Source organism: Brachycentrus maculatus, unplaced genomic scaffold, assembly GCF_059751285.1.
Source record: "Brachycentrus maculatus isolate JH-2025_06_01 unplaced genomic scaffold, ASM5975128v1 h1tg000863l, whole genome shotgun sequence".
NCBI lineage: Eukaryota > Metazoa > Arthropoda > Insecta > Trichoptera > Brachycentridae > Brachycentrus > Brachycentrus maculatus.
The window spans coordinates 23,946-168,124 of NW_028281589.1; the positions used below are offsets into that span (position 1 = coordinate 23,946).

At 34.1% G+C, this 144,179-nt stretch overlaps 4 protein-coding genes and 1 non-coding gene across 8 annotated transcripts in view; 2 read left to right on the forward strand and 3 right to left on the reverse strand.

Moving 5' to 3' along the window:
• Nucleotides 1-1,884: 1,884 nt before the first annotated feature.
• LOC148299989 (uncharacterized) lies at nucleotides 1,885-50,419 on the forward strand (the record flags this gene model as incomplete). The annotated part of the gene is made up of 27 exons (XM_088275419.1): nucleotides 1,885-2,038; nucleotides 6,351-6,496; nucleotides 9,500-9,667; nucleotides 12,502-12,660; nucleotides 13,941-14,110; nucleotides 15,595-15,748; nucleotides 17,465-17,576; nucleotides 17,735-17,919; nucleotides 19,394-19,579; nucleotides 20,386-20,526; nucleotides 22,438-22,546; nucleotides 22,802-22,959; nucleotides 25,066-25,124; nucleotides 26,135-26,302; nucleotides 27,068-27,197; nucleotides 28,142-28,226; nucleotides 29,533-29,774; nucleotides 31,292-31,374; nucleotides 33,016-33,202; nucleotides 34,449-34,586; nucleotides 35,799-35,826; nucleotides 36,547-37,631; nucleotides 38,735-38,902; nucleotides 39,481-39,581; nucleotides 43,461-45,368; nucleotides 47,534-48,201; nucleotides 50,316-50,419. Coding segments are annotated over 26 exons (6,890 nt in total), but the record flags the coding sequence as incomplete, so codon positions are not given.
• Nucleotides 46,520-46,592, reverse strand: TRNAG-ACC (transfer RNA glycine (anticodon ACC)). The gene has a single exon. It is a non-coding gene; the product is annotated as a tRNA-Gly (tRNA).
• Nucleotides 50,420-55,919: 5,500 nt separating the features above from the next.
• Nucleotides 55,920-101,295, reverse strand: LOC148299991 (neurotrimin-like). Of its 2 annotated transcripts, none has more exons than XM_088275412.1 (12): nucleotides 101,207-101,295; nucleotides 87,314-87,527; nucleotides 82,763-82,920; nucleotides 70,395-70,452; nucleotides 69,540-69,661; nucleotides 64,838-64,979; nucleotides 62,213-62,476; nucleotides 61,278-61,382; nucleotides 60,403-60,522; nucleotides 58,875-58,956; nucleotides 57,753-57,805; nucleotides 55,920-56,204 (listed from the first exon to the last, which is right to left on the reverse strand). In XM_088275412.1, the coding sequence occupies exons 2-12, from the start codon at nucleotides 87,486-87,488 to the stop codon at nucleotides 55,975-55,977; spliced, it is 1,509 nt and encodes a 502-aa protein (XP_088131538.1). In that variant the 5' UTR covers nucleotides 87,489-87,527; nucleotides 101,207-101,295; the 3' UTR covers nucleotides 55,920-55,974. The 2 variants fall into 2 exon arrangements, with proteins under 2 accessions (XP_088131538.1, XP_088131537.1); XM_088275411.1 differs by having other exon boundaries at nucleotides 55,922-56,204; nucleotides 87,314-87,495.
• A 7,201-nt stretch (nucleotides 101,296-108,496) lies between these two features.
• On the forward strand, nucleotides 108,497-117,665 carry maf-S (MAF bZIP transcription factor K). 3 transcript variants are annotated; one of them, XM_088275417.1, is made up of 5 exons: nucleotides 108,497-108,554; nucleotides 108,804-108,892; nucleotides 110,945-111,166; nucleotides 113,285-113,462; nucleotides 117,532-117,665. In XM_088275417.1, exons 2-4 carry the CDS (start codon nucleotides 108,839-108,841, stop codon nucleotides 113,429-113,431), a joined length of 423 nt encoding a protein of 140 aa, XP_088131543.1. In that variant the 5' UTR covers nucleotides 108,497-108,554; nucleotides 108,804-108,838; the 3' UTR covers nucleotides 113,432-113,462; nucleotides 117,532-117,665. The 3 variants fall into 3 exon arrangements, with proteins under 3 accessions (XP_088131543.1, XP_088131542.1, XP_088131544.1); XM_088275416.1 differs by having other exon boundaries at nucleotides 113,285-117,665; XM_088275418.1 differs by having other exon boundaries at nucleotides 108,536-108,554; nucleotides 108,804-108,883; nucleotides 113,285-117,665.
• Nucleotides 117,666-135,437: 17,772 nt separating this feature from the next.
• LOC148299993 (nephrin-like) overlaps nucleotides 135,438-144,179 on the reverse strand; it is a 212,650-nt gene continuing 203,908 nt past the window's right edge. Inside the window, exons 26-29 of the mRNA XM_088275413.1 lie at nucleotides 142,390-142,502; nucleotides 141,499-141,661; nucleotides 138,905-139,050; nucleotides 135,438-137,394 (exon numbers count right to left, since the gene is read on the reverse strand). Coding sequence (XP_088131539.1) covers nucleotides 137,104-137,394; nucleotides 138,905-139,050; nucleotides 141,499-141,661; nucleotides 142,390-142,502 — 713 coding nt within the window. The 3' untranslated portion in view covers nucleotides 135,438-137,103. The remainder of the gene's footprint in view (nucleotides 137,395-138,904; nucleotides 139,051-141,498; nucleotides 141,662-142,389; nucleotides 142,503-144,179) is intronic.

Here is a 144,179-nt window from a genome sequence, read left to right on the forward strand (position 1 = left end):
TATGGTCTCGTGTATTATTTAAACCTTATATCGTCCATTATATTTGTGTTCAATTTACGCCGTTTTTACGATGGTGTCTCGAAATGGAATCCCGGCGTTAAACGACAGTTACCTGTGCTTTAGAAAATATGGTTGAATAGTATAAGATATGGGAAGCCATCTAATTCAGCCCATAATTGAATAACCGAAATTTCCTGCTTAGAACAAACTGAAGCGTAAAACACTTCCTATTCCTCACCCTATATCCAATTTTTCCATCTTTTGTCACCCCATACTACAAGGAATAATAAATACATATCCTAACAACAGTCTGAGTGTGTCCAAATACTTGTTCACAAAATCTGGATTATCTCCAATTACAGGCGTTTCTCATGTGTGTGATTATAATCCAGGATTCGGATCTCACACACTAATACAAGAGTTTCTGCTTAATAAAAAGCTTCTTTACATCTCACCAATAGATGTCTCTAGTGAAGTTCTAGTGATTCAAGAACAAGGTTTCTAAATTGGTTCATATATATAGAACTTCCAAGAATTTGAGTAGTGTGGTTGTCAATAATGGGTAGAATTGGTGGATGTTATACGTGTGTAAAGTGATCACTTAAACCAGCTCTTATGGCGGTCGTCAGCCCCGTAAATGCCCAGACTTCCATATTCTTCTTCACCTATGTTGAGATGTCAAAAAAAAAGAAGAAAAATAACTCCTAGTTGAAGATAATCCAGATTTGTAAGTATTTGGACACACTCGACTCATTGTAAAAAAAATATCCACATTTCTTCGTTTATACGTACAGTGCAGGTCTGTCGTTCTTTATGAACATAAATATGACTTAAAACGTAATAATATGCTATAACTATAAGGGCGCTTGTGCACTACAGGAATTTTGGGTGTGCAAATCCTTGGTATAAAATATTTTTTCATTAATTGATTCGGCAGTCACTTTGTGGTAAAATCTATCAATTTTTAATTTAAATTTTGGTTACTAAATACCAAATAGTAAGTACTTAAAATACTAAGTACTTACATAAAAAAACACCACTAAAATATCTTTATATTATAATAAAATATCTTTATAATGGCTGTACTCGTCGCGCGTTGCTGTGGTTCAGTCTGGTTAAGTGAAAAAAACAAATGGGAAAGCCTACATTCTAATTATAATATAAAATTTAAACATTTATTTGCCACATGTTTCATACATATTTGAAAATTTTCGATGTGCAAATATAATTAACACATTTTCAATGTTGTTTTTATAATTTTCCGTGTTATCCGACCTTGCCGCGCCCATTTAGGTCGGATAATCGAGACTCCACTGTATATGTAAATAAAAGTAGAATTCAATCCAATAACCGTGTTTAATTTTGGATATCGCTCACTCCTTTCAAGAACGTCATAAATCAAAAAACTTGATTTTTCAGGAGAACGTTTTTAAAGTTTAAAAATATAATACAATGTATTAAAAATAAATATCAAGCCGCTTATTGAACTTTTTACTGTGCAACAGATCTTCTTAGGTAAAACCTGAAGGTTTTTTCTCCATTTGAAAAATATTTAGTACGTTAAAAAAAATTAAACAATACATTTTTTTCAAAATGTAAAAACAACACTTTCTGCCCTGTAAATATTAAGTTAAAAATATGCCTCTTTTGCTGGGTTATAGTACATTTTCTGGGCATTCCGAAAACATGCACAACTGAAAATTGACGATTTTTGATTTATGACGTTCTTGAAAGGAGTGAGCGATATGGTATACCCAACAATTCAATATGGAATTCTACCAACTGTCTGCAGTTATAATAAATAATACCTTATTTTCTCATTCTCCCAATTTTTGCTTACTTATCTATCAATATTTTAACAGTTTTTTTTGTATTTTGTTCTAGGCTCCTTGTCGGTGGTGGTCGGTGAGGAGGCGATTCTCATATGCTCTACCAGCTCGTCGTGCGGTCCCCTGCACTCTGTGAGGTGGTATCGAGACGGCAAGAGGGTCGCTCTGCTGGCGGAGGATGCCAAACTGGCCAAGGCCGAAGGGGACAGGTAATCTCAATTTATAAATAGAATAATAAAATATTTTATTCGGTAATTACCGCTTTTCTAATTTTATTCGGTAATTACCACTTTTACTAATTTATTTGGTATTTACCACTTTTACAATTTTATTCGGTAATTACCACTTTTCACAATTTATTCGATAATTACCACTTTTGAAATTTTAATCGGTAATTATTACTTTTTAAATTTTATTCGGTAAATATCACTATAAATACTACCAGACGTGCTGGACGTTCGATCCCAGGGGGGTTCAAAATAAATACGGGTAATTTTCACTCTCATATTTATTTAACGTCACCCTGGACTGGTACAAGAAGCGCAGGGCTGATTACCTTGCCTTCGTGCAATCAATTCGTCGCTACAAGTGGTGTCCTATGCTCCGTTGGGTGCGAACAATGGTTTAAAAATACCACTTTTTTAATATTACTTGGTAAATACCACTTTTCAAATATTGCTTCGTAAATACCACTTTTCGAATATTACTCGGTCAATAGGTTACTAAAATTTAACTCGTAAATATTTTCCACATTTTTCTCGGTAAACACCACATTAAAAATATTATTTAACTCCTATTATTTTAAAAATACGTAAAATTTTAATAGAACTATTAATGTTTTAATACTTCTATTAAAATTTTACTTGCAATAATAGAATATATATTGAAAAAGTATATTTATTTATTTTTTTAAACTCCCTACCTTTCGATAGCTATTTTCTTATCAAAACCATATATTTATTTCGAGAGAAAAACTTATTTTTCAATACAAAAACGGTGTTGTAAAAAAATCATTTACATTAAAATATACCTAGGTGTACAGAAAACTAAGTTGCAGGCTATCGGATATTCACCTTGGCTTCATACAATTAACTATCAAGATAACACTGCGTCGCTACGATGCAGTGCCCTATGTACCATTAGGTGCGGATAGTGGTTAAAAGAAAGAAAACTTTATTTTTTGACATCTCATCAAAGATGAAGAAGAATATGGAAGTCTGGGCATTTACGGGGCTGACGACCGTCATAGTCTGGTTTAAGTGGTCACTTTATACACGTGTAACATTTACCAATTCTACCCATTATTGACAACCACACTACTCAAATTTTTGGAAGTTCTATATATTATATATGAACCAATTTAGAAACCTTGTTCTTGAATAACTAGAACTCCAGGATTCGGACCTCACATACTAATAAAAGAGTTTCTGCTTAATAAAAAGCTTCTTTACATCTCACCAATAGATGTCTCTAGTGAAGTTCTAGCGATTCAAGAACAAGGTATCCAAATTGGTTAACATATATTGAACTTTCAAGCATTTGAGTAGTGTGGTTGCCAATAATGGGTAGAATTGGTGAACTGTTACACGTGTGTAAAGTGATCACTTATGAAACCAGCCTATGACGGTCATCAGCCCCGTAAAGGCCCAGACTTCCATATTCTTCTTCATCTTTGATGAGATGTCAAAAAATAATATGAAAATAACTCATGTAATTGGAGATAATCCAGATTTTGTTAACAAGTATTTGGACACAAGGAAAGGCATATGCTGGATGTGTTTGAAATGTGGTGCTGGAGGAGGATGCTGCGCATTCCTTGGACTGCAAGACGCACAAACGTCTCCATTCTCCGCGAACTGTCAGTGACAGAAAGACTCTCCACGACTTGCAGGAAAAGGATTCTGTCCTACTTTGGGCATATCGCCAGAAAGAACGAGAAGAGTCTTGAAAAACTGGTAGTAACAGGTACAGTTGAAGGCAAGCGGGCAAGAGGACGGTCTCCAACAAGATGGACAGACCAAATAAAGGAATTAACCGGATCCTCGCTAAACGCTGCCATCAAGTTGGCCCAGGACCGGGAAGAATGGAGAGGACTTGTGCACCAAGTGCCTGACATTCCAGAAGACCACGACGCTCAGCATTGAGCAAGAAGATGAAGAAAGAAAAAGAAGATTTGGACACACTCAAAATGTTGTGAAGAAAACTTTACCTACACTCTGTGGTTTATCTTTGGTCGCCATCTTTTGACTTTATACCTTGATTAATACGTTACGTTATCGATTCACACTTTCTTAGGCGTTATTAATAACGGTTATTATTTAACGTCGAGAAAAATAACGTTATTTTGATCACACGAGCTGTTTTTCAGAAGTCATGCCGTCCATGTTGAATTAACTTTCAAACTAATTGTGTTTTATGAATGATTAATGTTTTAATAGATTTATATTATCCACTGACACTTCGTGATGGAATTGCATTTTTAATTTATTATTAGATTAAAACCAATATTTTTAGCTTTTCCACTTTTTTATTTGACCAGCGACCGGGTTTCGTCGTTACCGACATCATCAGACTGGTGAGAGGCTTTACAAATTTGTATGTTATATATAAAAGAAGGCAGGAGTTGATAACCATGATTTGATATAATTTTATGAGAAATTAATTTAATTTTAGTGAATTTAAGTATTGTATGATATTTTAAATATTTTTTTTATAAAGGTTTTTTGTATTGAAAGCACGATTTTATATAAAGTTAAAATAGATTTGTATTTTTTGTAAATGAATTTAAATTATGTAACGAGGTATCAGGAAATGCTGGTTGACGGCTCCTTCCACTAAGCTGTGGTTGTCCGGGGGGAGTCCGAAGTTCTCTGAAATGTAAATTTCCCGGCAGTCATTTCTTATCGACAAGACATTAAGGCATCTATTGTTTCTTTTCTAATGGGTAAAGTAAGGGAGAATGAATGTGTGTTACTTGATCATTTAATATGTCTTTATTATGACAATTTTTTAATCTATTTATTTCCAAAATTTCGAGCCTATCTAATTTTGTAAAAAAAAAAAAAAAAAAAAAAAAAAAAAAAAAAAAAAAAAAAAAAAAAAAAAAAAAAAAAAATTAGATAGGCTCGAAATTTTGGAAATAAATAGATTAAAAAATTGTCATAATAAAGACATATTAAATGATCAAGTAACACACATTCATTCTCCCTTACTTTACCCATTAGAAAAGAAACAATAGATGCCTTAATGTCTTGTCGATAAGAAATGACTGCCGGGAAATTTACATTTCAGAGAACTTCGGACTCCCCCCGGACAACCACAGCTTAGTGGAAGGAGCCGTCAACCAGCATTTCCTGATACCTCGTTACATAATTTAAATTCATTTACAAAAAATACAAATCTATTTTAACTTTATATAAAATCGTGCTTTCAATACAAAAAACCTTTATAAAAAAAATATTTAAAATATCATACAATACTTAAATTCACTAAAATTAAATTAATTTCTCATAAAATTATATCAAATCATGGTTATCAACTCCTGCCTTCTTTTATATATAACATACAAATTTGTAAAGCCTCTCACCAGTCTGATGATGTCGGTAACGACGAAACCCGGTCGCTGGTCAAATAAAAAAGTGGAAAAGCTAAAAATATTGGTTTTAATCTAATAATAAATTATTAATGTTTTAAACACTAAATTGCATGTTTGGCGGTTTTTTGTTGTTGTTTTAAAGTTGTTTCTTTGTTTTGTTTTGTATTTTAAAGCAGTGTTACATGTAACATTGTAATTTAATGAAATATAAAATATTATTTATTGATTTGGCGTTTAATTTGTAGAACTCCATTTTAATTTATGTATTAATTATAAATCAAACACAGATTTTTTGAGTCTACCAAGTTGTATTTTATTAACAAAAACACATAAAAATTATATTGTGACAATTGTTTCGCACAAATTATATTGTGAGTTGTTTGATAATGCAAATGATAATGCAGTTGTTTGACAAGGCGAAACAATTGTCACAATATAATTTTTATGTGTTTTTGTTAGTAAAATACAACTCAGTAGACTCAAAACATCTGTGTTTGATTTATAATTAATACATAAATATAAAATATTTGTTATTTGAACCTAATTTCCGTTTATCCTTACCAAATGGAACGACTTTTACCGGTAATTTAATAAAAAATAGTTTAATATATTAAACGCCATATAATTTACATTGTAAGCCTAATGAAATATTAAGTGTCGGGTTGTGGTCACGTGGTTAGTGTCACGGGCACAGTTAGTCATTTTATAACAAATGAATACTTATACTTCCAAGTTTAAAAACCTTTAGGATTTTTTTCAAAGCAATATTAAGCTAGTAAGATATCAAATAGTTAATGATCACGGTTTTGTAAAAAAATGCACTTGGTCACTTTCTCCTGTATGACTACGATATACAAGTTCCTAAAATGTTAAATAATGGGCAGAATGGTGAACGTAAATTGTAATGGTACTTTGTCCCTGTTTAGGATGCAGGTGTCCCTGACAGTTCCAGGCGAGCTGAGGATATTTCCGACGCAGCTTGAAGACGAGAACAGCTACAGATGCGAACTGACCTATATGCAACCTTCAGACTCCTGCGATCCTGTTACCACAATACAACTGAAGACATTGAGTAAGTCATTTTGCTAATTTTATTTATTTATATTGAGGTCTATATTTTTTTTACTCCAAATTAGACGTTTTACAAGCTAAATAGAATTGGACTTTCCAAAAATCAAATTTTACGTTTTAAAAATTAGATGGACCCTTTTCAAACCAAATTGGAAGCCTTACAAAATAAATTGGATGCTTCACAAATCAAATTGTACGTTTTACAAAACAAATCGGGCGTTTTGAAAAACAAATTAGATGCTTACAAATCAAATCCGACGCCTTACAAAATGAATTGGACGTTCCAAAAATGTAATTGTACGCTTTACAAAACAAATTGTACGTTTTACAAAACAAATTATACGTTTTACAAAACGAATTGGATGTTTTAAAGAACAAATTGGAAGCTTACAAATCAAATCTAACGCCTTACAAAATAATTGGATGTTTCACAAATCAAATTGTACGTTTTACAGAACAAATTGGACGTTTTACAGAACAAATTAGATGCTTACAAATCTAACTGGACATTCAACATACTAAATTGGACGTTTAAAAAATCAAATTGTACGATTTACTAATCAAATTGGACGTGATATTGTATTTTATAAAAAAATAGGATTTTTAAAAATACATTCATGAAATATATTTTTTTAAATATATTAGTTCTATATTTACCGTCAGTGTGAATACCTGCCCACATCTTTTATTCTTAAGACTACCAAGTGTGTTATTCATCAAGTTGGGAAGCCTACGCGGCGCGCTGTCATAGTCTGTGCACGCGATGTGTACTCAAGTTTTCAGATAAGATTTTCAATACAACTTTGAATCATCAGTTCTTTTACTTTTGAATATTTTTTTTTATGTATAACGTATAATTTTATGAAACGTCCAATTTGAATTGAAAAAGCGTACCTAATTTTTACTTTGACTGCAACCGCTCTAAACAGGGACTCAGTGCTACAGTGAAACAACCGTCTCAAGTTGCCATGGTAGTATATAAGCCTTCTTCCTACGATGCGTTTACCTTCCACTTTGCCTTGTAATATATTACAACGAAACCCCTATTTTACGTTTTTTAAGGGACCGAAAGGAGCTCAACGGAGGGATAATGTAAACGGGGGGATATGTGGGGTGAACAATCTAGTGTCGGATAGAAATAAATAAATAAAATGCTAAAAATAAAAAAAAAACTATGACTTTTTTCAGTACGCCTGTTAGTAGGCAATCAGCATAACATCAGTGCTATCCTGTTTGTATATCAGGCGTCAAATTTGACAGTTTTGATTTTAACAATAAATGATAATAAATTCTTCATATTTATTCTGACAATAAGGGAATCGAACCCGAGAGCTTTAATACGTCAGCCAAATGACCTATCCACGACAAAAATGATCATAACAAGATAAGACAAAGCTTAAAATGATAAAATCCATTTTTATTATTTTTACTGTCAATTGAAACTAAGTGCAGTAAGGGACCACTTAGGATTGAAATGTGATTGACGGGCATACAGATTTATCGAATTTCCGCTAAGTGCTATCTTTCCTGGATATTCCAGATTTTTCTCAGTGATGGAAAAACTTAGGGCGCCATCTGTATTTTTTGTTCGAAAACGTCAAAAATGACATTAATATAATACACTTTGAATGGTAGGAAACTTGTTAATGATTATTTTTGATGTAAAGAAAATGGAAAAAGGTGATTTTGTTACATCGTTGATATTTGATCTATCATCGTACATTAAATTTTCGTAATTTTTGGCATTTTATCCATATTTTATTTTCTTTGATGTTTTTTGCATATACTTTGTGGCACATTTTATAAAACATTTTGGCATCTCAACATAGATGAAGAAGAGCGTGGAAGTCTGGGCTTATTAAACTTACTTTATTAATTTATTGTGAACTATGCACACCCACTATCATTTTTAATACATATAAACTAAATATGCTAGAAAATCCTGATCATAATAGCCAAGGAACATTTTTTAAGGCAACTAATAAATACATAAAAAGAGCTTATGATCTGTCATCTCAAACCCTTATCCACACCTAATGGTGCATAGGGCACTGCATCATACAAACGCAGTGTTATCTTGATCGTTAACACATAAAGGAAAGGTGATCAGCCCTCCGCTTCAGGTACCCATCCAGGGTAATATTGAATAAATATTAGAGTGAAAAAATCACTCATATTTATTTGACCTCCCCCCCTAGGAATCGAACCCGGGACCTCTATGGAGGCGGATGAATATACATATATATATATATATATATATATATATATATATATATATATATATATATATATATATATATATATATATATATATATATATATATATATATATATATATATATATATATATATATATATATATATATATATATATATATATATATATATATATATATATATATATATATATATATATATATATATATATATATATATATATATATATATATATATATATATATATATATATATATATATATATATATATATATATATATATATATATATATATATATATATATATATATATATATATATATGTGATCACTTAACCAGCCTATGATAGGTCATAAGCCTTGCAATAACCCAGACTTCCTTATTCTTCATCAACTTTGTCGAGATATCAAAAAAAAATGTTCTTCATCCATATTAAGATGTCAACAAAAACCTTGATATAAGTTTTATTTTTGACTTTACAGTGCCAAAATCAATTTGTTTTTATAAACTGATGAATTTCAGGAGTAAACCTGATCCACATCATCCTTCATCTATGTTATTATTTACATAATTGTATCAAGGGCAGTTCGGCTGTCCAAATTTAAAACACAGTAAGAGACATTTTCTTTGTAGTACGTTTTTTTTGCATTTTCGGACTAAGTAGAGTCTACTTAGTCCATAAATGCAAAAAAACGTACTACAAAAAAAATGTCCTTTACTGTGTTTTAAATTTGGACAGCCGAGTTGTAGGTGCTAAAAATTAATATGTATGTTTTTTTTTTAACAGTGAAGCCTACAGCGCTGAATGTCTTCGATCAAGCTGGGAACGAGGTGACAAGAGGATCCGCCCTGGGAGGTCTCCTGGAAGGGAGTCAAGTAGCCGTGGAGTGCCTGGTAAAGGGCGGAAGACCAACTCCTCAGCTGGTGTGGACTGTAGGAGACGAAGAGATAGCAGGTGAAAACATTGACAAGCATGCATTGTTTTGCATTACACACGAAAATATAATATAATTATAAGTACAAAAATATTATATTTTATTAATAAGATCTCACAAAGGCATGGCCTATGTGTGGGTATACATTTTGTTTTAAGTTAGATCGCTTACATAGTAAATCGATATTCATACCGTGGTGCGGGACTATTTTCACATAATTTGTCCTGGACTTGAGCTTTGATCTTCCTTTTTCCCCTTTTCCTCCCTGCCGTCCCTCTTCCAGGTATTTATATTGAATTACAGATGTGATGTTTTGTAACTGGAATAGTAAAAACTGTTTTTTGTTACTCATTAATGTACACATATCGCTCACTCCTTTCAAGAACATCATAAATCAAAAAACTTGATTTTTCAGGAGAACGTTTTTAAAGTTTAAAAATATAATACAATGTATTAAAAATAAATATCAAGCCACTTATTGAACTTTTAACGGCGCAACAGATCTTTTTAGGTAAAATCTGAAGGTTTTTTCTCCATTTGAAAAATATTCAGTATATTTAAAAAAAATAATTAAACACATTTTCTTCAATATGCAAAAATAACACTTTCTGCCCTGTAATAAAAATATGCCTCTTTTGCTAAGATATAGTACATTTTCTGGGCATTCCGAAAACATGCACAACTGAAAATTGACGATTTTTGATTTATGACGTTCTTGAAAGGATTGAGCGATTTATATGTAACTTTTCTGTAAAATTTCCACATAATTTTTTTTTTTAAATAATAATAAATGGTACTGGAAAGGATACAATAGATATTAAAAACATTAACAAAAAACAGTTTAAAAGTGCTTAAATAAACTACAAATATGTGATCTGAAAACAAAATTAAACAAAAAATGAATATGAAAAAAGTTTTAAAAAAAATATATATATACTATATCGTAGTCATACAGGAGAAAGTGACCAAGTACATTGTTTTACAAAAACGTTATCATTGACTATTTGATATCTTACTAGCTTAATATTGCCCTGAAAAAATCCCAAAGGATTTTAAACTTTGAAGTATAATATATTGACTTAGTAAAAATGACTAACTGCATTGATGTTTATTTTCTTGCCAAGCAAAAGTGACTTACATGGCCCTCCTGAACATTTTACGTTTTGGTAGTTGGTCACTTTCTCTTGTACGACTACGATATGAGTTATAAATTAAAAGGAAAAGGTACATTGATCTATTTTGTTTTTATTTTTTATAAATAATTTCAGCCAAATCTTAAAATGGATACGCATTAAAAAAATTAGTGTCTATCATATAGTATTTATGGAATAAATTAAACAGTTTTGGAGCAAGAAAAATAAAAAATAAGTGTCTTTGCGCGAGTCTGGATTTGCAAAAGGGGATTTCTAGTAAACTATTCAATCTTTGGCTAGATCTTTTAATATTTTAGTCGATTATTAAATCTTCCACCGGTTGAACTGTCGATCAGCATAGCGAGTTTTGCAAGAGTGTTGATTTTTCTATTGTATTTTATTCCTAACTCAACGAGTTTTGGCAGATTATGTTAAATATGGACGTTAATATTTTAAATCAATCAGCGGAAGCTAAACTGGCAGTACACAATGGAGTTCTGGTTCCAACCCTTTATGTATGGAAGCGAAGCATGGAGTTGGCAAAAGAAGGACGAAAGCAGAATGAATGCAGTCGAAATGCGATCGCTCAGACGAATGTGTGGCAAAACGATGTTTGATAGATGTTCGAATGATGAAATAAGGAAAGAATGTAAGGCTGAGATAAGCATTATCGATAAAATTAAGAAAGGTGTGTTGAGATGGTTTGGACATGTGGAGCGTATGAGTGAAGAAAGAACGGTTAAACAAATTTATGAGGCGAATGTAGTTGGAAAGAGAAGCAGAGGACGACCGAGGAAAACTTGGCACAATCAGGTATGTCAAATACTTGAAAGTGGCCGGGTCAGGAGTCGTAATAATCGTCGGGTATGTATGAGGAGATGCATGAATGTAGAAGAGGCAAAGAATGTTTGCAAAGACAGAGTGGTGTGGCGTTTGATTCTCTTTGCCTACCCCTGCGGGGAAGCGGCGTGATGGTTAGTTAGTTAGTTAGTTTTAATATTTTAAATTTTCTACCGATTGGAGCCATTTTCTAAAAAAACTTTTTTTAATATAACGTTGTTTACAAGTTATCTAAAGAAGGCCAAAAAATCTATGGGTGCTGCAGTAAGCTAGGTGATGTTGTCCAGGACAGAAGGACCTACAACCTGAGAACGAGGAGAGCTGACCCCAGCAGTCTACAAAGACAATAAGCTGGGATATAGCCAGGAAGAAAAAGAACTTAGTTTGCAAGTGGATTACGCATCATGCAAGCGTTATTGATAAACTAATAATTACATCTACATATAAAATTTCTTAAAAATAATATTACCAACAATTGTATTAAAATCTCTAAAATATGGCCATGTCAATAAATCCTTCCTTTCCCAGAAAACAAATATAAGGGTACATACCTACATCCCCCATTAGCTAATGTTGTCTCCCATAAATTATTGCTGCACGTGTCAAAACTGTCACTTAGAATTGTATAGCTACATAAGGACCGTAGTCCATTTGATCTTCACATTCGTTTGATAATGCCCTAACAAGGCGAAACAATTGTCACAATATAATTTTTTATGTGTTTTTTGTTAATAAAATACAACTTAGTAGACTCAAAAAATCTGTGTTTGATTTAAAATTATACATAAATTAAAATGGAGTTCTACAAATTAAACGCCAAGTCAATAAATATTTTGTCTAATTTGTTATTACACCATTTAAATAATTTGTAATGATTTCAGGTGATGTTTCAACGGCTGGAGAGGGTGTTGATGCTGTCACCAAGAGTCGCCTTCTGCTAGAAGTGGAAAGACAGTTCCAGGGCAAGCCGCTCAAGTGTTCAGCCACCTCCGAAGCCTTGAAGCAACCTATGATGTTAGACATACAACTAGATCTCATATGTGAGTATGTTTGGGGATAAAATCAACCCTCAAAGGGCTGGTTTCTCCTTCCCTTATTTGATCATGTTTATTTCATTTATGTAGACATATCGCTCACTCCTTTCAAGAACGTCATATATCAAATATGGTCCATTTTCAGTTGTGCATGTTTTCGGAATGCCCAGAAAACGTACTATATTCCAGCAAAAGAAGAATATTTTTAACTTCATATTTATTCGCTACAGGGAAGAAAGTGTTGTTTTTTTAATTTTGAAGAAAATGTATTGTTTAATTATTTTTTTTAAATATACTAAATATTTTTCAAATGGAGAAAAACATTCAGGTTTTACCTAAAAAGATCTGTTGCACAGTAAAAAGTTCAATAAGTGGCTTGATATTTATTTTTAATACATTGTATAATATTTTTAAACTTTAAAAACGTTCTCCTGAAAAATCAAGTTTTTTGATTTATGACGTTCTTGAAAGGAGTGAGCGATATATTAGATTGAAGTTTTGTACTGACATTTATAGAATAAAATAATAACTATGTAACTTTTTCCAAAATAATTTTATTTGAGCAGCATTATTTCATCTCTGATGAGTCTGATGTCTGATGATGTCGGTTACAACAAAACCTAGTTGCTGGTTAAATAAAATTATTATGGTAAAAGTTACATAGTTGTTTTTTTGTTATTGTATTTTATTGTTTAAAAAAAGACACGAAAATGTCATTGGACGAAACAATTGTCACAAAATTGATTTTTTAACAATAAAATACATCTTATTAGACTCAAAAATTCAGTGTTTGATTTGAAATTTTGACGGCCCTTACGTAAAGTACTCTATCTGCAAATCTGTTACTTTACAGGAGAGAGCTTAGAAGATTTTTTCAATGTATTTTTTTTATTAATTAGCGGTTTTATCTGAAATTCTAATCTAGTATTATTCATTCAAAAACACGATAAAATAATGTATTTAATCGTTTTAAAACTTTATGCTTTGTCAAAATTAAGTAGTTAGCATTTAGGAGTTCAGGTCGTTTCGAAAATTCGATGTAGATAGCGTCTTATACGCCTGAAAACTAGGCGTAATTTATTTTATATATTTTTTGCTTGTAACTTTTTGTAGATAACGGTCAGTTGATAACATACACCAACTATCTCAAAATTGACAAAAATGTAGTTGGAGCACTTTACGTAGGGCACGTCGATTTAATACACAAATAAAAATGGAGTTCTACAAATTGACGCCAAGTCTATAAATAAAAATAAATTGAATTGAATTGAATTGAATGTTTTCAGTGCTTCCCGTTGACATCAGCATATCAGGGGTGGAGCACCATGTGGTCCAAGGAAGTAAGGTGACTCTGGAGTGTAAATCCTCAGGATCTCGCCCTCCAGCCGCCGTGTCATGGACCAATGGTTCCGAACCCCTGCCGGCCGATCAGGCCCTAACAACCACGGACTTGAAGGTATCTATACATATATGTGGAGGTCCTCACCAAAATGTTACATTTCCAATATTGCACGAAAATCCTTAAAATGCAAAGCTGTTTAATGTGTTCTATCGAAATCTTAATTAAAGTTGCGACAAAACGTGACCAATCATGTCGCTCATTCCTTTCAACAACGTCAAATATCAAAAATGGTAAATTTTCAGTTGTGCATGTTTTCGGAATGCCAGAAAATGTACTATATCCCAGCAAAAGCGGCATATTTTTAACTTAATATTTACCCGCTACAGGGCAGAAAGTGTTGTTTTTCCATTTTAAAGAAAAGGTCTTGTATAATTATTTTTTTAAATTTACTCAACATTTTTCAAATGGAGAAAAAACCTTCAGGTTTTACCTTAAAAGATCTGTTGCACAGTAAAAAGTTCAATAAGTGGCTTGATATTTATATTTAATACATTGTATTGTATTTTTAAACTTTAAAAATGTTCTCCTGAAAAATCAAGTTTTTTGATTTATGACGTTCTTGAAAGGAGTGAGCGATACGTGAAAATAGAATATATCTACATTCATATGAAAATGAAAACGTGGAATGAATCCCGATCGTAACACACATGTAACACAAGGAAGAAATCTAAATTATGTCCTGTGGACAGTATCAGCCCTCCGCCTTAGGCACCCGTCCAGGTTAATATGGAGTAAATATTATAGTGAAAAATTACTGATATTTATTTACCCCCACCGGGGAGTCAAACCCGGGACTTCCAGTACGGTAGTCAAGCGTGGTGACCATTGCACCGCGGAGGTGGACATATCTTTATTTAGTTATATCGTAGTCATACAGGAGAAAGTGACCAACTAAAAAAAAAACTAACTAACCATCACGCCGCTTCACCGCAGGGGTAGGCAGAGAGAATAGAGCGCCACACCACTCTGTCCTTGCAAACATTCTTCGCCTCTTCCACGTTCATGCATCTCCTCATACATACCCGCCGATAGTTACGACTCCTAACCTGACCACTTTCAAGTATTTGGCATACCTGATCATGCCATGTTTTTCTCGGTCTTCCTCTGCTTCTTTTCCCACTAACATTCGCCCCATAAATCCGTTTTATCGTTCTTTCCTCACTCATTCGTTCTACATGTCCAAACCATCTCAACACACCTTTCTTAATTTTATCGATAATGCTTATCTCAGCTTTGCATTCCTTCCTTATTTCACTATTCGCACATCTATCATACATCGTTTTGTCGCACATTCTTCTGAGAGATCGCATTTCGACTGCATTCAGTCTACTTTCATCCTTCTTTTGCCAACTCCATGTTTCACTTCCATACATTAGAGTTGGAACCAGGACTCCTTATATTTTATAAGTTGCTTACATTTTTAAAGAACGTTTTAACACTAACTTTTGGGTATGTAACAAATTTGACACACTATGCAGTGAAGGGTTAAGGACGTATACTAAGGTTCGACTGTATTATTAAATGTTTTTATGTTTTAGGACGACGGAACCTATACGACTCTGTCTCGTTTGTCATTTTGGGCCACTCGTTGGGAACATGGCCACTCTTTTGGCTGTGAAGCCAGACAACTCGCTGCTCCGACGGAACAACCCGATTCTATGCTCAACGCTTCACAAATTTTGGATGTGCACTGTAAGCCTTTGAATGAAATACTAATCTTTTAATATTGAAATATCTTGTAAAGTTTACCTAACAGGAGAGCACGTAAGACGGGATGTAGCAGAATGGCGTGATAGTATGTAGTAAGATGAAGAAGAATGGGCATTTATGGGGATTAAGACCGTCATAGGCTGATTTAAGTGTATCATTCACACATTCTACCCATAATTGAAAACCACACTACTCAAATTCTTGAATGTTCTATGTATATGATCCAACTTCGAAACATTTTACTTGAATCACTAGAATTTTCACTTGAGACATCTATTGGTGAGATTAAGAAGCTTTTTTATTGGACAGACACTCATTAAAAGGCGTGAAGGTTAGTTAGTTAGTTTTATAAGCGCCCTTGAGGTAGTATTTTATGAAAGTGGCGCTATAAAAATTATCTAAATTATCATTATTATTAAACAATTCAATCATTTTAAGTAAAATGTGATAAGTGGCTAGGCGCCCTTGAGGTAGTATTTTACGAAAATGGCGCTATATAAATTATCCAAATTTATTATTATTATTATTAAGTGCCTTTTTTAAATGAAACTATTAACCATTAAACATATAACAGAACGCCTAAGTTATTTCTACGAAAAATCAGTACTTTATTGAATGACAATAAAAAACAACGTAAAGGTGGAACTACATTATCGTAAATTGCATAAAGTGCGTCGAGTGATGGACCAACTTAATGCTAAATTTCCAAGCAAACAGGGGTTGGGCAGCATCTCCCAACACTTAGAGGCACTTATAAAAGGTGTAGGTGCTGCAGTACCAAAGAAATCGAAAAACGTACCAAATACTTGTATATTTGCAGCGGGTGCAAGGTGCCGCTTTACGTGCAAGCAAACAGGGGTTGGGCAGCATCTCTCAACACTTAGAGGCACTTATAAAAGGTGTGGGTGCTGCAGTACCAAAGAAATCGAGAAACGTACCAAATACTTGTATATTTGCAGCGGGTGGGAGGTGCCGCTTTGCGTGGACCCATGTTTCAAAAATTTTCATGGAAAAATATTAAAATATTCTGTCCTTTTTGTTTATTTAATTTTAACCTACTATAATTGTGTGTTTTCTATATTTTTTACGCATTGTTAATATATTTTAAAATATGATGATTTTAATCCCGACTAAAATTAAAGGTGTCTGAAATGGTTCTGTGGGATATATGCTTCCCACCACGATTATCTTTTTACCTAGAGTATTTTTTAAATATTTTTATTTACATTTATATTATATATTTCGTCCGCCTCCGTAGTGTAATGGTCAGCACGCTCGGCTACCGTTCTGGAGGTCCCGGGTTCGATTCCCAAGGGGGGTAAAATAAATATAAGTGATTTTTTCACTGTCATATTTATTCAATATTACCCTGGACTGGTACCTGAAGCGGAGGGCTGATCACCTTTCCTTCATGTGTAAAACGATCAAGATAACACTGTGTTTGTATGAAGCAGTGCCCTATGCACCATTGGGGTGCGGAGAGGGGTTTAATTATTTATTATTATTTATTTTATAAAATGGCTTGTTAATAATTTCACGTAAGTAATTTGAAATAATTATAAGGAATAAAATTTGCCCACCAAAGGTTTAAAATGGATGTTGATTGTGTGCTAGTGAAGATAGGGTCGTGTCTCTTGGTCCTATTTTTTTCCGCGTCATTATTTTGGGATCACAAGAGTGTCAAACTTTCCTTTCTAGATCCTCCAGTGGTGACTGTGCGTCCGGAGCTGATAACCGTGAATGAAACGACCGATGTACTCCTGTTTTGCGAGTATGACGCCAATCCTACTGAACTGCTGAAAGTAACTTGGTAAGTCTTATTTTTATTTTTACCCATCGGCATATCAGCCGCCAACCGTTGGAGGTAGGTATCTTAAAAAGATACCTACCTTGGGGTTCGATAGAACCTAGGGTAAGAACCACTGATTTAATTTATATTTATTTTTTATTATTTTACCAATTTTGCAGGCTTCAAAATGATGTTGAGATTGACCTCAAAGCCAATTCTGAGCATTACGAAGGAGGAAATTTGGAACAACAAGGTCTGTTGATCAAAAACTCATCTGAGGACGATATAGGAAATTATACCTGCACTCTAGAGAATGCTGTCGGAAGCTCTCAGAGTCCCAGTTCCATTTACGTGGACATTCATTGTAAGTCTGGCTATTTTTTAATATTTTCATTTTACTGTTGAGCCTTTTTTCACATATCGCTCACTCCTTTCAAGAACGTCATAAATCAAAAATCGACAATTTTCAGTTGTGCATGTTTTCGGAATGCCCAGAAAATGTACTATATTCCAGCAAAAGCGGGATATTTTTAACTTATTTACCTGCTGCAGGGCAGAAAGTGTTGTTTTTGCATTTTGAAGAAAAGGTATTGCTTAATTATTTTGTTAAATATACTATATATTAAATATATAATATTTATAATTTATAATATTTTTTAAATGGAAATAAAACATTCAGGTTTTACCTAAAAAGATCTGCTGCACAGTAAAAAGTTCAATAAGTGGCTTTTATATTTATTTTTAATACATTGTATTATATTTTTAAACTTTAAAAATATTGTCCTGAAAAAAAGATTTTTGATTTATGACGTTCTTGAAAGGAGTGAGCGATATTATGCCCAAATTATTACGGTACGTAGTTTTTGCGCAGTAATAAAGCGTCGATATATCGACGGTCCGCAGTGAAACGGTTACAAAATCAAACACTCGTATAATATCACTTACTGAGTTTTATTTCATTACACACGACTAGTTTCGAAAACTACTGTTGTTTTTATGGACAAATGATAAAGTGATTACTTAAATCATTCAAGTGCTAGGTCATAAGCCCTGGGATGCTCAGACTTTTTCCTTCGTAAATAAAAAATCAGGGATGTTTTATCTTAACGCACTTCATGTGGATATTTTTTACGCCTGCGGACTGCTGGCGAAGGGATTTGATAATTCGCCCACTCCTTTCAAGAACGTCATAAATCAAAAAACTTGATTTTTCAGAAGAACGTTTTTAAAGTTTAAAAATATAACACAATGTATTAAAAATAAATATCAAGCCACTTAATGAACTTTTTATTGTGCAACATATCTTTTTAGGTAAAACCTGGATGTTTTTTCTCCATTTGAAAAATATTTAGTATGAAAAAAAAAAAATAAACAATATGTTTTCTTCAAAATGCAAAAACAACATTTTCTGCCCTGTAGCGGGTAAATGTTAAGTTAAAAATATGCCTCTTTTGCTGGGATATAGTACATTTTCTGGACATTCCGAAAACATGCACAACTCAAAATTGTCGATTTTTGATTTATGACGTTCTTGAAAGGAGTGAGCGAATTGTGTACATATAGTTGAGACCTTAAAAAGAGATTAGTATATAATATTCATATAAAAACATTGGATAATTTCTTCTTTTCTGCCTTTGAAATGAGGCCAAAGCGGAAGTTAAAAAAACCCTTCCCGTCCTTAAGCATCAATCGACCGAAAGGGTAGAAATACCTTTCCCGTTCGAAGTGTGTTGAGTTGAGACACCTATAATTATTTCTGTATTCTACTAGCTAGTTGCTTATCTATGATATTCATCCAGGATAAATAAAATGAAAATAAATTAATGAATCGTTTTCAGTTAAGCCGGAAGTCCAGCTGACCATGGACATTGAGGAGCATGCTGTGGAGTCCGCAGGCCAGAATGTAACCCTGGAATGCAGCGTGGTCAAGGGAAACCCAACCCAACTTCTATCAGTTTATTGGTTCTTGGATGGAGAGTTGCTACAAGAACTGCCGTACTGTAATACCAGTGGTGACGGTTCAGGTATATATATATATATTTATTTATTTAACTTTATTTTAATCTTCTATCTGACTTGTTGTCTTTGTAGACTGTTGAGGTCAGCTCTCCTCGTACTCAGGTTGTAGGTCCTTCTATCATGGACAACGTCACATAGGTCATGCCTTTCAATCATGTTATCTTTCTGTAGCATCCATGAATTCTTTAGTATTCCTTTAGATGTCTTTCGAGAAAGATCTGTGGGGATCGCCTGGATTGTTTTAAGTAAAATATTGTGGTTAAAACAGAAAAATAAGTATAGTTTAAGTGTGTCCGCCTCCATAGTGTAATGGTTAGTAAACTCAGCTACCCTGTTGAAGGTCCCAGGTTCAATTCCAAGGACAAGGGGACAAATAAATATAAGGGGCTTTTTACTTGAATATTTATTCAATATTACCCTGAATTAGTACCTGAAGTGGAGGGCTGATCACCCTTCCTTCATGTGCTAACGATCAAGTTAACACTAAGTTTATATGATGCAGCGCAGAATCGGGTGCGGATGAGGGTTTAAAAAAAATCCACAGATGGCAGTATAAATGCCATTTTAGAAATATATGTGACCAGGCTTTAGTTATTAGCCCTGTACGCCTGACTCCTTTGATGATAGTTTTCTTTGGATGATCACGTTTGGCCACACTCCTGGATAGGTTTATACTTCTTTTTCTTCTTCTTCTGCTTGGTGTAGGCCTTGTGGCCTGTTTTAAAGATGGATTAGCCTCCTGCAATGTCGATTCCCAGCCGTCAATCCATCTCTTTTATATAGTTTGATACATGTTTGTTTGATTTTGCAGGAGACATGTGCTCTGATATTGAGCCGACAAAAATGCTGCTGGAAGAGGTTGGTCGTACGTTCCATGGGAACTATTCCTGCCAGGGAAGAACTTTAGCCGGATGGGGACCAAAGAGCAACGACACAGAGCTGATTGTCTATTGTAAGTCCAATTTTTATAGTTTCATATATATATATATATATATATATATATATATATATATATATATGTATATATATATATATATATATATATATATATATATATATATATATATATATATATATATATATATATATATATATATATATATATATATATATATATATATATATATATATATATATATATATATATACATATATATATATATATATATATATATATATATATATATATATATATATATATATATATATATATATATATATATATATATATATATATATATATACATATATATATATATATATATATATATATATATATATATATATATATAATATATATATATATATATATATATATATATATATACATATATATATATATATATATATATATATATATATATATATATATACATATATATATATATATATATATATATATATATATATATATATATATATATATATATATATATATATATATATATATATAAATATATATATATATATATATATATATATATATATATATATATATATATATATATATATATATATATATATATATATATCCTCTTTACGAGCCCTCTGTCCTCCACTGCTGGATATAGTTCCTTCACCTTCTTTCCATTTCCTTTGGTTGGTTGCTGCTTGCAGTCAGTTTCAGTTTCTTCACCATGTTATAATGGATAATTTAAACTTTGTGTTTCACTGTCCCTCCCTGCTCGCTGATAGTGATGCTTTTTGTTATAATTTTTTTATATCTCATCAAAAATGAAGAAGAATATGGATAATATATAAGTCTGGGCATTTACGGGGCTGACGATCGTTATCATAAAGTAATTTTAGTATATAACCACTCACCGAGATTTTTATGTCTACCGGTTTCGAGACATACCCGTCTCTTCGTCAGGACAATCACTACCACAGCATGCAAACAATACTACCCTTCATTACCATAGCACTATTTACACACTTAAAACTATACAAAATGTTATCACAAGCAATTTTTGTTCGACCCGAAGACCAGTGTGTCTTCCGAATAAAGGAGAAGAGACATTGCTTCCACAACCCACAGTTATGAGGAATAAGACGGAAAAGAAACAAAATGTTAGTAACAATCGTTACGCGGAGTGTAATTCAGCATTTGTGAATGCAGAGTTAAACTTCTTCTTCTTCTTTTTCTAGATCTAAGGATCTGTTTGTGCCTCCGCTTGTAGCTCTTGGGATGTTGACTCCCAGCTGTCTTTCCACCTTTTTGGAGGTCTGCATGGTGGTCTGCGTCCTTCAGGGATTCCTTGAAGGCGATACGTGGAAGTCTGTCATATGACATTCTGTTTACATGATCATTCCAGTATCGCCTTCGTTGTTGTCCCCACCTCACGATATCCTCCGACTTACACATGCTCCGGATGTCGGTATTTCTTACTCGGTCTCGCAATGTGTTTCCGGTTATGGATCGGAGAGTCTTCATCTCGGAGGTTCCAAGTCGAGATTTTGTTCTGCTCTTGCCTCAATCCCATAAGTGGCTATTGGTCAAACACATGTTTTGTATATTTTCATTTTACTTTCTTTTCTTGTGTGTTTGTTCCTCAAGAGTTAAACATTTATATTTATTACGGGGCTCGGGTATAGGTAATAATAACTCGTAATTAGGATGCAATCGGTTTATTCAACAGGTCGCCATGACAGTACAATGACAAGTGTGTGCAGCATCCCCTGCATTCGTCTCATAAGGGATATAACGTAAACATTCCCCGCGTACACCCCGCCCTGCCCCTAGCGGGCGCTTGGGGTCATAGTTCATGTTGCTACAAATATTACGCCGTAACATATTTATTATAAGTTATACTTTTTATTTTTTTTTATGGTTTACACATGGGTTTTTAAAATAATATTCTAGATGAACCGGGGCCAGCCAAAATGCAATATTCTCCTTCGACTGTTATAAAAGGACAACGCGTTGTATTGACATGTTCTGTGGAAGATTTGGGAAGACCTCCAGTCACAAGGTATGTCTTATGAATTTCTTCTGTCTTATGAATCTGAGGTATCTCTACATGAGAGAGTACGGCTATTATCCTTGGCTCTACCCGACCCAGTTTCTCCAGGGTATGCTTGGCTACAATAGTTGAGAGACTAGAAGGAATGTGTATTTTATTTACGATTTTTTTATCGAATATGGGAAATACAGGCGCAGTAAGTCCGAGGAAAACTTGGGATAGATTAAGAATATCTGGCTTATGGAGAAATGACTTTGTTTTCAGATTCCAATGGCACCGCGGCTCTCAGTTGATATCCGACGTGATCACGCCCAGTTGGGAAATAAACCCGGTAAATTTGGAAACTGAGACTAACTTCACTTGCCGCGGGGTCAACGAAGCCGGCATCGGAAAACCTGCTATCGTCTACATAGATGTCATGTGTAAGTTGCTATTTATTTATTCATTTACTAGATACACACGGCCATGCGTTGCTGTGGCTCGGTCCGAGTCAATGGAAAAGAGAGATAATAGAACGAACACATTTGTAACTCTCAACAATTCTTCTCCGTCTTATTCCTCATTGCTGAGGGTTGTGACCCTTGCAGAAGCAATGACTCTTCTCCAGTTATCCCTTGACTGCGCTGTACGTAGCGCTCCAACCACTGAGGTGCCTGCTGCTGCCTTAATTTGATTGGTCCATCGTGTAGGGGATCTTCCTCTCCATCTCTTTCCCTCCAGGCTACCGATCACAACTAGTCGTTCCAGGCTTTCCTCGTTGCCACGCGTAACGTGTCCAAAGAACTGGAGAATCCGTCGGGTACAGATATTGGCCAGAGTCAAGCCATCCAAGCGTAGTTCTCTCAACAATGCTTGTGAAAAAATAAAACAACATTGACTTGCCGGAATTTCTGGAATGTATATCGTAGTCATACAGGAGAAAATGACCAAGTGCATTTTTTACAAAAACGTGATCATTGACTATTTGATTTCTTACTAGCTTAATATTGCCCTGAAAAAAATCCCAAAGCGATTTTAAACTTGGAAGTATAATATATTGACTTGATAAAAATGACTAACTGCATTGATATTTATTTTTTTGCCAAGCAAAAGTGAGTTAAATGGCTCTCCTGAACATTTTACGTTTTGGTAGTTGGTCACTTTCTCCTGTACGACTACGATATGTCAATGACTATCGGGACGAAATACTTATACCTTCCGTCTGAATCGAGTGTCACGCTTCACTGCCTACCCCGACAGAGACAGTTTGATGTATCATCACTCAAAGGAAGCGCGTTTGATAGAATGATCAAGAAAAACGAAGGGTTAAATATATCGATACTATGGACAAGAGGTGGGGTAACTTGGAGACTCTTAGCAACTCAGGTACGACCTTTTGACTTATGCCATTTGAACTGAATATATAAAACTAACTAACTATTGTGCCGCTTCTCCGCAGGGGTAGGCAGAGAGAATAGAACACCACACCACCCTGTCTTTGCAAATATTCTTCTCCTATTACAAATTCATGCATGTCCACATACATACCCACCGATTATTCCAACTCCTGACCTTACTGCTTTCAAGTATTTGATATACCTGATCACAGTTGGTCACATTCTCCTGTATGACTAAGATTTGATTGAGAGTTCTCAGTCAAAACACTGAGCAATTGCCACCTTAGTATTTCCCAATAGAAGTGGAGCATGGAGTTGGCAAAAGAAGGATGAAAGTAAACAGAATGCAATCTCTCAGTGCAGCAAAACCATGTATGATAGATGTTAAAATGGTTATATAAGGAAAGAATGCAAGGCTGAGTGATGGATTATCATTAAAATTAAGAAAGGTGTGTTGATATGGTTTGGGCGTGTGAAAATAATGAATTAAGAACGAACTGAGATGAGGCATCTATCGTTTTTTAAATGAAAGATAATAATATGACCTCAGCCTCAGTTTAGACAGCTATGATATATATCTACTTCTTCTTTTTGGCTTGTGGCCTGTTTTTAAAAGAGGTTAGCCTCCTGCGATGTGGATTTCCAGTCGATCCATCTCTTTGGTGTTCTACCTAGGGGTTGGCCGTGCAGTGCGATGTGGGGGAGTCTGGATGGTTCCATTGTCCTCACATGCGCATACCATTGTCTCCTTCGTTGCCTTCCCACCTAACGGCATCTTCCATCTCGCATATTTCCCTTATCCTGGCGTTCCTTATTCTATCTCATAGACTCTCGCCAGATATGCTTCTTAGAGTCTTCATTTCTGACACTCTAAGTGCGTTTTTTGTGCCAATATATTTTAATCTTCTTCTTCTTCTTTTTTTTCTAGGTCTTAAGGATCTGTTTATACCTCCGCTTGTAGCTCTTGGGATGTTGACTCCCAGCTGTCTTTCCACCTTTTTGGAGGTCTGCCTGGGGGTCTGCGTCCTTCAGGGATTCCTTGAAGGGCGATACGTGAAAGTCTGTCATCTGACATTCTGTTTACATGATCATTCCAGTATCGCCTTCGTATATATTAATACTACATGAAATTATTTTTTGTATTTTTTTCAGCTCCACCGGCGTTCATCAAAAATCTTCCACCATACACTGGCGTTCTATACAATAGATCTGTAAGTTCATTTTATTTACTAACCTTCTTCTTCTAACCCTTATCCGTACCCAATGGTGCATAGGGCACTGAAGGTTAAAACACGAAGGCAAGGTGATCACTCATGCACTTCAGGGACCGGTCCAGGGTAATATCGAATAAATATTAGAATGAAAAAATCACTTATGTCTTCTCGTATTTGACCTCCCCCTCCGAGAATCGAACCCAGGACCTCCAGTATGGTAGCCTAGCACACTAACCACTACGCTATGGAGGCAGACTATACACATACTTACATAGATGCTTATCACATGCACTGATGGTCTGTCCGAAGAGCACTTACTTACTTCAGCCTTCTTCTTGTGTCCAGTATTGAACAAACTCCTCTCTCTTGGACTTCCACAGTTCGCTCACTCCTTTCAAGAACGTCATAAATCAAAAATCGTTAATTTTCGGTTGTGCATGTTTTCGGAATGTCCAGAAAATGTACTATATCCCAGAAAAAGAGGCATATTTTTAATTTAATATTTACCCGCTACAGGGCAGAAAGTGTTGTTTTTGCATTTTGTAGAAAAGGTATTGTTTAATTTTTTTTTTTTAATAAACTAAATATTTTTTCAAATGGAGAAAAAACCTTCAAGTTTTACCTAAAAAGATCTGTTGCACAGTAAAAAGTTCAATAAGTGGCTTTATATTTATTTTTAATACATTTCATTATATTCTTAAGCTTTAAAATCGATCTCCTGAAAAATCAAGTTTTTTTATTTATGACGTTCTTGAAAGGAGTGAGCGAGTTGTCTGTTGGACGCGACTCTCTTCCAGTGCAGGCCCGTCACATTCCTAATATCATTGGACCATCTTGTCTGAGGCCTACCCACGCTTCTAAGCCTCCAGTCAAGCACCAAAGGACAAAAAAGCACTTGACCGAAGAGCCCACGTCAGTCAAAATGTGTCTTTCAAACAACTAAATGAGAATGGTGAAGTGCTACCTCGTACTCACTTATTTTTTAAATAATTAAATGATTTTTCCAGGATATTTCATTGTCTTGCCGGGTGGAGTGTTCCCCGCTTTGCGGAGTGGTCTGGTTGAAGAACGGGAAAATACTGGATACAACAAACTCGGCTCTCTACAGTGTTGTCAATACACCAATGGATCCGGAATCTAGCAACAATTTCTTCGAATCTATGCTGTCAGAATTGGTAATTAATAAGGAATTTCTAACTTAAAAAAAAATATGTACATTTAAATATATATATATATATATATATATATATATATATATATATATATATATATATATATATATATATATATATATATATAATATATATATATATATATATATATATATATACATATATATATATATATATATATATATATATATATATATATATATATATATATATATATATATATATATATATATATATATATATATATATATATATATATATATATATATATATATATATATATATATATATATATATATATATATATATATATATATATATATATATATATATATATATATATATATATATATATAAATATATATTTATATATATATATATATATATATATATATATATATATATATATATATATATATATATATATATATATATATATATATATTTATATATATATTTACATATATATAAATTTATATATATATATTTATATGGAAGTGTAGCTTGGAGTTGGCGAGTGTTTTTGCCTGGAATTTTCACTCACGAATTGCATGAAATTATAGTAACTTTAAACATAAAGAGTAAATCCACTCACGAGTAGGCGCAGGCTATAAAACTTTTAAATTTGAAGCCTGAGTAGAGTCATGATAAGCGGTGTTGTACAAGCCGTAGCTAGTTTTCAGTGCCCTATGCACCATTGGGGTGCGGATAAGGGTTTTATTATTATTATTATTATTATAATGTTAATAAATCAATGTTTTGTTTCAGATGTTCAATATGACGAATTGGCCGGACCAAATTCTGGACAGACTATTGGATAATGCAAATTACACCTGCATTGCTCAAGGGAATGGAATCGGCCCACCTATCAATTCCTCGACGAATTTTGGAGTAGAATGTGAGTAAAAATATAAACATATAGTTATAACATATAAACAGTATTGAACAGATTAATTTAACATTTTAACCGCGTTAACTTTGTTCCTGAGAAACGCTCGTGCGCGGCGGTTTTTTGCCGTTTTTTAAATAATTACTTTTATCATGTATTTAGTTAAGAAACGAGTTATTTTCCTAAACAAAAACGTTCAATGGGATTCATTGTGACTTTTTGGTACTCTATAATACACGTGTGTCACATTATTCTTGAAATATATCGTAATATAAACAAATAAGATCGTAACATAAATAAATCGAAGCACGCATCGTGTGTCACTCTTACGCACTGGCGATGCGTAGCGTCGAGAGTGAGACAGATATAGGGCATGATTATGGTGCGGACTAATAACCGACCTCGAGAAAAATCAGGGATCTGTTCTTTTATTTATCCTTGTGATGTTACAAATTATTAGTCAGATATTTCAACAGATGTCATAAGGCCAAGGATTGACGTATTATTTTATCCAAAGTTCCACACCATGAAAAAATCCCTCCAATTTGAACTGAGGTTCGAAACTTGGAGCAAAGTAAAAACACATACGCTTATGTCAGCCGCGTATGGGGCATGTTTTGTGTTTTCATAATCAGTTGACCCCAAAATATGATCATAAAAAAACAGTGTTTTGAATATTGAAAGCATTAACTTTGTGGATCATATTGATATATTATTTCGAGAAATAAAAATACTTTGTGTTCTGATCCACTCACATTTTTAATAACCAACTAATTTCGGCAACAACCTGTTGCCCTCTTCAAGGTTTCAGTAATAAATGTAATCCTGAAGAGGGCAACAGGTTGTTGCCGAAACTAGTTGGCTAATAAAAATGTGAGTGGATCAGAACACAAAGTATTTTTATTTCTCGAAATAATATAAAAAAACAGATTCACAAATGAGTTTTGTTCTAGATCCTCCGGAAAATATGACCGTATCCAATAAAGTTGTTTCTGTCAACGAAGATCATATCCCGGAAAAAGTCCTCTGCTCTGCCAAGTAAGTAAATAGTGGTATTTACCAAGTAAAATTTAAATTAAAAATGAATATATCGTAGTCACACAGGAGAAAGTGACCAAGCGCATTTTGTGCAAAAACGTGATTATTGACTATTTGATATCTTACTAGCTTAATATTGCCCTAAAAAAATCCCAAAGGATTTTAAACATAATATATTAGAAGTTTAAAAAATGACTAACTGCATTGGTGTTTATTTTATTGCCAAGCAAAAGTGACTTAAATGGCCCTCCTGAACATTTTGCATTTTGTCGGTTAGTCACTTTCCTGTATGACTACGATATGTTATCACAATGTGACTAAAGCTTTAGTTTATACTCAAACCCGTAGATGGAACCGTCTGTAGCTTCCGCAACTAGTCGTTATAATATAATACTAAAGCGGTAAAAAACAAGTGTTTTATTTTTAATTTAAGCATGTTTTACTATAAAGTTAATGCCAAAACTATAAATAACGTTCTTCTTCGTCTATGTATATTGAGATCTCAATAAAAACCTTGATATATATCGCTCACTCCTTTCAAGAACGTCATAAATAAAAAATTGACAATTTTCAGTTGTGCATGTTTTCGGAATGCCCAGAAAATGTACTATATCCCAGAAAAAGAGGCATATTTTTAAATTAATATTTACCCGCTACAGGGCAGAAAGTGTTGTTTTTGCATTTTGAAAAAAAGGTATTGTTTAATTATTTTTTTAAATATGCTAAATATTTTTCAAATGGAGAAAAACCTTCAGGTTTTACCTTAAAAGATCTTTTGCACAGTAAAAAGTTCAATAAGTGGCTTGATATATATTTTTAATACATTTGATTATATTTTTAAACTTTAAAAACGTTCTCCTGAAAAATCAAGTTTTTTGATTTATGACGTTCCTGAAAGGAGTGAGCAATATATATGTATTTTTTTTGTATAAATATTAGACCGTAGTAATTTTATTTTAATGACCTGATGATGGAATGATTATTCCGACACCGGTAGTCACAAATTAGTGTTTATTAAAGTGGTATTACACAAAGTAAACGATGAATGATAAGGAGAGTGTTATGCAATTACCATATCAAAAAGTTAACAATGTTTTAATATGTATACAAAATATTTATTTTTGATTTTTAGTCTTCTTTTTCTTTTTGGTGTAGGCCTTGTGGCCTGTTTTCAAGTGGGATTAGCCTCCTGCAATGTCGATTCCCAGCTGTCAATCCATCTCTTTAGTGGTCTACCCGGGAGTCATCTATCTTGAGGTTTTAGTACAAAAATCGATTAGTTTTTCTGAACTCATGGTTTTTTCAGGAGTAAACCTGATCCGACGTACGTGTGGGTCCGTTACAACAGCACCAAGGTCAAGAACAGTGATGACGCCCCCAAGAAAGTGGAAGGAAAGGAAGTGGAAGAGCGCACGAGGGAGGTACTCAGCAACAGCTACGCTCTGGTGCTAAAAAAAGGTGTCCACAGAACGGAGAGCGGAGACTTGGTCTGCGAAGCTACTAATGAACACGGCACTGTACAAATAACTACATACCTCAACGTCATGTGTGAGTATTTAATTGTTTAATAAATACATATATTGTGGGTTTACATATCACTCACTCCTTTCAAAAACGTCATAAATCAAAAAACTTGATTTTTCAGGAGAACGGTTTTAAAGTTTAAAAATATAATACAATGTATTAAAAATATATTTCAAAACACTCACTGAACTTTCAACTGTGCAGATATTTTTAGGTAAAACCTGAAGCATTTTTCTCCATTTGAAAAATATTTAGTATATTTAAAAAAAATAATTAAACAAAAACTTTTCTCCAAATGCAAAAACAACACTTTATGCCCTGTAGCGGGTAAATATTAAGTTAAAAATATGCCCCTTTTGCTGGGATATAGTACATTTTCTGGCAATTCCGAAAACATGCACAACTGAAAATTGAAGATTTTTGATTTATGACGTTCTTGAAAGGAGTGAGCGATATAAGAGATTTTATACATATAAGAGATTTTTTCACTGTAACATTTTTTCAATATTACCCTGGACTGGTACCCGAAGCGGAGGGCTGATTACCTTTCCTTCATGTGTTAACGATCAATATAACACTGCACTTATATGATGCAGTGCCCTATGCACCATTGAGGTGCGGATAAGGGTTTGAAGTGAATTGTGGATGTACTGGTAAAAAACGTTGACTCAAAAATATTGAATTTTGACTTTGTAATAATAATTAATTAAACCATATCCGCTACCTAGGTGGAGCATATCGAGTCCACAAACTGTCTCCAGGCTTTTCTGTCGGCTGCCAGCTCCCTTGCATCCTCCCAAGTCAGATCCCGTCCCGAAGTTCTGACGAGAACTGCCGACGAATTGTCAGCAGTGGTTGTGAACCTGATGCCTTGTAAAAGAGGCAAGCCTGATTAAGGCTCTCAGGAGGCATGCGGAGTACATGGCCAAGCCAACTGAATCGCGATGAATGAATATATAATAATAATAAAACCCTTATCCGCACCCCGATGGCGCATAGGGCACTGCATCATATAAACGCAGAGTTATCTTGATCGTTTACACATGAAGGAAAGGTCATCAGCCCTCCGCTTCAGGGTAATATTGAATAAATATTGCAGTGAAAAAATCACCTATATTTATTTGACCCCCCCTGGGAATCGACCCGGGACCTCCAGAACGGTAGCCGCTGACTATTACGCTACGGCCGCCCCCGTAGCGTAATAGTCAGCACGATGCTGTATTATAAAGATCAACGTTCTCTAAACTGGAAAAATACACTAAGTAGTTTGAAATTTCATATTTATGTGGTTTTAAAAGTAAAGTATTGTATGAGTAGGCAGAGTTTATACTCAACCCTTTCGGGAAAGCGTAACCAGTGCAGTTTGTGCAGCAGCGGGGTGTGTGGCTGAATTTAGAAATTCCAAAAATCAGTCTCACTGCTGCGTTTAACACTGATTGCAGTCGAGTAGTTACATATTAACTATTAATTATGCTTGGATCAGGTACTTTCCGCCCATACTATCTGTAGATGTTCTGTCATGTTTTATTTTCCATTTTCAGATAAACCGCAGTGTGTTATAACGTTGGCTGAAGTGGAAGATTCCAAAGTTCTCATTTGTACGGCCAACTCCAACCCAACAGATGTAAGTTTAAATTTGTATAAGTATCTTATATGTGAAGATATGTTCTTCTTCTTCTTGTTCTTTTTGTAGATCCTAGGGATCTGTTTGTGCCTCCGCATGTCGCTCTTGGGATGTTGACTCCCAGCTGTCTTTCCATCTTTTCGGATGTCTGCCTGGGGGTCTGCATCCTTCAGGGTTGCCTTGGAGGGCAATACGTGGAAGTCTGTCTTCTGACATTCTGTTTATGTGTTCCTTCCAGTATCGCCTTCGTTGTCGTCCCCACCTCACGATATCCTCCGTCTTACACATGCTCCGGATGTCGGTATTTCTTACTCGGTCTCGCAATGTGTTTCCGGTTATGGATCGGAGAGTCTTCATCTCGGAGGTTCCAAGTCGAGATTTTGTTCTGAAGATATATTGTATAAATAAATTGGAGAGCGCGGTAACGCGCTCGTGGCAGCGAACCCGCTAAATAAGTGAGGTTATTTGCAAATTATTTATTGACATCTCATCAAAGATGAAGAAGAATATGGAAGTCTTGGCATTTACGGGGCTGACAACATCATAGGCTGGTTTAAGTGATCACTTTATACATGTCTAACTTTACCAATTCTACCCATTGTTGACAACCACACTACTCAAATTCGTGGAAGTTCTATATATATATATATATATATATATATATATATATATATATATATATATATATATATATATATATATATATATATATATATATATGAATCAATTTTGAAACCTTGTTTTTGAATTACTAGAACTTCACTAGAGACTATTGGTGAAATGAAAAGAAGCTTTTTATTGAGCAGAAACTCTTTTATTAGTATGTGGGGTCCGAATCCTGGATTATAATCACACACATGAGAAACGCCAGAAAATATCATTTTAATTTTTATTATTTATGCTTATAATTCGACCAGATAATTTATTTACAACATTTTAAGTGTGTCCAAATACTTGTTCTCAAAATCTGGATTATCTCTAATTACAGGAGTTATTTTCATATTATTTTTTGACATCTCATCAAAGATGAAGACATAAATGCCCAGACTTCCATACTCTTCTTCATCTTTGATGAGATGTCAAAAAATAAAATGAAAATAGCTCCTGTAATTGAAGATAATCCAGATTTTGTGAACACGTATTTGGACACACACAAAATGTTGTGAACAAATTATCTGGTCAAATTATAAGCTTAAATAATAAAAATTAAAATGATATTTGCCGGCGTTTCTCATGTGTGTGATTATAATCCAGGATTCGGACCTCACATACTCAGTTGTCTTAAACAAAAATTGTCATGAATATGCTACTAGACAAAAGGATAAAATAAGACTACCATTATTGAAAAGAGCTGAGTCGCAAAATTGCTTGATGTATAAGGGTTTAAAAATGTATGATGAGATGCCTGAATGTATGAAGAATGAAAAGTGTCTGAAAGAATTTAAAAATAAATGTCTAAGTTACTGTAAGGAAATGTAAATATATAAAGATGATGTAAATGTATATAATAGTTTATATTAGTTTTAATATAAGCTAACTTAAGAAATAAATAAAAAAAAAAAAAAAAAAAAAAATACTAATAAAAGTATTTGGACACACTCAAAATGTTGTGAGGTTATTTGCACTTGATTTTTTTTACAGGTTTTGTTTGAGTGGTCAATAAAGGATGAGAACGACACTATTGAGGAGAGCGCATACTATGTGCGTGGATCGCAGAGCACCCTCAAGCTGGACCGCATCAACTCGGAAGTGGACGGACCCAGGACATTTGTCTGCACTGCCAACAACACTGTTGGCATATCGGATCCTTGCATGCTTGTTGTACAAGGTGAGGGATCTATTTTTTTCTTTTTCGTGTGCCTTATTTATTTTTGTCCGCCTCTGTAGTGTAATGGTCAGCACGCTCGGCTACCGTTCTGGAGGTCCTGGGTTCGATTCCCCGGGGGGTCAAATAAATATAAGTGATTTTTTCACTGTAATATTTATTCAATATTACCCTGGACTGGTACCTGAAGCAGAGGGCTGATCACCTTTCCTTCGTGTGTAAACGATCAAGATCAACACTGTGTTCATATGTATGAAGCAGTGCCCTATGCACCATTGGGGTGCGGATAAGGGTTTATTATTATTCTTATTATTATTTATTTTTTATTTATTATTTACCTTGCTTATTATGTACTTGTCTGCCTCCGCGGTGTAATGGTCAGCGTGTTTAGCTACCGTGCTGGAGGTCCCGGGTTCGATTCCCAGGGCACTGCATCAAATTGACGCAGTGTTATCTTGATCATTACTTACATGAAGGCAAGGTGATCACTCTTGTGCTTCAGGAACTAGTCCAGGGTAATATTAAATAAATATTACAGTGTTAAATCACTAATATTTATTTTCACCTCCCCCCCTGGGAATCGAACCCGGGACCTCCAGCACGGTAGCTAAACACGCTGACCATTACACCACGGAGGCGGACAGGCCTAATTAGGGTGTTAATATTTAAAATTAAAAATAGTAAGTAGTTGATTTTTTAATGAAAACTGTTTTTTTCCATGGGATTATTATGCGGGGAATTTGTGGGGTATCGGGACTTTGTTTTGCCCCAAATAGGGGAAATTGAATTAGATTTTTGGGGAATTTAGAAAATTGGCACTGGCCAACGCTGTCAGAATTTCATATTTCAATTCAATTTATTCAACAATAAAAAATTAATAAATACATAACAAACAATATTCAAGGCGTATATATTAAAAGTAAGCAAGAAGACTTAAAGGTGTAGAAGAATCCCGCTTCGGAAAACTCCTTCGGACACATGGAACAGATCAATATCCAATGTGATATTGTTCAGCATAGCGGTAGCTCTTCCTACAGGCATAACCATCGGCAGGTTGGTCCTGTGTATAGGAATGTGAAACAATCTATGCCGACGCTGTCTTAGGTAACTATCGGGAACATACAGACCAATGTTCCGGATAATTTCAGGATTATCGATCATACCGCGCAACAATCGATAAAAATTTTTCCTCATCTTGGTTAAGACATCAATAGAAATTGGATAATTTAACATTTTGTTGGAATTCCAGGAAGCCTTCCTTGGTGGCGTTGGTGGAGCAGAACTGCCTTCTTGGTAGCTGCGGGAATAGGCATCCTTCTACTCCTGGTTCTGCTGCTGTGCATCATCATACTCTGCGTCTGCCGGAGGAAGAGGAAAGCCTCCAAGTGTAAGTGCTCCTAACCTAACACCTTAATTGTTTGAATTTTCATTAAAAAACACGCAAATTCAACTATGCATTGACTCTTTTCACGGGTCATGGAGCATTTCTCGAATATTTGCATTCTGGAATTGTTTAATTGGCTTTATTTTTATTAATGTAACTATTTTTGTTAATGTAATGTAATAATAATATAATAAAACCCTTATCTGCACCCCAATGGTGCATAGGGCACTGCTTCATATGAACACAGTGTTATCTTGATCGTTTACACACGAAGGAAAGGTGATCAGCCCTCCGCTTCAGGTACCAGTCCAGGGTAATATTGAATAAATATTACAGTGAAAAAATCACTTATATTTATTTGACCCCCCTGGGAATCGAACCCGGGACCTCCAGAACGGTAGCCGAGCGTGCTGACCATTACACTACAGAGGCGGACAAAATGTAATGTAATGTTTTTTATTGTTAATGTAACTATTTTATGTTTATATACTTTTTTAAATGTAAAACTGTGCAATTCCCGAAAAATCAATACCTCTTTTGTTTTAAAATTAGACAAAACTACTTGTGAATGTGATGAGACGTCATCACAAGATCATCACGTTAATTTTTTGTCTGCTGGAGGTCCCGGGGTCGATTCCCACGGGGGGGGGGGGGGGGGGTGAAAATTAATTTATTTTATATGGTCCCTGAAGCGCAAGAGTGATCACCTTGCCTTCACTTAAGTAACGATCAAGATACTGCATCAATATGATACAGTGCCCTATGTACCATTGGGTGTGGATAAGGGATTTTTTGTCTGCCAGCGACAGATTATCTCTTACACTCTAATAAATGTGGTATTACAACATGGAGAAAGCGAGACAATTAGACTCTTTTGTTTGATCTGATTTCTGGTCTTTCGCTTATTATCTTGCTCTCGCTCGGTCGGCGCTTGGTTGCACATTCGAAAAGACGTGCCGTCTATGACTCAACTAGCAGCGAGCTGCGTAATACGATTTCCAAACAAATATGAACCGGGGTCTTTTGGTACTTTGGTATTTTTTTTATAATGATCAATACGAGAAATTTTTATTTGGCATGATAATCGCTTTATTAATTTTGACTTAACTCTTTTTTTCATATTGGACGATAACACCGTGCATCTCTGTCATGCGCATGCTCTAACAATGAATAATCTGACCTCTGTTTCACTCTAACATGCTTATGGACCAACAGACAATAGTCCAGTTCCGTTGGAAGAAAGGTAAGAGAAATAAAAAAAAACCTAAATTTTCTGCATGAACTTGATATTTTTATCAAAACTAGATTAAAATGTATGTAGCAAAAAATTAATTAAAGTGAGAACTAAAAAAAATAGGCCTGTGGCAATTTCTCTTTAAGGATAAGCAGTATTTTTAATTTAAATTTTGCTTGGTAAATACCACTATTTCTTTAAATCTATTGTGACACGTTTTTCAATGCATTCCGCATCATTTTCAAACACAATTTTCAACAATGCGGTGCTTGAAAATGAGGCAGTATGCATTGAAACACGTGTCTCAATAGATTTTAAGAAATGGCAGTGTTTACCAAGTAAATTTAAATTGAAAATTGATAAATATTACCTCAAAGTGATTGCCAAATCAATTAATGAAATTGCATTCGTTCCTTATATCACCATTGGAACATCTACCATACATAGTTTTGCCGCACTGAGAGATGGCATTTTGAGTGCATTCTTTCATATTTTCATCCTAATTTTGCCAACTCCATGCTTCACTTCTATGTACATATATGTATTTTTGATGAATACGTTAAAAGTTCATTTAATGAAATCAATATCACTATCAGAACATATCATTGAACTCATTAAGTGATGGGTTATTTTAGTTTGTTTTTCAATTTGATGTTTTATTGTTTCTTTTTCTTTTCATGTTTATTTTCCTGGCTTGCGCTTTTGTTTGGCATGTGTTTGCGCTATCAGTACCGCTTACGAAGCTCAACACGAGTCTTCGATAGTCCAAGCGATCGTGTCTCAGGGCATTCCGGGAATATCTCCCAGAATCTGCCATCCCGCAAACCCCGTGCAGTACAACGAAAAGTCCCGGCTGGTCCCGATGCAAGGGCAATTCATCATCCCGCAAGGAAAATTCGCGGGGAATCTAAACCCGTTAGCGAATTCGGCAAATTCTGGAAGGCTGCAAGCTGATTTGAGTCAGTTGGAAGCCAGTTATCAGGCTGGATTGCAGGCAAGGCAAAATGCAAGGTCCAACATGAGTTTACACCTCGTTTCTGGTACAAATGTAACAATTTGTAATGAAATGAATGAAAAAACTAATACAATTTCGAGACAGTTGCAGGATTCTGTAACTAAAAACTCAAATTCTTCAATCCACGCTGATAATAACAACGACGTATCGGTTAACGATAATGAAATGAGTCAAACAAAAGATGAATCGGATAGTACAGTTGCAAATAGAAACATGGGAAGAGCTGGTAATAAATGGCCGTTAAAACCAGGCGTTTTAGTTCATGTAAACTCAAACCATTCATTGAGTCCGAAAAAACTCGGGAGAGATGTATCCAAGATAAATAAAAATGACTTGGATACGGATATCGAAGAAATATGCGTCACAGATGAAGTTGGCCAAAAAGATTTCGCCAAAATTGGCATTTTGGAGCGCAAAGAAACAGACGCGATCGTAGCTGACGATGCCGAAATAAAAGACGCAAATCAGAACATAAAATTCGACAAGGAAAAGTGTAAGAATCTGATGAAGAAGGAAAAACCTAAGCGGAAGAGGTGTAAGATATTCAAAATGTTCAGTAGAATGGACATTTTGAGGTCCGGGAAGAATTTGAAGAGCGATGAGGATGAATGTATCAGCGACAGTGATGGGGCAAGAGATAGCTGCAGGAGTGCCAACAGAACCAAGTCCAACCGGAGAGCCTTGAGCCTTGTTGGGTTTTCGTTGAAGGAAGGAAGAGTAGACAAAAAAGGGGGTCAGAAAAACAAATTAAGATCGATTTTCCAAGCCAACTCACCCGTCATTATCCCATCGGAAGGAGGTATTTAGTTTTTTTTTTATAATTTCATCGATCGATCGGTCGTAATTTACTTATTTATATTTCAGCACACTTTTTTTTAAGAATAGTTATATGTTCTCATTTTCTTCCTTTAAACATGCTTCTTTTTTTATTTTTTAGTACCGTAGAACGGGGCTACTTGAACTTTGATGTGTTACTTGAACCCAGTACAAAAAAGAGATTTAAAATCTGTATTTGGTCTACAATAATAAACGTGTCGTGACAATAAGTGTCACCTGTCAGGAAAACAATGAATTATGTCAATACATTCATTATTGTAGATATGCAGATCTAAATCTTTGATGTGTTACTTGAGCCCAGTAAAAAAATTTACATGATTTACTGTGTCCCTGGCAGGTGACACTTATTGTCACGATACGTACATTATTATGGACCAAATACAGATTTTTTTTGTACTGGGCTCAAGTAATGCATTAAGTATTAGTATTGTTCTACGGTACTGCTAAAAATATAAAGATTTGAAAAAAAAAACAATGATAATGATAATATCGCATGAATTTTGTATCTACGTCTAAGATACGGTCATTTCAAATTTTATGGTTCTAAAAATACTTACTTACTTACTTATAACCCTTATCCGCACCCAATGGTGCATAGGGCACTGCATCGAATTGACACAATGTTATCTTGATCATTACTTACATGAAGGCAAGGTGATCACTCTTGCGCTTCAGGAACAGTCCAGGGTAATATTAAATAAATATTACAGTGTAAAATCACCAATATTTATTTTCACCCTCCCCTGGGAATCAAACCCGGGACCTCCAACACGGAAGCTAAACACGCTGACCGTTACACCACGGAGGCGGACAAAAAAAACAAAGATTTGAAAATAAGACCTAAAAATACAAAGATTTGAAAATAATACAATGATAATGATAAGATATTTTATGGTTTTTATAACTGAGTCTAAGATACAAGTATTTCATATTACATGCTGCTAAAAATACAAAGAATTTTGGCAAGCTTTGTTGTTTTTTAGTACTCCCGCTTTGCATGGCAGCTAATTACTTTTGTTTTGTCTTATTTGTTTAATGTTGTGTTTTGTTGTTGTTTTATTTTAGTTGTAACCTTTAGACGCCCCCCTAAAACCGTTGACACTCAGAATAACACCATTAATGATAATAATAACCACGAGTCAAACAACTCCCACTCAAACTCTGGAAATCTAGATAATTCTAACCAATCACGGAGTAGCTCCAACTCGAGAAAACGAAAAAAACCCGGAGATGGTAAGAATTCTGTTTTGAAGCTAAATTTTAGTATTTAAAATTTAAGTTTTGTACTGATATTTAAAGGTGGAACTGCATTTTATATAATAAAACACCCATATAGTTTTATATAACTACGTGTATTCACGAAGCGCCCTTGAGGTAGTATTTTACGAAAATGGCGCTATATAAATTGTGGTTTCTAGTTGAATACCACTTTAATTTATCAGAAGGGAAGCAAGATGAAAGCGGATTACTTTTAACACAAATTTATTCAGTTCTATAAAATTACAATCAAGAAAATACTTAAGAATAATCGCGTGATTCTAATATGAGAACAGTTGAAATACGTGTCGATCTGAGGACGGGCGGCGGCGAAGTGTAACGGGCTCGTTTCCGTTCGTTGCGGGCTTCGTGTAGGGTGTTCGTTATTTCACTCGATTTGGGTTGCCATGGTAGAGTGGGTTGCCACAAAATTATCCAAATTATTATTTACTAAAATGGTTAAAATGGATTTGTTACTCTTAGGAAGTTGAACTATCTGGGTTTGAAAATTATCACTTTTTGTACTGAATTTTTGTTTTTTCCTTTTTTTACAGCTCCGCTGAATGGTGTTGCTGATAATGAGGCAGCGGGAATAGATAATCCCGGAGTGTATGAGAATCTCCCATTTCACGGACTCCAGCAGGCGCCCAATAAGGTCTGATTCAATGTTAAATTGTTGTTTTAATTCACACAGTAGATGTATATGTCGCTCACTCCTTTCAACAAAGTCATTTATAAAAAAACTTAGCCTGTTTTGAGACGTCTATGATGTATCAAAATAATTTATCGACTAGAATTATTTATTATTAAAATGATCTAAAAATAAATTTGGCATAATTTGACTTACTTATTTATATTTTTATATAATTCTGAAGACCGGTATGAAAATATGCTTTGGTTTTTTTACTGATAAAAGTATTAAATTTAAAATCAACTTAATGAAAGGATCATATCGCTCACTCCTTTCAAAAACGTCATATAAAAAAAATCTTGATTTTTCAGTAGATCGTTTTTAAAGTTTAAAAATATAATAAAATGTATTAAATATAAATATCAAGTCACCTTTTGAACTTTTCACTGTGCAACAGATATTTTTATGTAAAACCTGAATGTTATTTCTCCATTTGAAAAATATTTAGTATATTTAAAAAAATAATTAAACAATACCTTTTATTAAAAATGCAAAAACAACACTTTCTGCCCTGTAGCGGGTAAATATTAAATTAAAAATATGCTGCTTTTGCTGGGATATAGTACGTTTTCTGGGCATTCCGAAAACATGCACAACTGAAAATTGATGATTTTTGAGATATGACGTTGTTGGAAGGAGTGAGCGATGTTAGCATGTAATGGAAGTAATTAAAAAAGTATATTACAGTCCACTGAGCCATTCCAATGACAAAACCCATATCAAGATCTCACAAGTAGCATAGACAGTAGACAGTTCAATTGACAAATACCATTCCACAAGGCCAATTGAGATACCAGTCCACTAAGCCGTTCCATTGAGACATTCCAATGATAAAACCCATTCCAAGGTCTCACATTACAAGTCTGTAGAAAAGAGAGAAAAGAGTTTAACTTACAGGGACCAAATATACCGTAAGAATTTTACCGTATGGCAGTCCGTTCCTGTAAAATAAAAGCGACTATAACAGTTTAGCATGATCGAATTTTCGCCCACCGTGATCACACACTAATCGAGCACACCGATCCCAAGAAACAAAGACAAAAGCACAAGCAAATCCAAGCCAATCATCCGTTTTATATGCTAATTGAAGTGCCGGACGGTAAAAGTCCGTGTAGTGCACAAACGCCGTATGGGCGTTTGTCCACTACACAGAATTATGCGGAATTTTACCGTCCGGCACGTCAGTTAGCGTTTTAAAACGATGATTGAGTTGGATCGGCTTGGGCTTTTGTCCATCTTTCTTCGGATTGGAGCTCTTGATCGGTGCGTGAACACGTTGCGCGTAAATTCCATCACGCTAAACTGTCGTAGTCGCTTTCATTTCACAAAACCGGACTGCCGGACGGTCGAATTCCGGGTAGTGGACAATCGCCCTATGTGTTCATTTTTATATGAAGTTTTCATTATAAGGTTAAATATTTACGAGATATATGAATACGTACATTTGAGAGCTGTATTAAATGCCATTTGGAGCAATTCTAAAATATATTTTCATACTTACAAATTTCATGACATTTTGAGTGATTTTTTTCACATATATTTCTGAGTAAGGAATATGAATTTCGAGGTTCTAACTGTCTTTAGATGTATGCGTATTTTTGCCTTCATAAAATCACAATTGATATAACACCCCATCAATTCAATACAGTGCCCTATGCACCACTTGGCTATGTATAGGGCCTGTATTAGGATATTTAATTTTAGTAATTTTTTCATTCAAACCCTTATCCGCACCCCAATGGCGCATAGAGCACTGCATTATATAATAGTAGTAAAAATAGTAACCCTTATCCGCACCCCAATGGCGCATAGGGCAATGCATTATATAAACGCAGTGTTTTCTTGATCGTTAACACAAGAAGGAAAGGTGATCAGCCCTCCGCTTCAGGTACCAGTCCAGGGTGATATTATATAAATATTATAGTGCAAAAATCATTTATTTTTATTTGACCCCCCCTGGGAATCGAACCCGGGACCTCCAGAACGGTAGCCGAGCATGCTGACCATTACACTACGGAGGCGGGAATATAAAAATGATTAATGCAATATAACGATTTTAAATCTCGAAACTCAATATGTATCAAGTAATTAGTTTCAGCACATTTAAAACATTGAAGTAAGACTGAATATAGTTGAACCTAGTTATAACAATTTTCTTAAAAAGAAGTTTCTCTTATATTCCTTCAGAGGTATAATATCACAGGACCTTAATCCAACTCTCTTTTAAAGATTTTTGATCTTATGCCTAGGTCTCTTAAATCGGTAATGTAATGGCAAAGGGGTATATCTGTCAAATTTTTCATTTTCAAAGTTTGTTCCACAAAATGTCTAAAATAGTGTATTCCATAATCTGGCAAAAGGATATAGCTGTACTAGCAATACTTATTTAGTTTACTGAGATATCGCTCACTCCTTTCAAGAACGTCATAAATAAAAAATCGTCAATTTTCAGCTGTGCATGTTTTCGGAATGCCCAGAAAACGTACTATATCCCAGCAAAAGCGGCATATTTTTAACTTAATATTTACCCGCTACAGGGCAGAATGTGTTGTTTTTGCATTTTGAAGAAAAGGTATGGCTTAATTATTTTTTTTAAATATACTTAATATTTTTCAAATGGAGAAAAACGCTTCAAGTTTTACCTAAAAAGATCTGTTTCACAGAAAAAAGTTCAATAAGTGGCTTGATATTAATTTTTAATACATTGTATTATATTTTTAAACTTTAAAAACGTTCTCCTGAAAAATCAAGTTTTTTGATTTATGACGTTCCTGAAAGGAGTGAGCGATATATATGTATTTTTTTGTATAAATATTAGACCGTAGTTATTTTATTTTAATGACCTGATGATGGAATGATTATTCCGACACCGGTAGTCACACATTAGTGTTTATCAAAGTGGTATTACAATAAGTAAACTTTGAATGATAAGGAGAGTGTTATATTATCAAGTTTTTTGATTTATGACGTTCTTGAAAGGAGTGAGCGATATGTTCATATAAAAATACATAAAACAAATGAGTTATTTAATTTCACAAGTTTGTTTATGCTCTCCTGTAAAATTTGGTCTGAGACAGATATACCCCTTTGCCTTTACACTACCGATATTCTGGTTCGACTGTATGTTGTAGAATTTGGCAATTGGTTAGTTGTTTTAGCTGCCCTTGTAACACATCTGGTCACAGTGACAACAAATTTGGTTAGATTAATTGATTCGGCAGTCACTTTGTGGTAAAATCTATCTATTTTTAATTTAGGTTATACTTAATAAATACCACTATCTCTTACAATCTATTGTGACACGTGTTTCGATGCATTCCGCACCATTTTCAAACACCATATTACAAACACCATTTACAAAGATACGGTATTTGAAAATTATGCGGAATGCATCGAAACATCATATTACAAACATATGGTGTTTGAAAATTATTTTTAAAATTAAACACATGTATATTACACTACATGAGTTTTATTTCATTACACACGACTAGTTTCGAAAACTACAGATGTTTTCGTCTACAGGTGAAAAGTAAAACAAAAACCAAAAATTAAAAGTGTGTTTGAAAATGATGCGGAATGCATCGAAACACGTGTCAAATAGATTTAAAAAAATGGTGGTATATTAAATAAAACTTAAATAAATAAATAAACTGATTTGGTCAGATTTTCGGTGCTTTGTGACCATACCAGCCAATATTGTGACCAGATATGTTACTTGGCCGTTTTTTGTGTTTAATTTCTAATTTGTTGTTGTTTTTTTTTCACGCTCTGCATGTCTTTGACGCTGTTTTTGTGTTGCACTAATATTACAATCGGATTCCATAAAATGCCGGCGTATAGCCTGTTCAAGTGATACAGCCGCGAGTCGTGCGGGCAATAGCGCTACAAAGCGCTGCTAGGACTCCGGAAGCAAGATTGGAAAAGCAGTTGGAATGCAATCCTTCTTTTACCCCGAGGATTATATCTTGCCCTCCTTATTCTCATAACCCTGCCCTTCTAAGCTTCTCCACCTTTTCGAAGTCAAACACCTCTGTTAACACACTGGTCCCTTCCGTGTCCACTCAAACTCTCACCCAGGCCAGCGTAAACGAGTCGCAATACTTCCCGGGTCTAGACGTCAAGTCTTCCCTCCAATTCATACCGCAGTGCGCCAATTCCACGATGTACAACAGCCAGCTGAATAAAATCGGAGAATCGAACGGAGACACATCCGAAGAAGACTCGGATCAAAAATTCAACTCTCTCAACGTCAAAAAAGACGCGAGAAATGAGCCGCAGTTCAGTTCAATGAAGGCAGCAAGGAAGAGGAAATTAGATCGATTCTACCCGGATTCAAATACCAAAACGATAGACTATGTTCTTGTCAGTAAAAACGACAAACTTTACAAAGATCTGGTGCGTAAGGAAAGCGTCATCTACGCGAATTATCCCAATCTTTTTTATACTTCCGTTTCGTCGCCCGAAATGGCTTTGCCAAGCACAAGTCTGATCATGGACAGCATGAACGCCTCCTTCCAAAATCTGACGGATTCGATACAGATCTATGAAAACAGTCCGCTAGACACTTCGAAAAGGAATCATTCCGGAAGAAGTGATAGCAAAACTCCAACGCCGGCACCTAGAACTCTAAAATCTCCAGATGTATTAGAAAAAAATACTAAAAAATCACCCAGAGAACACGTTTACGCCAATCTTTCCTCACAAATTGGTCTCCTGCACGCGCAAACGCTAGGAATACCAGTTAAAAGATCAAACAGCAAATTAAAGTCATCTCACAGCTTTAAAAGCTCTTCCGATGTAACCGATGGCCGATTTCACAGCACTTTTTTACCCATTGGAGAGACGCCAAAGACCATGCCGAGAAAAACAAAGACTGACAAAGACAGCAAACAAGGAAAAAGTGGCGTTGAAAAACCTACCCGACCCCAATTTCAATCTTTGACGTTCCCTAAGAGGACCACTAAAAGTGGTATTTTACTAGACGCAGCGGATGAAAAAGCTTCTGAAGTCAAAAAGACCGAGTCGTTCAAAGAAGGGAAGCTAAAAAGCAGCAAAATGTCTCGACACCATTCTTTCAATGTCACAAATCATATCAAAGAGGAAAATAAAGAGATTAGAAAAGTTTTTCAGTATGAATTGCAAAAGATACACAAAGCGGACAAAAAAATTGGCACAAAAGTCTCTCCTAGCATTGTAGACGCTACGCCGAAAGTTAAACCGCTTACAGATCCTAAAAAAGATGACTTCAAACCTTTCAAGTTTGGGCCAACAGTGAGCAGCAAGACTCCAAAACCCCTAGAAAACACGCCTGTCAGAAAAATGGACCTGAAATTCGGTTCCAACACTCAAAAACTGTTCGAGACCATGGATGACCCTAAATTCGGTTCCAACGCTCAAAAACTGTTTGAAACCTTGGACAAAAAGACCGAAGCCAAGATGAAAACCAATTCCCACACCAAAAGATTCTTGGAACGTCTAGACGCCAGCCAGGAGGATTCAAAGACTGTCGCCAGAGTGTTGCCCAAGCAACAACAGATGCCAATCAAACCGGATAAAGCTCCGCTGCAAATACCCCATCTCTTGCCCAAACCCATCCCTAAAAACCCGGCAAATGTCTCGATAAGGAGAAGTCAGAGCAGCTTGAGTTCCAAAGGAGTCTCTCAATACAGAGAACAATTTAGCCAAAGTACTCGCGAGAAAAGCGACTCCTTAATCAAGGCTAAAATTAGAGAACTAAATTTACGACAGGTATTTGTTTAATTAACTAAATTATTAGGTAATATTGACGTCTCGACAAAGATGAAGGAAAATATGGAAGTCTGGGTATTTACAGAGCTTACGACCGTCATTATTTTCATGTTTTCAGGCGTCTTTTACTATGTAAAATAATTTGGGAAGAATTCAATCAAATTATCAAATACATTAAGAACTTCTTCTCCGTTTTGTTCCTCATTACTGAGGGTTGTGGAAGCAATGACTTCTCCAGTTATCCCTTGACTGCGCTGCACGTAGCGCTCCAACCACCGAGGTATAGGGACTAGTAATATGCAATACGCAACCAAATTTACGCACTGATTGCCATAATTGCCTTAATTATCAACACATTGTAGTCGGGCGGTTTTGTTCATCAACCCCGACCCTAATTATACTCTGGCAGTCTGCCACCCGACCCTCAGTATACTAATCACAAGTACCCGCAAACTCGATTCCCATCTGTACAATTTTTTGGCATCTCTCGCACTCTACCAAAAGTAAGCAAATAGAACGCTTATATGCGTCTCCCGCTCTCTACCTACAGTATGTAAAAGATGCTTTTAAGCGTTTCCCACAAACAGTCAAACTTAGTGACAACTTCTATTGAAGTACTGTAGAACGGGGCTACTTGAACTTTGATGTGTTACTTGAGCCCAGTAAAAAAAAAATAGATCTGTATTTGGTCTACAGTAATGAATGTATCGACATGATTTATTGTTTCCCTGACAGGTGACACTTATTGTCACAATACGTTCATTATTGTAGACCAAATACAGATTTAAATCATAGTTTTGTACTGGGCTCAAGTAACACATCAAAGTTCAAGTAGCCCCGTTCTACGGTAGTTGTTTTTTTATAATTTGATTGGTCATTTCTAAACACAGCTATTAGCTTTAAAAAATTGAATTAAAAACTAAATGAGGAAAACTTTGCCATAATCAAGTATATATTATTAGATTAAATAATAATAAAATAATAAAAACCCTTATCCGCACCAAATGGTGCATAGGGCACTGCTTCATATAAACGCAGTGTTATCTTGATCGTATACACATGAAGGAAAGATGATCAGCCCTCCGCTTCAGGTACCAGTCCAGGGTAATATTAAATAAATATTACAGTGAAAAAATCACTTATATTTATTTTACCCCCCCTGGGAATCGAACCCAGGACCTCCAGAATGGTAGCCGAGCGTGCTGACCATTACACTACGGAGGCGGACAAAGATTACATTAGATTAAAATCAATATTTTTAGCTTTTCCTCTTTATTTTAAATAAAGTGGAAAAGCTAAAAGTATTGGTTTTAATCTAATAATATATTAAAAAATGCAATTCCATCACAAAGTGTCAGTGGATAATATAAATCTAATAATCAAGTATTTCAAATACTGGAAAGTAGTCAGGTCAGGAGTCATAATCGGCGGGTATGTATGAGGAGATGTATGAATGTGGAAGAGGCGAAGATTGTTGGCAAAGACAGAGTGGTGAGGTATTCTATTTTCTCTACTTATTACCCCTGCGGAAATCATTGTGGTTAGTTAGTTAGTTAGTTGAAAAACGAAATAATAAAAAGCGCTGTAAAAATACTTAGATTTCCGTGTTGCCACTATAAAAACTTCTACATCTGTATTGTATTTTAATTAAAATTAATATTGAGCAACCAGATTTTTTTCTCTGCCTGTCCCTGCGGGGAAGCGGCGTGATCGGTTAGTTAGTTGAAAAATTAAATTATAAAAAAGCTCTGTAAAAATACTTAGACTTCCGTGTTGCCATTTTAATTACTTCTACATCTTTATGGTATTTTAATTCAAACTAATATCAAGAACCAAACTCTTCTCTCTGCCTATCCCTGAGGGGAAGCGACGTGATTGGTTAGTTTGTTGAAAAATTAAATTATAAAAAGCTCTGTAAAAATACTCTCATGTTGCCATTATAAAAATGTCTACTAATCTATTGTATTTTTAATTAAAATCAATATAGAGCGACCATGTTCTTTGTAAGGACAGTATAATTACTAGAACACCAATTACTTATATAAAAATTGAATGATTTTAGCTGAGATTTTGATAAAAACCGAAGTGATATTTTTCCCTATTGCACAGTTCAATACTCTCCATTGTACATAAGTTCCCTGGGCTCATTTTGTAAATATTTTCAGAACACTAACACGCTAGGATACAGGCACGACTCAAATCACAATCTTAACCAAACCCATCCTAGCACGGTCAGACCGACATTTCAACCGCTGCAAAAACATCACAGCTTCTGCTATTTCCAACCCATACATTCCGCCCAAGAGATAGAACGAAAAGCGCTGAAAAACGATGCAACAGCCAACATTGACGAACCAGAAGGTCCTTTGATATATAAACCACGTAAAAACTCATCTGAAAATCGTCTGAATCGTAAAGTCGAAGACGAAATTAATCAAAACATACAAAATGACACATGCCAAATAGACCCCGCCCATAGAGAAAACATGAACCGTCTGCACGACCTGTTGACGCGCGACTCGCAAACTAACAAAACGGCTCATAACCTCAAAAAGCAGACCTATACTATCGCGTCTCTGAGCAAGCACAAATACATTCCAAAAACAGAGGAATCGGAAACTATCCCTCAAAAACGTTTGGTTTATGCTGAATTGGACCTAGATGATCATAATAAAAAATATAACGAGAAAGTCAGGACTAACAGGCACCTTTTCTCGAAGGATTCTGCGACTAACAAACTAACAAGTGCGGAGAAAGCGACGGATGACGCCCTCAAAAATAGGCAAAGAACTCCGTACGCCACTTTAAAATTTGAGGATGTCGATATTTGAAGGTAGGTGACATGCTTTTGTTTTATTTACAAATTAGAATGTTAAAAGTGATATAATGGTTTAATAAAAACTTGAATAATTCATTGTTTTTATTGATAAAGCATCCATTTTAAATGATTTCTTGATGTTGATATACCAATAACTACTCCTTACATATTAGACATAGATGAAGAAATCATTTTAAATGGAGAATATTAAAGTCTCGGTATTCACAGGGCTTATGACCTGTAATTGACTTGTTTAAGTGGTCACTTTGTACAATATTAAATAATATTTACATTCACCATTCTGCCCATGGCTGATAACCACAACGAAAGAACCTTGCATTTGCTTTTAAAGGTGTCTACTAACTTTAAAAAACTACAAGATTTAACTATGAGATGTGTAAGCGACATACATATTGTTAGTTGGTCACTTTCTCCTGTACGGCTACAGTATAATTGTCTATTAAACTTTTTGCCTGAATCTCCCGAATGCCAAATATATGTAACTAGTAAATAATATTTTTTCATCCTTTCCTTTGTGGATGTAGCTGCTTTTGATGTGTATACAAAAATAATACGCTTTTTTAATATTATTTATTTTTTTAAACGATAAATATTTGTGTATTTATTATTTACACAAATATTTCAATATCATGCTATTTCTGTGAGCCTAAGCGGCTCATTATTAGAAATAGGTATCAAATTGTGGTAGGGTGGGTTCATGTCCACCTCCGTGGTGTAATGGTCAGTGTGTTTAGCTACCGTGCTGGAGGTCCCGGGTTCGATTCCCAGGGGGGGTGAAAATAAATATTAGGGATTTTACATTGTAATATTTATTTAATATTACCCTGGACTGGTTCCTGATGCGCAAGAGTGATCACCTTGCCTTCATGTAAGTAATGATCAAGATAACACTGCGTCAATTCGATGCAGTGCCCTATGCACCATTTGGTGTGGATAAGGGTTATAAGTAAGTAAGTAAGGGTTCGAACCGAGAAACTGTGACTTAAGAGTCCGCGACACTAACCACGGGACCACAACCCGACTGTTGTACATTCAGTTTGATAAATACATTATTTTCTATAATAATTAAAATACTTCAGGCTAATGCATCATTCCTTGTTTTATGTTCATCCTTGTTTAGATAAATACTTTTCGAACCAATAATATACTTAAAAAGAGAAAATATACTATTTTATCATAAAGTATACAGCATGTTATGAAAAATTTTTGTTCACCTCCGTAGTGTAATGGTCAGCGCGCTCGGCTACCGTTCTGGAGGTCCCGGGTTCGATTCCCAGGGGGGTCAAATAAATATATGTGATTTTTTTTCACTGTAATATTTATTCAATATTACCCTGGACCGGTCCTGAAGCGGGGGGCTGATCACCTTTCCTTCATGTGTAAACGATCAAGATAACACTGCGTTTATATAAAGCAGTGCCCTATGCACCATTGAGGGTGCGGATAAGGGTTTTATCATTATTATTTTATGAAAAATTAATAAATTATAATAACCAGATGATAACATTAATCACAATAAATAATATAAAACACATTTTTAAATATTACACACATTTTTAAATATTACACACATTTTTAAATATCACACACATTTTTGACAAGTCGCTCACTCCTTTCAACAACGTCAAATATAAAAAATCGTCAATTTTTAGTTGTGCATGTTTTCGGAATGCCCTATATTCCAGCAAAAGCGGCATATTTTTAACTTAATATTTACCCGCTAAAGGGCAGAAAGTGTAGTTTTTGCATTTTGAAGAATAATAATAATAAACCCTTACCGCACCCCAATGGTGCATAGGGCACTGCTTCATATAAACGCAGTGTTATCTCGATCGTTTACACATGAAGGAAAGGTGATCAGCCCTCCACTTCAGGTACCAGTCCAGTGTAATATTGAATTAATATTAGAGTGAAAAAATCACTTATATTTATTAAACCCCCCTGGGAATCGAACCCGGGACCTCCAGAATGGTAGCCGAGCATGCTGACCATTACACTACGGAGGATTTTGAAGAAAGGGTATTATAATTTTTTTCATTGTTAATCTGTTGTTTTCATTACTTCTCATCAAATTATAATATATGTGTTTATTTTTGTTTATCGGGCAGCCTTACAAGCCGGACATCAATGACCAGCTCATATACGCGGATGCAGATCTGAAGGACTATGGACCCATCAACTACAAACAAGCGTCGATCTACGCCAAAATGAAGAAGATCAAGGAGCAACAGAAAATGGAGTTTGCGAGAAAAGATGAAGAGTGATTGCTGCAGAGTATACAATACGGAGATGTCTATGTTTGCTTTCAATGACTCTATTTGCTCCTAATATCTGAACATAGATAAAAAGAATTTGTATTTTGTATTATTTTTTGACATGTCATCAAAGATGAAGAAGAATATGGAAGTCTGGGCATTTACGGGGCTTACGACCGTCATAGGCTGGTTTAAGTGATCACTTTACACACGTATAATAATTATAAGCTTAATAATAAAAATGAAAATGGTATTTTCTGGCGTTTCTCATGTGTGTGATTATAATCCAGGATTCGGATCTCACATACTAATATAAGAGTTTCCGCTTAATAAAAAGCTTCTTTACATCTCACCAATAGATGTCTCTAGTGAAGTTCTAGTGATTCATGAACAAGGTTTCTAAATTGGTTCATATACATAGAACTTCCAAGAATTTGAGTAGTGTGGTTGTCAATAATGGGTAGAATTGGTGAATGTTACACGTGTGTAAAGTGATCACTTAAATCAGCCTATGACGGTCGTAAACCCCGTAAATGCCCAGACTTCCATATTCTTCTTCATCTTTGATGAGATGTCAAAAAATAATATGAAAATAACTCCTGTAATTGGAGATAATCCAGATTTTGTGAACAAGTATTTGGATTGACTCAAAATCTTGTATTTTGTATATTAAAAGCATTGTTAACTTTGCGGTATGGTAATATAACACTCCCCTTATCATTCATCGTTCACTATGTGTAATACCACTTTCATATTATTTTTTGACATCTCATGAAAGGCAAAAAAGGTTAACTCAAAAATCCCAGTTTGAGCGATCCCTGTTATTTTAGAGCTTTTAGCCTGAATAAAATACCCGCTATTAAACTTAAAGTTGAATTTACTTTTAAAACCTCATATATATGACATTTCAAACTACTTAGTGTATTTTACCAATCTTGAAAACGTTATAATACGCATCATTAAGTCAAAATTGCATATTTTTGAGTTGACGTTTTTTGCCAGTACACCTTACATTTTTTAAAATGAATTATACAAGAAATATATGTTCATATTTCGCTCACTCCTTTCAAGAACGTCATAAATCAAAAAACTTGATTTTTAAGGAGAACGTTTTTAATGTTTAAAAATATAATACAAGCTATTAAAAATAAATATCAAGCCACTTATTGAACTTTTTGTTGTACAACAGATCTTTTTAGGTAAAACCTAAAGGTTTTTTTTCCATTTGAAAAATATTTAGTATATTTAAAAAAAATAATTAAACAATACCTTTTCTTCAAAATGCAAAAACAACACTTTCTGCCCTGTAGCGGGTAAATATTAAGTTAACAATATGCCGCTTTTGCTGGGATATAGTACATTTTCTGGGCATTCCGAAAACACGCACAACTGGAAATTGACGATTTTTGATTTATGACGTTCTTGAAAGGAGTGAGCGATATTAGTTTCAAATGGGCTAATTACGCTTGGCAGGGATATCGGATTGAGACACTCTGTATAAAACGATATTTAAAATCCTTATCTTATTTATAAAAATCTGTAATATAAGTAATTTCTTACAGATTTTTATAATTTCGATTTGTAGAATTTGACGCTCTGTGAGTGGGTCCCTTAATGCTGGTCGTTTGCCCTTGAAGTCCTTGGCTTTAGGATCAGAATACTTACTTACCATCAAGATTACGCTGCGTTAATCCAACACAATACTATATGTTAGAAGAAGAATAGAAGTATCGGGTTGTGGTCCCGTGGATAGTGTCGCAGACTCTTAAGTCAGAGTTTCTCGGTTCTCGAACCCACTCTACCACAATTTGACACCTATTTTTAATAATGAGCCGCTTAGGCTCACAGAAATAGTATGAAATTGAAATATTTGTGTAAATAATAAAAACACAAATATTTCTCTTTTAAAAATAAAAAAATAAATCGATTTGATATCACCCTGGATTGGTAACTGAAGCGCAGAATTGATTAGCTTGCCTTTATATGATTAATGATCAAGGTAGAGCGAAATATATATGGTTTAAAAAGCAAAAATTTACCTAATATAATATTTGCACCAGTATAACATAAAGCTTTGGATATGTTACAAATTACAAGATATCGCTCACTCCTTTCAAGAACGTCATAAATCAAAAAACTGGATTTTTCAGGAGAACGTTTTTAAAGTTTCAAAATATAACACAATGGATTAAAAATAAATATTAAGCCACTTATTGAAATTTTTACTGTGAAACAGATCCTTTTAGGTAAAACCTGAAGGTTTTTTCTACATTTGAAAAATATTTATATTAAATTGTTATAATTTATTGTTTAATTATTTTTTAAATATACTTAATAATTTTCAAATGGAGAAAAAACCTTCAGGTTTTACCTAAAAAGATCTGTTGCACAGTAAAAAGCTCATAAGTGACTTGATACATATTTTTAATACATTTTACTATAGATACTCTTAAACTTTTAAAACATTCTCCTGAAAAATCAGGTTTTTCATATATGACGTTGTTGAAAGGAGTGAGCGATATGATCCTTTCATTAAGTTAATTTTAATACTTTTATCAGTAAAAAAACCAAAGCATATTCTTTTACCAGTCTACAGAATTAAATAAAAATATAAATAAGTAAGTCAAATTATGCCAAATTTATTTTTAGATCATTTTAATAATAAATAATTCTAGTTGATAAATTATTTAGATGTATTATAGATGTCTTGAAAGAGGCTAATAAGTTTTAGTAAAATAAAAGGAATATGGATGTCGTTGGCCGGTTTTAATGATCATTGTACATTGTTGATAGAGTGATGAATGTTCATTGTGTATCATTCATCACTCTATCAACCATACATCTGTTCATGATTGAACATATTTTCTATAATTTCTTTGAATTTTAACAAAAAAATAGAAACTAATTTAGAAAATTCACTTGGGAGTTCGAGGCGCCATCTGTTTAAATTCTTATGAAGTAGATCGAGCTAAAATGTTTGTTAATATGTGTAAGAAGGATAGCGTGAGGAAAGAAAAATTGATATGATACATATTTATATATTTATATTATATATATATATATATATATATATATATATATATATATATATATATATATATATATATATATATATATGTATATATATATATGTATATATATATAAATGTATTATATATATATATATATATATATATATATATATATAATATATATATATATATATATATATATATATATATATATATATATATATATATATATATTCATATATATATATATATATATATATATACTATTCTGTGTTGCTATTAAATTTAACAGACGGCTCTGTCATTGAGGTAAAAAACTGTTTAAACAAAGCGTGTTTATGTCAACAACGACATTCGAATGCAATATTGTGTAAAAAATTCAATGCATTACGTGAATTATTTTAGCGGATTTAATATTTTGAGCAAACCAACGTATATATTTTTATTTTTGTAGATTATCTCAGATGCTTAAAGGATTATTTAAATAATTAACTCTAAAAAATACTCAAATTATTTTTTAAGTATTTAATTTACTTAATATGTAATGATAGTAATATATGTGAAAATGTAAAAATGTGTACTTAAATTATTTCATGTGATTTATTTAAATTTAACTGTTTTTATTTATATTTTATAAATTATTTTTGTCTGTGACAAAGAACGTATACTTGAATTTATATATATATATATATATATATGTATATATATATATATATATATATATATATATATATATATATATATATATATATATATATATATATATATATATATATATATATATATATATATATATATATATATATATATATATATATATATATATATATATATATATATATATATATATATATATATATATATATATATATATATATATATATATATATATATATATATATATATAATGAAATTTTATTTTTGTACATATGTATTATCAACAGAATTTACAATGAATTTATTATTTTTTATATTAACACTGTAATAAAGATATTTAAAACAAATCTACACAGTATTTTCAATTTGTATGGTGCAAAGGGCACTAATATTAGGGCAGTGTCCTGGTATGTGATGTATACTGTCCTAATATGTACAAGAACTGTCCCTGTATGTACCAAACACTGTCACTGTTCCTTAGTATTCTTCAAACCTTTATCCACACCCCAATGGTGCATAGGGCACTGCATCATGTCTACATGCTTGCAGTGTTATCTTGATCGTTAGATAACACATAAAGGAAAGGTGATCAGCCCCCTGCATCAGGATAATATTGAATAATTTATCTTACATTTATTGACCCTCCCTTGGGAATCGAACCCGGGACCTCCAGAACGGTAGCCAAGCGTGCTGAGTATTACACTACGGAGGCAAAGTATATATCACACAGTTCCAGTATGTACTAAAAGCTGTCATGGTATGTAGTACCGGACACTGCCCCAATATGTACCTGAAGCTGTCATGGTGTGTGTACCGGACACTGCCCCAATAATACCTGAAGCTGTCATGGTATGTAGTATACCGGACACTGTCCCAATATGTACATGAAACTACCATGGTATGTAGTACCGGACACTGTCCCAATATGTGCTGGAAGCTGTCATGGTATGTGGTACCGGACACTGTCCAAATATGTGTTCTTGAAGATGTCATGGTATGTAGTACCGGACACTGTACAAATATGTATGTAAAGCTGTTATGGTATGTAGTACCGGACACTGTCCCAATATGTGCTGGAAGCTGCCATGGTATGTAGTACCGGACGCTGTTCAAATATGTGCTGGAAGATGTCATGGTATGTAGTACCGGACACTGTCCCAATATGTGCTGGAAGCTGTCATGGTATGCAGCACCGGACACTGTCCAAATATGTGTACTTGAAGATGTCATGGTATGTAGTACCGGACACTGCCCAAATATCTACCTGAAGCTGCCTTGGTATGTAGCACCGGACACTGTCCCAATATGTACCTGAAGCTGCCATGGTATGTAGTACCGGACACTGCCCCAATATGTATCTGAAGCTGTCATGGTATGTAGTACCGGACACTGTCCAAATATGTGTACTTGAAGATGTCATGGTATGCAGTACCGGACACTGTCCCAATATGTACCTGAAGTTCTCATGGTATGTAGCACCGGACACTGTTCCAATATGTACCTGAAGCTGCCATGGTATGTAGTACCGGACACTGCCCCATTATGTATCTGAGGCTGTCATGGTATGTAGTACCGGACACTGTCCCAATATGTACCTGAAGCTGTCATGGTATGTAGTACCGGACACTGTCCAAATATGTGTACTTGAAGATGTCATGGTATATAGTACAGGACACTGTCTTAGTATATATCAGACACTGTTCCTGTGTATAGTGGATACTATGTAAGAAAAAATATCACAGTCTGTTCAGAAAGCTGTCCGAGTATGTATAAAATTAAATAAAATAAATAAATAACTTGTGTTAATTAATACCACTTTTTTTGTATTTTTTCCTTTATTAGATTCAAAACAGTATCCTTAAACAGCCTAGAATGAGGACAATATAATTTTGATTAAATACAACATTTTTAGCAGAGTTCGGAAGGTCGGGAGAAGAAGAAGACGGGACTCTATCGGCTTCCATGGATCCCGCCGTGGCGTAGAAGTCAGATGCGTTGGTCTTCAAAAGCACGCTTTCGAAGAAGCCGTCTTCCATCGAAGGTGAAAACATAGTCTGTTCCGAAGATCTGTTGTCTGGAAGAGAAATTTATAGGTATTTGAAGAGAAACTTTTTTAGTTGCGATTAAAATGATTGGAATTTTGACAACTCAACATAGACGAAGAAGAATATGGGAGTCTGGGTATTTATGGAGCTATTTTGGTGCGTCCGATTAGACACACTCAAAAATTAGTGAATAAAATGAAAATAAGAGAACAAGCAAACAAGGCCTCTGCTGTAGCTGGATGCTTATAAAATTTTGTATGGAGAAATAAATACATACTGAAAGAGAGTAAGGTGAGAATCTATAAGACCTGCGTAAGACCGATTTTGACATACGGCACGGAAACAAGAGCCGACACCGCGAGAACAAAAAGCCTTCTTAGGACATCCGAAATGAAGACTCTACGACCCATTGCAGGCCTAACACTTCGCGACAGAGTTAGAAACTCAGATATAAGAAAAAACTGCAATGTTGAAGATGTTGTGCGATAGGGAAGAGAAAAAAGACGTTTCTGGAGAAATCATGTGGGAAGAGCGAGTTCGGATCAAGTGGTGAGGATAGCAGCGGACAGCAGCATAAGCGGGATCAGACCCCCAGGAAGACCACCTAAACGATGGAAGGATAGCTGGTTTTCCACCTCCTAGGAGCGGACCGGAGAATGACAGGACATAGTCCTGAAAAAAGAAGAAGAAGAAGAAGATTTTAATAACTTGTGTTGTTCCATATCAAAATCGACCACATCCAATAGTATCTGTTGTTTTTATACTGTGGATGTATCTAATTTTGGTGTGAATTCATTCACTTGATCATATTTGCTCCCTATGCGGAGAATATGGAATCCACAAACTACCTCCAGGCCACCACCTCCCTTGCATCCTCTCAAATCAGTTCTGCGTCCCGAACTACTGATGGATATTTAGCAGTGAACAGAAGCCTGATGGCCGCCTGAAGTGGCAAGCTTGATGGCGGCTCTCGGGAGGTATGTATATACATAGCCTAGCCAACTGAATTACCTTTTTTAGCGACAGTTGTGACCATGGGTTTCTGCGGCCTACACCGCATTTGCTAAGTATAGTATTTCCTTCTTTTTTACAAAATCTAACCATGCTGCATAACCATACTACATAACATAATAGCATAAGAGAGAGCAGACCCCCAGGAAGAGCCTAAACGATGGAGAGACAGCTGGTCTTCCACCTCCCAGGAGCGGACCGGAAAATGACAGGACATAGTACTAAATAAAGAAGAATAACACAAACTCCCACTCTTTTTTTCATCTCTTAATGTTTAAATAGTTAAATATTACAACATAAATGTGGAATTGTTTAAATGGGCTTATTTTTATTAATGTAACTATTTTTGTTAATGTAATGTAATGTTTATTATTGTTAATATAACTATTTTTTATTGTATACTTTTTTAAATGTAAAGCTGTACAATTCCCGAACAAATAAAAAAGATAATAGAATAAAATAAAATAAGAAGACTACATAACCTTTGTAAGGTGCCATGTCTCATAGACATATAACAGAATAAAAATTGATAATACAAGTAATATGCAAGAGAACAATAAACATACCATTTTCCCGAGTGAAGAAATGAAATATCGAGGAAGGTTTACTCCATCCGTATCTAAAAAAAACATACCGTACAATTACAAAAAAATATGAAAATATTATTTAAGAATATAGAATATATTCTCTGTAACCATAACCTCAATTTGTAATTTTGCCAAACAATAGTTAGGTATTATGTTTGATCAGTACTTCTATACTGAGTTTTTCTACAGTTATTTAACACGTTTACTGCCAACTACGAGATAACTCGTAGATAGCGTTCTTTACAAGGACGCCGACTAGGAGTTATCTCGTACTGTGTTTACTTGCCATATACCTGCAGCTACCATCTAATTCCTAGTATATCAGTGCTAATATGGATAGATGGAGCATGGGAAGAGAACAAAAATCAATACTGGCTTACATGAACAGAAAATTTATTAATAAATTAACAGAAAATATAATTATGTACTATGATTAGAGTTTTTAGTAATGTAATCTGATTTATACTTGGTGGAGACCAAATGCCGCCTATGCAATGCCCGCATTGCTCCTGTTCTCTTATACGGCTGTGAAACATGGCACCTTACAAGGGCCCAGAACAGCCGTGTACTGAGCTTCGAGAATAAGTGTCTGAGGAGAATTTTAGGCGTGCGGTGGTTTGACTTTGTGATGAATGAAGAGATAAGGCATAGGAACAAGCAAATCTTGGTCACAACTGTCGCCAAGAAAAGGCGATTCAGTTGGCTTGGCCATGTACTCCGCATGCCTCCCGAGAGCCGCCATCAAGCTTGCCTCTTATACAAGGCATCAGGTTCGCGCCGCCCAGGATGACTACTGCTGACAATTCGTCGGCAGTTCTCGTCAGAACTTCGGGACGCGGATCTGACTTGGGAGGATGCAAGGGAGCTGGCAGCCAACAGAAAAGCCTGGAGACAGTTTGTCGACTCCATATACTCCACCTAGGGAGCGGATATGGTTTGATAATATACAATAATAATCTGATTAAATGAAATTGGCTTTTTAGACGGGAATTCTGAACATTGCCGTGGCAGTCAATGTGTAAAAAAATCATTTAATGTTTTCAAATTAAAAAAATCTAGTGAAAAATAAGTAAAATGTACCAAATTTTATGTTGGATTTACCTATTTCTTGAAATAACTTGTGCTTCATAAGCCGTAGCAGGGGTAAGGCCTTTCAGGATGTAGAACGCGGTATGAACTGGACCTAAAAAGATGTAATATTCAATTCAATTCAATTAATTCGATAATAATTAACATATACATTACAAACTAAAATTTAAAATGTTTACATCATAACAAAAATTATAAAGCAAGCAAGAACTCTCTTGCTAAAGATGTAGAAGAATCCCGAATCAGAATACCCCCTCAGACACATGGAACAGATCAGTGATATTGTTCAGCATAGCGGTAGCTTTTCCCACAGGCATAACCATCGGCAGGTTGGTCCTGTGTATAGGAATGTGAAACAATCTATGCCGACGCTGTCTTAGGTAACTATCGGGAACATACAGACCAATGCTCCAGATAATTTCAAGATTATCGATCATGGATAAAAATGCGTAATCAAATACACATTCCTTCTATATTACATATATTTGTTTAATGTAGTTGGAAATAGAAGCAGAGGAAGACTTATACAAAGAAATATATCAAGTACTTGAAAGTGGTCCCAGTATTGTGGCCATTATTATTAAAACCCTTATCCGCACCCCAATGGTGCATAGGACACTGTGTCTTATAAACGCAGTGTTATCATGATCGTTTTACACACGAAGGAAAGGTGATCAGCCCTCCGCTTCAGGTACCAGTCCATGGTAATATTGAATAAATATTACAGTGAAATAATTACTTATATTTATTTTACTTCTTCATCTTGATGAGATGTCAAAAGATAATATGAAAATGACTCCTGTAATTGGAGATTATCCAGATGTTGTGAACAAGTATTTGGACACACTCAAAATGTTATTATTATAATTATTATTATTTTATTTCTTAAGTTGGCTTATATTAAAACTAATATAAACTATTATTTACACATAGTTTATATTATCTATATATAAATTATCATCTCTTTACAGTAAACAAAGCATTTATTTTAAAATTCTTTCAGACTCATTTCATTCTTCATACATTCGGGCATCTCATCATACATTTTCAAACCGTTATATATTAAACAATTTTGTTCCTCGTTTTTTTTCAACAATGGCAGTCTTATTTTATCCTTACCTCTAGTAATATGTTCATGAAAACTTTTGTTTAACACTATTTTATCCTTAAAATATTTTGGTAATTTATCATAAAAAACTTTTTTATATGTATCAGGCATTGCCATAATATCCATTGTACTAATATATCGTAGTCATACAGGAGAAAGTGACCAACTAACAAAACGTAAAATTTTCAGGAGGGATATGTAAGTCACTTTTGCTTGGCAACAAAATAAACATCAATGCAGTTAGTCATTTTTAACAAGTCAATATATTATACTTCCATGTTTAAAATCCTTTGGGATTTTTTCAGGGCAATATTAAGCTAGTAAGATATCAAATAGTCAATGATCACGTTTTTGTAAACAAATGCACTTGGTCACTTTCTCCTATATGACTACGATATATCCGTTACAAGACACCACAAATTGGACATTTACCTTCATTATTTTCTCCTGGTATTGTCATTTTGGTCCAAGTGTCATCTTTATCTTTGATCATCACAACTCCATCCTTCTGAGGGGGTCTCGGTTTGTACGGTCTGAACCACAAATTGTATTCTGAAAGTAAGAAAGAAATTTTTGAAAACATTTGCCATATAAACATATTTTCTTACTTGTAGTACATGGAATATTGTGGAAGGATATCATAGTTGAGTAACAAATTAGTAAAAAGTATAAAAACCCTCTAATGCATGACTATGTACCCACTTCACGCACAAAAAAGGGTTGATGGTCCCAAGAATAAACAATAAATATGGAAGTAGCTTGTATTGAAGTGTTACTCTGTATTTTTCATTGTTCACTTTGTGTAATACCACTTTAAAAAAACATTTTTTTAGTGGAATTACACAAAGTGCATGATGAATGATAAGAAGAGTGTTAAAATAATCTTAACTAGTTAACTGCCAAAATTTTTACGCATAATTTGTGTGTGTGTGTGTGTGTGTGTGTATACTTTTAATACTAAACTATCATAAACAATTACTTTTAACATATAATTTAGTTTTCATATTTTACATGACAAATTTTGTGACAACCCTGCACCGTGAACAATTAATTTTATGATTATGGAGAAATGACTGCACGACTGGCGCTCTTCATTTATTTGGTAAGTTTTATAAATAAACGTTAATACACTTTCAAGAACGATATGTTTAGAAGGTTTTATTTTTGTCGTGAAATTCGCGGCGTGCTGGGTACCGCCATACATGTACCTTGCCGGCAGTTAAAAGGTTAAGTGGAATTACACAAAGTGCATGATGAGTGATAAGGAGAGTGTTAAAATGGTCTTTAATGATACTAAATAATATTACCAATAATAGGAGAGTAGCTGTCAACCTCCCAAATAAGTGTGAATGTGGTCTGCGTCGGGACATTTTTAGAGGTGTCTGTTTTAAATACGGCTACATTGGCAACACCTATAAGAAAAATCACATCTTTAGAAATATATCATGGCAAGGCTTCTTCTGCTCCTATTGCCTCATTCTATTTCCACTGCTAAATTTGCTTCATAAATGAGTTTTACCATTCTTTCCTCACTCATTTATTTCACATCTCCAAACCATATAACCACATCTTTCTTAATTTGATGGATAATGCTTATATTAGCTTTCTATTATTTCCTTATTTTACCATTCGAAAATCTATCATGTATGGTGCCACCTTTCCTGAGAGTTCCTTATCATGTATATCACAAAGCCCTCACCCAGGCTCTTGCAATGCGCCTCCAGCTGTTTAAAAGCGGAAATGGGGGCAAAGCATCAATAGGTGAGGGACATCTTGAGGTGTCTCATCATCACACGTACACCTGTTGATCTCAGAGAGCTTGAAACGATGCAGGTAGCTCATGTCAATATGTTATACATCACTCATCACTCAGAAACATCTTGGCCTCAGTCATTCAATTCAAATAAATTCAATTCAATTTATTTATTTCAATTAATATATACATTGCAAACTATAAACAATTTAAATCTAATACATTAAAATAAAATATTTCCAAGAACTATTGCTAAAGGTGTAGAAGACTTCAGCTTCGGAAAACTCCTTCAGACACATGGATACAATAACTGCATAATAAATACAATATTGTAAGTCCATCACCAAATTTTCTAGAAATACCCCAGTGTAGGCAGCAGACAGACACGGAATAGTGCAAAGACATTTACAGAGAATTCTGTTCTTGGCCTAATAGGTGGTAGCCTATGACAGTCTATCTATGTTGAGATGTAATATGTTGACCACTCACCGCTCAGGAACATCTTGGCCTCTGCCATTCCCAGCCTATTCTCGGCCTTGCAAGTATACGCGCCAAGATCCGCATCCTTGACGCTGCGCACGACCAGCAGGTGGCGGTCCCCGCGCGAGTGCGCGACTCCGCCCCTGAGCGGCCGGCCCGCGTGGAACCAGTGCACGCGCGCCGAGGGCGCCGCCTCCACAAGGCACTCCAGCTGCGAGCTGAGCCCGACGGCTGTGTGGACCCAGGCCGCGGCCGCCGTCACGATGGGCGGGTCTGGAAAGAGAGATAACAGGAGCGTTAATTGGTATCTCAGCATTGAAAGTAGAGCGGACAGTCAACAGTCAACGTCAACAGAGTTTTACGTGGTTTACTCCCAGCAATTCAAAAACAAAAGAGGTGCGTTGCAGGAGCCTGGGTGAGGACCTATCCTACATCGCATCCGTGATAGTTCATAAGGAACTGTCACGAGAGGTGGTATTATTATACACGATAAAACTAGTGAAGGACATTGGCGACATAAACCAAGCTAGGACACAAAATGCGGAATCCTCTTCTAGTGGAACGGAAGGCCTGCTGATGACAGTCAGCAGTCCGCCTTCTCCTGAGGAGTGCAACGTGGTTTCCTCCCAGCAATGAGCAAATGCTGACAAGTTCCTGATTGGCCCACACTAGATTATCCCTTCTGTTCCCAACACAGATTTAAATAAAAAAACATCTTTATTCAGTTAGAAGAAACAAAAATCCACTGAACGATCTATAAACCTTGTACATAATAGGGAGAAGGGAAAACCCTTATTCGCACCCCAATGGTGCATAGGCACTGCGTCATATAAACGCAGTGTCATCTCGATCGTTTACACATGAAGGAAAGGTGATCAGCCCTCTGCTTCAGGTACCAGACCAGGGTAATATTGAATAAATATTACAGTGAAAAATCACTTATATGTATTTGACCCCCCCTGGGAATCGAACCCGGGACCTCCAGAACGGTAGCCGAGCGTGCTGGCTATTACGCTACAGAGGTGGACAGACATAATGAATAACCATATCCGCTCCCTAGGTGGAGCATATGGAGTCCACAAACTGTCTCCAGGCTTTTCTGTCGGCTGCCAGCTCCCTTGCATCCTCCCAAGTCAGATCCGCGTCCCGAAGTTCTGACGAGAACTGCCGACGAATTGTCAGCAGTGGTCGTCCTGGGCGGCGCGAACCTGATGCCTTGTAAAAAAGGCAAGCTTGATTAAGGCTCTCAGGAGGCATGCGGAGTACATGGCCAAGCCAACTGAATCGCCTTTTCTTGACGACAGTTGTGACCAAGATTTGCTGCGTCCTACGCCTTATCTCTTCATTCCTCACAAAGTCAAACCACCGCACGCCTAAGATTCTCCGCAAACACCTATTCTCAAAGCGTAGTACACGGCTGCTCTGGGCCCTTGTAAGGTGCCATGTTTCACAGCCGTATAAGAGAACAGGAGCACTGCAGGCATTGTATAGGCGGCATTTGGTTTTCACCGAGTATAAATCCGATCTCCAGACAGCCTTCATACTGTTAAATGCGGACCCTGTGAGTCCTAATCGCACTCCCAGTTCCTTTTGAAGGCTGCCATTTTCAGTCGCGTACACTCCCAAGTACTTGAAACTCTCGACCCTTTCGATGCGCTGGTTACTCAACATCAAGTAAAAAATGACATAATAAGCAAGGTAAATAATAAATGCAATTCCCATCTAAAAAAGTGTGTAGATTGTTTTCTGATTCTGTTTTTTTTCATATAACCGGACTGAGCTACAGTAACGCATGTGGAAATACTAGTACAGTGAAACCTCTGTCTATCGTTTTTAATGGGACCTATCGAAATAAACTATGAATGCGGGAAAACAATAAATGCGGGAAAACAATTTGTATGACATACCAGTAACTCGAGTGTACTTGTTTGCAAATTTGCACAAAAATAGTTGATTTTAGAAAAAAAAAAAAAACAGAAATGGGTATCATGCAAATTGACAATAAATCCAATTGATAAGTATTTAAAATGGTTTATTTAAAAAAAAAAAGACAATTGATTACTTTTAAAAAAAATTTATAGTCAAAAATATCAAATTTGGAGCGTAATTCAAACGATGAATGCGATAAAATGATGATAGAGAAATGATCAATGCAATCTATTTTTGTATGAAATGAATCCGGGGTAGAAGAAATAAACGACACATCCGGGAAAACGATTATTCGAGGAACAATAGATAGACGTATCACTGTATATATAAAGTGACCATACGTCCCGTTTTGAACGGGACCGTCCCGTTTTTAGATAGCCTATCCCGCTGTCCCCAAGTAATGTTTCGGGACGTCGAAATGTCCCGTTTTCAAAAAAGAGCAACACAGTAACAATTTTTTTAAAAAGTGCCAAAAATCGGCGGTAGTTTGTAGTATCGCCGTTTCATATAACTTTGCTTTCATTATTTTTTCATATTTTTATTTTCTTTATCAACATTCCTTTGCTTTTTATTAATACATAAAGCTATGAAAAAATACGTACCATTTTCTTGAATATGCATACTATTACTTGGTAATAATTGGTAGATGTCCCGTTTTGAGGACAAAAATAAATGGTCAGTTTATGTATATACAAAGGTACTTACGCATAACTATAAGTTGTATGGCAGCCCTTGCAGGATCTCCTACGCCATTAGTAGCGATGCACTCATAGGTTCCACTCAAATGCCTGTTGGTTGCATTGAAGACCAACCTCGCTCTGTTTACCAACAACTCCATCGGCTTTCCCTGTCAAGAAAAAACATACAAAATAATCCTAAAAATAATTGAAAAAATACACAAAAGAAATACTATTATATCTTTTATTATTATATAACATTAAACCACGAGTGTAAGTCCCTCTCCAAGCACAAGAGCACAGTCTCTTTTATGGAGAGGCACAGCGAATCGAAATATAAAAGTCCTCCATATGTTTAAATGATTCAAATGTATTATGTTATAAATAAAAATGTAAATATATTAAATGAATAAAAACAAAATCCTTCATAAAACAGTCTGGACAGGCTCGTGGCCTAGTTGGGTAGACGCTCGACTGCGAAACTGGCCTCGCAGGTACGATTCCTGCCAAGTGCAAAATTCAATTCAATTCAATTTATTTATTTCAATTAATATATACATTACAAACTTCAAAACATTTAAATCGTATACCTACATTAAAAATACATTGAAATAAAATATATGCAAGAACTATTGCTAAAGGTGTAGAAGAATCCCGCTTCGGAAAACTCCTTCAGCACATGGAACAGATCAATATCCAATGAGATATTATTCAACATAGCAGTAGCTCTTCCTACAGGCATAACCATCGGCAGGTTGGTCCTGTGTATAGGAATGGGAAACAATCTATGTCGACGCTGTCTTAGGTAACTATCGGGAACATACAGACCAATGTTCCGGGTAATTTCAGGATTATGGACCATACTGCGCAATAATGGATAAAAATGCGTAATCAAATACACATTCCTTCTAGTCTTTAAACTATTGTAGCCAAGCATACCCTGGAGAAACTGGGTCGGGTAGAACCAAGGATAATAGCCGTACTCTCTCATGTAGAGATACCTCAGAAACTTCTTTAAGACTTTCTCTACCATAAGAGAGTACTTAATCTAGTGTGGCCCCCAAATCATCGAGCCACTCTCGAGTCTAAAATAAATTCAAGAAAGATTTATTTTCAATTGGTCTGGGTATTTGTGATATATTTTTACTTTTACCTTCCCTATCCTTACTATCCTACCTGCAGACAAGCCTCTAACAGAGGATTTGTGGGTTATTTCTATAAAAAAAACTTATCTATACCTGTTTATGGACAATTTATTATAAAATATTCGCAGTTTGTCTGTCCGCCTCCGTAGTGTAATGGTCAGCACGCTCGCCTACCGTTCTGGAGGTCCCGGGTTCGATTCCCAAGGGGGGTAAAATAAATATAAGTGATTTTTTCACTGTCATATTTATTTAATATTACCCTGGACTGGTACCTGAAGCGGAGGGCTGATCACCTTTCCTTCATGTGTAAACCACCAAGATAACACTGCGTTTATATGACGTAGTGCCCTATGCACCATTGGGGTGCGGATAAGGGTTTTATTATTATTATTATTATTGTCTATTACACTGGAGGTTTCAAGTTCGATTCCCAGGGGGTTCAAATTGAATATGAGTGAAAATATAACAAAATGAATAAGAAAAATAAATGAACGCGGCCAATCTTGATTTATATACGGAAGATATTAAATCCATTGTATCTATTTTATTGAGTTGTATCCATTGTATTGTTTTTAAGGATCAACCTTATTCATTTATTATTAACACATTAGTTACGGCAATGTTTTGATAAAACTGTATCTAGGCGGGCGACATTAGACAGCTGTCCGGAAATATAAAATATGTCAGTGAACTTCATATTTTGAACTTGAGGTTGAACTCGAAAACAATACAAAAACGGTTAAATAGTCTCTAACGTCTCAAAATAAAATCATGTTAATCCACAAATCACAAAAGTAAAAAAAATGTTAAAAACACTAATAAAATATTAGAAAATAACAACACAGTTTGACAACCGCCGAAAACTCATAATCTGCGAATAAAAAATGATTTATGGGCTTTCCCCACACGCGTTTATTGCTTTATAAGTACCAACTGCCGACTTAAGTAAAGGACAATGATCTTTGTATTTTATATCATTTTAGGACAAAGAAAAAAACCATATCCATTGTTTAAAGTTAATTTGTAACATTTCCTTCAAAACAGATTACGACCATTAGCTATGTTTTGAACCAGTAAATATCAGTATTATTTTTTATATTACAACGACATCTATCCACTACACAACAAAAGCAAAAAGGCCAACAGATTAGAAGTTTATGACATGTTTTTTGTATACTAAATTGAAGGTAGCCGAAATGCACAAAAATGTGCACCCCGCCACCACACAAGGTTTCTGAAACGCACAAATATGTGCACACCGTACACAATGTGTTAACTATTCTCATTACTATCATTTTTATACATTAACCTATATATCGTAGTCATACAGGAGAAAGTCACCAAATGCATTTCTTACAAAAACGTGATCATTGACTATTTGATATCTTACTAGCTTAATATTGCCCTGAAAAAGATCTCAAAGGATTTAAAACTTGGAAGTATAATATATTGACTTGTTAAAAATGACTAACTGCATTGATGTTTATTTTCTTGGCAAGCAAAAGTAACTTAAATGGCCCTCCTGAACATTTTATTTTTTGTTGGTTAGTCACTTTTTCCTGTACGACTACGATATACCCCTTAATATATTTTATTGTTCATTAGTTTCAATTTTTACCAGAAGATGAAAACATCTGTAAGTTTTCGAAACTAGTTGTAAATATAAATAAAACTCATTAAGTGGTATATTCAAATGTTAATTATAAAAAAAATATATATAAACAATATCTTTTATATATTTTATGTAGATATATAAAATATATAAAAGATATGTATTTAATGATAGTGGAAGCGAAGCATGGAGTTGGCAAAAGAAAAAAAAAAGGATGAAAGCAGACTGAATGCAGTCGAAATGCGATCCCTCAGACGAATGTGTGGCAAAACGATGTTTGATAGATGTTCGAATGATGAAATAAGGAAAGAATGTAAGGCTGAGACAAGCATTATCGATAAAATTAAGAAAGGTGTGTTGAGATGGTTTGGACATGTGGAGCGTATGAGTGAAGAAAGAACGATTAAACAAATTTATGAGGCGAATGTAGTTGGAAAAAGAAGCAGAGGACGACCGAGGAAAACTTGGCACGATCAGGTATGTCAAATACTTGAAAGCGGCCGGGTCAGGAGTCGTAATAATCGTCGGGTATGTATGAGGAGATGCATGAATGTAGAAGAGGCAAAGAGTGTTTGCAAAGACAGAGTGGTGTGGCGCTCTATTCTCTCTGCCTACCCCTGCGGAGAAGCGGCGTGATGGTTAGTTAATTAGTTAGTTATTTAATGATACATAAACAGAATATGTTATGTATTTCTGCACATAAAAATATATTATTTCAAATTATATATTTTTTCACTGTAATATTTATTTAATTTGTATTTATATAATTATCGTTCATGAAGTTAACGCAATTCCGACGTCACTTCTTCAGCGAGTGGCACAAAATACTGAGACCAGATTCCAAGAGCATATGCGACGTAACGGTCTATATTTAACCAAATTAATTTTTAAGAAATAAAGTCCGCACTTCTCTTCTTTGTAATAATTACTGAAATAAATGTATATTCTTTGCAGTTTATTTTTTTATTTAAATTTGAGATCCTAATTCTGCCACCAGACACGGTGTATGCCCCAGAAGGTTTCTGGGGCATACACTTAAAGGAGACAAGTACAAGCTATTGCATCTAATAGAAGGTCGACGAGGTGTGGGCAGAAGGCAGATGTCCTGTCTCCGGAATATACGAGATTGGACAGTGATCAGGACTGTTTAGAGCTGCCCGAGACAAGGACAATTACTCTCAAGTAGACTTCGTCAGGAATGACGATGTGAGGAGAAGAACTCAACAGCCGCTCATACTGGAAGTCCTGAAGAGGAGAAGGTGGACATGGTTGGGACATGTCCTAAGAATGCCACCTGAGGGCATCAACCCCTCATGTCTCTTCTTCCAAACCCGAGGATTCCGGCGCCCCGGAAGGCCGCTGACGACCATTCACCGACTATACTCAGCGGAACTCCGAGACGCCGGACTGACCTGGGAGGAAGTTAAGGGATGGCGCGTGACAGAGTGACTTGGAGACGTCTCGTGTTGGCTATATGCTCCACCTAGGGAGCGAACATGGAAAAAGAAGAAGACAAAAATATCGAAATCCTTTAGTATACAACCATGATACACGATTTACACACAATGAAGGTTTGATAGTCCCAAGAATTAACAATAAATATGGGAGTCCAACACTGCAATATATCGTTCCGAACATTTTTAATTTGCCGACGGATGTTAGAGGTCATAATAAAATTTGGAACAAAGGCAAAATAAAGGAATGGGTGAATGATCAAGAGTTAATTTTATGAAAATTGTAAAATGTTTATATTCTTAATTTTTTTGTATATATTAGGTTAAAATCGTTAAATACAATAAAAAATGTATTAAAAAAGAACTCCTGTGGCTTGGTGGGTCTCTGCAAAAAAAAAAAGTTCTAAATATGTATAAATTGTGATTTAAATATGTGTATACAAATAAAAAATAAAATCAAAAAATGATTGACTAGGGCGGACCTGACATGACACAAAGAAGGACTCTAGGATTACTTACATTATAATTCCAGGTGACAATGGGCATAGGAACTCCGGTAGCTTTGCAGGACATGTCAACTTCTTCTCCGATCCTGACCTGCAGTAGACCTATCTCTGGAAAGGCCACCACCTCAGCCGGGTCTGTAATGACAAAAAAGATTTAATTGAGCAATGTTCACGCTGGAGAATACCTTGTCGAGCTCCTTGTCACTGTGGATGGCCAACAACTAGCTTCCAGACTAGCACAGTTCAAACGGGACTTCGCTTTTATCCTCTTTTGACGCCCTACTGTGATCTGACATGATGGTTTTGTCTCTGAGGTTTTCAAAGGTTTTCTCTGAGGTTACAAAGGAGCATAATTGAGATATGTTAAATTGTTCTATTTCATAAAATTTAACCGTTTCAGCAAATGTTTTAGGATCATTACTATAAATTATATCGCTCACTCCTTTCAACAACGTCAGATATCAAAAAAACTTGATTTTTCAGGAGATCGTTTTTAAAGTTTAAAAATATAATTAAATGCATTAAAAATAAATATCAAGCCACTTATTGAACTTTTTACTTTACAACAGATCATTTTAGGTAAAACCTGGATGTTTTTTCTCCATTTGAAAAATATTTAGTAAATTTAAAAAAAAATTAAACAATACCTTTTCTTCAGAATACAAAAACAACACTTTCTGCCCTGTAGCGGGTAAATATTAAGTTGAAAATATGCCTCTTTTGCTGGGATATAGTACATTTTCTGGGCATTCTGAAAACATGCACAACTGAAAATTGTCGATTATTTATTTATGACGTTCTTGAAAGGAGCGAGCGATACGTTTGATGAAATAAAACAGTTTAGGAAAATGTGAAATGAAAAACTTACATAACACTTCAATTGCGTGGACTTGTCGTATGACTGACCAAGGTTCGGGTCTGACCACCTATAAGCAAAACAAGTGATTGGTAAATATATATAGCATCAGGATTATTACTGGTATCTCAACATAGATGAAGAACAATATGGAAGTCTGGGCATTTGTGTCGGGTTGTGGTCCCGTGGTTAGTGTCGCGGACTCTTAAGTCAGAGTTTCTCGGTTCGAACCCACTCTACCACAATTTGATACCTATTTCTAATAATGAGCCGCTTAGACTCACAGAAATAGCATGAAATTGAAATATTTGTGAAAATAATAAAAACACAAATATTTCTCTTTTTTTTTAAATAAAAAAATATAAAAAAATTACAGTGGCAATGACAGTGGTCATAGGCTGGTAAATCTTCTTAAAGTAAACAAAAAAATTATTTTTAAATTCTTCAAAATGCAAAAACTACACTTTCTGCCCTGTAGCGGGTAAATATTAAGTTAAAAATATGCCGCTTTTGCTGGAATATAGGGCATTCCGAAAACATGCACAACTAAAAATTGGAGATTTTTTATATTTGATGTTGTTGAAAGGAGTGAGCGACTTGTAAAAAATGTGTGTAATATTTAAAAATGTGTTTTATATTATATATTGTGATTAATGTTATCATCTGGTTATAATTATTTATTAATTTTTCATTAAATAATAATAATAAAACCCTTATCCGCACCCCAATGGTGCATAGGGCACTGCTTTATATAAACGCAGTGTTATCTTGATCGTTTACACATGAAGGAAAGGTGATCAGCCCCCCGCTTCAGGACCGGTCCAGGGTAATATTGAATAAATATTACAGTGAAAAAAAATCACATTTATTTATTTGACCCCCCTGGGAATTGAACCCGGCACCTCCAGAACGGAAGCTGAGCGCGCTGACCATTACACTACGGAGGCGAACAATTTTTTTTCATAACATGCTGTATACTTTATGATAAAATAATATATTTTCTCTTTTTAAGTATATTATTGGTTCGAAAAGTATTTATCTAAACAAGGATGAACATAAAACAAGGAAATACGTATTAGCCTGAAGTACTGTAATTATTATAGAAAATAACGTAGTTATCAAATTGAATGTACAGCAGTCGGGCTGTGGTCCCGTGGTTAGTGTCGCGGACTCTTAAGTCACAGTTTCTCGGTTCATACCCTTACTTACTTACTTATAACCCTTATCCACACCCAATGGTGCATAGGGCACTGCATCGAATTGACGCAGTGTTATCTTGATCATTACTTACATGAAGGCAAGGTGATCACTCTTGCGCATCAGGAACCAGTCCAGGGTAATATTAAATAAATATTACAATGTAAAATCCCTAATATTTATTTTCACCCCCCCTGGAAATCGAACCCGGGACCTCCAGCACGGTAGCTAAACACACTGACCATTACACTACGGAGGTGGACATGAACCCACTCTACCACAATTTGATACCTATTTCTAATAATGAGCCGCTTAGACTCACAGAAATAGCATGATATTGAAATATTTGTGCAAATAATAAATACACAAATATTTCTCTTTTTTTAAAAATAAAAAATTTAAATAATTTCAGTGGCAATGACAGTGGTCATAGGCTGGTAAATTTTCTTACAGTGAACAAAAAAAATATTTTTAAATTCTTTCAGACTTTTCATTCTTCATACATTCAACATTCAAAAATTTTGTTACTCGTTTTTTTTCAAAAATGGCAGTCTTATTTTATCCTTATTTCTAGTAAAATGTTCATTTTTTATATTATTTATGGACATCTCAACAAAGATGAAAAAGAATATGGAAGTCTGTGCCTTTACGGGGCTTAGGACCGTCATACGCCGGTTTAAGTGATCACTTTACACACGTGTAACATTCTCCAATTCTACCCATGATTGACAACCACACTATTCAATTTCTTGGAACTTCTAGATATATTGATTAAACTCGATACACAGGTTTTCATTTATTTATCATTTTCATTATTTTTATTATCTAAGCTTATAATTTGACCATTTAAATATATATTTACAGCAATTTGAGTGTGTGCAAATACTTGTTCACAAATTTGGATTATTTTTTGACATCTCAACATAGATGAAGAAGAATATGGAAGATAATATAGCAAATAACTCTTTGTGTTTTTTTTATTATTTACAAAAATACTTCAAGTTGATACTATTTCTGTGGTCCTAAGCGGTTCATTGTTAGAAATAGGTGTGAAATTGTAGTAGAGTGAGTTCGAACCGAGAAACTCTGACTCAAGAGTCTACAACACTAACCACGGGACCACAATCCGACACATTGACATATCTCGCACTCCTTTCAACAACGTCATATATCAAAAAACTTAATTTTTCAGGAGATTGTTTTTAAAGTTTAAGAATATAATAAAATGTATTAAAAATAAATATCAAGCCACTTTTTGAACTTTTAACTGTGCGACAGATCTTTTTAGGCAAGACTTTTTTTTCCATTAGAAAAATATTAAGTTTATCAAAAAAATATAATGAAATGTATTAAAAATAAATATCAAACCACTTATTGAAATTTTTACTGTGCAACAGATCTTTTAGGTAAAATCTGAATGTTTTTTTTCCATTTGAAAAATATTCAGGATATTTAAAAAAAAATACACAATATGTTTTCTTCAAAATGCAAAAACAACACTTTCTGCCCTGTAGCGGGTAAATGTTTTGTTATAAATATGCCGCTTTTGCTGGGATATAGTACATTTTCTAGGCATTTCGAAAACTTGCACAACTGAAAATTTTCGATTTTTGATATCGCTCACTCCTTTCAAGAACGTCATAAATCAAAAATCGTCAATTTTCAGTTGTGCATGTTTTCTGAATGCCCAGAAAATGTACTATATCCCAGCAAAAGCGGCATATTTTTAACTTAATATTTACCCGCTACAGGGCACAAAATGTTGTTTTTGCATTTTGAAGACAATGAATTGTTTAATTATTTTTTTAAATATACCAAATATTTTTCAAATGGAGAAAAAAACATTCAGGTTTTTAACCTAAAAAGATCTGTTGTACAGTAAAAAGTTCAATTAGTGGCATGATATTTATTTTTAATACATTTTATTGTATTCTTAAACTTTAAAAACGATCTCCTGAAAAATCAAGTTTTTTTTATGTATGATGTTGTTGAAAGGAGTGAGCGATATGTAACATTAACTGGCACCTCGAAGTATTGATATTACAAATGGTGTAAAAAGACAAAACGTTAGGGGTGACTTGTTTACAAAGCTAGCAATCTCTTAATGAAGATGGAAGGCGGCTGATTGAAAATTGACATGGAGATACACCATCTCAGTTTTGAGTAAATATCAACACATCAATTTAAAGAATTTGTATTTTGTGACGCTCAAAAGAGAAAACCTTTTGTATATAAAGATTTCAGCGAGTGTTTATGCCTAGAATTTTCACTCATGAATTACATGAAATTATAATAAATAATAATAAAACCCTTATCCGCACCCCAATGGTGCATAGGGCACTGCTTCATATGAACACAGTGTTATCTTGATCATTTACACACGAAAGAAATGAGATCAGCCCTCCGCTTCAGGTACCAGTCCAGGGTAATATTGAATAAATATTACAGTGAAAAAATCACTTATTTTCCCCCTGCGAATCGAACCCGGGACCTCCAGAACGGTAGCCGAGCGTGCTGACCATTACACTACAGAGGCTGACGAAATTATAGTAATGAAATTATAGTAACTTTAAACATGAAATAATAGTAACTTTAAACTTTATAGTATTCTTCTTCATCTTTGATGAGACGTCAAGAAATAATATGAAAACTATCTCCTTTAATTGGAGATAATCCAGATTTGTGAACAAGTATTTAGACACACTCAAAATGTTGTAAATAAATTAACTGGTCAAATTATACGCTTAAATAATAAAAATGATAATAATATGTCGTGGCGTTTCTCATGTGTGTGATTATAATCCAGGATTCGGACCTCACATACTAATAAAAGAGTTTCTGCTCAATAAAAGCTTCTTTTCATCTTACTAATAGATGTCTCTAGTGATCTAATGATTCAAGAATGATGTTTCTAAATTGGTTCATATTTAATATATAGAACTTCCAAGAATTTGAGTAGTGTCGATTGCAATAATGGGTAGAATTGGTGAATGTTACACGTGTGTAAAGTGATCACTTTAACCAGCCTATGACGGTCGTCAGCTCCGTAAATGCCCTGACTTCCATATTCTTCTTCGTCTTTGATGAGATGTCAAAAAATAATATGAGAACTAACTCCTTTAATTGGAGATAATCCAGATTTGTGAACAAGTATTTGGACACACTTAAAATCTTTTACCACCAAATGGTATATTGTTGTTAAAAAACACAAATAATTAATTTTGTAACAATTGTTTCGCCTCATGGCATTTTCAAACTAATGGCTAATAACAAGGCGAAACAATTGTCCCAAAATTTATTTTTTATGTGTTTTTTTTTAATGTAGAAATTTACTTTAAAACCAGGTATGTATCACGTAACATGATTGATTTTTTTTATAAAATTTTAATTTTTCACCGTAAATGTATTTAATTTTTTAATTTTTTTTTCTTTTCGAAAAAATATATGGTTTTGAAAAGAAGAGTTATTGAAAGGCAAGGAGTTTAAAAAAATACAGACACATATATATATATATATATATATATATATATATATATATATATATATATATATATATATATATATATATATATATATATATATATTACAGTGAAAAAATCACTTATATTTATTTACCCCCCTTGGGAATCGAACCCGGGACCTCCAGAACGGTAGCCGAACGTGCTGACCATTACACTACGGAGGCGGACAACATTTATATATATATATATATATATATATATATATATATATATATATATATATATATATATATATATATATATATATATATATATATTATATATTTATATATATATATATATATATATATATATATATATATATATATATATATATATATATATATATATATATATATATATATATATTACAGTGAAAAAATCACTTATATTTATTTACCCCCCTTGGGAATCGAACCCGGGACCTCCAGAACGGTAGCCGAACGTGCTGACCATTACACTACGGAGGCGGACAACATTTATATATATATATATATATATATATATATATATATATATATATATATATATATATATATATATATATACACACGAGTGATCACCTTGCCTTCACCTTGACAATCAAGATAACACTGCGTCAATACGATGCAGTGCCCTATGCACCATTGGGTGAGGATAAGGGTTAGAGAAGAATATATACACGTCCGCCTTCTCGCGCAGCCGGTCGCTTACTGAATCATCCAGTTCAACGAATCCCAAGGAATGTTCGTAAGAATCATCGATCGATTATCGAATTAGTTTCTCGATCAAAGCTATCGGAGAGGAGAGGTAGGTATGTTGTAAGATGAAAGGTATTTACATACCGCATCAATTGACCCGAGATTGACTCCACAGACCGGCGTCTGACAGCTGTGAACTTGTAGAATTCATATGATTGAATTGAAAACGTGGGAGGGAGCATAATCTGTGAGGTTAATGGCGTTACATGTGTGTACATATACACATTTAACCCATCGGCATGCCAGCCACCATTCCTTGGCGGCGAAGGATATTTTAAATTCGCTTGTCAGCCGCGGTTTAAGCCACACATCCATGGGTAGTTCATATAAAAAATACTTTTAAAGATACTGTAAAGATACTTTCGCGTGATATTTACGAATCAGAAAAAAAAGACTTTTGGTCATGCATTTTATTATTTTTATACAAATTTACTGACGGCACTTGACCAAAAATGTCTCTGTAAGGACAGAATTATCTTTTTGATTGAAATACTAACTAAAATCAGTGAGAAATCAAAACTTTACATCCCAGGTATAGTGTTTGCGTTTGTGCACTACACAGAAGTTTACCGTCCGGCACTTCGGTTAGCGTGATAAAACGATGATTGGCTTGTATTGGCTTGGATTGGCTTGGATTGGCTTGTATTGGCTTATATTGGATTGTCTTGGATTGGCTTGAATTGGCTTGTGCTTTGTCCATCTTTCTTTGGACCGGAGCTCTTGATCAGTGCGTGAACGCGTTGCGCGTAAATTCCATCACGCTAAACTGTCGTAGTCGCTTTCATTTTTCAAAACCGGACTGCCGGACGGTCAAATTACGGGTAGTGCACAAACGCCCTTGGCCGCCAAGATGTGGCGGCCGGTATGCCGATGGGTTAAACAGCGTGGGTACACGGACGATCGCGTGTTTCGGTTTATTTATTGGCGAATGTGTCGTAGCAAAAATATTGGACTAGTCGCGACGGTGACACGACAGGTAGGTACCTAACTTATTTGCGTTTTGATCACAATTTAAAATAACAAAATTCGGTTAAAAATTGTCACAAAATTGTAATAAAATGTATAAAACTATGTTATGATAGGTATCTATCACACTTACATTCAAAAAACTTGCAAATCAGACAAATATGTAACCGTTATCCGCACCCAATGGTGCATAGGGCACTGCATCATATAAACGCAGTGTTATCTTGATCGTCAACACATGAAGGAAAGTTGATCAGCCCTCCGCTTCAGGTACCAGTCCAGGGTAATATTGAATAAATATTAGAATGAAAAAATAACTTATATTATTTGACCCCCCCTGGGAATCGCACCCGAGACCTCCACGACGGTAGCCGAGCGTGCTGACCATTACTTAAAGGAGGCGGTATAGCTTAAACATACGTAGATAATATGTAATATCTGGTTATAGTTTATAAATGAAGTATAATATCATAGTACATTACGTACATACATTTTTTTCATCTGAGATTGTATATCGCTCACTCCTTTCAATAACGTCATAAATCAAAAATCGTCAATTTTCAGTTGAGCATATTTTCGGAATGCCCAGAAAATGTACTATATCCCAGAAAAAGAGGCATATTTTTAACTTAATATTTACCCACTACATGGCAGAAAGTGTTGTTTTTGCATTTTGAAGAAAAGGTATTGTTTGATTATTTTTTTGAATAAAGTAAATATTTTTCAAATGGAGAAAAAATCTTCAGGTTTTACCTAAAAAGATCTGTTGCACAGTAAAAAGTTCAATAAGTGGCTAGATATTTATTTTTAAAACATTGTATTATATTTTTAAACTTTAAAAACGGTCTCCTGAAAAATCAAGTATTTTGATTTATGACGTTCTTGAAAGGAGTGGGCGATATGGTATATACCTACGTTATATAAAATACTTCACATGGTATATACGTTGCATAAAATCTTCACCCTGTTAAACCATTATTTTGTTATCTTTTTGTTATCTTGATCGTTAACACAATGATAAATTTAAACAAAAAGTTCAACTAAACGTATTATACATATCGTAGTCATACAGGAGAAAGTGACCAAGTGACATCTTACTAGCTCAATATTGCCCTGAAAAAATCCAAAAGGGTATTAAACTCGGAAGTATAATATAATATAAGTAGCTGAGATAAGCATTATCGATAAAATTAAGAAAGGTGTGTTGAGATGGTTTGGTTGAAAATCATCCTATTTGTTCAACGGCCTTCTGAGAAGGAACCTGTGGCAGTAGTTTTTTAATTAAGTTAATGTATTTATTTATATTTATGTCCGCCTCCGTAGTGTCCGTAGCATGCTCGCCTCCCGTTCTGGAGGTCCCGGGTTCGATTCCCAGGGGGGTTTAATAAATATAAGTGATTTTTTCACTCTAATATTTATTCAATATTACACTGGACTGGTACCTGAAGTGGAGGGCTGATCACCTTTCCTTCATGTGTTATCGATCGAGATAACACTGCGTTTATATGAAGCAGTGCCCTATGCACCATTGGGGTGCGGTTTTATATGGCACCAAGGGATTTATTATTATTATTATATTTATTTATATAAATATAAAGGAAGTAAAGGCACAATGGAGTCCTGGTTCCAACTCTAATGTATGGAAGTGAAACGTGGAGTTGGCAAAAGAAGGACGAAAGTAGACTGAATGCAGTCGAAATGCCGTCTCTCAGAAGAATGTGCGACAGAACGATGTATGATAGATGTGCGAATAGTGAAATAAGGAAGGAATGCAAAGCTGAGATAAGCATTATCGATAAAATTAAGAAAGGTGTGTTGAGATGGTTTGGACATGTAGAGCGAATGAGTGAGGAGAGAACGGTAAAACAAATTTATGAGGCGAATGTAAGTGGAAAAAAGAGCAGAGGAAGACCGAGAAAAACATGGCACGATCGGGTATGCCAAATACTTGAAAGTGGTCAGGTTAGGAGTCGTAACAACCGGCGTTTATGTGTGAGGAGATGCATGAACGTGGAAGAGGCGAAGAATGTTTGCAAAGACAGAGTGCAAAAGTCATGCAAAAAAAGTCATGCAGTGAAGGGTTAAGTACGGTTAGTAGTTTTAGTAACTTCAATCAGCCACATTATTCCACTACTACACAATCTGCACTGCTTACGCTTCCCGAAAGGGTTGAGAGTATAAACTCTGCCTACTCATGTATAAATCAATACATAATACAGCTCCAGAGTATCTAAAAGAGCTGAGCATTCCAGACAAATAAGCTGACAGATGTCTGACATTTTTCTGTTCATTTTTTAGTACCGATTTTTTATTAAAAATCGTAAATAAAGAGAGTTTCGTGTATATGGATGTTCTATGTAATGTGTCCACATATTATATTAAAAATGGTCGTCGCGTGTTTAAAATTAACTTTGTTTAAGATTTAATACTAGCGTACAGTTTTTTTTGTACTATTTTTGTTTTCGACAGTAATAGACAGTTTTTCTATCGCGTGAAATGTTTACTTTCAACCCCAGTTTTACACGAACTTGAATATATATATATATATATATATATTTATATATATATATATATATATATATACACACACACACACACACACACACACACACACACAAAACGTCGTTTTAACTTGTAATTGATTGCTATATCTCTTGCACAATGTATTTGACATGTCTGGGTCAGCGTTTTCCAACCTGTCTTATTTCATTGCATAATTACAAAAAGAATATTATATTGTCTGTAATGATGACATCAATCTTAATGTCCGCCTCCGTAGTGTAATGGTCAGCACGCTCGGCTACCGTTCTGGAGGTCCCGGGTTCGATTCCCAGGGGGGTCAAATAAATATTAGTGATTTTTTCACGGTAATATTTATTCAATATTACCCTGGACTGGTACCTGAAGCGGAGGGCTGATCACCTTTCCTTCATGTGTAAACGATCAAGATAACACTGCGTTTATATGACGCAGTGCCCTATGCACCATTGGGGTGCGGATAAGGGTTTTATTATTATTATTTATATATATATATATATATATATATATATATATATATATATATATATATATATATATATATATATATATATATATATATATATATATATATATATATATATATATATATATATATATATATATATATATATATATATATATATATATATATATATATATATATATATATATATATATATATATATATATATATATATATATATATATATATATATATATATATATATATATATATATATATATGAGGCGCCATTTATTTTCGTATCGCCACCAAAGGCTGAGGAGCGCTGGTCCAGATATCTGTATAACATATCTTACAGAGCGAATTAGATGTAATTAAACAATTGAAACCGGCAATTATCTTAATTGTTGAAGAGTTGACAATTCCGAACTGTTCTAAGTTCCCGGTATTGCGTTTTTTCTCGTTTGTTCTAGCCGGCAACAGTTTTATTTATTTATTTCTTTTTATTTCTTTTTTATTATACACATAATTACAATTTATGGCTCCGAATCCTGGACGATGTATGACACCTACTCTAGGCAACTGGAAACTGCTGAAATGCGAATGCTTAGATGGTCAGCTGGAGTGTCCTTTAGAGACAACATAAAGATATTTTCAACATTTTGAGTATGTCCAAATACTTGTTCACAAATTTGGAGTATCTCCAATTATAGGAGTTATTTTTCATGTTATTTTTTGACAATTTTTTAACATTAATCCTTGTCATATGGTGTACGGAGTGTGTGGAAGTTTTTGGTAAGGGAATTTAGCTAACTTTTGACTGAGTATTTTAATGTTTTTTAGTATTTTAATGTTTTAGAATTTAATAAACCCTTATGATGACAAGGTTCTTCATTTTCATATTATTTTTTGACATCTCATCAAAGATGAAGAAGAATATGGAAGTCTGGGCATTTACGGGGCTTACGACCGTCATATGCTGGTTTAAGTGATCACTTTACACACGTGTAACATTCTAATTAACTCCTGTAATTGGGGATAATCCAGATTTTGTGAACAAGTATTTGGACACACTCAAAATGTTGTAAATAAATTATCTGGTCAAATTATAAGCTTAATAATAAAAATGAAAATGGTATTTTCTGGCGTTTCTCATGTGTGTGATTATAATCCAGGATTCGGATCTCACATACTAATATAAGAGTTTCTGCTTAATAAAAAGCTTCTTTACATCTCACCAATAGATGTCTCTAGTGAAGTTCTAGTGATTCATGAACAAGGTTTCTAAATTGGTTCATATATATAGAACTTCCAAGAATTTGAGTAGTATGGTTGTCAATAATGGGTAGAATTGGTGAATGTTACACGTGTGTAAAGTGATCACTTAAACCAGCCTATGACGGTCGTAAGCCTCGTAAAAATGCCCAGACTTCCATATTCTTCTTCATCTTTGATGAGATGTCAAAAAATAATATGAAAATAACTCCTGTAATTGGGGATAATCCAGATTTTGTGAACAAGTATTTGGACACACTCAAAAGGTTGTAAATTAAAAAAGTGGTTAAAACAAAGTTGTTTAATTTTATAAAGTTAATAAAATGTGCCACAAAGTGTCTGCAAAAACATTCAAGAAATTAATGTGTTATTTATAATTTCATTAATTGATTCGGCAGTCACTTTGTGGTAAAATGTATACATTTTACAAAGTAAATACCACTACTATTTCTTAAAATCCCACAGTCGTGTGACACGTGTCACAGTAGATTTTAAGAAATAGTGGTATTTACTTAGTAAAACATTAATTGAAAGTGTTATTTATAATTTAATAACTATCTTTTTGGTAAGGTACCAACTTTAAATACTTGACAGTTAAAAAAATAAATAAATAATTGTCGGGTTGTGGTCCGGTGGCTAGTGTCGTGGACTCTTAAGTCAGAGTTTCTCGGTTCGAGCCCAATCTACCACAATTTGAAACCTATTTCTAAGAATTGAAATATTTGTGCAAATTATAAAAAATCACAAATATTAAAATTGTTTAATATTTTTTTCTTCATAATAATAAATATAAGTGATTGTTTCACTCTAATATTTATTCAATATTACCCTGGACTGGTACCTGAAGCGGAGGGCTGATCACCTTTCCTACGTGTGTTAATGAACAAGATAACACTGTGTTTGTTATAATGCAGTGCCCTATGCACCATTGGGTGCGGATAACGGTTTGAATTACATATTTTTCTGGTTTCTCCAAGTTTTTTTCAATCTAAGTGTGATAGATACCTATCATAAAATCATTTTATACATTTTATTACAATTTTGAGACAATTTTTAATCGAATTTTGTTATTTTAAATTGGGATCAAAATTCAAATAAGTTAGGTAGGTACCTTTCGTGTCACCATTGCGACTTGTCCAATATTTTTGCCACGACATTATTAAAAAGAACACATTATATTTTGATATTATATTTTGACGTCTCATCAAAGATGAAGAAGAATATGGAAGTCTGGGCATTTACGGGGCTGACGACTGTCATAGGCTCCATATTCTTCTTCATCTTTGATGAGATGTCAAAATATAATATGAAAATAACTCCTGTAATTGGAGATAATCCAGATTTTGTGAACAAGTATTTGGACACATTAAAAATGTTGTAAAAAAACACAAATATTTCTCTCTTTTATAATTTTTAATTTTTCATAATTTTTCTGTCCCCCTCCGTAGTGTAATGGTCAGCACGCTCGGCTACCGTTCTGGAGGTCCCGGGTTCGATTCCCAGGGGGGGTCAAATAAATAAAAGTGATTTTTTCACTGTCATATTTATTTAATATAACCCTGGACTGGTACCTGAAGCGGAGGGCTGATCACCTTTCCTTCATGTGTAAACGATCAAGATAACACTGCGTTAATATGAAGCAGTACCCTATGCACCATTGGGGTGCGGATGAGGGTTTTATTTATATTTTATTTATTTAAAATAATTATAAGATCTTACCTCGCAAACATACTCTCCGGTGTCGTTTGGGGCTAGCCTCGTGACTTGGATGCTGTGGTTGGAGTATAACTTCACTCTGTCGGGAGGAATCAGGTCGTGGTCTGAGCTGTCTGCTATCAGCTGTTTTTCTTTCAGCCACCTAACGTGGTATGTTGATCCTGCAACAAGAGCGTATTGAAACATATAAAAGAAATATCGCTCACTCCTTTCAAGAACGTCATAAATCAAAATTCGTCAATTTTCAGTTGTGCATGTTTTCAAAATGCCAAAAAAATGTACTATATCCCAGCAAAAGAGGCATATTTTTAACTTAATATTTACCCGCTACAGGGCAGAAAGTGTTGTTTTTGCATTTTGAAGAAATAATAATAATAAAACCCTTATCCGCACCCCAATGGTGCATAGGGCATTTTGAAGAAAAGGTTTTGTTTAATTATTTTTTTAAATATATTAAATATTTTTCAGATAAAGAAAAATTTTTCAGGTTTTACCAAAAAAGATCTGTTGCATAGTAAAAAGTTAAATAAGTGGTTTGATATTTATTTTTAATACATTGTGTTATATTTTTAAACTTTAAAATCGTTCTCCTGAAAAATCAAGTATTTTGATTTATGACGTTCTTGAAAGGAGTGAGCGAAATGTCGGAAAGCGTAACTAGCCCATGACAACAGAGTTAGGAATTCAGAGTTTAGAATCACACACAAAGAACTAACAATTCATAAAACAGTACACAAAACACTTACAAGTAAAATCATACACAAAAGCAATAACACTAACGACAGCTCACAAACATCACCTTGATAAATCATAAGCAAGGGAAAAATACAGCAACACAACCAAGCAAAAAAAATAAAAAATAAAAAATAAATCGCCACCAAGTGGCAAATGATAGAAACTCTTCTCAGATTATGGCAAAATTACCTTAATCTCTGGCACAATGCAAAAATCTGCATAAAAAGCATGCCCTGACGTTTGGAGGTTGTAATCGCAGCAAAGGGTGTTATTACTAAAAATTAAGATTTTTTGAAAATGTTGAATAATCACTTTTTATGATAAAAAATAAATTGGTATTATTAAATCCATGATAATGTTGTTTATAAATTCTTAATAAAGCACCCCAATCGATAAAAAAATATCGAAAAACGAATTTATTTGCTCATTTAATTCATTTAATAATGAAAATTACAGGAAATTCGAAGTGTCCCTAATAATATGGCCACCCACTGTGTATATATATATATATATATATATATACAGTATCTACTCAATGAATTAGGGCCACGCAGAATTTCGCGCAATTTCTCAATTCAAACAGGAATAACTCAGAGAAAACCTTGAATAAAACAACATTGAATTTTATTTACACATGAACACTTTATTACGCTTAAATTATGCATATATTTTCATATAAATATAGTTAGTATTTAGTATTTCCACCTTTGGCAGAAATAACTGCCTCAATTCTTTTTGGCATACTTAAAATGCACTGTTTTATCATGTTTTTTATTTCTTCGTCTTCTGACCAAATTTTTTGAATATTTTTTTTTAGACAGTCTACTGTCGGATTTGAAAATGAGTATACCTTATTTTTTAACATGCTCCATACGTTTTCTATAGGATTAAGGCCCGGAGAATTTCCAGGACAGGGGAGCAAAGGCAGATTTTTGTTAGACAAAAATTTTATTATTGATTTAGCCCGGTGGCAAGGTGCCCCATCCTGCATGAAGGTGTATGGACCTTCTGTTGGGTCGAGTGTATGGTAGAAGGGCAATAAAATTCGTTCGAGGACCTGCTTATAGGAATTTTGGTTCATTGTTCCTTCCACGAAAAACAACGGCGCAGGTAAATTGTTAATAATACATGGCCATATCATTGTTGCAGTGGGGTGTTTGATAACTTTTACCACACAGGCCTCATTGTAACGTTCCATTGGTGTTCTCCTGACGAATCGACGGCTCTCTGTCACGGCTTCTAACCGGCACTCATCACTAAAGATGACCTGAAAAATAATGAAAATTTAAGTTTAATTCAAATATATAAGTTTATTTACTAAAATGATATGTTGAAAATTCAATTTAAATAAATACCTTTTTCCAATCATCTACCGAGTAATTTCGATGTAGCCTGGCCCATTTTAATCGATCCGCTTTCATTCGTGGTGTCAATTTTGGTACTTTTACAGGGCGCCTGCATTTCAGATTTACTTCGTAAAGACGTCGCCTCAGTGTTGATACCGATATATTTATACCCTCTTCTTCCAATTTTATTTTTAATGTTTTTGCTGATGCACTACGGTTTTCTAAGGCACTTTGAACGATTTTTCAATCAGTCCTCGGTGTTGTTTTTCTAATCCTACGACAGTTCTTTCGCCGATTGCTGGTGGCGGGTGACTGATTTTTTATTGATTTTGAAATTCTGTCCACTGTTTGACGAGAAACGTTTTCTTTTTTTGAAATTTCTCTATTAGATAGTATTCCTAATTTCTGTAGCACTATAACACTAGACTTTTTTTCCTCAGAAATGTCTTTACTTTTTCCCATTTTGTCCTTTTCAAAAAAAACACTTGTGTTTACAAAAAAAAATTATACTTTATGAACTAAAATTAAAAATTAAGTTTTTTTCACAAGACACGATAACTATATAACCTCTCTGAACAAAACAACAACCAGAACTCGAGAAACTTCACTAATAAATGAGATAGGACTATTTTTAGAACTTTCAACTATCTGTCTACCTGTACTAATTAGGGACCTTTCTCAGAAAAAGGGTTTGAAAATTTGTAAAGGCTTAAATAATCCAGGTATATTTTACATATTATTGAAGGTAATATACACGATATTAGATGTCAATAGAAAACTTAAAGTATTTATGTAAAATAAATATAATAATCCAAAAGATTTCAGAGTATTCAAAAAAATAATGGGTGGCCCTAATTCATTGAGTAGATACTGTATATATATACACATACACCCACACACACACACTACATACAAAATAACGATTTCAACAGTAAAATTTCCGAATATAAGATGTTTTACTCAAGAAATTATAATAATAATAATAAAACCCTTATCCGCACCCCAATGGTGCATAGGGCACTGCGTCATATAAACGCAGTGTTATCTTGATCGTTTACACATGAAGGAAAGGTGATCAGCCCTCCGCCTCAAGTACCAGTCCAGGGTAATATTGAATAAATATTACAGTGAAAAAAATCACTTGTATTTATTTTACGCCCCTTGGGAATCGTAATATCGTAATAATAATAAAACCCTTACCCCACCCCAATGGTGCATAGGGCACTGCGTCATATAAACGCAGTGTTATCTCGATCGTTTACACATGAAGGAAAGGTGATCAGCCCTCCGCTTCAGGTACCAGTCCAGGGTAATATTGAACAAATATTGGAGTGAAAAAATCACTTATATTTACTAAACCCCCCTGGGAATCGAACCCGGGACCTCCGGAACGGTAGGCGAGCATGCTGACCATTACACTACGGAGGCGGACAAGATAAATAAAAAATGCACCTTCCATGTTTTAAAATAACTGCTTGCCACGTTTTGGTTATTATGTAATAAGGTTGTAACATTGATAATTATTGTGCAATAAATTTATAAAATCTACTTTCATTCTTTATAAAGTCAATTAAAACAGAAACTCGATAAAACGATGCCATCCATAAGTAGATATAGAAGTGCGTTGAGAATATATTGAAGTGGGCTTTCATATATTTTTACAAATAAGTTTGTAAAATCGCTCACTCCTTTCAAGAACGTCATAAATCAAAATACTTGATTTTTCAGGAGAACGTTTTTAAAGATTACAAATATAATACAATATATTAAAAATAAGTATCAAGCCGCTTATTGAACTATTTACTGTGCAACAGATCTTTTTAGGTAAAACCTGAAGGTTTTCTCTCCATTTGAAAATTATTACGTATATTAAAAAAATAATTAAACAATACTTTTTCCTCCAAATCCAAAAACAGCACTTTCTCTCCTGTAGCGGGTAAATATTAAGTTAAAAATATACCCCTTTTGTTGGGATAGAGTACATTTTTTGGGCATTCCGAAAACATGCACAACTGAAAATTTACGTTTTTTTAATAATGACGTTCTTGAAAGGAGTGAGCACAATGTCCGCCTTCGTAGTGTAATGGTCAGCACGCACGGCTACCGTTCTGGAGGTCCCGGGTTCGATTACCAAGGGGGGTAACATAAATATAAGTGATGTTTTCACTGTCATTTTTTCAATATTACCCTGGACTGGTGGTACCTGAAGCGGAGGGTTGATCACCTTTCCTTCATGTGTAAACGATCAAGATAACACTGCGTTTATATGACGCAGTGCCCTATGCACCATTGGGGTGCGGATAAGGGTTTTATTATTTATTTTATTAAAATGTGCGTTCGGCACGGGAAAACTCGATAAAGGCACATTTATGAAATTATTTATTATGTACAATTAAATTAACTAACTCAAAATTGGTCAGTTTAGAGTGTTGTGTTTTTATATTTAAAAAAATGTATAAAATACAGAACTTACCAGCATTATCAAGATAGCACGGTAGCAACACGGTGTCATTTTCAAATGTTTTAACCGTAGTCGGTATGCTTTTAAACTTTGAGGTTATTTCACTAGATATGTCTTTTTCGGAACTAACCACACTCGCGGTACACAGAATTACACCACACATGTACAAAACACAGTAACTATTCATTGTGAACCTTTACAGATAAATATTAAGTCATAAAAACACCTGAAATTTGGTTAAATAACGAAATAATGAGTATATTATAAAATAATTGGTCAAAAATTACTACGGTCGACGTCAGTCTATTTTCCAGTATGGGATTATTTGATGGGGTGGCACGTGCAATGCATTATTCAATACTATTATTGTTGCAGAAAAATATGTAATGAAAATTATACTTAGAAGATCCGAGACGGATTACCATAGAGGAAATATTCAAGAAAGTAGAGTTACGATAGTCAAAGAATTATATGCTAAAACAATCTTTCTGTGCAACATTTTAGTGTGTCTTTTTTTATTTCTTTAGTTAGCTAATATTATATTTAATACAAATTATTATTTATACTTAATTCACATTATGTACATATATAAATATATATATATATATATATATATATATATATATATATATATATATATATATATATATATATATATATATATATATATATATATATATATATATATATATATATATATATATATATATATATATATATATATATATATATATATATATATATATATATATATATATATATATATATATATATATATATATATATATATATATATATATATATATATATATATGTGTGTGTAATGGCCAGCACGCTCGGCTACCGTTCTGGAGGTCCCGGGTTCGATTCCCAAGGGGGGTAAAATAAATACAAGTGATTTTTTCACTGTAATATTTATTCAATATTACCCTGGACTGGTACCTGAAGCGGCGGGCTGATCACCTTTCCTTCACGTGTAAACGATCAAGATAACACTGCGTTTATATGATGCCCAATGCACCATTGGGTGAGGATAAGGGTTTTATTATTATTATATATATAAACATTAATATATATATATATATATATATATATATATATATATATATATATATATATATATATATATATATATATATATATATATATATATATATATATATATATATATATATATATATATATATATTTACATCTTCTTACATTTTTTTTTAAACTATTCTTTTTTTATATAATTTTTTGCATCTCAACATAGATGAAGAAGAATAAGGAAATCCGTGCATTCACGGGGCTTACGACCGACATACGCTGGTTTAAGTGATCACTTTACAAACGTGTAACATTCACCAATTCCTATATCCATGATTGCAAACCACACTACTCAAATTCTTGGAACTTCTATAATATAATATACGAATATATGGTTCAATTTCGAAACATGGTGCTTGAATCACTAGAATTTCACTAGAGACATCTATTGGTGAGATGAAAGAAGCTTTTTATTTAGCATAAGCGCCTTCATTTGTATGTAGGGTCCGAATCCTGGATTATAATCACAAAATAAAATCGTTCTACGGTACCTGTTTATTGTATTTATATTTTGCCATGTATTAGTTTTGGTTATTTAAAAAAAATCTTTTCATAACTTTATTATTTGTGTTCCAGTCTTGTTAACCTTTATCCCATGTCCCTAAATGAGAAATAGAAATTACTCATCGGAAATATTATAAATATATATATATATATATATATATATATATATATATATATATATATATATATATATATATATATATATATATATATATATATATATATATATGTATATATATATATATATATATACATATATATATATATATACATATATATATATATATATATATATATATATATATATATATATATATATATATATATATATATATATATATATATATATATATATATATATATTATATATATATATATATATATGACTTTTGTATGTAATATGTTTTGAAATATAAAATAAAATAAAATAAATAAAAAATAAAATTATTAAAAATGACTAAACAAAAGTATTGTAAAATGTGCCCTCGGCACAGGAAGAATCAGTGAGGGCACTTAATTATAATTTGTAATTATGTGTATAATAAAAATAATAAATTAATATATAAGAAAATTGAACACTGAGCAGTGACGTAGAGCGAACGTATGGTAGACTTTACTGCCATCTTTCGGATCTCGCCTGCCCATAAAACAGAGGTCCTGCGCATCCTTTTGCGCATTTGCCGCGAGCCACCGTTTGGCGAGCAGTGGCCAGTCGAGATCCTTTTCACTTCGGAGCCGTATAACCTTACAAACGCTTCTCAAACGTCGCGGAACGCTGTGATCTTGCTTTTTTCACAATATTTCAAGTGTCCAAAATTTTCGGTGAGAAATTTTCGCTTTTTTCTGCTTAGGAGTTATTTATATCGATATTTTAAATGATATTTCTAAAGAAAACTTAAGAATTACAACTATAAATGTCATTCGTGAAGTAGCATACTAAAAATCTTTTAAATTGAAGATAATTGCATTTATTTTGTGAAAATACAATGTCCAAAATTCAAGTAGTGTGGTGTCAATTATGAGAAAAAGGATCACCCTTTTTATATGTTGATATTGATTTTAATTATATGCCCAGACTTCCATATTCTTCTACACCATATATATCAAGATTTTAAAAGATATTTCTATTGAAAACTTCATAATTTCAACCGTAAATGTAATCGAAGAAGTAGGATACAAAAAATATTTTAATTAAAGCGAATTGATAGCATATTGGTAAACAGGACGTCCAAAATTTAAATTGTATAGTTGTCAATTGTGGGTAGGATGGTGATATTACACAGTTATAAAGTGATCATTGAATATAATGCCCAGACTTCCATATTCTTCTTCTTCTTATTATATGCTTGAGGTATCAATTTTAAAAATCTTGATATTATTTTTTGAATAAACCTTTTTAATTAAAGAAAATTGCATATATATTGCGTAAATGACACGTCCAAAATTTAAATGACATGGTTATCAATCGTGGGTAGAATGGTAAAATGTTACCCTGTGATAAAGTGATCGTTGAATCTAATTAAATGAGCAAACTTCCATATTCTTCTTCATCTATATGCTTGAGGTATCAATTTTTAAAATCTTGATATTATTTTTTAAACAGATCTTGTTAATTAAAGTTAATTGCATATATATTGCGTAAATGAAACGTCCAAAATTTAAATGGTATGGTTATCAATCGTGGGTAGGATGCTGAAATGTTACACGGTGATAAAGTGATCATTGAATCTAATTAAATGCCCAGACTTCCATATTCTTCTTCATCTATATGCTTGAGGTATCAATTTTAAAAATCTTGATATTATTTTTTAATAAACCTTTTTTAAATAAAGCTAATTGCATATATATTGCGTGAATGAAACGTCCAAAATTTAAATGGTATGGTTATCAATCGTGGGTAGGATGGTGAAATGTTACACAGTGATAAAGTGATCATTGAATCTAATTAAATGCCCAGGCTTCCATATTCTTTTTCATCTATATGCTTGAGGTATCAATTTTTAAAATCTTGATATTATTTTTTAAATAGATCTTTTTAATTAAAGACAATTGCATATATATTGCGTAAATGAAACGTCCAAAATTTAAATGGTTTGGTTGTCAATCGCGGGTACAATGGTAAAATGTTACCCTGTGATAAAGTGATCGTTGAATCTAATTAAATGCCCAGACTTCCATATTCTTCTTCATCTATATGCTTGAGGTATCAATTTTTAAAACCTTGATATTATTTTTTGAATAAACCTTTTTAACTAAAGTTAATTGCATATATATTGCGTAAATGAAACGTCCAAAATTTAAATGGCATGGTTATCAATCGTGGGTAGGATGGTGAAATGTTACACAGTTATAAAGTGATCATTGAATCTAATTAAATGCCCAGACATCCATATTCTTCTTCCTCTATATAGATGAGGTATCAATTTTTAAAATCTTGATATTATTTATTGAAAACATCTTTTTAATTAAAGACAATTGCATATATATTGCGTAAATACAATGTCCAAATTTTTGAGTAGTGTGGTTGTCAATGGTGAATGATAAGGTGATCATTGAAACTAATTAAATGCCCAGACATCCATATTCTTCTCATCTATATGCTTCAGGTATCAATTTTTAAAACCTGGATATAATTTTTTTTAAAGACCTTTTTAATTGAAGACAATTGCCCATATATTGCGTAAATACAATGTCCAAAATTTTGAGTAGTGTGGCTGTCAATCATTGGTAGAATGGTGAATGTTACACAGTGATCATTGAATATAATTAAATGTCCAGACTTCCATATTCTCCAACTATGCTTGAGGTATCAGTTTTTAAAACCTTAATGATTAATAGATTTATATTATCCACTGACACTTCGTGATGGAATTGCATTTTTAATTTATTATTAGATTAAAACCAATATTTTTAGCTTTTCCACTTTTTTTGTTTGACCAGCGACCGGGTTTCGTCGTTACCGACATCATCAGACTGGTCTGATGATGTCGGTAACGACGAAACCCCGTCGCTGGTCAAATAAAAAAAGTGGAAAAGTTAAAAATATTGGTTTTAATCTAATAATAAACCTTAATGATTAACATTGATAAAATCTTTTTAAACGAAGGCGATTACACACATATTGCGCAAATACAGTGTCCAAAATTTTATTAGTGTGGTTATCAATCATAGGTAGAATGGTGAATGTTACAGTGATAAAGTGATAAAGTGATAAAAAAAATTATAGAATTTTTTTTACTTAGTCGTATCCCTAACCTCAATAAAAAGTGTGAAGTTACGTGCCGCCACTGGATAACCATCGACCTGACCGCGGAAATCAAGATCTGGGTAAGTCCATTCCTTTTTTTATCAGTTTGGTGGCGGGTTTCTCTTTTTTTTTAGTCGTCGGACGCTTATAAGGAACTATTTGTGCAATTCAAAGAACTAATCTACGTTTTCTGATATTACATAACCATAAATGGCATTTATAAGTTTTTTTTACATTATATTTAGCTGAAGAAATTTAAGTCTGAATTTTAGTATGCCTCCGTAGTTTATGGTCAGTAATGGTCAACACCTTCGGCTACCGTACGGAAGTCCCAGGCTCGATTCCCAGGGGAGGGTCAAATAAATATAAGTGATTTTTTTTACTCTAATATTTATTCAATATTACCCTGGACTGGTACCTGTAGCGGAGGGCCGATCACCTTTCCTTCATGTGTAAACGATCGAGATAACACCGTTTATATGATAAATATGATGCAGTGCCCTGTGCACCATCGGGTGCGGATGAGGGCTAAAAAAATAAGTTTTTCCCTTTTCTTCCACATTCATGGGTCTATTCTAACGTTGGCCTTTGCGTTTCCGATCACTTTCATCTTTTCATACATACACAAATGTTTCTAAATTATCTAATAGAAATATTAGTATACATGCAAACATACATAACTATACAAGTCTACTAAACCTTATCCGCACCCAATGGTGCATAGGGCACTGCATCATATAAACGCAGATCTTGATCGTTAACATATGAAGAAAAAGCGATCGGCCCTCCGCTTCAGGAACCAGTCCAGGGTAATATTGAAAAATATCTCATTAATTTAAAATTATTTTGCATTTCACAATATATTTAATAATTACAAGTAAAAAAAATATTAATACACAAAAAGTCCCACAAAGACATGGCCTATGTGTGGGTATACATTATATTTTAGGTTATATTAAAATGACACTGGGGAGAATATTTATATGACTCCCCTGGGAATCGAACCCGGGACGTCCAGTACGGTAGCCAAGCGTGCTGACCATTGCACTACAGAGGCGGACAATGTAACTCTTTTTCTCTGCAAATGCCGAGAAGTTCCTGTTTGGCCCACACTAGATGATCCCTCCTGTTCCCAACACAGATTCAAATAAAAACATATTTAATTAGCTAGAAGAAACAATAATTCACTGAATGATCTATAAACCTTGTACATAATAAGCAAGGTGAATAATAAAACCGCAATTTTTCAAATACTAAAGGGTGACAACTATTTACATTTAACAAAAAATTTATCATCGAGATTCTCAAACGATTTTTCTACCCCAAAATGCAACACCAAGCAATTTCAGCAAAACTTCAAATATTTGGCAATCAAACATTTCAATAAACTCCCTAAAGAAATAAAAAAAATAGATGATATAAAAATACTTTAAAAAAATTCAAAGCTCTATACATTTAAATCTTGATAAAATATACAAAAAAAACTATTATATCTTTTATTATATAACATTATGTCCGCCTCCGTAGTGTAATGGTCAGCACGCTCGGCTACCGTTCCGGAGGTCCTGGGTTCGATTCCCAAGGGGGGTAAAATAAATATAAGTGATTTTTCATTGTAATATTTATTTAATATTACCTGAAGCGTAGGGCTGATCACCTTTCCTTCATGTGTAAAAAAAACTATCAAGATAACAGTGCGTTTATATGACGCAGTGCCCTATGCATCATTGGGGTGCGGATAAGGGTTTTTATATATATTATTTTATATAACATTAAACCACGAGTGTAAGTCCCTATCTAAGCACAAGTGCACAGTCTCTTTTATGGAGAGGCACAGCGAATCGAAATATAAAAGTTCTCCATATGTATAAATGAATCAAATGTATTATGTTATATTTTATTTATTGTTTCGGCATAAACTTTGTGGTAAATCATGTTACAATGATTAAAGAAAACACTTCGTTTTTTACCACTTGAGTTTTATTATAGACTACATGTTTCAGAATATGTTATTATACAGACCTGAATGATGGAAGTTTAACTACTGAAATATGTAGTCTATAATAAAACTCAAGTGGTAAAAAACGAAGTGTTTTCTTTAATCATTATTATGTTATAAATAAAAATGTAAATATATTAAAGGAATAAATGAAAAAAATCCCATAAAAAAACTCTATTTCTCTAACGTGGATCCACATTCATTTTGTTTTTTTCTAAGCTGGCTGAGAGGTATTTTTTAATTCTTTATCATTAGACTTGAAAAAATATTCAGTATCGTCTTAGTATTAGGATTCGATTTCATCATTGCAGATTCGATTTCATCACGAATTGCGATGTTGCACACATCCTTGAAATACATATAGATTAACTGAAAGTAATAATAGATATCGCTCACTCCTTTCAAGAACGTCATAAATCAAAATACTCGATTTTTCAGGATAACGTTTTTAAAGTTTAAAAATATGATTACTTATTACTTACTTATAACCCTTACCCGCACCTTATGGTGCATAGGGCACTGCATCGAATTGACGCAGTGTTATCTTAGATATCATTACTTACATGAAGGCAAGGTGATCACTCTTGCGCTCAGGAACCAGTCCAGGGTAATATTAAATAAATATTACAGTGTAAAATCACTAATATTTATTTTCACCCCCCCTGGGAATCGAACCCGGGACCTCCAGCACGGTAGCTAAACACGCTGATCATTACACCACGGAGGCGGAAAATATGATACAATGTATTAAAAATAAATATCAAGCCACTTACTGAACTTTTTACTGGGTACATTATCAAACACTTGTGTTTGATAATGTCGAAACGCATCACATATTATCATACATATGATGCCGTAGACGAACACCATTATTATCTATGTTAAAATAAGTATGATAATATGTAATAAAATACCTAGGTACCTACCTATACATTTTATTAAGTACTTACAAATAGTACCTACATAAAACAGTTCTACCACCAGATGTCGCATGCGTCGCACAGAATAAAACAAAAGACTTCCGATAGAAAAAATATTGTTAACTGTCAGAATCAGATAGATATAAAAATTATTGTAAAGATTAATTGAGAATAAACTTTAACTGTCGTTTCTTTTATTACAAAGCAACACATTGTTTATTTTATTATTATACACCCACTTTACATATTATTTACACCCAATTTACAAAAGAAAAATATTACCACGTTATAAATATAAAAGTACCTATCTAATTTAACCATTATAGTACTGAGAATCGACTTGGTATACTTTGAGCTACGTTATTGGATTGAATTGTAGTTTTATTTACATGTATATGACGATATGTGACGCATTTATTACGAGATTATCAAACACCTTATGTGTTTTATAATGTAATAAGACGAAACATATCACATATGTAAATAAAAGTAGAATTCAATCCAATAATCGTGTTTAATTTTTGATATATTACCCAACAATTTAAAGTGAAATACTACCAACTGTCTGCAGCTATAATAAATTGGTATACTCTGGCCAAAAGTGTCTAGATACTTCGCTCACTCCTTTCAACAACGTCATATATCAAAAAACCTGATTTTTCAGGAGATCGTTTTTATAGTTTCAGAATATTAAAAAAAAAGTGTTAAAAATAAATATCAAGCCACTTATTGAACTTTTTACTTTGCAATAGATATTTTTAGGTAAAACCTGAAGGTTTTTTCTCCATTTGAAAAATATTCAGTACGTTTAAAAAAATTAATTCAACAATACCATTTATTCAAAATGAAAAAACAACACTTTCTGCCCTGTAGCGGGTAAATATTAAGTTTAAAATATGCTTCTTTTGCTGGGATATAGTACATTTTCTAGGCATTCCGAAAACATGCACAATTGACGATATTTGATTTATGACGTTCTTGAAAGGAGTGAGCGATATATTAAAAAAATCATCAATATTCGGTTGTGCATGTTTTCAGAATGCCCAGAAAATGTACTAAATCCCAGCAAAAGCTGCATATTTTTGTTTACCACTACACTGCCATTTGGGAGAATATGTGGAGAGGGGGGGGGGAGTGGGAAGGTGGACCATAGACATCAACAAATAGAGCCGCCAATAATTTAGCAATGTTACCAATATTAAAATAAGTCCATCGTTTCTGTGTGTCATTCATTACCAACTTACGAAAACAACGTATTTACGAAGGCGAATTTTGCAAAAGAAAATGATAAATGAAAATATTGATTATATCGGCTATTATAAACACAAAACGAGCCTTACACAATCCTTTATAGGTTGTTATTTTTTTACATCTCATCAAAGATGAAGAAGAATATGGAAGTCATTTACGGGGCTGACGACCGTCATAGGCTGGTTTAAGTGATCACTTTACACACGTGTAACATTCACCAATTCTACCCATTATTGACAACCACACTACTCAAATTCTTGGAAGTTCTATATATATGAACCAATTTAGAAACCTTGTTCTTGAATCACTAGAACTTCACTAGAGACATCTATTGGTGAGGTGTAAAGAAGCTTTTTACTAAGCAGAAACTCATATATAACCATATGTAACATTCACCAATTCTACCCATAATTGACAACCACGCTACTCAAATTCTTGGAAGTTCTATATATATATATAAACCAATTTAGAAACCTTGTTCTTGAATCACTAGAACTTCACTAGAGACATCTATTAGTGAGATGTAAAGAAGCTTTTTCCTAAGCAGAAACTCTTATATTAGAAACTCTTTATAGGTTGAGTACGTCAAATAAAATATTTCTCCCGAGTGATAATACCCTATTCTGTCGTCGAGTTGACTCAATATTGGGCACACAATAAATCCAGTCTTGTTTTCCGCGTCGCCAGCATGCCTAATTGAATTTAAAATGCTGATCTTGATAAGCCGATGTTTATTACCAAGTGTGTGCTCATAATAGCCAGTCCCCTATCTGAGGTGTCGTTGATCGATACACAAAGGCCTCACCCTCCAGAGTCGACGCTTTGTGCACTGATAATACCGTCTGTTATTGCTATTGTCGCATTTATTAAATTGAAAAACGTTTCAAAACGTCGCACGGTTTAAACTGTTGTCGAAATATCTCGGCTGTCCAAATTTAAATTAATTATTAATTATTTAATTTATAGAAAGGAGAGTGAATGCTGGGAACAAAGTGAACGGTGCACTGAAATCAGTTATAGCAAATAAAAACCTATCAGCGGAAGCTAAACTGGCAGTGCACAACGGAGTCCTGGTTCCAACTCTAATGTATGGAAGTGAAACATGGAGTTGGCAAAAGAAGGATGAAAGTAGACTGAATGCAGTCGAAATGCGATCTCTCAGAAGAATGTGTAACAAAACGATGTATGATAGATGTGCGAATAGTGAAATAAGGAAGGAATGCAAAGCTGAGATAAGCATTATCGATAAAATTAAGAAAGGTGTGTTGAGATGGTTTGGACATGTAGAACGAATGAGTGAGGAAAGAACGGTAAAACAAATTTATGAGGCGAATGTTAGCGGGAAAAGAAGCAGAGGAAGACCGAGAAAAACATGGCACGATCAGGTATGCCAAATACTTGAAAGTGGTCAGGTTAGGAGTCGTAACAATCGGCGGGTATGTATGAGGAGATGCATGAACGTGGAAGAGGCGAAGAATGTTTGCAAGGACAGAGTGGTGTGGCGCTCTATTCTCTCTGCCTACCCCTGCGGGGAAGCGGCGTGATGGTTAGTTAGTTTTAGTTAGTCAGGGACATTTTTTTGTAGCAGGTTTTTTTTTGCAATTTTGGACTAAGTAGAGTCTACTTAGTCCATAAATGCAAAAAAACCTACTACAAAAAAATGTCCCTTACTGTGTTTTAAATTTTGACAGCCGATCTGCCCTGTGATAAATATCTTCGTCTTTTTCTTCTTCTTCTTGGTGTAGGCATTGTAGCCTGTTTTTAAGAGGGATAATACCATCGAGAGTGTTATATACTATAAGTAAAACTCAAATTAAAAATAAATACTGTTTTGTATTACTAACTAACTAACCATCACGCCGCCCCCTCGCAGTAATAGGCAGAGAGAATAGAACGCCACCCTGTCTTCGCAAACATTCTTCGCCTCTTCCACATTCATGCATCTCCTCATACATTTTCAGTCTTTCTCTGCCTCTATTTCCAACTACATTCGCCTCATAAATTTGCTCAAACGTTCTTTCCTCACTCATACGTTCCACAAAAAAACGTATACAAATAAAAAAGCTTCTTCGTCTCACCGATAGATGTCACTAGTGAGTATTCTAGTGATTCTTGTACAACGTTTCAAAATTGGGTCATATACTCATATAGAACTTCCAAAAAAAATTTGTAGTGTGGTTGTCAATAATGGGTAGAATTGGTGAATGTTACACTGTGTAAAGTGATAACTTACACCAGCCTATGACGGTCGTCAGCCCCGTAAATGCCCAGACTTCCATATTCTTCCTTATCTTTGATGAGATGTCAAAAAATAACAACCTATAAAGGATTGTGTAAGGCACGTTTTGTGTTTATAACAGCCGATATAATTAATATTTTTATTTATCATTTTCTTTTGCAAAATTCGCCTTCGTAAATACTTTTGTTTTCGTAAGTTGGTAATGAATGACATACAGAAATGATGGACTTATTTTAAGCCCCGCAAATAGCCATATTCTTTTTCATCTATGTTGAGATGTCAAAAAATAATGTGAATATTTTTTTTTTATTACCAAGAATCCATAAAAATATAATACATACAAAACGGACCTTCTCAATGTTTAGTGTATTGGAATATGATGTGACAGTATGTGACTCGAATTTAGTTGAAGGGATTTCGTATTCTATGGCAATGTTTCATACAATCAATTCAAACCGGATGTAAAAGTACTTACTTAAATCTTTCTCTCCGTTGCGTTTTCGCGTAATATGGAAGACGTCCCGGTTTTATTTATTTATTTAAACTTCATGTACATAAAAGAGGCGGACCTGCATAGTGTAGTGGTTAGCGCGCTGGGCTACCATGCTGCAGGTCCCGGTTTCGATTCCCAAGAGGGTCGTAATAAATAGTCTAATATTTATTTAAAACGATGTGTGGTAGATGTTCGGATAGTAAAATAAGGAAGGAATGCAAAGCTGAGATAAGCATTATAGATAAAATTAAGAAAGGTGTGTTGAGATGGTTTGGACATGTAGAACGAATGAGTGAGGAAAGAACGGTAAAACAAATTTATGAGGCGAATGTAATTGGAAAAAGGAGCAAAGGAAGACCGAGAAAAACATGGCACGATCAGGTATACCAAATACATGAAAGTGGTCAGGTTGAGAGTCGTAACAATCGGCGGGTATGTATGAGCAGATGCATGAACGTGGAAGAGGCAAAGAATGTTTGCAAAGACAGAGTGGTGTGGCGTTCTATTCTCTCTGCCTACCCCTGCGGTGAAGCGGCGTGATGGTTAGTTAGTTTTTTCAGTTTTAATATTTATTTAATATGCCCTGGACTGGTACCTGAAGCGGAAGGCTGATCACCTTTCCTTCGTGTATTTAACGATGAAGATAACACTGCTTCTATACGATGCAGTGCCCTATGCACCATTGGGGTGCGGATAAGGGTTAGAAGAAGAAGAAGACATAAAAGAAATAAGTAAATTGGCGGGCTTTTGCTAAAAAGCAGCATCTTCCAACCAACCAAAAGCAGACTAGTGATATTGATCAAAACGTTCGATACCATATAAAGCTGTTTGCAATCAGATGGTAGATAGTACTTGAACATTTAAAAAAATATAAATTACAAATTGATGATAATAAGGAAGGCAAAGGAACAAGGGAGTTTAGGGAAGGAGGTAGAGGGAGAAACTAAGGGAGGAGGTTTGATGGACAGTTAGGATTCTAATGACAAATTTTAATGTCTCAGACGTTTTGAAGATAAAATCCCGCTGACCCGGCCATTTTACTTAGCGTCCCGGTATGAATTAAATTTTTAAATACAAAAAATTTCATCCTAAAATTTTAAAATTCCTCAATAGTAAAAAAAATAAACGCAAGTTTGAAATACGCCGGCAAAATATATAAATAATCACATAAAATATTACTTATTAACAGCAAAATATTAGTTTTATTAATTAATATTTATTAATAATAATAATTTGAATATCAATTTTGACAAAAAATATCGCGGGAATTTCGACTTTTTGTATTCTAATTTTTCGCTAAAATAATGAAATATTATGATAAACCTCGTAATATTATTTTTAAATAAAATGAAAACCCTTGTAACGTGTTTATTTTTAATATCACGTAGGTACTTTTTCTATGACGTTAGCAGTTCACTAAGATGTTAAAAAATATTGTTTGTAAAAAAAATTTTCGTTAATTTTTTTTAATTACTATTATTTTGAAATAAAATTAAAAACCTTTTTACTCGTCCATTTAAAATATCCGGTAGGTACTTAATCTTAGAGGTCTGTAATTCACGAAGATATTAAAAAATATTTTTAAAAAAATAATACAATATATTAGGCATCTTTATAAAAAACGCGGGAATTTTGACGTTTTGTATTCTAATTTTTGTTAGATTAATTTAATTTTAAAATAAACTCTAATATTATTTGTAAATAAAATGAAAAACCTTTTTATGCGTCCATTTAAGGGAGATACTTTATCTTTAACGTTAGGAATTCACTAACGCCAAATATTTTTGCAAATAGTCTATAATATCGTTAAAATAATTTAGTTTTATTAAAATTACTTTGTAATACTATTTTTAAATAAAATGAAAAACTCTATTACGCGTCTATTTAAAATATCAGGTAGGCACTTAACTTTGACGTTTGTAAATCCCTTATATATTTAAAAAATAATATAATGCATTGAACACATTTTTTTCTGAGTCTGAATTCTAATTTTTCGTTGAAATAATTGAATTTTATAGTAAACCTTCCAATTATTTTTAAATAATATCAATAACGTTTTTACGCGTCAATTTTAATTATCACGTAGGTACCTAAATATTTGACGTTTGTAATTCACGATGGTATTTAAAAAATATTTGAAAAAAGAATGTATTATGTAGGCACCTTATCAAAAGAAATCGCGGGAATTTTGACAGAAGAACAATATGCCCGTTTTGTCCGCGCGCGTTCACTAACACAGACCGCGTAGAACTGAATTAACGAACGAAACTACAGATAATCTTTTGATTTTTGAACGTAATACATTTATGTGGGTAAGCAAGTTGATGGATTTGAGGAAGTTTTCACTGAAATTCGATATTTTACCTTAGATATTATCAGTAATGGATTCTAAATATTCAAGAACCGGTTTGCCCTTTAGGTACTAACCCTACCCCCCCTATAAAAAAATATTTGTACATTTTTTCTTTTTTTATATTCTGCAGAACATATAAATAATTATAAACAATAAAATAATTATAAACAGAACATTCACATAACAACGGAGAGTGCTCCAATTTTTTATTTTATTTATTTCTTTAATTAGCTTAAATTACACTACATAATATAAACTATTATTTACACTTAATTTACATCATCTACATATAAATATTTACACCTCCTTACAGTAAACAAAACATTTATTTTTAAATTCTTTCCGGCTCTTTTCATTCTTCATACATTCAGGCATCTCATCATACTTTTTCAAACCCTTATACATTAAAAAAATTGTGACTTTGTTTTTTTTCAACAATGGCAGTCTTATTTTATCCTTATTTCTAGTTATATCGCTCACTCCTTTCAAGAACGTCATAAAACAAAAATCGTCAATTTTCAGTTGTGAATGTTTTCGGAATGCCCAGAAAATGTATTATATCCCAGCAAAAGATCCATATTTTTAACTTAATATTTACCATATTATTTCGAGAAATAAAAATACTTTGTGTTCTGATCCACCCACATTTTTATTAACCAACTAGATTCGGCAACAACCTGTTGCCCTCTTCAGAGTTTAATTTATTACTGAACATATATATAAAAAAGAAACAGTGTACAAGTTGTTGGGTTTCAAAAGGGTAGGGGTATTGGTGTTTTAAGGAGGGGTAAGAGCAAGGAAGGGGATAACTCTGTTTAGTTTGGGTTTGATTTTATTGGAAAAATATTAAAAATGGGACTTTGACTTTAAAACATAATATTTACCCGTTACAGGGCAGAAAGTGTTGTGTTTGCATTTTGTAGAAAAGGTATTGTTTAATTATTTTTTTAAATATATTTTATATTTTTCAAATGAAGAAAAAACTCTCAGGTTTTACCTAAAAAGATCTGTTGCACAGTAAAAAGTTCAATAAGATGCTTGATATTTATTTTTAATACATTGTATTATATTTTTAAACTTTAAAAACATTCTCCTGAAAAATCAAGTTTTTTTATTTATGACGTTCTTGAAAGGAGTGAGCGATATGTTCATGAATTTTTTTGTTTAACACTATTCGTCCTCAAAATATATGGGTAATTTATTGTTTAAAAATTTATATATAAAGATCAGCATATTTAATTTTAGATAACCAGTTGAGTTCTTCATTGTAATAATAGGTACAGATTTAAAAGCCAATTAAAAGTTACCGATACATGATCTCGATCGGAATATTGTGTGACAACAAAGCGTTAAGGACCGGTTCGGCAAACTCTAAAATTTTTAGGCACCGGTTCTAGCGAACCGGTGCGAACCGGCTGAATCCCACCACTGGATATTATAAAGGTCAAGATATAGATTACAATTTTTATTTTGCGTGTTGTGTGATTTGCTTATAAAAGATAATACCATGTATTACAGCAGTAATATTTTTTTACTGGCAATTTTGCGAGATGGAAAAATACCAACAATAATTTAAACACCAAATACTTTTAAATTTACGCGTTTTTTTTTATTTCTCAAAAATTTATAAAATTATTTTGTCCGCCTTCGTGGTGCAATGGTTAGCGTGTTAAGCTACGGTCCCGGAGGTCCCGGGTTCGATGCCCAGGGGGGGGGGAGGGGTGAAAATAAATATTATTGATTTTACGCTTAAATATTTATTTAATATTACCCTGGACTGGTCCTTGAAGCGCAGTAGTGATCACCTTGCCTTCATATAAGTAACGATCAAGATAATAGCGCGTGAATACGATGCAGTGCCCTATGCACCATACGGGTTAGAAAAAATAATTAGAATTTATTTGTCATTATTTATTTAAACTATCCATCACGCCGTTTCGCCGCAGGGGTAATCAGAGAGAATAGAACGCCACAGAAATATGTCTTTGCAAACAATCTTCGCCTTTTCCACATTCATGCATCTCCTATACATGCCCGCCGATTGTTTCGGCTCCTGACTTGACCACGCCCATATATTTGAAATGCTTGATCAGGCCAAGTTTTCCTCGGTTTTCCCTTGCAGTACCCTATGCGCCTATGTGCCTGTGTTCAGAAAAAGTATTTTTGAGATGATGTGTCACCAAGAATTGTGACATGGTGTTGCAATTTTTAACGGAAACGACATTTTACGCTATTTCCATTAATTAAGGAATTATATTATTTTTTGACATCTCATCAAAGATGAAGAAGAATATGGAAGTCTGGGCATTTACGGGGCTGACGACCGTCATAGGCTGGTTTAAGTGATCACTTTACACACGTGTAACAGTCACCAATTCTACCCATTATTGACAACCACACTGCTCAAATTCTTGGAAGTTCTGTATATGAACCAATTTAGACACCTTGTTCTTGAATCACTAGAACTTCACTAGAGACATCTATTGGTGAGATGTAAAGAAGCTTTTTATCAAGCAGAAACTCTTATATTAGTATGTGAGGTCCGAATCCTGGATTATAATCACACACATGAGAAACGCCAGAAAATACCATTTTCATTTTTATTATTTAAGTTTATAATTTGACCAGACAATTTATTTACAACATTTTGAGTGTGTCCAAATACTTGTTCACAAAATCTGGATTATCTCCAATTACAGGAGTTATTTTCATATTATTTTTTGACATCTCATCAAATATGACTTATGGCCAGACTTCCATATTCTTCTTCATCTTTGATGAGATGTCAAAAAATAATATGAAAATAACTCCTGTAATTGGAGATAATCCAGATTTTGTGAACAAGTATTTGGACACACTCAAAATGTTGTAAATTAAGGAATTCATTATCACACTTATGTTACTTAATAAAAATTCTTCCTTCTTAAATAATGATGGTCTTCTTTATAGACTCTCTTGGAGATTAACTAGTTTTTCACCGTCCGGCAGTCCGGTTTTTAAAAATAAAAGCATTTTTCAAAACCGGACTGCCGGACGGTCAAATTCCGGGTAGTGGACAATCGCTGAACTGTCGCAGTCGCTTTTATTGTTCAAAGTTATAAACTCATGCCTCTAGAGGCAGGAGATAGCGAGTGTTTTTGCCTAGAATTTTCACTCATGAATTACATGAAATTATAGTAACTTTAAACATAAAGAGTAAATCCACTCACAAGTAGGCATAGGCTATGAAACTTTTAAAGTTGAAGCCTGAGTAGGGACATGATAAACGGTGTTGCATAAGCCGTAGCTAGATTTCAGAGTCACTTGGACGTTAGGTAATTCAAAAATTGTTCAAAGCCGGACTGCCGGACGGTAAAATTCCGTGTAATGCACAAGGGGCTTATGCCTACTCATGAGTGGACTTACTCTTTATGTTTAAAGTTACTATAATTTCATATAATTCACGAGTGAAAATTCTAGGCAAAAACACTAAGACAGTTGTGCACTCTTTTGAAAAACAGCGTTTTTTACCGCATACCAACGCCATCTGTCGAACGTAAAGGAAACACACGCAATATACGTACTAACCCTTTGACTACCAAAATCCTATTTATCGTCTTTTGGTATTGTAGCGAGAAAAAACGAATCCGTCGGATGTGATGTCATGATTTATAAAAGTTTTTTTTTCTTCTTCAATAAGTTATACATCGATCGATATTTAGAATTGAATGACCATTTATATCTGACAATTAGTTGTGGAGGTCCTCACAAAAGTTACTTTTCCAATATTACATAAAAAATCCCTTAAATGCAAATCTGTTTGTTTACTGTATTATATATGTATATATATCTCCTTCGTTGCCTTTCCCACCTTACGACATCTTCCATCTCGCATATTTCCCTGATCCTGGCGCTTCTTAATCTATTTCGAAGACTCTTGCCTGATATGATTCTTAGAGTCTTCATTTCTGACACTCTTAGCGCGTTTTTTTGTGTCCGCCCTACTTTCGATCCCACAAGTCAAGATGGGTCGCACACAAGTTTTGTATATTTTGATTTTACTACTGTTCTTCATGTCAAAGGGTTAATCAATGTTAAAATATGTTGTAACATTGTGAAATTATACATATTTGTACACGTCGGTCAATCCTTTCAACAACGTTATTTATCAAAAATCGTCAATTTTCAGTTGTACATGTTTTCGGAATGCCCAGAAAATGTACTATATCCCAGCAAAAGCGGCATATTTTTAACTTTATATTTACCCACTACAGGGCAGAAAGTATTGATTTGCATTTTGAAGAAAGGGTATGTTTAATTATTTTTTTAAATATACTAAATATTTTTCAAATGGAGAAAAAACATTCAGATTTTACCTAAAAAGATCTGTTGCACATCAAAAAGTTGAATAAGTGGCTTGATATTTATTTTTAATACACTGTTTTATATTTTCAAACTTTTAAAACGATCTCCTGAAAAATCAAGTTTTTTTTACAAATGACGTTGTTGAAAGGAGTGAGCGATGTGTGCTTTCTCATATCTTTCTAAAAGGAAAACATGCGTTTAACTTAATATTTTCCTCGTTAGATATAAGAGATGACACTCAATCGAATGTAAATATTAACTAAAGCTCATTTTTGGTTTCCCACAAAGATTAATAAGCCATTTGTTGTGGATACTCATTACAAATGTAACAAGTGCTCGAGTAGCGATTATTCAATTATATTCCCATTAGATGAGCGACGCCCGAAGGTCCAGTTCGTATTAATTTTTGTCTCAAACATCAATTAGACACTCTAATCGTTAACAAGTATTTTTTAATTAACGATATAACAATTTTACGAGTAAATCGTGAACCAGTTATTAAGCAATATACTCGTTAGATGGATGGAGCGTGTCGTAAAAATTGGTGGCTCCGGTTGTATTTGAAAAGGTTTTTTTGACAGAACGCTCTAGAAGGCACTGACTGATTCCAGTGCCTTCTATAATTCAAGTAAATAATAATTTGGTCGAATTTATTTATTTTGCTATACATTTACATACTGTTTGTAGATATGTCAACGTAATGCAAAACATAGATTGTTTTGAAATGTTTTTTATTAATGTTTATTTTACAAGATTTTTTTTAAATGTATGGTTTTTTCAACGACAATTTTTAGGTTCCGAAAAAAAACAGTTGAATCTTGCGCCCACATTCGTCTGAGATATCGCGTGTAGAATGCATTGAGTCTACTTTCATCTATATTTTGCCAGCTCCATGCATCACTTCCATACATTAGGGTTGGAATCAGGATTCCATTTCTCTCTCGTTCAGTTCTTAAACTGTTGAAATAATTTCATGAATTGAATCGGCACTTTGTGGTAGTACTTATCTATTCATTTTTAATTTAAGTTGTACTCGGTAAATACCACAATACGGTGTTTGAAAATGATGCGAAATGCGTAGAAACACGTGTCACAATAAATTTGAAGCAATAGTGGTATTTACCAAGTAAAACTTAAATAAAAAATATTATAATTGTGGAACATTTCTGTGGAATACCATTTTAAGAAATACTGTTTTATGGATAAAAAAAATGGTGCTACAATGACACTAAAAAAAACAAGTTAAATATGTCAAATGTGTGGAAAGACTATTTACATACATTGGGATAAACGTCGACAGAATTGATTTTGTGGTGAAATGTTGCGAGATGGCATTATAGAATGGATGAATATCACGATGTGTGATTATTGGCTAATAAATAATTATGATAAATCACAAGACTATCGGTAGCATTCTTATTGAAATATGTAGAGAGATAAGGGATATATGAAGATTTAAACTTTATATATTTTTATAAAACGAAAAACGTGCGTTCGCATACGTATCATATTTTCATAAAATTTCCGTCATCGAATGTTTCATGACGTCATATAGTTTATTGTCTATGGTTTATAGGACTGTAATAGTTGTAGTGTGGATTGTTTGTTTACCGCTGCACTACGATTTGTGTTATACAAATATGAGGGGAGGGGGGTGGACCATAGACATCAACAAATAGAGTCGCCAGTAATTTAGCAATGTTACCAATATTAAAATAACTACATTGTTTCTGTGACGTCATTCGTCGCCAACTTACGAAATCAACGTTTTTACCAAGGAGAATTTTCCAAAAGAAAATGATGAATGAAATTATTAATTATTTCGGCTGTTATAAATACAAAACGAGTCTAATACAATCCTTTATAAGTTGAGTATGTTAAATGAGATATTTCTCCCGTCTGACTAAGATTCATTACGTTATTGTTACACCAAATGAGCGATTTATCTTGACCAGATTTGACATTCTACACGTAATTTATCATGTAGGTACTTTTGACGTTAATAATAACAATGTTAATGCTAGTCAGAGCTGATATAGCAATCATGATCTATTTATGTAATTTTCTTCCTGTAAAAATCTTTTACGATGTAAGTAAGATATAAAGATATGGGAGAAGACGGTCGGTAACGTAAGTATTTTTATAATCTAAGTAGATACATAGACTGTGGATGGTTTGATGATTAATACGTTTTTAATTGATAAAATACCGGATTTTTCGTTTGTCTATAATTTAACAAAAAACGTGTGGTGTTTATGTTTGCAGTTCGTGATGGTTTTGTTAATTTATTATTTGTGTGTACATTGATCCGAGTGTCCAATAAATACAGGTAAGTTTTTTTTACTCCTCCTATTTAAAATTTTCCTTGGTAGAAAGTGGTCAAGTCCAGGAGTTGGAATAATTGGCGGGTGTGTATGACGAGATGCATGAATGTGGAAACGACGAAATTGTTTGCAAAGACTGATCGGTGTGGCGTTCGATTCTCTCTGCCTGCCTCTGTGGAAGCGACGTAATGGTTAGTTAGTTTTTTTTGTGTAAAGAAAGTACTTATCATCATACCCTTGAAACATTTGTTTTGATTCAATGCACCATTGTGCGAGAATAAGGGTCAAAAAAATATTTTATTTTTACTTTTTTCATAATTCAGTTAAGTACCTACCTATCTTCGCGTATTTAAGTACCTACTTTTAATAAAGCCGTTCCGCACATCACTAACTGGAGGCAAAACATTTTTTTCTGTAGTTCCTAATATTTATCTATGCATGTTTACGTCGTGAATGTTTGACGTTTGTATTGTGCGTGTTTATCTTTCGGGTACGTTTTGCCTTGTTTTTAATTGTTAAATACAATTAAACACAATATATTGCAACTAAATAAATTATAGATCAATTTATTTTAATGTGTTTCGATTGGTTATATGTATATAACGCGATGAATTTACTAGTTGTGCAACTGGGCCACTTCCAAATTTTACTGTTCTATAATCCACTTTCTACGACAATTAAAAACCAATTGAGCCAGATTTTCGATTGTTTCTAAAATGTCTGTTGTTTAATTTTTTAGCGGGATTGTAAAGATTTTGACGATATTTGTCGACAATGCCCCAGGAAATGAAGAGGAATGGCGAGAGAAGGTCGTCACTGGTAAGCTTTGTATGTGTATCCAACGTTTTTAGTTACTGGGTTTGTATTTATGTATTACTGTTAATTCCTATTTATCTATGTCTTTAAGTCGGAGAAGCCATTGTTTATTTCACATTACTTTTGGAATTCAATCAGTGAGTTTTTGAACGATTTATGAGATGTGCAAAAAATACCTTTATTTGGTTTTTCACCGTAAGGGAGATCACACAAATCGCTTACTCCTATCAACAAAGTCATATTTCAAAATATAATAATAAATGTTTAAAATAAATATAAAGCCACTTATTGAACTTTTCACTGTGCAACAGATCTTTTTAGATAAAACCTGAATTTTTTTCTCCACCTGAAAAATATTTAGTGTATTTAAAAAAATAATTAAACAATACCTTTTCTTCAAAATGCAAAAACAACACTTTCTGCCCTGTAGCGGGTACATATTAAGTTAAAAATATGCCGCTTTTGCTGGGATATAGAACATTTTCTGGGCATTACGAAAACACGCACAACTGAAAATTGCCGATTTTTGATATATAACATTATCGAAAGGAGTGAGCGATATGTGAATTTTTGTGAAAATTCACATTGGGTAAAGGGTATTTTTGACATCGTCAGAGTCGAGATCTATTGAAATAATTCTTCTTCAAACCCTTATTTGTACCCCAATGGTGCATAGGGCACTGCATCATATAAACGCAGTGTTATCTTGCTTCAGGCACCAGTCCAGGGTAATATTGAATAAATTGATTCTAAAAAACTAACTAACTAACCATCACGCCGCTTCCCGCAGGGGTAGACAGAGAGAATAGAGAGCCACACCACTCTGTCCTTGCAAACATTCTTCGCCTCTTCCACGATTGATTAAATTGATTCTAATACCATAATATCTCATATAATATCATCATCATCTTCTAAAGGCAGCGCCTTGTTGTGTCAGCCACTTGTCTCTGTCAGTCGCCATCCTCTTGAGCTGCGAATAGGAGGAGACGTCCATGAGCCGCTTCAAATCCTGGAAGTATGAAGTTCTTGGGCGGCCTCTTGTTCGTTTTCCCAAGATTCTTCCTTCGAAGATGTTGCTAAGAAAGGTGCTATGTCTAATTGAGTGCCCTATTAGCTTGGCCTTCCTCTTCAAAATATGATTTAAAAGCTCTCTTCTTTCTTTTACGTCCTGCAACACCTTTTCGTTGGACTTCCTTACGACCCATGATGTCTTGGTCATCTTCCTCCAAACCCACATCTCAAATGCTTCAAGCCGGTCTTTTTCGTACTTTTGGATGGTCCAGGTTTCACACCCATACAACAAAACACTCCAAACAAAAGCCTTTATGAATCCTATATAATCCATATAATATGTACATGATAAATTCATCATCATCTTCTAAAGGCAGCGCCTTGTTGTGTCAGCCACTTGTCTCTGTCAGTCGCCATCCTCTTGAGCTGCGAATAGGAGGAGACGTCCATGAGCCGCTTCAAATCCTTCTCCAAGTTCTTGGGCGGCCTCTTGTTCGTTTTCCCAAGATTCTTCCTTCGAAGATGTTGCTAAGAAAGGTGCTATGTCTAATTGAGTGCCATGATAAATTATAACAACAAAAAAATTATTGTTATCTTGATCGTTGACACAGGAAGGTAATGTGATCAGCCCTCCGCTTCATTGTCATTCCAGAGTAATATGGAATAAATATTAGAGAGAATAAATCGCTTATATTTATTTGACCCCCACCTCTGTAGATCGCACCCGGGACCTCCAGTACGGTAGCCGAGCGTGCTGACCATTACACTACAGTGTTGGATAATCGCTTAATTTTGATATTGACAGGCGCCGTGGCGTGGTTGGGTAGACGCTCGACTGCTAAACTGGCGTCGCGGGTTCGATTCCCGCCAAGTGCAAAACAAATTCAAGAAAGATTTATTTTCAATTGGTCTGCGGGTTATTCGTTTAAAAAAATATATATATTTTAATTCAACTGTTGTTCGCCGATGCAGTGCCCTATGCACCATTGGGTGCGGATAAGGGTTAAATTAAGAAGGGAAAGGTTGAAGAGACAGTTTGATGAATTGTTTCAGCCGCCGCTGTCGCCGTCGGTGTGCGCGGACATCAGCGACGGGGAGCTGGTCTCGGTGAGCGTTCGCGAGCTGAACCGGCGCCTCAAGCAGCGCGGGCTGAGCCGCGAGCAGGTGGCGCGCATGAAGCAGCGCCGCCGCACGCTCAAGAACCGGGGCTACGCCGCCTCCTGCCGCGTCAAGCGCATCGAGCAGAAGGACGAGCTGGAGACCGAGAAGACGCAGGTAACGTTGCCAATAACTACTCTACCAATCAATTGTCCGGGTTAAGGCAGCAGCAGACACCTCGGTAGTTGGAGCGCTATGTGCGGCGCAGTCAAGGGATGACTGGAGAAGCGTCATTGCTTCCACAAGGGCCACAACTCTCAGTAATGAGGAGTAAGACCGAGAAGACACAGGTAATGTTGCCAACACTATAATAATTACCCTACCAATCAATTTTCCTTCAAGTGGAAAAGAGGGAGAGGAAGATCCCCACACGATGGACCGATGGAGTTAAAGCAGCAGCAGGCACTTCGGTGATAATATTACATAGGAAGGACGAGCTGGAGACCGAGAAGACGCAGGTGATGTAGACTACATTATAATAACTACTCTACCAATGGGAGAAGACGCAGGTGATGTGGACAACATTATAACTACTATACCAATGGGAGAAGATGCAGGTGATGTAGACAACGTTGTAACTACTCTACCAATCAATTGTCCGGGGATGAGAGACCGATCAAGTTAAGGCAGCAGCAGGCGCCTCTGTGGTTGGAGCGTTACGTGCAGCGCAGACAAGGGATAGCTGGAGACGTGTCTTTGATTCCACAAGGGTCACAACTCTCAGTAATTAGGAGTGAAATGGAGAAGACATTATATTTAAGACCTCACTCAATATTTTTACACTCTTGTAAGATGAAGAAGACCCAGGTAACATCGCCAACACTCTGACCCTGTAATTACACTACCAATCATTTGTACAAATCAAGAATACAAATGCTGCCATCCGCCTTATACAGTTACATAGAGAACCAATACCGAAATTGCGACATCTTTAATATCTAAGGTTACTCATACATAAGGGTGGAGGGTGTGCAGCAGATGTATTGCATAGAAGGACGAGCTGGAGACCGAGAAGACGCAGGTAATGTTGTCAATAACTACTCTACCAATCAATTGACCGGGGATGAGAGACCGATCAAGTTAAGGCAGCAGCAGGCACCTCGGTGCTTGGAGCGCTACGTGCAGCGCAGTCAAGGGATAACTGGAGAAGTGTCATTGCTTCCGCAACGGTCACAACCCTTAATATTGAGGAGTAAGACGAACAAGAAGAAAACAATAAAGTCCCTTCACTGAGTTATCCTGCGCCTAGGGCACATTTTACAATATTTATTCATAAATTATTGCAATCAAATATGACATGGCTGAATGATGCAATCTATTTCAGAGCTCCCCACTTCCATTATCCACTTTTGAATAGCACTTTTGTGTTTAGTTTATATTTTTAATGACTGTGTGGATGATGGAAGCAGGTTGTACAACTTTATAGCATAATAATCAAAGTTTTTTTGACCAAAAGAGGTATGCGATGGATTTTGTTTGATGTGTTCCTGTGTTATGGATCTTTTAGTTCTATGTGACAGGCGCTGTGGCGTAGTTTAGATGCTCGACTGCGATACTGGCATTGCGGGTTCAATTCCCGCCAATTGCAAAATGAATTCAGGAAAGATTTATTTTCAATTAGTCTGGGGGTGTCTGTGATGTATTTTTTACATTTACTCTTCCTATCCTTACCATCCTACCTGCAGACAAGCATCTAAATTAGACGCCTTGCGGGTTATTACTTTTAAAAAAAACCTGAAAACTAATGTATGTTACCATAAAGTGTGATAATTGTGACTTGTATATCGCTCACTCCTTTCAACAACGTCATATATCAAAAAACTTGAATTTTTCAGGAGATTGCTTTTAAAGTTTTAAAATATAATAGAATGTATTAAAAATAAATATCAAGTGACGTATTGAACTTTTTACTGCGCAACAGATCTTTTTAGGTAAAACCTGAATGTTTTTTCTCCATTTGAAAGATATTTAGTATATTTAAAAAAATAATTAAACATACCTTCTCTTCAAAATGCAAAAACAACACTTTCTGCCTTGTAGCGGGTAAATATTAAGTTTAAAATATGCCGCTTTTGCTGAGATATAGTACATTTTCTGGGCATTCCGAAAACACACACAACTGAAAATTGACGATTTTTGATATATGACGTTGTTGAAAGGAGTGAGCAATATGTAATAGGCAACATACATAATTTGTATTTTCTTTATTTTTTATATTTTATTTTTATATTTTAGGAGTGGCGCGATATGGAAGTGATGCAGGATGATAACAACAGAATGCGGGAAGAAATATCGGCTCTACGGGCTAAATACGAAGCCCTCAAACGATTTGCCATGCACAAAAACATACCCCTTCCACCAGATCTCCAAATGATGCCGTAGACGGACACCATTAGTATCTATGTTAAAATAAGTATGATAATATAGAAAGTACCTATCTAATTTAACCATTATAGTACAGTAGAATCGCGATATAAGTAATCGCGATATATCGAAAAATGACGTATATCGAAAAAAAAAAACAAATTTATTCCCTAAAACTAATTTTTCACACAAAAATGCATTTATATAACGAAATCCCGTTATTATGTATAACAAAATCACTTTTGTCCCGTACGAAAAAGTGCCAATACATTTAAGTAAATTTATAACAAATAAAAAATGTTATGATAAAAATATTTCAAAGCCGCGCCGCCACGGCGCCGCGCGGAAATAAAAAATGTTAAGATGAAATTATTCAAGCCGCGCCGCCGCACCATATGCGGATGGTTTTATGGCGATTTTTAAAAGTAATTCAATACAATATCCCATCAGCTTGAGTAATTAGTAATTAGAGTCTATGAGTCAGTGAAATGATTTAATTTAGCAATAATAATTCTTTAGTTGTGTCGCCTACTTTCAAAATCCGCTAGATCCAGTTTTATAAGATTTTAAAATAAATACTCTATCGGAATGCCAGTTGTGGGTTTTATTGTTCAAAAATTTTAAATACTTGAAAACCCCGCTAAAAAATACTTAAAAACAACGTTGTATTTCAAATTCCGATATATTCATGAAACTTGCCTTCTGACCCATATCGGTCAAACAGAGAGCGGAGATAGGTCAAAAGTTAAGATGACGTCATTATCGATTTGTGTCTCGTGTTTTTTTTTGAGTACTGAAAAACTTTCCAAAAAATGGGAGAATTCTCTATTTTATAATATTTTATATAAAGATAGACAAATCTTTGAAACATAAATGTTATCTGGAGAATTTGGATTTTTTTTGTAAAATCGACTTATATGGATCTGGCGGATTTTGAAAGTAGGCGACGTAGTTATAATCTCTCTTCCTATTTCAATGAAATTATTTCTGTAGGCCATAAAAATTCTTATGTATATTCTCTCCCATAATCAGTCCACCTGCTTATCTCAATGGTAGACAATAATAATTCTCAAATTACAATCCGTCTTTTTATCTCAATGAAATGATTCTGTTGACAATAATAATCCTCAAATTGCATCCGTCTTTTATCTACATCGTAAGGGCATTTGTCCACTACACGGAATAATTTTACCGTCCGTCCGGCACATCAGTTTGCGTTTTAAAACGACGATTTTACGATCGAATTTACGCGCAACGTGTTCACGCACCGATCAAGAGCTCCGATCCGAAGAAAGATGGACAAAAGCACAAGCCAATCCAAGCCAATCGTCATTTTAAAACGCTAACTGACGTGCCGGACAGTAAAATTACACGGAATTTCGGGTAGTGGACAAGCGCCCTAAGTGGGGCGTAGTGTCGGGTAAGACAATCTGCACACTATTGGACTAGCGGAGTAACGTGTTACGACGTACGACATGCACGCATACTTACAAAGCACGCCACACGCGCAAACACAGAAACGTTTGTGTATTTTTACGATTTTATGTTAGGATTTGATTCCCGATTTTTTTACAAATTAATTATTTCCGTCGCTGCAAATGAATGACATTATGAATAACATTTACCAGACCCAACATTACAAAATTGTTTTATTTTAACTTTAAATATGGCCAATAAAAGCAACTAGGAATATTAAATATGACGGACAAATTTGGACAAATACGAATTTGTGCGTTTTATACGGATTTTGAAGGAATAAAGAGATCAAACGGAATTTGAAGGATTATAACGGAATTTTAACGGATTTTAGGAAATTTTTAGCGACGGCGAAAAAAAAAATCATCGCGTAAATTTTGGAAAAAATTTTTTTTTCGCCGTCTCGTAATTTCGCAATTTCGTAATTTCGCAATCTCAATATCGAAAACTACTCTTGGACGTCTGACAACACTGGCCGTCAGTAGCGCGCAAGCCCTTCTTGTTCTCGGCTTTGGCGGCTACTTGTGATATTATTATTATTATATTTGATGTTATTATTCTCATTTTCAGATACATATTTACCAGACCCAACATTACAAAATTGTTATATTTCAACTTTAAATATGGCCAGTAAAAGCAACTAGGAATATTTACGTTTTTCCGGTTTTAAAATCACATTCTCATATTGTGTACAAAACACATACGAGTATCATCGATTCCCGCGGCACTTTTATCACCGTAAGGTTAATAAGAAAAAAAGTGAAAATATGTAGGTATTCAGTTCCCTATGGCCCCCTTCCTCCTTTGCTTGCAGAACTTGCGATCTTTTTGAAAAGCCGCACAACATTTTTTGCAACGGCGTGCAACATATACATACTAAGTATGATTTAAAAAAAATTCGTTATATGTGGGAATTCGTTATTACGAATTAATATTTTTTGGTCCCTTGGATTTCGTTATATCGCGATTCTACTGTACTGAGAATCGATATGTCGACTTTGGTATACTTTGAGCTACGTTATTGGATTGAATTGTAGTTTTATTTACATGTATATGATAATATGTGACGCGTTTCGTTTTATTAAGACATTATCAAACACTTGTGTTTGATAATGTCGAAACGCATCACATATTATCATACATATGTAAATAAAAGTGGAATTCAATCCAATAACCGTGTTTTATTTTGGATATATTATATAATAATAATAAAACCCTTATCCGCACCCCAATGGTGCATAGGGCACTGCGTCATATAAACGCAGTGTTATGTTGATCGTTTACACATGAAGGAAAGGTGATCAGCCCTCCGCTTCAGGTAACAGCCCTGGGTAATATTGAATAAATATTACAGTGAAAAAATCACTTAAATTTATTTTACCCCCCTTGGGAATCGAACCCAGGACCTCCAGAACGGTAGCCGAGCGTGCTGACCATTGCACTACGGAGGCAGATATATTACCCAACAATTCAATATGGAACTCTACCAACTGTCTGCAGTTACAATAAATTGGTGTACTCTGGCCAAAAGTGTCCAGATACTTCGCTCACTCCTTTCAACAACGTCATATATCAAAAAACCTGATTTTTCAGGAGATCGTTTTTATAGTTTCAGAATATAAAAAAAAATGTGTTAAAAATAAATATCAAGCTACTTATTGAACTTTTTACTGTGCAACAGATCTTTTCAGGTAAAACCTGAAGTTTTTTCTCCATTTGAAAAATATTTAGTATATTTAAAAAAATAATTAACCAATACCTTTTCTTCAAAATGTAAAAACAACACTTTCTGCCCTGTAGGGGGTAAATATTAAGTTAAAAATATGCTGCTTTTGCTGGGATATAGTACATTTTCTGGGCATTCTGAAAACATGCACAGCTGAAAATTGACGATTTTTGGTACATGACGTTGAAAGGAATGAGTGATTTGTTCACAAATCTGGATTATAGGAATTATTTTAAAATGTTTTTTTAACATCTCAACATAGATGAAGAAGAATATGGATGTCTGGACATTTGATACACTCAAAATGTTGTAAATAAATAAACTGGTAAAATTTTAAGCTAAAAATAAAAATTAAAAAGGTATTTTTTAGCGTTTCTCGTGTTTGTGAATATAATCCAGGATTTGGATCTCACATACAAATGAAAGAGTTTCTGCTTGAAAAGTTTCTCTCATCTCATCATAGATGTCTCCAGTGAAATTCTAGTTGATTCAAACAGTTTGTTTAGAACTTTATCAATATAATTAGTAGTGAACCATTCTTTCCTCACTCATACGTTCCACATGTCCAAACCATCTCAACACATTATTTACCAACAACATTTTAAGTGTGTCCAAATAAAAAAAGCTTCTTCGTATCACCAATAGATGTCACTAGTGAAAATTCTAGTGATTCTTGTACAATATTTCAAAATTTCTTCCGAGAATTTGAGTAGTGTGGTTTGTCAATCATGGGTAGAATTGGTGAATGTTGCATGTGTGTAAAGTGATCACTGAAACAGTTGTGACGGTTTTAAGCCCCGTAAATGCCCAGACTTACAAATCCTTCGTCATCTATGTTGAGATGTAAAAAATGACTACAGTTTTCATTACAATTTAAACAACATAACATTGTTTTAAAATGTATATATTTTTTTAGCGGTGGTGAAAATGGAGTTTGAATCCGATTGAAAACGGATAATGTTTCCGGAATAGATTTATTATATTTAAGATTTTTAAACGTATTAAGAAATTGTAAATATTATCAAAAAATAAAGTATATTTTAAAAATAATTTATTGTTGTATTATTTATTTATATTTACATGTCCAGGATTGAGTTTTTTTTTTGCTATTTTATTTTTTCTTTCTGGCTACATCCCAGCTTATTGTCCTTGTAGACTGCTGGAGCCAGCTCTGCTCGTCCTCAGGTTATAGGTCCTTCTGTCACGGACAACGTCACCTAGGCCATGCTTTTGAATCATGTTATCTTTCTGTAACATCCACGAATGACTTACAAAACATCTTTTGAGAGAATATTGACTCCAACCATCTTTTAAGGGAATATTTATTTACAAACCATCTTTTGAGAGAATATTGACTCTCCAACCATCTTTTAAGAGAATATTTATTTATAAACCATCTTTTGAGAGAATATTGACTCTCCAACCATCTTTTAGGGGAATATTTATTTAAAAACCATCTTTTGAGAGAATATTGACTCTCCAACCATCTAAGAGAATATTTATTTATAAACCATCTTTTGAGAGAATATTGACTCTCCAACCATCTTTTAAGAGAATATTTATTTACAAACCATCTTTTGAGAGAATATTGACTCTCCAACCATCTTTTAAGAGAATATTTATTTATAAACCATCTTTTGAGAGAATATTGACTCTCCAACCATCTTTTAAGGGAATATTTATTTAAAAACCATCTTTTGAATGAATATTAATTTATGAACCATCTTTTAACCTTTTAACTGCCGGCAGGTACATGTATGGCGGTACCCAGCACGCCGTGAATTTTACGACAAAAATAAAACCTTCTAAACATATCGTTATTGAAAGTGTTATAACATTTATTTATAAAACTTACCAAATAAATGAAGAGCGCCAGTCGTGCAGTCATTTACCCATAATCATAAAATTAATTGTTCATGGTGCAGGGTTGTCACAAAATTTGTCATAGAAAATATGAAAACTAAATTATATGTCAAAAGTAATTGTTTATGTTAGTTTAATATTAAAAGTATATACATACACACACTATGATTTTAAAAAATAAAAAATCATCAGAATCGACACTAAAATCACTGTCATCAGATTCGGGAGTGACGGCAACTCGGGGATTATTGGACAACCCTGAGCGCCATCAGTTGTTCCGAGGACAACGCTATCTTTAATTTACGTTCAAAGTGGTAAAAACAAATTCTTTTTCAATTCTAAGTATGCAAAGATATTCTCAATAGATGTCACTATGCGTTCAATATATTTGTAAATTTTAAATAATTGATTTTCTTTACTAAAAGCCCATTTAAAACGTCTTAAGATGTAATTTTTGTATGAGCGGCGCTCCGTTCACAGAAAATTATGCGTCTTAAGACGCTTTTGGCAGTTAACCAGTTAAGAGAATATTTATTTATAAACCATCTTTTGAAAGAATATTATTTTATATGTTTTGAATATTGAAAACATGAACTTTATGGATATTTACAACATTTTGAGTGTGTCCAAATATTTGGACACACTCAAAATGTTGTAAATAAATTATCTGGTCAAATTATAAGCTTAATAATAAAAATGAAAATGGTATTTTCTGGCGTTTCTCATGTGTGTGATTATAATCCAGGATTCGGATCTCACATACTAATATAAGAGTTTCTGCTTAATAAAAAGCTTCTTTACATCTCACCAATAGATGTCTCTAGTGAAGTTCTAGTGATTCATGAATAAGGTTTCTAAATTGGTTCATATATACAGAACTTCCAAGAATTTGAGTAGTGTGGTTGTCAATAATGGGTAGAATTGGTGAATGTTACACGTGTGTAAAGTGATCACTTAAACCAGCCTATGGTGGTCGTAAGCCCCGTAAATGCCCAGACTTCCATATTCTTCTTCATCTTTGATGAGATGTCAAAAAATAACTTTATGGATCATATTGATATATTATTTGAGAAATAAAAAGACCCTGTATTTTGATCCACTCACATTTTTATTGACCAACTAGTTTCGGCAACAACCTGTTGCCCTCTTCAGGGTTTAGTCATAAATTAAACCCTGAAGAGGGCAACAGGTTGTTGCCGAAACTAGTTGGTTAATACAAATGTGAGTGGATCAAAACACAGTCTTTTTATTTTTCAAAATAATATATTAATTTATAAACCATATTTTGAGAGAATATTTATTTACAAACCATATTTTCAGAGAACATTAATTTATAAACCATATTTTGAGAGAATATTTATACATATTTTTGATAGAACTTTTATACACAAACCACAAGTAATAAAAACGCAGTTATTATTCAACAGTTTATTTGACTTCATTAAATAATATACATTAATGAGCATGTATGTACATATATAATAATAATAGTAATTACCCATACATTAAACACGATGGAGTATATATATATATATATATATATATATATATATATATATATATATATATATATATATATATATATATATATATAATGAGCGAATAAAATACACATATCAAATAGATGATATTAACCTATTTATATTTATTTAATTTGGCATATTTTTTTGTTAAATTTATCGTAATTGTTAATATAAACATGTATTTTTATAATCATAAGACATTGGTATCAATGCAAACATTCATATATAAATAAAATTTGCATGCACAACAGTCAATAAGGGATTTGAAAATTTCAAAATAAGAGTGGAACGATCTTTCGAATAACTGTCAAACTTGCATAGAAAAATATCAGTGCCAAGGATGATTTTTTGTAACAAGCCTTTATATCAATGATTCCCAAAACAATGGAGCGATTTAAATACTTTTTGTTGTAAATTGTCTTTTAAAAAAAAAAAACAGTATTATTCTTTTAGGTACGTCTATGGGGAATGGTCTTCCATTGTCACTAGGAGCATGTTGGTTTACTTTTAGTCGAATCAAGTGGTTCCCCATTGCTAACTACAAGACGAAGTTGATTTTCCATTCCTTGTACAAAGGGGGCATTAATCTTTATCACAAGTGACAAATCACATGGACCAAGGGGGTAATAATCTCATAAGTTAAAAAGAGTAATGAATAACTTGAACCATGGGGTTATTATTGATCTCTATCACAAGTGACAAGAGTTCGAATCGTTTGGACCAAGGGGGTGTTAATCTCTATCACAAGTGTCTAAAGAGTGACAAATCTCTAGGACCAAGGGGACATTAATCTTTTTCACATGTGACAAGAGTTACAAATCACTAAGACCAAGGGGGTAATAATCTCTATCACAAGTGAAAGAAGAGTGACAAATCTCTAGGACTAAGAGGACATTAATTTTTATCACATGTGACAAGAGCAACAAATCACTAGGACCAAGGGGGTAATAATCTCTATCACAAGTAATAGAAGAATGACGAATCACTTGGACCAATGGGGTGTTAACCTCTATCACAAGTGATGGAAGAGTGAAGAATCTCTTGGGTCAAGAGGGAATTAATCCCTATCACAAGTGACAAAAGAGTGACTAGAGTGAGTCTCTAGGACCAAGGCGATATTAACACAATGTTAATGGGCATTTTTAACCCCGACCCTAATTAGTACACTAATTAGGGTCGCATACTAATCACAAATAACTGCAAACCCAACTCCAATCTGTACAATGTTTTTTGGTGTCTCGTGCTCTACCAAAAGTGAACAAATAGAATGCTTACAAGCGTCTCCTGCTCTCCACCAACAGTATGTTAAAGACGCTTTTAAGCGTTTCCTGCAAACAATGTGTCTAACACAAGTGACAAATCACGTGTTTTGATCTCTATCACAAGTGATAAAAGAGTGATGAATCATTTGGACCGATGGGGCATTGATCATTATCACAAGTGACAAATCACTAGGACCAAGGGGGCATTTATCTCCAATTACTAGCGACAAGGGGGCATTGAGCTATAATTGGGAACCACTGATATCTTAAAGGCTTTTAAATGCATCATATTACACCCAACAACAGGTCTCTCATTACAATTCATTCAATTACATAAACTAATTGATTATGATGATTTCTTTCATTTCTTTTTAAAGTTTGACAGTTGGACGTTAAATAAAAGAAGCTTTGCTGCATCTTGCGCCACATTCGAATCATTTTACTTAATTAATTAATATTCTATCTAGGTCAAAACACGAAAACATTTATTTACAATTTTTCACCACTTTATCTGAAAGGTTAAGTAAATTTTAATTTAAGGAGGTATTCAAAATTTTTTGATTAAATTTAATTCATTAGTCTAATGTTTTGATGATGGTGAACCTGTTCATGAAAACCGATTTAAAAATATGTAATTCTTTACAATTTTAATGCATTTTTTCAATGATAAAATAATGTTTTTATTGTAAGTTTTATTACTGAAAATGTTGGATAAGATTTGGCACATTTGAAATTGATAGGTACCTATTTTGATTGGCACTGCCTTATGGCATTATGAGCGTGTAAATAGATGAGTCACGATAGGTCTATACAGGCTGTGGAGACATCTATCCTTTATCCCAAACTAGAATATGAATGTCATAAATATTTGAAATGGGGAACACAAAGGGTTTTAAACAAACAAGTATTTTAAGAATGATATGATTATAAGGGATTTTGTATATGATCATGGTAGAATACAAAAACCCTTATAAAATATCAATCTCATAGGTATATTTTTATTTTAAGAGCTCTTTGCGTTATTATCTCAAATATCTAATACATGCTCTTACTGGCAACTGTCAAAAAATTGACAATGTTTACTTTACTCATGTAAAAATGATGTTTTATTGACAGTAACTGTTAAAAACTTGTCAATGTTTACTTTACTCGCATAAAAATTATATTTTATTGACAGGTGACTGTCGAAAAATGGACAGTGTTTATTTCACTCGCGTAAAAATTGACAATGTTTATTTTACTCGCGTAAAAATTATGTTTTATTGACGGGTGACTGTCGAAAAATTGTCAGTGTTTACTTACTCGTGTAAAAATGATGTTTTATTGACAGTAATTGTTAAAAACTTGTCAATGTTTACTTTACTCATGTAAAAATGATGTTTTATTGACAGTAACTGTTAAAAACTTGTCAATGTTTACTTTACTCGCGTAAAAATTATGTTTTATTGACGGGTGACTGTCAACAATTGTAATTTTTTACTTTACTCATGTACAATTGATGTTTTATTGACAGTAAATTGTCAATTTAATTGACAGTTGCTCCCACATTCATGCAACTCCTCATACAAACCCTGCCTGTATCTCATTTTATGTTGCATTATTTTTAACCAGATATATATTTTTTTATGAGTGAGGCATTTGTTTTTTTTTTAAACTAACTAACCATCACGCTGCTTCCCTAAAAACCCTTTTTGCCTACCCAAGCAGGGAATAGAATGCCACACTGCTCTGTCTTTGCAAACATTCTTGGCCTCTAACACATTCATCTCCTCATACATACCCGCTGATTATTTCAACTCACTATTTTCAGCTGACCATTTTCAAGTATTTGAAATACTTGATCATGTTGAGTTTTCTTCAGACTTTCTTTAATTCTTTCTGACTACATTTGCCTTATATATTTGTTTTACTGTTATTTCCCCATTCATTCATTCCACATGTCCAAACCATTTCTAACCTTTCTTAATTTTATTGATAATGCTTATTCTTACAGCGTTTGTGCACTACACGGAATTTTACCGTTCGGCACTCCAGTTAGCATATAAAACGGATGATTGGCTTGGATTGGCTTGTGCTTTTGTCCATATTTCTTCGGATCGGTGCTCTTGATCGGTGCGTGAACACGTTGCGCGTAAATTCCATCACGCTAAACTGTCGTAGTCGCTTTTATTTTTCAAAACCGGACTGCCGGACGGTAAAATTCTGTGTAGTGCACAAGTTGCCTTAGCCTTGCATTCTTTCCTTATTTTACCATTCAAACATCTATCATACGATGCATATCATTCACATATTGACAAGATTCAGACATCTTTCACCCTTTTATTGCCAACTCCACGAATTCCTGTGAATTTTCACAATATTTTCCTAAAACATGGTGTATACGGGTTTCTTAAAAATGATCATATCGTAGTCATACAGGAGAAAGTGACCAAGTGCATTTTTTACAAAAACGTGATTATTGACTATTTGATATCTTACTAGCTTAATATTGCCCTAAAAAAGTCCCAAAGGATTTTATACTTGGAAGTATAATATATTGACCTGTTAAAAATGACTAACTGCATTGGTGTTTATTTTCTTGCCAAGCAAAAGTGACTTAAATGGCCCTCCTGAACATTTTACGTTTTGTTAGTTGGTCATTTTCTCCTGTACGACTACGATATGCAAGAAAATTAATATACAAAAAATGTATTACACATGATTCTTATCATCTAATATCTTAGAATTCGATTCCAAATTATCTAATATTTATATTTACATTTATAACTAGTATAAGGCACTTTTTAAAAAAAGGAAATGAGTTTTAACGGAAAATTTAACGATATTCACATTAATTTGGCTAACGTATGCAATAATGTTATGTAATACCTAAGTTTTACGTACGTAATGTGAAGTTTATTCGTAAAATACATTTTTTTTATCACAACCTGTATAATAAATTATATTGGCAACATGTTATAAATTTGATATACATGTACATATAGATACCTTAGAGGACAAGCGCATTATGGGATTGTTCAATTTTTACGTTAGAAATTAAAGGTATAAAATATAAAACAATCCTTCCAAAATTTATGTCAAGCTAAAAAAAAACATCCAGCAGAATCAGGCTGGAATCATTAACCAATTAATAGAAAATGCAGTTACAATGATTAAAGAAAACACTTCGTTTTTTACCACTTGAGTTTTATTATAGACTACATGTTTCACAAGTTAAACTTCCATCATTCAGGTCTGTATAGTAACTAAAATATAAAATATAAAATTGTTCTATAAATAAGGAGAGGGGAAAGTAAGGGGAAGGGGTTAGTCAAGGGACGGAGTTTGAAAACAAAGGAAAAATGGAAAGCAATGGTGAAGAATTTTGAAACAATATATTGTATCCCCCTCTCCTTATTTATAGAAAAATTTTATATTTTAGTTATTATACAGACCTGAATGATGGAAGTTTTACTTCTGAAACATGTAGTCTATAATAAAACTCATGTGGTAAAAAACGATGTGTTTTCTTTAATCATTGTAACATGTCTTACCACAAAGTTAATGCCGAAACAAATAAAATATGTAAATGCAGTTAGTTGTAGAATTTCATTTTTAATTCTTTGGTAATGTATACAAAATAAAACAATATTTTTGGATCAAATGGATCATTGTCAGACGGGAGAAATATTGGCAGTCAATGCGTTAAAAAATTCAGATAGTAAGATTTTTCTTACTGTCTTTTTTAATGATTTACTGTATGTATGTTGAAAATGGGAGGAAAAACAATTTTTAACCTAGCTGATTCGAACAGGGGGATTGAAATTATCCATATATGAATTTTAGTTTCATAACTTTAGTATTATTATTTTAAAACCCTTGTCTGCACCCAATGGTGCATAGGGCACTGCATCATATAAATGCAGTGTTATCTTGATCGTTTACACCTGAATAATAAGTGATCGGCCCTCCGCTTCTGGTACCAGTCCAGGGTAATATTGAATAAATATTAGGGTGAAAAAAATCGCTTATATTTATTTGACCCCCCACCTGGGAATCAAACTTTAGACCTCTGGTACTGTAGCCGAGCGTGCTGACAAATATTAGACTGAGGTACAAATATTTAGTCCACCTCCGTAGCGCAGTGGTCAGCGCGTTTGGCTACCGTCCTGGAGGTCCCGGGTTCGATTCCCAGGGGGGTCAAAATAAATATGGACGATTTTCACTCTCATATTTATTTATATTATCACCCTGGACTGGTACCTGAAGCGGAGGGCTGATCACCTTGCCTTCATGCAATTAACGATCAAGATAACACTGCGTCGCTACGATGCAGTGCCCTATGCACCATGGGTGCGTATAAGGGTTAAAAGAAGAAGAAGACAAATGTTAATAATTTATTTTATGCTATGTAATTTAATATTATATACATAGAAATTAAAAAAAGAGGTTTATACTCATTTGTAGTTTCAGCTGTGTTCCTCTTCCAAATACCTAGTATTTGAAAGACAGTCGTAGTATACCAAGCCATAGTGCTTTTGAACAAAATAAAATAAAATAAATAAATCATGCTGCAAACGAAAATAATAAAAAAAATAAAAAACCAAAAAATTAAGAAAATATTTTATTCAAAATGAAATAATCATAATAAAATAATTATATTTATAATATAATAAAATAATAAAAAAACAAAAAAAAATTAAGAAAATATTTTATGACAATAAGACAATGTCTCTAATAATTACAAAAGAAAAATAAAACTTATCCTAGTAAAATTAAAAATATAAAGCGAAATGTGAGGTATGAAATGAATACTTTAAAAATGTAAAACTTACAACTCAAATTTTGCAACATTTAAATTCTCTGCTCATCCTTACCTGGATTTACATAAAGATAATTAAATCATTCATCACATACGGGGAAAGTGAATTTTGCGCTTCAAGTGATATTTAGTAATTAAAATGCAACTTTGTTTTAAAATCACTATGACTATTTTATTATAACTTAATTATAATGTCTACCGGATTCGAAGCTAACCGCTTCTTTATCAAGACTGATTGATCACATTGTCGGCGGGACACGGCATTTGCAGTTTTTCGCGGACTGTCGGTCAACTGCGGGACACGGCAAATGCCGTTTTTGTCGACTGTCGGTTATCGGCGGGAAACGGCAATATACGGGTTTGTTATCAGCGTGAAATAAAACGCGTTGAAGGGTAATCTGCTACCTGGGTGCTAGGCGATAGTCTGTTGACGTTATTTGAGATATCTTGTCCGGATTGGCTAGTATGTCGCTTGTAAAGGCATCCCCAGAAATCTAGAGTTTTTATGCGATTTCAATCTCAAGTTTAGTTTGAGCCATTTCACGTATTGTACTATTTTTCATTCCGCTCGCACTGTTTTGTTTACTGTTTGGTATGTTATTATTTGAATATATTAGCATTGTATAGGGAATGATACCTCGGAGGGGAAGACTATTTTTTATAGTTTACAATGCTTCTAAAATTGTGAAATACGGAATACTTAATTAAAAATTATGATTATAATTTATTTTTGATGATCAAATGTCATATATGATTTCTTTGAAAATTTCAATCGAAAATATTATTTGGTTTAGAAATTGTGTCGATTTTAAGAAAGCGATATATTTTTGCACTAATCGCGAAAAACACCCGCTATAGGCTAGAGTCTATTGTTCGAAGCGCCCGACTACAATGTGTTAATACTAAAACACTATCTACTTAACAATATTCAAAATATTTTGACGGTCTAGAGGACTTATATTAGATTACTAATAAATAATCAAGTAAATGATTTTTCTAAAAGTCCGTTATGGTATATGTTTCCAATCACTCATCATCCCTGATCCCTTTTGACTGTGACTGCCAATCAATACAAAAAAATAAAGCCACTTGAGATCTACCCAAGCTCCTTTGCCTAGCCGTCAAAACATTTTGAATACTGTTAAGTAATTTAGTATTAATCAGTCTTGATAAAGAAGCGGTTAGCTTCGAAACCGGTTAACATTATAATTAAGTTATAATAAAATAGTCATAGTGATTTTAAAACAAAGTTGTATTTTAATTACAAAATGGAAAATCACAGATTTTCAAATATAAATCATAAAATCTCATTTGGCAGTCACTTTGTGGTGATATTTATCCATTTTTCATTAGAATTTCTTCTTCTAGCCCTTATCCACACCCAATGGTGCATAGGGCACTGCATCTGTTTGGATAAAGCAGAGTGGATACATTGTAAAATTATCATCAATTTGATGTTGCAAGTTTTACATTTTGAGGTGACATTTTTGTATGATTGTGTCTGGCATTTTTTTTATTCATATATCTCACAAAGAAAATAACACAAAAAAATATTTTAATAATTTGAATATTGTCAAAACAGATCTATCACCCCAAAATTCAATTTTATATTCCGTATGAAAATTAATATCACAAAAAAATAATTGATGACTCGAATTTTTAAGGTATATTATATATTGTTTTCTAATTATTTATAAAATTCAATAAATAACCAGGGCAATAATATTCACGGATAAACAATTTTAACTAATTTTAAGTGAAAAATATACATATCCTTTCCTTCATGTGTAAACGATCAAGAAAACACTGCGTTTATATGACGCAGTGCCCTATGCACCATTGGGGTGCGGATAAGGGTTTTATTATTATCATTATTAAGTGTCATGTAGCCAGTTACTATTTTAAATAAATACTTTTGATAATTTTCACGTTCTTAATTGTGTCGCCTACTTTCAAAATCCGCCAGATCCAATTTTATAAGATTTTAAAATAAATACTCTATCGGAGTGCCGATTGGGGGTTTTATTATTTAAAATATTTATATACTTGAAAACCCTGCTAAAAAATACTTAAAAACAGCGTTCTTTTTCAAATTTCGCTATATTAATGGAATTTGCCTTCTGACCCATATCGGCCAATCAGAGAGCGGGGATAGGTCAAAAATTAAGATGACGTCATTATCGGTTTGTGTCACGTGTTTTTTTTAAAGACTGATAAAAATTTCCGAAAAATGGGAAAATTCTCTATTTTATGTAAAGATATACAAATCTTTTAACATAAATGTTACCCGGGGAATTTTGAATTTTTGGTAAAATCGACTTGCATGGATCTGGCGGATTTTGAAAGTAGGCGACACAAATATAGCATCCTGTTCGGCTGTCCAAACTCAAAACACAGTAATGGATATTTTTTTGTAGTACGTTTTTTTGCATTTTTGGAGTAAGTAGATTCTACTTAGTCCAAAAATGCAAAAAAAAACGTACTGTAAAAAAATGTCCCATACTGTGTTTTGAGTTTGGACATCCGTATTGTTTTTTGTCCTTAGTATGTCTGCCAAATTTGAAATGGACTGATTTACTAAACTGAGGTTAGGTAAGATGTAAAATGAATGCATGGTGATAGATATGCATTGACAATATTTTAAAATAATAATTATGCGATATATACAAATAAAATTATATTAAATTTTGATAACACGGAAAAATTTTCATTTCACGTATCAGAATTTTTTGTATCTTTAACACCTAAAGCCCGATGCGCTCAAACAAAACGCGCCCAGCGGTGGTGGGTCTGATCAGACCCAGAACAGAAATCGCCTTTTAGGCGTATTTCGTCAGGTTTTTATACTTTACAAGTTAATCAGAATAGGCTACATAGCAATAGGACAATGCGCCATAAGTTTTATATGAGAAATTTAAATTTTTTGATAGTTTTTAATAAAAATTGGTTTAGTAAATCACGTAGTTATATTATATCGCTTTGTGAATGAAATATCAACATAAAACTGGTAAGATGTAAGGAAAACAACAAAAAATAACATCAATCGTAGCAAAAAATGAGTTTTTTGTTGCTGACAGTATTCAGTATGACATTTATCTATACAATCTTCTGAACACAATTGCTATTATAGTGTTGGGACAAAATCTTTGAAACTTTTAACATGAAAAAATTGGGATAGCTTAATCAAGTTTTTTTTGGCTATCCCAATTTTAATAAGTGTTTTCTATGATTTTGGATAAAGACAAAATATATTTGCATCTCGCTCAAACACACATTAGCGCTTTCAAAACCTTTTTGTTTAAGTAATTATGGAACAAAAAAATTCAAAGTGTGTATCAAGAAGCACGCTGTCCGCCATGAGAAATGTTTAGTATTGCGCGTGTTGCTGATATGTTCAGCAGATGGCGTTGCCATTGTGGTAAAAAAAAAGGTTAAGAAACCTGTAACGGAAAAAAATTCTCCATAATTTCAGAAATTTAAGATTTTGAACAAACAAAATTTTTTTTTTTTTTAAATAGATGTGTCATCTTTTTCAAGGTTAAAATGGATAATTTATCATATAAATGGTTTGTAAATTATTCATATAATGTCAGAACATATTGTAATAAAAATTCAATGATTTTTATGAAAATAAGTGTTAAAAATCAAAATGTAGAAAAAATACTATGATTCATATTTCCCTTCGTAACACACAGCAATTTTAATGTAAACCAAAACAAACAAATTTGTGATATTTAAGGAGAATATCACAAATTAATTTGTGATAATTGAGAAAATATATGTAATATCCTCTTTCAATCAAAATAATTTTGTATTGCATTCACATAGTGATATAATAAAGTATCAACATATCAATTAACACGTTGTCGGCGGGACATTGCATTTGCCGTTTTTCGCGGACTGTTGGTCAACTGCGGGACACGGCAAATGCCATTTTTTGTCGACTGTCGGTTATCGGCGGGAAATGGCAATATACGGGTTTATTATCAGTGTGAAATAAAACGCGTTGAAGGGTAATCTGCTACCTGGGTGCTAGGCGATAGTCTGCTGACGTTATTTGAGATGCCTTGTCCGGATTGGCTAGTGTGTCGCTTGTAAAGGCATCGCCAGAAATCTAGAGTTTTTATGCGATCTCAATCTCCAGTTTAGTTTGAGTCATTTCACGTATTGGACTATTTTTCACACCTCTTACACTGTTTTGTTTACTGTTTGGTATTTTATTATTTGAATATATTAGCATTGTATAGGGAATGATACCTCGGAGGGGAAAACTATTTTTTAGAGTTTACAATGCTTCTAAAATTGTGAAATACGGAATACTTAATTAAAAATTATGATTATAATTTATTTTTGATGATCAAATGTCATATTTGATTTCTTTGAAAATTTCAATCGAAAATATTATTTGGTTTAGAAATTGTGTCAATTTTAAGAAAACGATATATTGTTGCGCTAATTGCGAAAAACGTCCGCTATAGGCTAGAGTCTATTGTTCGAAGCGCCCGACTACAATGTGTTAAGATGATGTTCAAACGTGAAAACAATATCTCGACAAAATAGGGTTAAAATTACAAATAAATGCAACAAAAGAAAACGGTGAATTAATTAATAATAACATAAAAAGTACACAATTAGTAAAAGTAGATTAATTAACTTTGGTATAATTTTAAATAAAAAATTTTAAGTTAAAAACAAAACTAGTACACGGATTACAGATTAAAATTAGTTATTGTCTTCCTAACTAAAAAAAAAGCATTAAAAGTATACTTAAATATGAATTAAAATAACTAAATTATGCTAAATTAACGGGTGTCATCACTTCAGTTGCCAAATACTTGATAATATGTTGACAGCATTTTTCTGAGCAATTATACTATATGTTGTTTGTACTTTTAAGCATCTGTGCTTGTGTGACAAAAATGCACTGTATAGTAACCCATAAAACCGTTATTGACATCTCATTATAAGGATATATCGTAGGTGTACTGGCAAAACATGTTAACTCGAAAATATGCAATTTTGACTTAACTCTAGATAACTAAACATTCGTCCGCGCGACGACGCCCTTCTGGGTGCAAGTCAAGTCAAAAACCTCATACAATCAATACAAAAATTACAAAATATATTAAAAAGTTAGTTAAATGTTTTGCATATCAGAATATCAAAATAAATTAATATTGTACACGCGTCAATTCGGTTACAAATGAGGCAAATAATCGGTGATTGTAACGCCACGCAAAAGTTTTTTTGTTTAATAGTTTTAGGTATACATTCTAAAACTTTTTGGCAGCTAGGTACAATTATCAATATTATATAAATGAATCTATTAAACATCAAAGATAGTAACGGCTGTCCAAATTTAAAACACAGTAAGGGACATTTTTTTTGTAGTACATTTTTTTTTGCATTTATGGACTAAGTAGAGTCTACTTAGTCCAAAAATGCAAAAAAAACGTACTACAAAAAAATCTCCCTTACTGTGTTTTAAATTTGGACAGCCGAGTAGGTAGTCATTTGTAATTTTTAACACTGTCAACAAATACAGATGGATTTTGAAATTATTATTTTTATTTTACTTTTTAAACACAATAAGAATATAAACAAATTGTTACTTGAACTTTGATGTATTACTTGAGCCCAGTACAAAAAAAAATAGATCTGTATTTGGTCTACAATAATGAACGTATTGAAATGATTCATTGTTTCCGATAGGTGACACTTATTGTCACAATACGTTCATTGTTGTAGACCAAATACAGATTTAATTTTTTTTTGTACTGGGCTCAAGTAACACATCAAAGTTTAAGTAGCCCCGTTCTACGGTACTTTGAATTAATTATGGCAATACTGCATAAGAGAAATAAATTGTTTGCAAAATTGGATCAAAAATTGATCAAAGGTCTTTAAATCGGATCAGGAGTCCTGAAAGGAAATTTCAGTGTCTTTTAGAATTCTATTATTTAATTAAACCAGGCTTAAACTCAGTTTTAAACGAATTCGGATAATAAATATCTGGACATTGAAGGTTCTACTGTAACAAATGTTCGTATTTTGAAGCAACAGATTATGATTTCCGAGAATAAAATTAAAAATGAAGTAACAACACCCAAAAACATCAATTTTTCTATTCGATTGAGTACGGTTCGTGGTGGGCGATTCTTAAACTAAATTAAAATAACATCGTAAAAACATATTTTTACAAATAACAAGGAAAAAAGCAAAGATTTTTTTAATATAAAATTACCTAACTATTATATTTAGTCGTTTTATATATAAAAAAAACAAAACTTTTGGTATCTTGATTGATTAGTTTTAAACATGAAATAATTACCTATATATTATTTACATTGCCTAACTAAATACCGTATGATTTTTTTTCATTATTACCTTTTTAAAGCTATGTTTAAATTTAAAAATGGGCGGTCGTAAATCAATTTACAGAGATTTATTCATTAATTTTTCGAAGATAAAAAATATTCGCATATTAGTAAAAAGAAAACGATAAAAAATAAATGTTTCTTCTCTTTGTCGCTGTTTGATTACAAATTTCACAATAATATTAAAATTTTTAAATTGAAAAATTTAACTTAAAATTTTTTTTTATTTAGTTTCACGGACATATGTTAATTTATTTTTTCAATATTTATTTTATTGGCATTGTGTCAATTCTTACTTTTTATTCACATATGGATTTGAACTCAATACCACTCACTCGCGTTGGATTGAAACACATCAATCAATCATTAAACCACTGAGCCGTATCAAAAACAAACTGTTGAATATAATAAAACAGCAATAAGGTTCAAATATGAACAAAAGTATAATTTACATTTGAAGCACTAACTTTGTGATTTTCCATTTTATAATTAAAATGCAACTTTGTTTTAAAATCACTATGACTGTTTTATTATAACTTAATTATAATGTCTACCGGATTCGAAGCTAACCACTTCTTTATCAAGACGGATTAATACTAAAACACTATCTACTTAACAAAATTCAAAATATTTTGATGGTCTGGAGGACTTATATTAGATTACTTAGAAATATTAGAAATTAAAAAGGCAATTAATAATAATTTACAACTCATAAATAATCAAGAAAAAGATTATTCTAAAAATCCATTGTGAAATATGTTTCCAATCACTCAACATCCCTGATCCCTTTTGACTGTGACTGCCAATCAATACAAAAAAATAAAGCCACTTGAGATCTACCCAAGCTCCTTTGCCTAGCCGTCAAAATATTTTGAATATTGTTATAGTAGATAGTGTTTTAGTATTAATCATTCTTGATAAAGAAGCGGTTAGCTTCGAAACCGGTAGACATTATAATTAAGTTATAATAAAATATTTACAGTGATTTTAAAACAAAGTTACGTTTTAATTACATATGAACAAAAGTGTAGAGCCAAAAATTGTCTTATTTCTCTGCGTAGATTTTTTTCCACTCAATTCTCTCAAATTTTCTCAATTCTTTGTATGAAAGAGAAGCAATCAGCATTCGATTACTTGGAAAGTCTAAAATTTACAAAAAGATACATGTAATTTATTTACCACATTTAGAAATATGAATTATGAAAAACGATGAAATATTTACATTACAAAGTCGAAACGGAATTATTAAAATGATGTTAAATAATTACCCTATGTTAATAATTAAAATATATACAGATTTTTTAAAGTACTATCTAAGTTTAATGAGTTATGTGTGTACATTGTTTTGTATAAACCATACATGCGGAGTGAAGGTCTGAGGTTCGTAGCCGCGGCAATGGTACATATGCGGACGCTCCCATTTTTGTGACAAATGTACTTTCAAATAATGTTCATATAGCGTGATTTGTTGTTTAATTTGAAGCACTAACTTTGTGATTCTCCATTTTATAACTAAAATGTAACTTTGTTTTAAAATCACAATAAATATTTTATTATAACTTAATTATAATGTCTACCGGTTTCGAAGCTAACCGTTTTTTTTATCAAGATTATCAGTATTAATCCGTCTTGATAAAGAAGCGGTTATCTTCGAAACCGGTAGACATTATAATTAAGTTATAATAAAATATTTATAGTGATTTTAAAACTAAGTTACATTTTAATTTTATTTTTTAATTGAATTGTAAAAATGGTCCAACACGTTACGAAATTTAGGATATTTTTGCATCCTGCATTTGCCTTATAGAACAAATCACATAATTCTTTGAGCAATTAGAGAAATTTAGTTAAAAAATCGTAATTTATTCAATGAATTGTGTAATTTATTGGACAAAACAGTAATTTATTCAACGAATCATGTAATTTATTGGACAAAACAGTAATTTATTCAACAAATCATGTAATTAATTGGGCAAAACAGTAATTTATTCAACAAATCATGTAATTTATTGGACAAAACAGTAATTTATTCAACGAATCATGTAATTTATTGGACAAAACAGTAATTTATTCATCGAATCATGTAATTTATTGGACAAAACAGTGATTTATTCAACGAATCATGTAATTTATTGGACAAAACAGTGATTTATTCAACGAATCATGTAATTTATTGGACAAAACAGTAATTTATTCTTCAAATCATGTAATATATTCAACATATCATGTAATTTACTGATAAAATCACGCTTATCTATTGAACAAATCACCTAATTCATCGCTAAACGAAAGCGTCCGCCGCCAATCAGACCGCGGAAGATCAGACCTTGAAATAAACGTTTCAAATCAGTCACAATCATGTTCTCTTTTTTACACAATTAAAAATACGTTTTTACAGCTACGGAAAAAAATTACAATGAGATTTTACAAGACTATATACTCAAGGGACAGAATCAAACGTCTTTCAAAAAGAATTTTCATAAAGCACCAAATATTTCTTAGCCATCCGTAGTCAAATCAACTTGTCACAAACGGCCCATTTAAAACGCAATTCTTAACGATAAACGGTAAGTCTTAGGAATTCGAAAAACCTTACAGCCTAACACGTTTGTACCCACATCACTTTAGGTACGTTCAGTATCATGCAAACACCATTACAGTTAGTTATATTACCATATATGTATATATATATTACAATAAAGGAAGTATTAATATAAACACCACATCAATTAGATTTGATCATGTATCACAATTAATAACGGAAACACGGAATCTTACATTGAAACACTTGGAATACGTTTACACCGTAGCGTCATTTGGTATCCAATATCGCAAACACTTTTTTACATGAAAAAAATACTATAATTAAAATGTAACTTTGTTTTAAAATCACTGTAAATATTTTATTATAACTTAATTATAATGTTTACCGGTTTCGAAGCTAACCGCTTCTTTATCAAGACAGATTAATAAGTCTTGATAAAGAAGCGGTTAGCTTCGAAACCGGTAAACATTATAATTAAGTTATAATAAAATATTTATAGTGATTTTAAAACCAAACAAATCTGATTTGTGAACAAGTATTTGGACACACTCAAAATGTTGTAAATAATTTATCTGGTCAAATTATAGGCTAAAATAATAAAAATGAAAATGATGTTTTCTGGCGTTTCTCATGTATGTGATTATAATCCAAGATTCGGATCTCACATACTAATATAAGAGTTTCTGCTTAGTAAAAAGCTTCTTTTCATCTCACCAATAGATGTCTCTAGTGAAGTTCTAGTGATTCAAGAACAATGTTTCGATACTGGTTCATATATATAGAACTTCCAAGAATTTGAGTAGTGTGGTAGTCAATAATGGGTAGAATTGGTGAACGTTACACATGTGTAAAGTGATCACTTAAACCAGCCTATGACGGTCGTCAACCCCGTAAATGCCCAGACTTCCATATTCTTCTTCATCTTTGATGAGATGTCAAAAATAAAGACAATTATCGTAACACGAAAATTTCCTTTGAAGAAGAAAATGGAGTCTATGACCTGTTTTTTTTTTTTACAGAGTTTTTGACCTGTCGTAGGCTGGTTAAGTGTGATCACTTTACACAAGTGTAACATTCACCAATCTACCCATGATTGACAACCACACTACTTAAATTTTGGAAGCCATACGTATATGTGTTCAATCTCGTGACGTCCCATATTTGAGTTCAAAACAGCCATCTATGATTGGATTGAGTAATCTTTTATTCAGCAGAGACCGTTTTATTTGGATGTATGCAAAATCCTGACCGGATTATTTTACATACTGGGAAACGCCCGAAAACATGATTTTAAATTTCAATGCAGCTTATAATTTGACCAAGTATTTGGGCACATTTAAAATGTTATCCATTTGAACATTAAAAGAGGTATTTTTTTAAAAATGTAGTTTTTTTCTTTGTACGCTTTTATTTGTATGAAAATAGCTCCTAAGGGGAGAAACCTAGATTTGTGACCAAGTATTTTGGCATACTCAAAATGTTGTGTGCACAGCTTTTCGTTGCGGTTTTAAAATTACAATGATTTTGTTGTTTGTATTGTCTGCGATATTGGACGCCGATCGACGATGCTCAAAACCGTCGCAGTCGTAAAATCGTTGTCTATAATCGTTCAAATTAAGTCTAACTTGATTGAATCAAAGCACACACACATAGTCATATACGTGAGAGATCTTTTATCTTAACTTACACATGTGTGGAGGTCCACACCGAAAAGTTACATTTCCAATATTGCACAGTTAAAAAAATGCAAATGTGTTCTATTTACTGCATTTTATTGAAATCTTAATTGAAGTTGCGACAAAAGGTGACCAATCCTGTGTTAAACCAATATGAAATCATTAAATCGCACCAAAATGCTTAATTTTACAAGCTTAGAATCCGCGATTACTGAAGTGCCCTATGCACCATTGGGGTGTGGATAAGAGTTTGAAAAATGTTAGGGATTCATTTAGGCTCATACAAAAAATTACTTAAAATCATTTATAATCGAAATGTGACGTTTTGGTGAGACCTTTTTTGGAAAACCTCCACATTTGAAAAAAAAACATTTATAATGGAAATGTAACGTTTTGGTGAGACCTCCACATTTGAAGAATGTCATTGGAATCGCGGCGCGTTTACACGGCGTTGGTGTCGATCTCCCCCCTCATGCTGTTGGCAGAGCTGTTCATCATGGCGTCGCCCGCGGCGGCCATCTTGTTGGCGGTCTTGTTCTCGCGCTTGATGGTGCCGTAGGCGGGCTGGTGCAGGGAGTCGCTCGCGGCCAGGTTCTGGACCGTGAGGATCTGGCTCGTGTTGACGGGGCTGCTGTTGAGAGGGCTGGAGTGCTGCTTGTGCAGGTGGCGCGTCGGGTCCTTCAGAATGGACTGCGGCTGGTTTATGCAGGGCGGCGGAGAGCGCGGATGGTTCTGTAAAGCAAGACGATAACAGTTATACAACTAACACTCTCCTTATCGTTCATCATTTACTTACTTACTTATATAACCCCTATCCACACCCAATGGTGCATAGGGCACTGCATCGAATTGACGCAGTGTAATCTTGATCATTACTTACATGAAGGCAAGGTGATCACTCTTGCGCTTCAGGAACCAGTCCAGGGTAATATTAAATAAATATTACAGTGTAAAATCACTAATATTTATTTTCACCCCCCCTGGGAATCGAACCCGGGACCTCCAGCACGGTAGCTGACCATTACACGACGGAGGTGGACAAAATCATCAATTACTTTGTATAATACCACTTCAGCGCATTTCAGATGGGTATTTTTTAAGCTTCCTCTGTCCGCCTCCGTAGTGTAGTGGTCAGCACACTCGGCCAACGTTCTGCAGGTCCCGGGTTTGATTCCCAGGGGGGGGATCAAATAAATAAAGGTGATTTTTTCACTTAAGTATTTATTCAATATTACCCTGCACTGGTATCTGAAGTGGAGGGCTGATCATCTTTCCTTCATGATGATCAAAATAACACTGCGTTTATATGATGCAGTGCCCTATGCACTATTGGGGTGCGGGTAAGGGTTTTTTTAAGCATGCTGACTGCTGGCGACGGGATTTGATAATTATGTGCATACATTATAGTTGTTATGTGGTGTTGAAGGCGCATACTCCAAATTCCATGAACGGCTAGACGCACCAACGACACCATTCGCCAGGAACTACACTTGGATGGCTTGACTCTGGCCAATGTCTGTACATGACGGATTCTCCAGTTCTTTGGACACGTCGCGCATGACAATGAGCGAGTGAAAGCAATGACTCTTCTCCAGTTATCCCTTGACTGCGCTGTATGTAGCGCTCCAACCACCGAGGTGCCTGCCGCCTTAACGTGATCCGTCCATAGCGTGGGGCTCTTCTTCTCCCTCTCTTCCCCTCCAAGCTACCAATCCCAACTAGTCGTTCCAGGCTATCCTCGTTGCCACGCGCAATGTGTCCAAAGGACAGGAGAATCCGTTGGGTACAGACATTGGCCAGAGTCAAGCCATCCAAGCGTAGTTCCTGGCGAATGGACTCATAGGTGCGTCTAGCTGTCCATGGAATTCGGAGCGTGCGCCTTCAACACCACATTTTGAAGGCATAAATTTTTCTCCCTTCTATTACTTACTTACTTATAACCCTTATGCGCAACCCAATGGTGCATAGGGCACTGCATCATATAAACACATTATTATCTTGATCATTAACACACGAAGGAAAGGTGATTAGCCTTCCGCTTCCGGTACCAGTCCAAGGTAATAAATATTTAATAAATATTAGAGGGAAAAAATCACTTATATTTATTTGACCCCCCCTGGGAATCGAACCTGGGACCTCCAGAACGGTAGCCCAGCGTGCTGGCTATTACACTACGGAGGCGGACAGTAATAATATAATAATATATGTATATTGTAATTAAAAGAAATATTTTCAAGTGTACCTGATTGCAGTTACCGTGCAGAACAGTGACATCGGGAGGTACAGTGTTGGGCATGCCGGGATTCTGGGTGTGGACCACCATCTTGTCGCCGCGCTGCCTCCTCAGGGTACCTCCGGACGGCCGGTCAATGTAGTTCGGAGTAGGAACTGTCAAGGTACAAAGAGATAATTACCCACTATTCAATTTACCCCAAAAGAAACAGTACCGTAGAACGGGGCTACTTGAACTTTGATGTGTTACTTGAGCCCAGTACAAAAAAGAGATTTAAATCTGTATTTGGTCTACAATAATGAATGTATCGTGACAATAAGTATCACCTGTCAGGGAAACAATGAATCATGTTGATACATTCATTATTGTAGACCAAATACAGATTTAAATATTTTTTTTGTACTGAGCTCAAGTAACACATCAAAGTTCAAGTAGCCCCGTTCTACGGTATATTATTTTTTTTCAATTAAAGGTTTACTTAGTAAATACCACTGTTCCTTAAAATCTACTGTGACACGTGTTTCGATGCATTCCGCATCATTTTGAAACACCGTAATGATGCGGAATGCATCGAAACACGTGTCACAGTAGATTTTAAGAAACAGTGGTATTAACTAAGTAAAACATTGATTGAAAATGGATAGATTTTACCAGAAAGTGACTGCAGAATCAATTAATGAAATTATCTTCATTTTAATATAATGACTAGTTTCGGACGCTATGCTTCCATCTTCAGTTCTAAATATAAACTATATTTGTTTATTTATATTTAGACCTGAAGATGAAAGCATAGATTCCAAAACTATGTCAGGTTAGGTTAGGTTAGGCTCCCCCCTGTGTCTGTCACCTTGTCGTGGTAGGGGGGCTTGTTGCCGCTGCAGCGGCCACTAAGAACAGACACACTCCATGATGTATGTCGAATCACGCATCTAGAGTTAAGGTACCGGGTGTTGGACACCCAGTACCGGGCTCCCGGGCATCGTCAGCCTGCAAGCGCAGTGCAGAGAGGGTGGCCGACCTGGCCCCAGCCGTATCCCCTGTTACAGGAAGATACACAAGGCTGAAGAAGATCCTCACCCGCTATCTGGGCAAGGTAGTTTTAAGATAAGGGAGTAAGCCAAGGGACAGCGAAACGTCCATATCCCGGTAAAAGAGGGGATAGCCTCTCTAGGGATCTCCCTGAGAGGAACCTGAGAGGGTTGAAGAGATCAATGCACTCTCTAGCCCCCAAGGTAGAGCTGCTGCGGCCACAGCGGCGTTCCCCCAGTCAAGCGTGGCTGGAGTGGTCGCACCCGCTATTAAGCAAGCCGAGAAGCTAAGAAAGAAGAAGAAAAAAGGGAAGAGCGAGAGGACGCACACCCCTCCCCCTGCTCCTAGCGATGCCCCCCTGCCCACTCCAACCGGAACACAGATTAACACACAGAGAACAGACAGAAGAAAGGGCAGGGCCCCAGCCCGAGGGAAGGCGCAAGGCCAAGACGGGGAGAGGCGCTCATCGTCAAGGCGACGGGCGCCACCTCCTACGCCGAGATCTGACGAAGAATGGCAAAGCGATGACAGCTCCCGATGCACCACAGGTGAAGACCGTGAGGCGCACCAGGACAGAAAATCTTCTCTTGGAAGCCCGAAGGGGTGCTATTGAAGGCCTGGAGAAGGCGATCGCGGAGATTGCCGGGGAGGGTGTAAACGTGCGCCGCGCAGTCCTCACCTTGACGGCTGTCATCCGCGATCTAAATGAGGGCGTTGAGAAGGGGGACGTGGTAAATACCCTTACAAAGCAGGTGGAGGCAGACAGGGAGGAGCAGAAGGCGACCGCGCGGGTTACCACGATAACTCGCTGGTAGGAGCGGTGGGACTCGGCGGCGAAGGGAAGGTGGACGCGGAGGCTGATAGGCAACCTCAGTATATGTGAGTAGGGAGGACGCACGGATGCCTCAGCTATCACCTGACTCAGCTGCTGACGGAGCACGGCTGTTTTGGAGCCTACCTGAACAGGATAGGCAAGGAGGAATGAGCTGCGTGCCACCACTGCGACTCTGGCGAGGACTCGGCGGAGCACACTATATTTGAGTGCCCCTCCTGGGACCCGCTCAGTAGGGAGCTGGAAGAGTCTCTCGGTGGGATTCGAATTCTCCCAATGGAGATAGTCCCCTCCATGCTCCAGAACGCGCCCTCCTGGTCCAGCTGGGAGAAGTCCGCGAGGCGCCTCCATCCTCGCCGCGCCCATGCGGGCACAGGCGGACTCCCGCAGCCCGGTGACACAGGCGAGGCGCACTAGGTGGCCTCCGTTGCGTAGGTGTGATTAGGTCGGTGGTCGGTAGTAGACAGCTTTAGGGACGTCTGTCACTGACCGGGCCGGGCAGACCATAGTGCCCAAGTCGAAAGAGGCGAGGGAGAATATCTCACAGACCGGCAACCCAGCGAAGTATATTCATATCAGAGATCCGCTGGGTGCATAGGCCACTGCGAGAGGGGGGAGTTTTTAGCCAGTAAGAATCTGGCACTACCTGGCAGTACGGGCTGCCAGGTGTCTATGAAGATTTTCTCCCCCTACGCAAAAAAAAAAAAAAAAAAAAAAACGGTTAGGTTGCGTTAGGTCCTACCTTGCCTATCGTGGTGGTTGATCATGTAGTTAGGCGGGGGGGAGCCTCCTTGGTACGCAGCCATAAGGTTGGGGTTGCTAGCGGCCGGCATCACGGGGGGCAGGCTCGGGATTGGAGGATGGCCATACTGCTGAGGAGGAGTAGGCACTCGACTGATCATACCCTGGAGAGAGAAAAAAAATAGCCATGAGTAAATTAGAGTCATGCAATCAAAAGTGTAATGATACCTTCTGGCATGGCATTCACTCCCCATGGACAAATTTTAAATATATCGCTCACTCCTTTCAACAACGTCGTATATCAAAATACTTGATTTTTCAAGAGATCGTTATTTTATCAAATTTATTAAATATCAAGCCACTTATTGAACTCTTGCTACTGTGCAACAAATCTTTTAAGGTAAAACCTGAATGTTTTTTCTCCATTTGAAAAATATTTAGTAAATAAACAATAGCTTCAAAATGCAAAAACAACCCTTTCTGCCCTGTAGCGGGTGAATATTGAGTTAAAAATATGCCGCTTTTGCTGGGATGTAGTGCGTTTTCTGGGCATTCCAAAAACATACACAAGTGAAAATTGACGATTTTTGAAATATGACGTTGTTGAAAGGAGTGAGCGATATTAATAATTCAAACAATAATGGTACGCGCATGTGAGGAGAGTGGGACCATCCACACTTCCCCACATTGCACTACACGGCCAATCCCAAGGCAGACCACCAAAGAGATGGATCGAAAGCTGGGAACTGACATCGCAGAAGGCTAATCCCTCTAAAAACAGGCCTACTACTCGAAGCAGAAGAAGATTTTTTTTTAATAATATTAAATAAAAACTTGACTCAAACTTGGTCAATTCAATTCAAAACAACCATAGATGAAGCATTTTACTCACAGGGTGTTGCTGCAGAACCGGTGGGTAGGAGAGATACCTCTCGGAGCACATGTTGTAGTAGGATCCATCCGGAGGGGGCATCGGGCTGGGCGCATTGTTGTATGCTACTTTCACTGTAACAATACAATGATCCATTCATATATGCACACACTAAACAGTACAATGTTTCATTCTTGTATGCAACTTTCACTGTAACAATACAATGTTCCATTCTTATATGTACAAACTAAACATACAATGTTCTATTCTTATATGCACAAACTAAACAATACAATGTTTCGTTGTTGTATGCAACTTTCACTGTAACAATAGAATGTTCCATTCTTATATGCACAAACTAAACAATACAATGTTTCGTTGTTGTATGCAACTTTCACTGTAACAACAATAGAATGTTCCATTCTTATATGCACAAACTAAACAATACAATGTTTCGTTGTTGTATGCAACTTTCACTGTAACAATAAAATGTTCCATTCTTATATGCACAAACTAAACAATACAATGTTTCGTTCTTGTTTGCAACTTTCACTGTAACAATAAAATGTTCCATTCTTATAAGCAACCAAATAAACAATAAAAGTTCCATTCTTATATGCACAAACTAAACAATACAATGTTTCGTTGTTGGATGCGACTTTCACTGTAACAATAGAATGTTCCATTCTTATATGCACAAACTAAACAATACAATGTTTCGTTGTTGGATGCGACTTTCACTGTAACAATAGAATGTTCCATTCTTATATGCACAAACTAAACAATACAATGTTTCGTTGTTGGATGCGACTTTCACTGTAACAATAGAATGTTCCATTCTTATATGCACAAACTAAACAAAGCAATGTTTCATTTTTAATTAATGTTTTACTTAGTAAATACCACTATTTCTTAAAATCTACTGTGACACGTGTTTCGATGCATTCCGCATCATTTTCAAACACCGTAATTTTGTTTCAACATTGTGAAACATCAATGTTTCGTTGTTGGATGCGACTTTCACTGTAACAATAGAATGTTCCATTCTTATATGCACAAACTAAACAATAAAATGTTCCATTCTTATATGCACAAACTAAACAATACAATGTTTCGTTGTTGGATGCGACTTTCACTGTAACAATAGAATGTTCCATTCTTATATGCACAAACTAAACAATACAATGTTTCGTTGTTGGATGCGACTTTCACTGTAACAATAGAATGTTCCATTCTTATAAGCAACCAAATAAACAATAAAAGTTCCATTCTTATATGCACAAACTAAACAATACAATGTTTCGTTGTTGGATGCGACTTTCACTGTAACAATAGAATGTTCCATTCTTATAAGCAACCAAATAAACAATAAAAGTTCCATTCTTATATGCACAAACTAAACAATACAATGTTTCGTTGTTGGATGCGACTTTCACTGTAACAATAGAATGTTCCATTCTTATATGCACAAACTAAACAATACAATGTTTCGTTGTTGGATGCGACTTTCACTGTAACAATAGAATGTTCCATTCTTATAAGCAACCAAAAAACAATAAAAGTTCCATTCTTATATGCACAAACTAAACAATACAATGTTTCGTTGTTGGATGCGACTTTCACTGTAACAATAGAATGTTCCATTCTTATATGCACAAACTAAACAATAAAATGTTCCATTCTTATATGCACAAACTAAACAATACAATGTTTCGTTGTTGGATGCAACTTTCACTCTAACAATACAATGTTCCATTCTTATATGCACAAACCAAACAATACAATGTTCCATTCTTATATGCACAAACCAA

Excerpts from the sequence above, each read along its gene's own strand:
- LOC148299991 (XM_088275412.1), bottom strand. The coding sequence starts at position 87,488 with ATGAATAGTTACTGTGTTTTGTACATGTGTGGTGTAATTCTGTGTACC. Across the intron at positions 64,980-69,539 it reads TTGTCACCTGGAATTATAAT|GGAAAGCCGATGGAGTTGTT; the intron begins GTAAGTAATCCT and ends TTTTCTTGACAG. Across the intron at positions 61,383-62,212 it reads GGCCAAGATGTTCCTGAGCG|GTGTTGCCAATGTAGCCGTA; the intron begins GTGAGTGGTCAA and ends TTTTTCTTATAG.
- maf-S (XM_088275416.1), top strand. The coding sequence starts at position 108,839 with ATGCCCCAGGAAATGAAGAGGAATGGCGAGAGAAGGTCGTCACTGGTA. Across the intron at positions 108,893-110,944 it reads GGTCGTCACTGGTAAGCTTT|CCGCCGCTGTCGCCGTCGGT; the intron begins GTATGTGTATCC and ends GAATTGTTTCAG. Across the intron at positions 111,167-113,284 it reads TGGAGACCGAGAAGACGCAG|GAGTGGCGCGATATGGAAGT; the intron begins GTAACGTTGCCA and ends TTTATATTTTAG.